Source organism: Lethenteron reissneri, chromosome 30 (genome assembly GCF_015708825.2).
Source record: "Lethenteron reissneri isolate LAM-NWPU_2019-01 chromosome 30, ASM1570882v1, whole genome shotgun sequence".
NCBI classification, from domain to species: Eukaryota; Metazoa; Chordata; class Hyperoartia; order Petromyzontiformes; family Petromyzontidae; genus Lethenteron; species Lethenteron reissneri.
In genome coordinates this window covers 8,886,489-9,023,090 of record NC_083808.1, presented here as the reverse complement: position 1 = coordinate 9,023,090, position 136,602 = coordinate 8,886,489, and the positions used below count along the sequence as shown (strand labels likewise).

The 136,602-nt window shown below is 48.0% G+C and overlaps 2 protein-coding genes across 11 annotated transcripts; both read left to right on the top strand.

Annotated features, from left to right (window-relative positions):
* Nucleotides 1–16,760: 16,760 nt before the first annotated feature.
* On the top strand, nt 16,761–53,355 carry LOC133349502 (anoctamin-6-like). 10 transcript variants are annotated; one of them, XR_009755952.1, is made up of 22 exons: nt 16,761–16,855; nt 20,109–20,283; nt 22,794–22,919; nt 25,737–25,805; nt 26,708–26,842; nt 27,590–27,796; nt 28,179–28,289; nt 28,937–29,052; nt 30,655–30,789; nt 33,046–33,148; nt 34,506–34,566; nt 36,658–36,797; nt 37,803–37,877; nt 39,422–39,647; nt 40,890–41,056; nt 42,778–42,875; nt 45,069–45,199; nt 45,711–45,916; nt 47,434–47,639; nt 49,035–49,140; nt 49,749–49,964; nt 50,539–50,672. XR_009755952.1 is itself a non-coding variant. In XM_061563019.1 (21 exons), exons 3-21 carry the CDS (start codon nt 22,812–22,814, stop codon nt 50,749–50,751), a joined length of 2,565 nt encoding a protein of 854 aa, XP_061419003.1. In that variant the 5' UTR covers nt 16,761–16,855; nt 20,109–20,283; nt 22,794–22,811; the 3' UTR covers nt 50,752–53,355. The 10 variants fall into 10 exon arrangements, 9 of the variants coding, with proteins under 9 accessions (XP_061419003.1, XP_061419002.1, XP_061418994.1 ...); XM_061563019.1 differs by lacking the exon at nt 49,749–49,964 and having other exon boundaries at nt 26,756–26,842; nt 50,539–53,355; XM_061563018.1 differs by lacking the exon at nt 49,749–49,964 and having other exon boundaries at nt 26,726–26,842; nt 50,539–53,355.
* Nucleotides 53,356–53,983: 628 nt separating this feature from the next.
* Nucleotides 53,984–110,232, top strand: LOC133349501 (rho guanine nucleotide exchange factor 3-like). Its single transcript, XM_061563009.1, has 12 exons — nt 53,984–54,486; nt 82,596–82,694; nt 90,019–90,213; nt 93,589–93,651; nt 97,282–97,378; nt 98,008–98,084; nt 98,720–98,977; nt 100,213–100,383; nt 101,508–101,585; nt 102,301–102,403; nt 102,805–103,085; nt 103,424–110,232. The coding sequence occupies exons 1-12, from the start codon at nt 54,391–54,393 to the stop codon at nt 103,568–103,570; spliced, it is 1,665 nt and encodes a 554-aa protein (XP_061418993.1). The 5' UTR covers nt 53,984–54,390; the 3' UTR covers nt 103,571–110,232.
* The last annotated feature ends 26,370 nt before the right edge of the window (nt 110,233–136,602 follow it).

Below are 136,602 nucleotides of genomic sequence, written 5' to 3'. Positions count from 1 at the left end.
ACGGACCTGGCCCTCCCCTAGGTCCACTCAGCCTCAAAAGCGTAACTGCTGTCGTGTGTGAACATCGTCACTGGGGAGACAAAGGCGGCCGGGCATCGTGGATCCAAGTCCCGGGCGAAGCCGGGTCATGTGTATGTGTGTTTGTGTTTATGTGTATGTCTGTGTGTCTCTATGTATGTGTGTATGTACGTGTGTGCATGTGTTTGTGTGTATGTATGTGTGTGTCTATGTATGTGTGTGTCTATGTATGTGTGTGTATGTGTGTGTATGTATGTGTGTTATGTGTCTGTCTGTGTCTGCATGTATGTGTGTGTGTATTGTGTATGTGTTTGTGTGCATGTATGTGTGTGTTTGTGTGTATGTGTATGTCTGTGTGTATGTGTTTGTGTGTATGTGTGTGTATGTATGTGTGTGTATGTGTTTGTATGTGTTTGTGTGTTTACGCTCGCATTACACAAATGTGTTGCTGGTCTAAGGCGTTCCTCGCACAACATTGCCGCTTTATTATTTCAGTCGTTTACTGCCTTACGCACCCTGAAAGTCGTGTGTGTCTGCAGCAAGCGCGTGTATGTGTACCTATGGACGCGCGCGCGTGTGTTGTGTAGGGGGAACGGTAGTGTAGTGCTTAGCCTGCTGTCTGTGTCTGTGTGTGTGTGTCTGTGTGTGTGTCTGTGTGCGTGTGTGGTGTGTGGGGAGCGATAGTGTAGTGCTTAGCGTGCTGTCTGTGTGTCTGTGTGTGTGTGTGTCTGTCTGTGTCTGTCTGTGTGTGTCTGCGTGTGTCTGTGTGTGTGTCTGTGTGTGTGTCTGTGCGTGTGTGGTGTGTGAGGAGCGGTGGGTGTAGTGCTTAACGCTACGCTGCGCTACCAACCCGGCGAACCCAGTTCGATTCCCGCTCACGGCCACCACCGGTGACGATTATTTGAACCTCCCCTAGGTCGACTCTGCCTCAAACGAGTAACTGCTGTGGCGTATTAACATCGCCACTGGGGAGACAAAGGCGGCCGGCCGTGGCAGATACAAGTCCCGGGCGAAGCCGGGTAGTACAGCTAGTAATATAATCTATATATATAAAATCGTTCATGTCTGTCTGTCTGTGTGTGTGTGTGTGGACTTTGGCCCATACGCACTTTCATTGGACGGCGGTTGCCCCTGGCAACGGCTAGCCACGCCTTCGCCGCTTTCATTGGACCTGGCAACGGCTAGCCACGCCTTCGCCAAGGGCTGCAGTTTCATTGGACGGCGGTTGCCCCTGCCAACGGCTAGCCACGCCTTCGCCACTTTCATAAGCTCCGTATTTAATTAAATAATAGCCATTACACAGTATTGTTGGAGCGCTAGGGGGGGGGGAAGGAACGCCACCCGTACCCTGCCTCTTCCAAGCCGACAATTTTAGGCGAGGCCGCAGGCTTTGCACGCTACTAGGCCTCGACACCCACCACGCCACTCTGAGGTAAATTCATCAAAGTTTTTCCTACTCTTCACTACACCCCCACCACAATGTGTGCTATTAATATTACTTTTAAACCCAACGCGCCAACAATCGATTACTTTAATGTTCACTGTACAAATACTCATTAAGCTGGGTGAGCGTACTGCCAGTCTATCATGTACACTGTAGCCTGCTTATTAAGCTCGGTGAGCGTACTGCCACTCTATCATGTACACTCTAGCCTGCTTATGAAGCTGAGTGCGTGTACTGGCAGTCTATAATGTGGACTCTTGCCTGGTTATTATAATCGATTCTTTATATGTTCTTTGTACAAACAGTCATTAAGCTGCTTGAGCGACCCCAGTTCGATTCCAACTCACGCCCACCATCGCTGACGATTATTTGAAACGGACCTGGCCCTCCCCTAGGTCCACTCAGCCTCAAAAGCGTAACTGCTGTCGTGTGTGAACATCGTCACTGGGGAGACAAAGGCGGCCGGGCATCGTGGATCCAAGTCCCGGGCGAAGCCGGGTCATGTGTATGTGTGTTTGTGTTTATGTGTATGTCTGTGTGTCTCTATGTATGTGTGTATGTACGTGTGTGCATGTGTTTGTGTGTATGTATGTGTGTGTCTATGTATGTGTGTGTCTATGTATGTGTGTGTATGTGTGTGTATGTATGTGTGTTATGTGTCTGTCTGTGTCTGCATGTATGTGTGTGTGTATTGTGTATGTGTTTGTGTGCATGTATGTGTGTGTTTGTGTGTATGTGTATGTCTGTGTGTATGTGTTTGTGTGTATGTGTGTGTATGTATGTGTGTGTATGTGTTTGTATGTGTTTGTGTGTTTACGCTCGCATTACACAAATGTGTTGCTGGTCTAAGGCGTTCCTCGCACAACATTGCCGCTTTATTATTTCAGTCGTTTACTGCCTTACGCACCCTGAAAGTCGTGTGTGTCTGCAGCAAGCGCGTGTATGTGTACCTATGGACGCGCGCGCGTGTGTTGTGTAGGGGGAACGGTAGTGTAGTGCTTAGCGTGCTGTCTGTGTCTGTGTGTGTGTCTGTGTGTGTGTCTGTGTGCGTGTGTGGTGTGTGGGGAGCGATAGTGTAGTGCTTAGCGTGCTGTCTGTGTGTCTGTGTGTGTGTGTCTGTCTGTGTCTGTCTGTGTGTGTCTGCGTGTGTCTGTGTGTGTGTCTGTGTGTGTGTCTGTGCGTGTGTGGTGTGTGAGGAGCGGTGGGTGTAGTGCTTAACGCTACGCTGCGCTACCAACCCGGCGAACCCAGTTCGATTCCCGCTCACGGCCACCACCGGTGACGATTATTTGAACCTCCCCTAGGTCGACTCTGCCTCAAACGAGTAACTACTGTGGCGTATTAACATCGCCACTGGGGAGACAAAGGCGGCCGGCCGTGGCAGATACAAGTCCCGGGCGAAGCCGGGTAGTACAGCTAGTAATATTATAAAATAATATTATTTTATTATGTTTTAAAGTCACGTAGAATGGAAATAATAAAATAAGAAAAATAACATTTTAATATTATTATTTTATTTTATAACATTATTATTTTATTGTTTTATTTATTTTATTTTATTATTTTCATTCTACGTGACTTTACCAAAAGAACCAAGAAGATGAATCCCTGCAGTCACGAAAGCTTTAAATCGAAATTTAATCTCGACATTAATGCAAATATTACAATCTTAATGTTCGTGTTGCAGATAACTATGATTTATATTTCTTGCTTCTTTCGCTAAACTCACGTACATAGAAACCTATGATTTTTAACGTAGGCTTTCGCGACCAATATTATTCATAATCAATGTTTTTGGGTTTAGATCGCGTTATTTATAAATGTGTCGTAACCCTCCACCACCCGACACGGCCAATCAGTAAAAACGTGTCACGTTGACAAAAGACAAATAGTTCACTGCTTTAGCCCACCGGTGTGTTGAAGCGTGAAACCACAACATTTACAATTTGAGTACAACGTTTCGCTGGTAATTGCATCCAACATCATCGGGCAATTACTGATTGGCCGTGTCGGGTGGTGGAGGGTTACGACACATTTATAAATAACGCGATCTAAACCCAAAAACGTTGATTATGAACCTATGATTTTATTAAACACCTTGGAAATATTACAATATTTTTGTTGGTGTGCTGACTAATATTTCTACATTAACTTGGTCAATAATAATATAATTATTATAATAATCACCTTACTCTTTGGTTCTTTCGGTAAAGTCATGTAGGTATAAAATAACATAAATCACGACGTTTCGATCGCAACGTGACTTTACCGAAAGAACCAACGAGTATGGATTCCTGCAGTCACGAAAGCTTTAAATAAACTATAATCACTTGCAAATATTACATTCATAATGTTTGCGTGCAGATAACTAATATTTATCTTTCTTGCTTCTTTCGCTAAACTCACGCACATAGAAACCTATTTTATTTGAATAATCACCTTGCTAATATTACATTAAACTCACGTTTATAAAAACGATTATTTAAATAATCACCTTGCTAATATTACATTAAACTCACGTTTATAAAAACCTATTATTTACATAATCACCTTGCAAATATTACACTAATTTTGTTTGTGTGCTGACAACTAATATTACGATTTCTTGCTTCTTTCGCGAAACTCACGTACATAGAAACCTTTTATTTTAGTAATCACCTTGCAAATATTTTTTTTTTTTTGTTTGTGTGCTGACAACTAATATTTCTACATTTACTTAGACACAATAATAAATAAATTATTATTTAATAAGTCCTTGTGTGCGTGTAAGTCCATGTGCGTGTCTGCGACGATGTTAGTGTGTGTGTACGTCCGTGTGTGTATCAGTCGATGTGTGCGTGAGTTGATATGTCTGTGTGTCAGTCGATGTGTGTGCGTTAGTGAATGTGTGTGCGTGGTGTGTGTGTGTGTGCACAACTCATATTTAACAATTAGGTTACTAAACTTTCACGTAATAATGTGTGTGCCTAAGTCCATGTGTGCGTGAGTCGATATGTGTGTGTTCATCGACCATTGTGCCTAGTTTTGCGCGCAAATCCCGTCGACATCCCTTCATCATTGCCCGGTGCTTGAGTGCAGGGGCTTATTACTCCGCGCGTTTTACGCAGTAGGAGGTTTTCGTGGCGACGTTCACCTTAAGGGTGTCGGCGGGTGCGAAATTCAAGCACGTGGTTGTGGTGGTGGTTGTGGTAGTTGTTGTGGTGGTGGTTGTTGTGGTGGTGGTTATTGTGGTGGTGGTTGTACTGCTGGTGGTGCTGGTTCTGCGCCGCGGTCGTGCATATTCGTACGGCTATTTTAGCGCGTGCACGGGCACGCACGTGCAAGGGAGTCCCCTACCAACGTTTGGGGGAGTGTACGCGGGGAGTGTGTGTGGGTAACTCCAGGTGGCCGAGCGCCAGCCACGAGTCAAGTCTCACAGCGAGGACGAAGACTCGAGCGGCAGTGGCGCGGAGGGAGGAAGGGGAGAAGAGTCGGGGATCAGCAGCCCGTCACACACACACACACCCCACCGGTCAGTGCTGCCATTTATGTTGAACTTCTTTCGCACTATGTGTAGCCAACCGTGCCATGAGCTATACGAATACGTTCATCTTCTTGGTTCTTTCGGTAAAGTCACGTAGAATGGAAATAATAAAATAATAAAAATGAAACATAATAAAATAATTCTCACGACGTTTCGGCCACAACGCAAGCAGCCGTCCTCAGGTGAAGAACAGGTCTGTCGAGATAATTATTTTATTATGTTTTATTATTTTATTATTTCCATTCTACGTGACTTTACCGAAAGAACCAAGAAGATGAATCCCTGCAGTCACGAAAGCTTTAAATCAAAAAAATATACGAATACCGTCCACTGTTTTCACCTTTGCCCTAACTTGCGACTTTTTTTGCCTCGTTGGCATAGTCAGCCAAATCTCCAGGGATGTGCCAGCCAACAATTATTATTTTCGTTTGGTCAAGTGAATGATGGTAGATGTATTAGAATACATTTAAGAGATGCAGTACTTAATTGAAGTTGGTCTCCACGTGTATGTGTACCTCTTCTATTAACGTGATTGAACGCAAAAAAATCTGGATTCATAACGTGATTAAACATGTGCATTGTATTTCCGTATGCTCTCCTACTAACGTTTGTATTTGTACTGTATAGCACAGTAAATACCTCAGCAGCTCGAAAGCGCCTTACGTTAACATCCCATCTGAAACAAAAGTAGTTTCTTGAATGTGTGCTCCCACTGGATGCTATAATTCTGAGATGGGTAATGGTTGATGTTTTCTCCACGAATGTTGACCGTTAAGAAAAGTTGGCTTGGCAAGACACACGGATACAAGGGATGATGTGATGGTCTGTGGTAGAGAATGACGGAGCTGCAGCCATGGAGTGGAATGTGTCCGAAAATACATCCAATGCGGAGATGGAATTATTAATTTGACTCGTGTGCAGGTGCTCGGTGGATTATTGCATCGCAGAATTGTGAGATCGTGAAAGCTTGGCGATGCCTAAATCCAAAAGTGGCTTGACCATGGGCTAATGATTGTGTGTAGGGAAAGTTTAACTGCGCGTAGCGTTTTATTGGCTCAATGTAAATCATACACAGGCACTGCCAGAGGGCTGCACCACGCCATGCAAATCGTGGGGTTGTTTTAGTCATACTTGACAATACCGGTCAATACTGCATGGCTTGGTGAAGGCGGGTATCGAGACGCACAATGTTTTTTTTCCTGCAATGCCCCCTGGCTGCCCACCACATTCTCGTGCATCCAGGCATGGTGGTCACCTATCATTAACTCTCAAGGAATATATTGAGTGTACAGTATACGTAATGTATTCAGATTGTACCAGTCGGCCTGTGGTCGCATCTACATCTGGGCTACCTGCTGCACTTAATAGTACAGTGTTTGATCGTTTGCTTTCACTTCCTTCAGTAAACAAGGAAGGTCATGGTTGAAGAAATTTTTATGGACTTTACGGAATGGGGTTCTCCCCTACCACCCCTCCTCTTGAATGCCCCAGCCCTTTCTCGTTCGGCTTCTGGATAGGAGATTGGGCTAAATGTTCACCTTGTGTTGGCCATGAGACGTGGGCTAAAGCAAGTTGATTTGGGTGGGAGGCAGCTTGAGTGGGGAGTGGTGCATATCCTGTGCCATGTGTTGGCTTTCATAGGTGCTACTTGCTAACAGCACTTGCCCCAACACTTAAAAAAAAAACTGCTATAATATATATGAACACAGGGTAAATAAAGGCGGCAGCTATGGGTCCCATGGCCCAGCCCCATGTGAGCTCGGAGCTGAGGGATGGCTGCCGGTGGCCACAAGGATGTTTGTCAATCATGCCTAAGGCGCCCTCTGCTGCACACATTAAGTACTAGGAGGAATTCTAGATTTGAAGCTTTCGTGACTGCAAGGATTCATAGTCTTAGTTCTTTCGGTAAAGTCACGTAGGTAAAAAATGAAATAAAAATTAATAAAATTAAAACAATAAAAATCACGACGTTTCGGAGGCAACACAAGCTTCCGTCTTCAGGTGAAACCGTCACAGGAAAATAACCACTATATAAGGTACAGATATTTTGCTGTGACGGTTTCACCTGAAGACGGAAGCTTGTGTTACCTCCGAAACGTCGTGAATTTTATTGTTTTAATTTTATTAATTTTAATTTCATTTTTTACCTACGTGACTTTACCGAAAGAACTAAGAGTATGTATACTAGGAGGAACTTTCGCGGTAAAATGATGGCGAATAAAGAAATACAAACTGATTTCATAAACTGATTTCGTACGAAAATATTTGTCATATATGTGCCAAAAATGCATTACACTCACTCACGATTGTATCTAAATTGCAATGCATTGTATCGATACAAGTATACACCAGAACAAATCAATCTACCCAATTGTGCAGTAAACACTGGGAAAGAGCCACGCGAACAAGACTCCTCTCAAGGAGGATGACACAAAACTCCAATAACCACACCGAGGCTGCACGACCTAACAACTGCGATTGAGCTGAATGGACGCACGACATTTCTTTCTGTTTGTCGAAAGGAACAGGACTAAACGTGTTACTTTTGTTAAATTTCAAAATGGGACATTTTTGCCAGTATCAAAGTCTTGTATGAAAAAATAATAGGCTTTACCCTTTCTGGCAATAAAGCAGGTGTTAAGATGTTCAAACATCAAATATAAACATTTTGCAAGGGATCAAGTGCTGCAAATCTTTTCACAGACCGGAGGGGGGGGGGGGGTTCATCATTGGGTCTTTCCCCCTTTTCAAAGAAGCTCTCCAGCGACGTTTGTTTTTTACTCATTTTGGCTAGGGTCAGCTTTCAGCTTGTGGGCGTACCAAAACTGTGCTTGTGTTGCAATCGAAACGTCGTATTCTATTATAATTTAATTTTATTTATTTCTACGTGACTTTACCAAAAGAACCAAAGAGTAATTCCTGCAGTCACGAAAGCTTCGAATCTAGTTTGAAACATAATCTTTTCTTGAGAATGGAGGAGGAATCCAGAATGTAGAATATTTATTTACGAGCCTTTTGCCCGTCCAAGGACGGGTGTATTGCAGTAAATCTGAAATTTGCAAACAAAAAGCAGACCGCGACGTGATATTCACTGCATTAATGCGTGTGCAATTTGAAAGACCGCGGTTACACAGACATATTTCATTTTAAGGTTACAATCACTTGTTCATCATGACGTCCTTTTTACTTCGATGTCTCAACAGCGCTACGGAGATCACGTGATGACCTGAGGGTTCTGCCTTTGTAGTGAGGGTTGTGAGTTGACGCCGAGGAGGGGGGAGGAGGCGCCACTGCCCCCCACGTGGAGTGACGTCAGCCGCTAATTATTATTAATGAGGGGGGGGGGTTCCATTTGGAGGACGTCACTTTACAATGATTATTAATGAGGGGGGCTGTTCGATGTGGAGTGACGTCACCTGCTCATGATTATTAATGAGGGGGGCTGTTCTATGTGGAGTGACGTCACTTGCTCATAATTATTAGTGAGGGGGGGTGGGGGGTGTGTCCATTTGGAGGACGTCACATGCTCATGAATATTAAAGAGGGGGGCTGGTCGATGTAGAGTGAGGTCACGAGCGTTAAGGACAGACATCGCTGGGTGATTATAGTGGGTATACTGGAGGAGGAATCCGATGAGCTATAAAGCTCTTTTTTCACAGATGTCCGGTCGGGGCTGGTACGAACGTCACAACAGCAAACTACAAAAACATGATAGTAGTGCAAAACACGTAGGTAAAAATTTTAAATTAATAAAAGCTAAATAAAAATAAAATAAAAATCACGACGTTTCGGAGGCAACACAAACTTCCGTCTTCAGGTGGAACAGTCACAGCACGATAGGTGTATCAGGAAAGGTAAACGAATCACCCAAACACATACAGATGAAACTAAACAATCCCCATCAGAAGCGACCTGGCCACAAATGATAGCTCAACAAAGTGGCTCTGTGGTGCCACAGCGACGGGGCCGCTCTGCCGAGCCAGGGAGCCGCCCGGCTTCCCCCACCGCACTGCCCCCCATCACCCGCCCCACATAAGCACACACCCGCACGCATCCCCCCCCCCCCCCATAGAGCTGGAAGGGAAGGTTACCTGATCGACCGGTTTTTATCCGAGAGACCCTTATCGGGATTAATTCTCACGGTTTCCGGCGATCAGGGAATTGGATGACCTCCCCCGTGCTACGTGGTACCGCGGCGCTGCTGCCGGCCTTAATATGGTGTGGTCGCGGCGTGGGGCATTCGGCCACCGCGGTTGAGGCGCATTTCCCCCCACACACACCCCCACGAGTCGACGGGGCAAGCACGGGAGGCACGAGACAGCATGAATAGCGGGGTCACAGGGGCTGTTGCGCATAGTCATGGAGGGTTGGGATAATTGCGCTTGAGCGCGCAGGCCCCATTGTTAGGGAGGGTAAGGGATTAATTAGGATTTACGCCTTGCACGCAGCACACTGATTAGCATATCAACAGCGCCTGGGGACTGCCGTGCGCGGGCTTGGGGTGCACGAGCCCATTGTTCAGCGCAGCATCCCCTTTGGAGGTAGGGAGGATAAATAGAGGAGCGCAGAGGGGAAATCGCTCTCTTACTCCAGCGCCAGGCGACCAGACGCAGCTCGAGCCAGCGACCCGGACGTCCGTGCGACGCACCGAGGCACGCGGTTAACACAAGGATCAGCGGACCGCCGTGGACACTTAACAGTGAGTAAGAAGGTGAATTAGAATCATAGCCGATAAATAGGGAATAGGTGCCGGTTTAGTGGAATAGGCCAGCCTCGTCGACTCACTAATTCAACATTAGTTATCAGGTAATAAATCATTAATAGCGAAGCGTGGTCTCGCGTGATCTTGTCGTGCAGTGTGAGCGTGTGGGTGCGCTGTGTGCACAGTGGTTCGCCACGTGAGTGAGCGCTGCGCGGAGCTGAGCGCGCGGGTTGCGCGTGGGTACGCAGTGATTCTGTGGTGCTGCGGCTCGCCTCGGGGGAGCGCGGCGCAGAGCGGTGCGAGAGTGGGTGTCACGTGTGTTCACTCCGTGTGTGATACAGGCGCGCGAGTATAACGTGAGTTGAGTTGGAGTGCGCGGAGCGGCGTGTGTGTGGGCGTGCGTGCGTAATCGGCGTCCCCCAGGTGCGCGCTCATAACGTAAGCGGCCAGCAGGCGGCGAGCGCTGCGCAGAGCGGCGCAAGAGTGCGTATCGCGTGTGGAGCTGTATGCGTGTATGCGCGCACGTTCACTACGGGTATAATACGGATGCGCATTGGTAACGTGCCGCACAGGGCTATACTGCGAGCACGGCGTTTGATTGACGATGATGTGCGCACGTATGCTCGCAGCGTGGGAGCGCGGCGCGAGGCTGTAAATGGTAGGGGTGTCGCGTTCGAATGCCGGCGAAACCGTAGCGGGTAATAGGGAGGTGGGGTAACGTAAACGAATAGGGGATGCAGGCGGGAGGGATCTCGGGGGCTAGCGACCCCCACAAATTGGTGTCGGAAGCGGTACGGACCCCCGCGTTACCTCACGCTAAAATAAGACTAATATTTACCGGCCGGGGGGCCCCTTCGTGGAAGGCATTCGCCCGCAATCTCTTAGGGGCCAAGGAAATTAATGGATGGACGGACGCGCAGGCAGTACGTCAACTTAATATGAATCTTGATGGGCGGGCAGCCGATTTTGTAGAAGCGTTACCCGCGAGCGCACAGACACAGCTAGAGGAGCTGATGCGCCGACTCGATCAGCGTTTCGGCACGCGTGACGAGGAGGAAGCAAAATCGGCCTTAGAGGCGCGCCGTCGCCAACCTGGCGAAGATCTACGTGATTACGCCGAGGATGTGCGCGAGTTAACAAAGATCGCACGCCCGGGGTACTCAACTGATGTTATTGAGGAACTGGCCGCCGAGAAAATCCAGCGGTACCTGTCTCGCACGGCGTGGTGGCAGCCAGACATGAGCTGCCCACGTCTTCCCTTTAACGCCCTTGTCGAGCGCGCACGTAAGTGTGAAAGAATTCACAGCGAACGCGCGCAGCTCCGGGGGCTGGGACGAGAGCGCGTCATTGCGAGCCTGCTCTCGGAAGACGAGGAGGAGGAACAGGAGCTCGCGAGGACGGTAAGGGGCCGGGAAAGAGAGCCTCCAGTGTCCCGCGAGACAACCCCGGGATGGGTTGCCGGTATACAAACGGGTATAAAGGATGTCTCCGGCCAGGTAACCCAGGTACGCGAGGAAACGAATACAAATATGACCCAACTGCAATCCTCCGTTGAGACCATCCGATCCGAGATGGGGGAACTAGACTCCACGGTAGGAGGGCTAACTGGAAGGATAGCGCGACTAGAAGCAGAGTATGAGCAGCAGCGCACTGGGGGAGGAGGGAGTGGGCAGAGAGCCCACTACGGAGCCGCCACCCCTCCCCGGGCATGTTATATGTGCGATCGCCGAGGGCATCTAGTGAGGGACTGTCCTCAGGTCGCCCGAGCTAGACAAGAGCTAAGGTCAAACACTAAGGCCCCCCTAGAGAGGGGACCACCGGGGGGTGAAATCGACGTAGCCCCGACACAAACAAGCTGTGAGAATAATGGCGAGCGAGTGATCTCCACACAGGTTCCAGCAACAACGCCCACAGAAACGGTGACTCCTGGCGACTGGCTGCGGGAGCTGGTGGCGGGGATCACGGGGGCCACGTCGCTGGTGGAAGGGGAGGTAAACGGAGTGCGTACCCGAATCCTGCTGGACACGGGGGCGGTGGCCTCGCTCGTGAGCGCAGCGCACTGCAGCGCGATCGGGGTCGACGTGCGTCACCTGCAGGCACCGGACCGCGCGCTGCACACGGCGAGCGGAGCCGGAATGGGGCTGCTGGGGAGAGCCACCCTAGAGGTCCGCATAGGCAGCCAGGTGTGCACGCAGGAGTTCTACGTGTCGAGTGCGTTGTGTCACGAGTGTATCGCAGGCACCGACCTCCTAGAACGGTTGGGACTCAACGTGCAACCCCGCCAGCGATGCGCCACCATAGAGAGCAACGGCGAGCGGATACCATTCCTGGGACGAGAACCAACGCGCCGCCGCTTTGCACCTGTGGCCGCTATCCTGGCGAAGGCAGTCACCATCGGCCCGCTCACCGAGATGCTGGTGCCGGTGGCAACATCCCCCACCGACCCCGCGCTCCGACCATCAGGGGAGGTAATGCTAACTCCTCACCCGGAGTTGGCAAAACGGTATGGGGTTGTGGGATCCGCCACGTTGGTAAACGCAGATGGGGATCGATTGTTTATGCGGATGTTTAACCCCCACAATACCCCAGCGATACTGCGACGGCGCACCCCGATAGCCACAGTACACCCCCTGCACGCACGCCACTCTAACGACTCGGTGTTCGCACTCTGGGCTGAGGACCCCGGTCGTCCTGAGGGTGAGCAGGACCTGGCCTGGCGAGTCGGCCCGACTCCCCGAGCCGAGGTCGTTCCCCTGCTCGACGCGTTACATGTACCATGGGCGGATTTACCTAAGGGAGAGGGCGATCGGCTGCGCGAGTTACTGCGGGAGTATGCCGACGTATTCAGTGAACACGACTCGGACGTGGGTCGGACCGATCTTGTTAAGCACCAAATTGACACCGGTGCAGCCCGACCCATCAAACTCCCTGCGTACCGAGTGGGCGCACCCGAACGCGCCCAAATCAAAGAGGCAGTTGGGGACATGCTTCGCGATAACATAATTCAGCCCTCGGCGAGCCCCTGGTCAGCCCCAGTGGTACTAGTAACGAAAAAGGATGGGTCAACCCGGTTCTGCGTCGATTACCGTAAACTAAATGCAGTCACGCTCGGCGATGCCTTCCCCATACCCCGCATCGACGACACCTTCGACAGCCTCGCCGGAGCGCGATATTTTTCCACCCTCGATCTCGCGTCCGGGTACTGGCAGGTGGAGATGGCGGAGGAGGATCGGCCGAAAACCGCATTCACCACCCCGATGGGCCTGTTTGAGTTTCGAGTGTTGCCAGTTCGGACTCACTAACGCGCCCGCGACGTTCCAGCGGTTGATGGAGTTGGTGATGCGGGGCTTGCAGTGGGAACAGTGCCTGATTTACTTGGACGATGTGATAGTGTTCAGTAGATCTTTGTCTGAGCATTGGTCCAGGCTTCGCGAGGTGTTCCAGCGACTGCGAGCGGCTCATCTCAAGCTCAAGCCACGTAAGTGTTACATCGCACAACGCGAGGTGGGGTACCTCGGGCATCGCGTCAGCGAGGCAGGCGTGCGCACCGATCCGGAGAAGGTACGCGCCGTAGTGGAGTGGCCACGGCCAAGGAATCTGACGGAGATCAGATCATTTTTGGGGCTCGCCACCTATTATCGTCGGTTTGTAAAGGGTTTCAGCGAGATTGCACGCCCTCTCACCCAACTCACCTCCCCTAAGCACCCCTACCAGTGGACGGGGGCCTGCCAGACGGCCTTCACCACTCTCAAAGATCACCTCACCCACGCCCCCACCCTCGCTTTCCCCGATTTTACCACCGATTTTATTTTGGACACCGACGCCTGCAGCAGCGGGCTGGGCGCGGTGTTGTCACAGGTACAGGATGGAACGGAACGAGTCATCGCGTACGCCAGCCGGACCTTGAGTGGGGCCGAGCTGAACTATTGCGTGACCCGCCAAGAGTTGTACGCCGTGATTTTCGCATGCAAACAGTTCCGGCCGTATTTGTACGGCAGGAGATGTCGCGTCCGCACTGACCATTATGCTCTGCAGTTTCTTCTTACATTCAAGGAGCCGCGGGGGCAGATGGCCCGGTGGTTGGCGCAGTTGCAGGAGTACAACCTGCAAATCGAGTATCGGGCTGGCCGGACGCATGCAAACGCGGACGCCTTGTCGAGGCGACCCACGGTGTACGCCGAGACGAGGGCGGAGGAGGCCTGCCCGTGTTTCACGGGGGGACGCTGCCGGCAGGCAACGGACCCCCGAGAGGCTGCGGCCACTGACCCCCCCCCAGCGAGAGAGAGTGCAGTGTGCGCCACGGAAACCCTCACAGGTGGCACTGAGGATCCCGTCGACCGCCCGGCAAGCGCGGGACCCGCGGCTCGGGACCCGATTGGACGGATCCAGGAGGACGTCGGCTGCGCCTTCCCGGGCCTAAACGACGAGCAGCTGAGACAGACCCAGCAGCGAGATCCGGATCTGGCGGCAGTGGAGGCGGCACTGCGGGAGGAAAAGAGCGCCCTACCAGGACCCTGGAGCGGTTTGTATGCCCGGTTGTGTGTGCAGAACGGAGTGGTACGGGAGTTAACCGAGGCCGGCCAGCCGGGGTGCATCTGTGTTCCTGCCCAGGTGCGACCCCGGCTGCTACGGCTGGTGCATGACCACCCACTCGGGGGCCACGATGGGGAACGACGTACTCGAGAGACCCTGCGTCGCCAGTATCTCTGGCCCAAATTGGCACAAGACGTGGCGGCCTGGGTACAGGGCTGCCGCGCCTGTCAGCAGTGCGGGCCGAAACCGGCACGATACCAGGTACCCCTAAGGCCGTTCCGCGTCAGCCGCACGAATCAGCTGGTCGGGATCGACCTACAGGGGCCATTCCCGCGATCCCATCGAGGCAACCGATATATCCTAGTCGCAGTAGAGTATTTCACCCGCTACCCCGTGGCAGTGGCCATCCCTGATAAAACGGCCTTGGTGGTGGCCCGGGCATTTGTGGAACACTACGTACTTAAGCACGGGATCCCAGAATGAGTCCTCACCGACCAGGGTAGCGAGTTCGAGGCCGAGTTGTTCCAGGCACTGTGCCGAGAGTTCGGAATCCAGAAGGACCGAACCACAGCGTACCACCCCCAGGCGAACGGGATGGTGGAGCGCATGAATCAGACCTTATCGGGGAAACTCAAACGTATGGCGGCCGCAAATCAACGGGATTGGGATGAACACCTCCCCTACGCCCTTTTCGCCTACGCCACCACCGTACACACGTCGACGGGACAAACCCCGTTTTTAATGATGTTCGGCCGTGAGTCTCGTTTACCCGCAGATCTGCTATTCGGCGTCCCTTCCCCCCAGCCGGAGGAGGGAAGCCGCCCCGTGGAACACCTGTTGGAGACCCTACGAGAAGCCCGAGGCCGAGCATACCCGCAAGGGGAAGCCGCGCATCGGCGGCAGGAACAGGGCACCCGACCCCGCATGGAACCCCCCTTATTCCTGACAGGTGCTAAGGTGTGGCTACACACCCCTCGCGTCGGGGCCGGGCAGGTGGGGAAACTGACGACCTACTGGCGGGGACCCTGGACCGTGGTGCGACAGATCTCCCCCTGGACGGTACTAATTGATGGCGGGGAGAGGGGTCGAGAGACGGTGGTCAATGTCCGCCGCTTAAAACCGTGGAAAGCGGCCCCGGCGAGAGAGAACCCCGTCACCCGAAGGCCCCGAAATCCCGGAGTACCCGCATCCCCCGTGCCCGGGGGCCTCGCGCAGTATATGGGCCCCACGGAGCCCAGGGCTCCGAGGGGCCCCGGGCGGGGCCGGGGGCGACGAGGACGGCGACCCTTAAACCCCACCGCCTCTGAGTTTGTTCCCCAGCCCGCAGGTGCCAGGGGCCGAGGGGAGCCGTTGGAATGGAGGAGGAGACCACCGCCGGAGCCCCAGGAGACGGAGCCGCCACCCCCGAGGCCAGCCACAAGGGCCGGGCGAATCCCGCGGACCCCGCGGCGATACCTCGTGGGGGCAACGCAGGCGAGGTGCTCAAGTCAACCCGGGACGGGGACTGGCACCCCGGGGGGCTATGTGGTGCCACAGCGACGGGGCCGCTCTGCCGAGCCAGGGAGCCGCCCGGCTTCCCCCACCGCACTGCCCCCCATCACCCGCCCCACATAAGCACACACCCGCACGCATCCCCCCCCCCCCCATAGAGCTGGAAGGGAAGGTTACCTGATCGACCGGTTTTTATCCGAGAGACCCTTATCGGGATTAATTCTCACGGTTTCCGGCGATCAGGGAATTGGATGACCTCCCCCGTGCTACGTGGTACCGCGGCGCTGCTGCCGGCCTTAATATGGTGTGGTCGCGGCGTGGGGCATTCGGCCACCGCGGTTGAGGCGCATTTCCCCCCACACACACCCCCACGAGTCGACGGGGCAAGCACGGGAGGCACGAGACAGCATGAATAGCGGGGTCACAGGGGCTGTTGCGCATAGTCATGGAGGGTTGGGATAATTGCGCTTGAGCGCGCAGGCCCCATTGTTAGGGAGGGTAAGGGATTAATTAGGATTTACGCCTTGCACGCAGCACACTGATTAGCATATCAACAGCGCCTGGGGACTGCCGTGCGCGGGCTTGGGGTGCACGAGCCCATTGTTCAGCGCAGCATCCCCTTTGGAGGTAGGGAGGATAAATAGAGGAGCGCAGAGGGGAAATCGCTCTCTTACTCCAGCGCCAGGCGACCAGACGCAGCTCGAGCCAGCGACCCGGACGTCCGTGCGACGCACCGAGGCACGCGGTTAACACAAGGATCAGCGGACCGCCGTGGACACTTAACAGTGAGTAAGAAGGTGAATTAGAATCATAGCCGATAAATAGGGAATAGGTGCCGGTTTAGTGGAATAGGCCAGCCTCGTCGACTCACTAATTCAACATTAGTTATCAGGTAATAAATCATTAATAGCGAAGCGTGGTCTCGCGTGATCTTGTCGTGCAGTGTGAGCGTGTGGGTGCGCTGTGTGCACAGTGGTTCGCCACGTGAGTGAGCGCTGCGCGGAGCTGAGCGCGCGGGTTGCGCGTGGGTACGCAGTGATTCTGTGGTGCTGCGGCTCGCCTCGGGGGAGCGCGGCGCAGAGCGGTGCGAGAGTGGGTGTCACGTGTGTTCACTCCGTGTGTGATACAGGCGCGCGAGTATAACGTGAGTTGAGTTGGAGTGCGCGGAGCGGCGTGTGTGTGGGCGTGCGTGCGTAATCGGCGTCCCCCAGGTGCGCGCTCATAACGTAAGCGGCCAGCAGGCGGCGAGCGCTGCGCAGAGCGGCGCAAGAGTGCGTATCGCGTGTGGAGCTGTATGCGTGTATGCGCGCACGTTCACTACGGGTATAATACGGATGCGCATTGGTAACGTGCCGCACAGGGCTATACTGCGAGCACGGCGTTTGATTGACGATGATGTGCGCACGTATGCTCGCAGCGTGGGAGCGCGGCGCGAGGCTGTAAATGGTAGGGGTGTCGCGTTCGAATGCCGGCGAAACCGTAGCGGGTAATAGGGAGGTGGGGTAACGTAAACGAATAGGGGATGCAGGCGGGAGGGATCTCGGGGGCTAGCGACCCCCACAGCTCATCATCATTTGGACATTCATAGCAGGACAATCATCTACATAGTCTCTGAAGCCCTTTCGCACAGATGTCCAGGATGGGAGGGTCAGTATCACCACCTCAACGTTACATTTAAAATTTCGATTTAAAGCTTTCGTGACTGCAGGGATTCATCTTCTTGGTTCTTTCGGTAAAGTCACATAGAATGGAAATAATAAAATAAATAAAATAAAACATACTAAAATAATTCTCACGACGTTTCGGCCACAACGCAAGCAGCCGTCCTCAGGTGAAGAACAGGTCTGTCGGAAAGACAGAGTCATTCACATCATCATCATCAACATCATCAACATCATCATCAACATCATCAACATCATCATCAACATCATCAACATCATCATCATCTACATCATCATCATCATTAACATCATCTTCAACATCATCATCTACATCATCAACATCATCATCTTTTTTTTCGATTTAAAGCTTTCGTGACTGCAGGGATTCATCTTGGTTCTTTTGGTAAAGTCACGTAGAATGGAAATAATAAAATAATAAAAATAAAACATAATAAAATTATTCTCACGACGTTTCTTGACAGACCTCAGGACGGCTGCTTGCGTTGTGGCCGAAACGTCGTGAGAATGATTTTATTATGTTTTATTTTTATGATTTTATTATTTCCATTCTACGTGACTTTACCGAAAGAACCAAGAAGACGTTACATTTTAGTCCAACTGATATATGTGCCTCATGAGCTGGTTTCAACTTGCCGGGTCTCATCGGCAGTCATCAGGCCTGCTAAACCGTTAGTGGTTTACCGTTAGTAGGTGTACCGTTAGTGGTTTACCGTTAGTGGTTTACCAGATGTTGTTGGGTAAGAGCACTCCCTCAAAACGACCACGCTCTATCGGTGGGAAACAATAATGAAATTTTGAAATTGGCCAAACCCTCATAGTACTGGACCCTGCGGATACCCTGTCTTTTAGAGACTCTGTAAGATTTTCCCGAAATAAAATTACTTCGTATCATCAAATTCAAACCAGTCCTTAGCTATAAAGGGGCCGTCCATAAATGACGTCACGCACCTGGGGAGGCGGGGGGGGGGGTCAGACATTGGTGACGGTGTGTGACGAGGGGGGGGGGGGTGAGAAATGTGACGTCACATCAAAATACGAAACTTTAAATAAATATAGACAACACGTTCCACTTAATTAAATATACTTTGTAATAAATGTTTTCTCCTACAGAGTGCAGCGCCACATTAAATACGCACTACAATTACAATAGTTTAAAGCGATTTGATGCATGTTTTTTATATTTTGGGGGGGGGGGGGGGGCAAAGCTTTGTGACGTCATATTTCAGGGGGGGGTGTCTAAGTTTTTGTGACGTCGTGTGACGAAGGGGGGGGGGGGTAAAAAATCGTACAAAATCGCGTGACGTCATTTATGGACGGCCCCAAACCCGCTGACTCAGAACCCTGCCACGGCGATGTTGATTCCAATGGGCCACACAGCCGCGTCTTACAACGCCTACAGCAGATATCACGAACGTCCTCCTAAGGCTCCGGTTTCGTGAACAAGTAGCATCCACTCAGCACTCGATCATCCGATTCACGATCAAATCGAATATGACCGCGCGAATTCTAGATTTGAAGCTTTCGTGACTGCAAGGATTCATATTCTTAGGTGTTTTCGGTAAAGTCACGTAGGTGAAACATTAAAATTAATAAAAGTAAAATAAAATAAAAATCACGACGTTTCGGAGGCAACACAAGTCTCCGTCATGGCTGTGACGGTCCCACCTGATGACGGAGACTTGTGTTGCCTCCGAAACGTCGTGATTTTTATTTTATTTTACTGTTATTAATTTTAATGTTTTACCTACGTGACTTTACCGAAAACACCTAAGAATATGACCGCGCGAGTTACTTGACCATTCTTCACCACGCTGATCGGTGAGAGACGAGAAGCCACAGACGTGGGAGCATATAAGCGTGGCGTGCCTCTCGTATGATTGTCTGTGGTAACTTTCTGATCCGCCCTTACTGGACATCTGTGAGAAAGGGCTTTATTGCTCAATCGGATTCCTCCGGTATAAATACAGATCCTGAAATAGGCTGCTGCTGCTCTTCCTACTTCTGCCCACAACTTACTGTGTACCACCACCACGCGTGGCATGTCGTGCCTGGCCGCCTTTGTCTCCCCAGTTTTACGGCCCCGCAGCAACCTGGCTCTCAATCACACGTGGCTTTCGAGATCAGTGTAATTTAGTCAAAGACACTCAAGCATACAGCACTGTATTGAGACGAAAAACAAGTTTAGAGAAATCATGCATATGCATGGTTTACGTAACGCTTCCCAACATGTGCCTGTCTTATGAAATAGATTTAATAATTCATCAGCTGTATGGCAGCCGATGGGTATAGCTGTCAACCCGTCTTTTTGTGTAATTAAAATAGTCTGCTTTGCCTATGGCGTGTGTCTGAAAATGTTTGTCAACACTTTGACGTGTTTGTCCGGCGTTAAATAAGGTAAACTAAACGTTAGATCAGAGGTTCTTTCATTCTGAATAATGTTTACGAGAGCTGTATAGTGCCAAGGGTACGGACAGAGCTAATACAATGACGCTTTCAACCAACGGTAGGAAGCTTCAGTACCACGCGCAGCAGATGAGTTTATACTATGTGTGTCTGTGTCGTGTTTTTGTATTGCTTGTTATCGTAACGTTCTGGCCTGCCCCTAAAAGAGCTTCATAGCTCATCGGATTCATCCAGTATGAACATTCCCATTCTTCTGACCACGTGCGTGCTTTACCGTACCTCGTTCCTGTGCCTGCCAAACCCCCTTTCCAGACCCACCTACTCCCTCTGCCCTCACTCACATCGCCTGCGCAGATCCCGCATCATCCAGACCGACCATCGTGGGCGTGCAGAATGAGGAAGCAGGAGAGTGAATGAGAAGGAGGAGCAGGCGACTTGTGGAGTTTCCACAAGACCCGCCGTTATCTCAATCGATTTCAACACACAGGTACGATGCACCTCCCCGCACGCGCCTCTGATTAGGACGGTTGTTGGCTACGTACGGTGGGAAAAAAGTTCAACGTACGTGCAATCATTACGTGGGTTTATACAGCGTCGTGTTGCGGCCGCATCTTGAGACGTTGTCCAAAAACAAGCGAAGAGTTGATCAATTATTGGTGTAGAATTGTGACCACCGAATTGTGACAATACAATGATGCATCACCGGGGAAGTGCATCGCTGTTGTGATGACGCATCGATGAAATTGATTCCATAGCGATTCTTCAGTACCCGCGGGTATCCAAGGCTGCCTGCAAACGTGGTCGGGATGTCATGTTCATCGTGTCATTAAATTACCACTTTACAAAGAGTACAGTAAGTTGTGTGTATGTATGTTGAACTTACTTTGCACTGCACGGAGCCAGCCGTACTGATCGGAAGTGCGATGGCCATGGCAATTGTATGGCATCATTATTTTCACAACCACAAAACCAAAAACGACTCAACATTCGTCAATGCCACTGCCTTAGTATTTCATTTTTTAAGGACGGTTTTATTTACGAATGTGTTGAGTGTTTCGTTCACCGTGCTTGAGTAACGTCGCCTAAATGTTGCTAGATATAAACAGAAGACGCTGGCAAGTCGTGTATATGTTGTACCCAGAATGGGTAACACAATTGAATAAAATATATCACTTCACAATTGTAATGATCGGTAACTTTTTAGCTTACACTCCTATACTTATTTATCCTACAACTTCCTATGGAGCTCTCACAACCTCCATTTCCTCTGCAGGCTTAAGTGAATTCCCACTGCTATTTCACCTCTTTTCATATCAACATTCATCTCTTTTTCTATCAACTTTCCAACTCCATAAATTGCCCCAACTGACAGCTCCCGCTGCTGCCCACTCCACCTTTCACACCAGAGGTTGCAAACGGGTTTTTATTCCTTACCCGTACCCGGCCGCACCAGGGTCGCTGTACGGGTACCCGTTCCCTACCCGTACCCTACCCGAAATGAGTGACAAACGGTTACTCACCAGTGACTCACGGCCTCTTTACATACGGATTGTGCTTCACTCCACTTTGAGCACCCTACTGCTAACGCAGCATCACCACGTAATTCAGAATAGTGTACGGTATTTATAGTTTATTTCAAATATGTATTTCTGTCTTGTGTAACTGACGGCATCTGTGATGATCGCACCGCATGTTGTAAAGCTGCAATCGTTTTAGAAGACTCATGGCACGCGTTTACGTCGAGTGAAGTGCTGTTGAAAACATGTGAAGTTATCTTCATTCGCACTGGAAGTACAGTACAGTAAATTAAACAAAGTCAAACATTCATGTACTGTATGGAAAACATACAACCCTAACGGTAAGCAAATGCTGAAACAATTACAAAGTTACGAAAACTAAATTCGCAAAAGCCCGACACGAATTGATGAATGGCCACAATTTAGAGTCACGATTTCATTTGAAGAATCGATTCTGTTTGTAGCATTGTGAATTCACCGGCCTCTTGTGGATGCGGGGATCATGTGTGGGTGGGTGTGTGGGTGGGTGTGTGGTTGGGTGTGTGGTTGGGTGGGTGGGTGTGTGTGTGGGTGTGTGTGTGGGTGTGTGTGTGGGTGGGTGTGTGAGTGGGTGGGTGGGTGTGTGTGTGGGTGGGTGTGTGGGTGTGTGGGTGGGTGGGTGGGTGTGTGAGTGGGTGGGTGGGTGTGTGTGTGGGTGGGTGTGTGGGTGGGTGTGTGGGTGGGTGGGTGGGTGTGTGGGTGGCCCAGTGGTAATACTCGTGGCTCACGTGAAGAAGCACCTGAGTTCGATTCCCGACTCGGGTGCCTTTCTGTGTGGAGTTTGTATGTACCACCCTTGTTCCACATGGGGTTTTCTCCGGGTTCTTCAGTTTCCACCCACGGCTAAACAAACACAATGTAACATGCATTGCCCAAACATCCCCACGTATGTATGTTGAACTTCTTTCGCACCGTACATAGCCAACCTTGCTAATCGTAGGTGCGAGGGAAGGACAACAAACTAAACACAAAATATATTCTAGATTTGAAGCTTTCGTGACTGCAAGGATCCATACTCTTTGGGTTTTTTCGGTAAAGTCACGTAGGTTAAAAAAGGAAAAAAATAAATTAAATCACGACGTTTCGGAGGCAACACAAGCCTCCGTCTTCAGGTGGAACCGTCACTGTTACAGTAATTTTTTCTGAAAAAAGCAAAGAGTACAAAATATATTGCCTGTTAAATACTAAATTGGGATTACAGATAGCAACATTGTTCCCTACTGCAAAACTTAGCAGGACCCTCTTGAAAAATAATCTTAAGGCTCAGTGAGGTTTTCCCATGTAAACGTGTAATAATAATAATAATGAAGTACAGTATAAAAATAACAAAAAATAATCTTGTACCGATCCATGTACTGCGAGCTTATGAATAAATATGAATTGTAACATTTCTCTCATGTTCATTCATGGCCTGTGGGCTTGTGTGTGCTAGCGCGTGCAGTTATATAAGGGTCCGGATATGCCTCCCCAAAAAGACACCGTCTACTTTCGAGATGGATCGCGGAGGATCGACTTCATTCTCGCTTACGATGATGAACTTCATGCTACGAACACCGTGAAGGATCGGGTAAGAATGAAGCACTTTAAAAAAATGAAACCTCCATCTGCCTGCTCCTATCACTACCACAGCAAAGACACAGATCTCCCGTTATAGCATCACAGAATGTTCGGGAAAGTGCTGTTATCCAGCACCTATGAAGGTCGGTACGGCACACGAGGGGGTCGGTGGCCAGCACCATGCACTGCCGCCTTTGTCTCCCTTGTGGTAGACATCACGCCAGGTAATCGTATGAGGCTGAGTCGACCTAGGTGAGGCCCAGGACCGGTTTAGATAATCGTCACTGGTGCTGGTGACCGTGAGTGGGAATCCAACTTGGGTTGCCAGGTTTATAGCGTAGCGTGCTGACCGCTGCACTATCGCTTGACACCAACATATAATTCGTAACTTGCATCCCACAAACCCGGTCCCTGACACTTTAACTGTTATATATCTATACGTATAATTGTAGCTATCTCTTCCCTAAATTGTATCCCAATTGCGCTATTGTCGGCACGTCCCGAGACAAACTGTCCATCCAGATATCTTTGCCACGCGATGGCTGCATCCCGTAGTGTTTGAGAATGGCTCCTGGTGGTCCATACGGTAGAGGGCAGCACTTGTCGCATGCCAGTGAAACTGATACATGAATACATTTCCATAGCTGGCAGTCTTTTGTTTGAATTTATTTAAGACTAGCTGTATTACCCGGGACTTGGATCCACCACGCCCGGCCGCCTTTGTCTCCCCAGTGGCGATGTTCACACACCACAGCAGTTACTGGTTTGAGGCTGAGTCAACCTTGGGGATGCCCAGGACCGGTTCAAATAATCGTCACCAGTGGTGGTGGTGGTGGCCGTAAGCGGGAATCGAACTCGGGTCGCCGGGTTCGTAGCGCAGCGCGCTCACCACTACACGACAATGCGTTACGCTTCCACGTGCGCAGGTCACGTGACATGTGACGTCACAGCTCACTTGCCGTGCAAAATATTTATGCATTATTGAGCTCCCCCCCCCCCAAAAAAGTGTATTTTTATCATTTTTTCATGGTGTACAGTCTGGAAAGTACCCAAATGGCAAATTTGCAGTTTGTTGCATGTCGGGAAGTACGCTAAACATTTTGAACAGACACACATATTCACAACTTTGCCTTTGATATATATGGAGATTAAGTGGAGAAACAACTTTAATATAAGCTGGTTCTCCACTTTGTTGTTGCGCGTGAATTGTTGACTGAGCTGATACCGTAAACTTACTTAAACTGTTATCGAAAAGAGAGAATAACATTTAATCACATACCTGGATTAAAACCCAGGATCTCACTCATGCCAGCTAAGCGCTCTGACCTCTGAACCACCTTTCCACCTTCATATATAACTTTTAATCTCCACAGTGTACATCCATTAGGGGCCGTCCATAAATGACGTCACGCACCTGGGGAGGGGGGGGGGTCAGACATGTGTGACGATGTGTGACGAGGGGGGGGGGGAGTTTGAGAAATGTGACGTCACATCAAAATGCAGAACTTTAAATAAATATAGACAACACGTTCTACTTAATTAAATAGACTTTTTAATACATGTTTTCTTCTACAACATCAGAGTGCAGCGCCACATTAAATACGCACTACAATGACAATAGTTTAAAGCTATTTGAAGCATGTTTTATATATATATTTGGGGGGGGGGCAGAGCTTTGTGACGTCATATTTTAGGGGGGGGGGTGTCTGACTTTTTGTGACGCCGTGTGACGAAGGGGGGGGGGTCAAAAATCATCAAAAATCGCGTGACGTCATTTATGGACGGCCCCTTATACAATTCTATCATCAACTGCATACTTCCACGCTACACACCGTACCCTCGACTCCACAACTCAATTTCGATTTAAAGCTTTCGTGACTGCAGGGATTCATCTTCTTGGTTCAACTCAAGTCGCACTTCCACACCCTGTTCCTGACCCCCAATAAATGAAGCTGAACCACACGGCTCACCGCGATGTCCAACAACAACAACCAATGATCTTTACATCTCAAACTCCATCCCTCAACTCCACCATGAATGGATCACCTCCACATTGCACACACTCATACCCACATAACCTGCAGTGTGTTTAATTTCGATGTTAAGCTACATTGCAAACTGGCATGTGGAAAACTATTCTTAGAATAGAGGGCTCTGCATTCAGATGCTTGGCAAATAGCATTTAATCAGGATTGTATTTGGGTTTGTGTGCAAGGAAACTCACCACTTCATGCGATTCGTGGCATTCAACACTGACATCTCCTGGGCCACCTGGCGCACCCTCAATTCGGCAATGTTGAGCAAGCCCCCTGGTGGCCACGTATCCAATAATTAATCATGTTCTATCGTGTTTAGCTTCTGAGATATGATTTAACATTTTTTTGTGTGAATTGGTCTAACAGCAGTACGGTGGCACACTGCTTAGCGCACTGTGCGATGAAGCTTGCGACCTGAGATTGATTCCTGGTCAGGGCTAACCAGGAGTGAGCTATGTCCAAAACAGTCCTGGGTCCCCTACTTAACCAATCCGCCCTGACAAGCGTGCTGAAATATGCTGGGATAACCCCGATAACCAATGCAGCATTGGGAGACCACCATCCGGAAATTGATTGACAAAGGGTTATGTAAATTATTTAATTGTTAAAAAAGCATAAAGTTCAAGATATTTCAACTTCAAGTAATTATTAAGAAGGCATACTGACGTTCAGTGACGCTACCTTCCAGGGCATATCTGTGTAAGGCTCTGGTGAAGTTACTTCACCTCTTGAACCCGAAAGGAACGTGAAATGAGAGCAAAATTACATCTGTGCTCGATTTTGTTTGGCAGACGAAGAGGTCCGAGTATCAGGCAAGGCTGCTGAAGATGGGGCTGGAGCTCGAGATTGAGCCCAAGGAGGTAAGTTGTCTGCGTGTCTCTCCAGCTGTGGATCACACAGTGTAACGAGATGAAGGTGGGAGGAGTGTGATTTCTTGATCACGTCACTGCTGGCAGAAAGTGCTCCGCTAGAAGTGAGCGCTTGGGAACCCCCTCTGGAGGGCATTCAGCCTCCTCTTCCATGCTCGTCAGATGTCTCTGAAGAGATGGGAATAACTACACTTTACACCGCCACACAAAATACGCCGATTAACAGTGGTTTAGGGGCCATCCATAAATGACGTCATGCACCTGGGGGGGGGGGGGGTCAGACATTTGTGACGATGTGTGACGAGGGGAGGGGGGTTGATAAATGTGACGTCACATCAAAATGCGCAACTTTAAATAAATATAGACAACACGTTTTACTGAATTAAATAGACTTTTTAATAAATGTTTTCTCCTACAACATCAGAGTGCAGCGCCACATTAAATACGCACTACAACGACAATAGTTTAAAGCGATTTGAAGTATGTTTTATTTTGGGGGGGGGGGGCAGAGCTTTGTGACGTCATATTTGAGAGAGGGTCTGACTTTTTGTGACGCCGTGTGACGAAAGGGGGGGGGGGGGGGTCAAAAATCGTCCAAAATCGCGTGGCGTCATTTATGGACGGCCCCTTAGCCATTTTTTTAAACTGGTGAATGAACAGAGGCGGGTTGGGGGGGATATCTAAGAACCAGTCCGTGGTTTGCCAGTTCCGTGTCCGCGAAATAACATAGACACCGTGATTCTCAATATAAAGGGGTTCGTATGTGGGTGCATGGGGAGTGGGGGGTGTGGGGGACTGGTGAGGGAGTGGTGGGTCGGAGGTTGCGAATAAGATGATGGTGGTGCGATCATGGCCACTCTGGCAAAGGAGACGGCGGTTGTTGTCCCCTTGAGTCCCCACCAACAAAAAAGAAGGAAACCGAACTCGGTGACGTTGACCAGGAGTCGGTGAGCGGACGCACCGCCTTCGTGAAGGTGCACGCGCCGTGGGAACCTCTCAGCACCTACGCTGAGATCCTGCACGTCCAGGCAAGGGGCTCACTTGACGGTCATTGTAAAGATGACGCTGGTGGTGATGGTGATGATGGGTGATTATGATTGTGTTGATCATTGTGATGATGATGATGATCATTGTGATGGAATGTTGTGATAATTGCTGATGACTGTGATGATGGTGATAATGATTGTGATGATGGCGACGATTGTAATGATTGTGATAATGGTGATTATGATTGTGATAATCTTTTCATGATGACCATATTGATCATGATTTTGACAATAATAATTTACGAATTTTAAAAGAGAAACAGAAATATACAGACAGATTAGAAAAACATACATGATGAAAAAAAGATTCATGTTAGAAACATATTTACTGTTAAGATAAGTGGGCTTGAGCAGAACATGTCATGAGAAGTGATGATGATGATGGTTGCTGATCGAGACCAACGATAGAGTGGCAGCCAAAGAAGGGAATGTGCCCAAGAGGATGTTCAATGTAGAGATGAGAGTGGCTCGTGTGCAGGTGCTCATCATATGGACAATGGTTGGGGCCTTGTAATTAGTGGGTGGGATAGGCAGAGAAATTGTCATTTGCCAGATGGATTGTTGCATGGTAGGAACGGTGAGGGATGATAACTTGTGGGATATCTTCATCCATCAGATGACTGATCATGGCTGATGATGTTGCTTTATGATGATGAAATGTAGCAAAGACGCAGTATAATTTCACGTGCTCGTGGCAATGTGTTTCACCCGTTCAAATAAATCAAACAGGTGCCACTCGGGGAGAGCGACCTCGGCCAGGTCTCGCGTTCGGATTGCGGGCCGCTCGGTTGCCTGGGCAAGCTCTTCCGCCTGAAGCCGGGAGCCGTGCCGGAGCAGCCCGACTACTTCACGGCGCCCTTCCGGCGATCGCAGCAGGACGTCTATCCCATCACCGATCGCGACGCCCTCATCCCGCCGGCCGTACGCAGCCAGATCGTACGTCTGCTTCGAGATTGCCTTGGATTAGGGGTTGGTTTAAGGCAGGGGTCGGCAACCAAAATAACAAGAAGAGCCATTTCTTTCCAATTCGGTAAAAAAAATCAGTATTTCAAGAGCCGCAATGCATCTGAGTACATACGTACTCATCGTCAAGAAGCAGCCCGTAAAGAGCCGCATACGGCTCCGGAGCCGTAGGTTGCCGACCCCTGGTTTAAGGGGTCGGTTCAAGACCGAATTTCTGGGCTGGTGGCAGTTGGAGAGGCGGGTGGGGGTCGCGTTTGCACAGTTAAGTCAGTCAACCGTAGCTCACCCAACCATGCGTGTGATGTGTTACATGTGTGTGTTGTGTGTGTGTTGTGTGTGATACATGCTCTTGCAGGTCCACCACATGCTGCTTTATTGCCACGTGTCACAGGACAGTGAAACGACTTTCAACCTCAACCGGATGATCTCCAATGGCTGCTACACGGCTGCTTACCCACTGCACGATGTAGGTTGAGTGGGGGGGGGGTGAGGGGGGTGGAGGGGAGGAATGTGGTGGAGGGCACATGGACACCCACACGGGAGGCCCCATGTGTGACACCTATACTACTAAACTAAATTATTTTAATTTTACCAGGTAAGGCCCACTGAGCTACATAGCTCTTTTCAGAAGTGACCCGGCCAGAAATTATAGCTCAACGAAGTGGCTTATCATCACGCGGCAATTTATCGCAGCCAAATACTCTAAACGCGTGACGTTGATTCTAAATGCAGAGGGGAAAACCGGAGGAGCCGGACAAAAATCCACACGGCCACAGGGAGAGAGACACGCAGACTCCAAATATACAGGCGTCAGTGTCGGGATCGAACCCACGTCCTCCTGTATACCAGGCAAGGTCGTTAACATCTTGCCACCGTGGCAGTAGCGTTCCGCACTCTTGTCCAGGACACTACTACAAAGTCTAAATCTCACCGCAGACTTAACTGCGGTGTGCCCATTTCTACGGCTGCGCCGGGAAATCGAACCGGCAACATCTGGATTGCAAGTCCAGAGTGCGACCCCTTACACCACGGCAAGGTTTCGGGATGGCGAAGGGGGGAAGCGGTTTGTGTGCAAGCAGTGTCTGATTGATGATTGCGTTCCCCCCGTGGCAGGGCGAGTACGAGCACCGGCCCGAGAGATCGGAGAAGCGGAGCGACCGGAAGACGCTGTGGCGTGAGTGGGCGAGAGCCGGGCGCTCTTTCAAGGAGCAGCCTCTTGACCTTGTGCGGTAAGGTCATGCCCAATTCACTGCCGGATGAAGGCCTTCCTAAGCCTTGGCCGTCGGTCATGGACTCTTGATAAGAACAATAATAGTAAACTCGGTTTTTGGGCAGGCGTTTAAAAATGAAAAAACCTAAATCTTAAATATGATTTAACGTAAAGACAATTAATTCCATATTGCCGGGAATGGGTCACTTTGGAATGTGACAACGAAATGTACAACAGTAAAACTGCATTGCGAAAGAATAACTATGGGGGGCGGGGGGAAACTAAATAGACGCAGTTTATTCCATCTATTTTGCTTATTTAAGTAATCTGCTGGAAACCGGCTGTGTATGTGTACAAGGAGCTCTGCATGTAATGCAGCTCTCTAACTATTTTGGTCAAAGGTTTGACGACCCCAGCCCAGGTCCACTTACTCTTTTTTAACAGTTACATTTAGTCGAATCCAACTTTAGTTGAATTCAAATGGTATTGTTGAGTAGGATTTAAAGTGTGAAGCTTGGAGATTACAATACAGTTTGGTTTATAATACGGGTTTTTGGGTGAGATCGCGTAAATATCTAAATGTTAAACCCGCCACCACCCGACACAGCCAACTAGTAAGGGTTGTCACGTAAACAGAACGTGCCAATTCGTCACTAGTACAGCACTAGTGTATAGTGTAGTGTATAGTAGTGTAGTGTGTAGTGTACTAGTACAGCACGCCGGTGTGTTGGAGAGCCAAGTCACAACATTTACAATCTGAGTACGACGTTTCGCCAGCAATTAAAACTAGCTTCATCAAGCGACAGCCATATTTGTGGATAAATCCTGTTTCGTTCCTTAAATAGAGCAGTAGATATGATGGCAACACTTGTGTAGCATATGAATGCAACAGTATTTCAAGACGCCGTGCATAAACATTATTTATTCTATCGAGGAAAAAGAGAAAGTCCGTTCAGGGCAAAGGAAAAAAAAGGAATTGTCTCAAGCCTGGACGAGAACAGTGAGCAGGGAGTTGACAGCGAGGATGGCTGGGGGGATGCAGTTCCAGACGAGACCTTGCCCACATCGTCCCCTCTTGCCACAGCCCCATCTTGTTGTTTATGCCATTTATTGTGAAAATTCCGTCAGTTCCTATGATCACTGTTTCATTGGTTTCATGGCTTTATTTTGGTGATTTCGAAAAGTGTATTGTTTTAGCCATGTTTGTTTGTTGTAGTACAGAGTTAGACTGGTGGCCTTAATCTAAGTTGTCTTGTGGTTGTTGTTGGTTGTTTGACTTGCATCCCACTGGGATTTTTGCACACAGCGTTGGTGTACGGTGTTTTTTTCTGCAATATTTTGCTGTCTTTCTTTTCTGTTTGCACTCAGTCCCATATTCACTTTAAGATGTTTTTTGTTCATGTTTTAGTTTTTTGTTTGTTGCGGTTGTACCCGATTCAAGAGCCGAATGGCTCACAGGGCTATACCTAATAAATGAACTTGAACTTGATCTGCCCATAGGCCCTCGGTGCAATTGCACCACCTGCATATTCGATAGCTACGGCCACCGGTGCCGTGCATGGTAGGTGATTTTTGTGCCGTGCGCGCGCGTGTGTGGTGTGTGTGTGTGATGTCGGCACAGCTCGTATTTCGGGGAACAGGTGGGACTGTACTTCGCGTGGCTCGGCTTCTACACCAAGATGCTGAGCATTGCTGCAGTCGTCGGCCTCGTCTGCTTCTTCGTCGGGGCTTTCAACAAGGACAATAACATCACCAGGCACTGGCCCCAACAAAGTCAAAGATCCCCCGTGTAGCCTTAACAGACTGTTGGGGCAAGCGCTGTTAGCGAGCACCGATGAAGGCCGGCACGGCATGCGAGGGGGTGGGTGGCCAGCACCACGCCCGGCCGTCTTTGTCTTCCTAGTGGCGATGTTTACTACACATCGCACCAGATACTAATTTGAGGCTGGGTCGACCTAGGAGAGGCCCAGGACCGGTTCACATAATCGTCACTGTTGTTTGTGGCCGTGTGCGGAAGTCAAACCCGGGTCGCCGGGTTCGTAGCACAGCGAGATAACCGCTACGCAACCGCTCCCATGCCCGACAAAGACAAAGATCCCCCGTATAGCCTTAACAACAACAACACCCGCCATTCCCAAGCAGGTGGCGGTGACGTCACCACGGCGACTGTGACAGGCTATGTGGAAATTGAGGCCATGTGAAGTGTCGAAAGCTCGCTGGCAGGAGGTCACGGGACAGACCCAGGTGCCATGGGTTGACTAACTGAGATGACTGGCTGATGCACCAGCTGTGCCACCTACTGTGCCAATTCGCTGCATTTTAGCCACCCGGCGCTCCGTTCATTGTTGTGAGCGTCGCTCCTCTGCCCTCCGTTGTTGCTGGAGGGCGACTGCCTCCCACTGACCACGATCCTCTTCCACGTATGCAAGCACGCACACACACATACACGCATGTGTCCAAATACAGAGCACATTGATTCAGATCCCTTGCATGGCAACGCAGACTGAAAAATGAGTGTTAGCGAGGACCTACTGAGGTTATTACACACATGCATATAGACGTGTAATACACGTGCACGTGCTGTACGTTCCCCTGAGATCCTATCGTGGTGTAACGGTGAACACACTGGAATTGCGATCCAGAGACCAATGGTTCGATCTCACAGCGTGGCAGTTGAAAAAAATGGCCGCGTGTTTTCCTGCCACCTCTATCTGCCGAGCGGTATTAATGGAATCCATTGGTAGGTGGCATGTAGGTGGGGTAATATGTTAGTACTCACACTGCTTACAAGATGTCTGGCTGGCATAGAAGTGCAGGCCAAATACCCTGAGAGAAGGGACTCTCTAGAGCTCCCTCGAGTGGAGGACCTTCCACCAGCAGCAGCGGGAGCGAGCAATTGCAAGGCTGCCCCTTTGTCTTTTCACAACTACACCTGTAGTACATGAGAATATACAGTATTCCCTCGTTATTCACAAACTTGCGATCTGCGATATTGGTTGTCAGCGAATGGCATCTTGAACTCTACACGACTGCATCGCGAGAGAGAGAAAGTGATGAGATAAAGTGATGAGCGGGAATGTGATACGAGAAAGACCGGAGTGGTGAACTATGGCCAAATAAACTAAACGAAACTTTTTCAAATTTTTTACCACCAGGTAAGGTTCATTTTCAGAAGCGAACTTGTCACAAATAATAGCTGAACTATGTGGCTTATCATGTGGAAATTTATAGCAGCCTAATAGTCAAAACGCATGTTGATTCTAAATGTGGAGCGATAAACCCAGAGGACCCGGAGAAAAATCCACACGACCACGGGGAGAACATGCAAACTCCAGATGTGCAGACGTCAGGATCGGCATCGAACTTATGCCCTCCTGCATATTAGGCGAGGGAGATAACATCTCACTACCGTGGTGCTCTTAGTACAAATAATATAATGGGATGAATCTGAATCCAGATTTGCATCTTTTATAGAATCCACCAAATCCGAATCTGTAGGCCGAATTAGAAGCCACATTTGTGTTGCAAGTAGCCAGTGTCTGTTGGTGGCAGAGCGAGCATATGAGCACACCTCTTGACAGCACCTCCCAGCAAATACAAGCGTAATGTTGGGACAATGTTGAGTTGAACATTTAGCTTACATCAAATATACATTTTAAAAGCACTACAATATCGGTGTGCATGTAATGCATATCATCTGGGGAGGTCCTCATCCAACTGTGGATGGACACAACGGCTGTAACCGTTCCTGTAACATAATACACCGCAATGATGACACACCACGAATTCAACTCTTTCCTGGATGTGAGTTTTACTTTGGCTAATGCCAGAAGTTGGCACCCACCTTTTATTGCAACCTTGTTTCAAGTGGGGCAATGCCAAACGCAGGGGGTGCACAACACAATGGTAAGCACTGACTTGAGCCACATTGTACTTCTCATCCAAGTGTAATGTGACCATTGGCGCGTGCGTGCGTGTCTGTGCACGCGTCTGCGCGTGTCTGTGTGCGCAGTGAAGAAATCTGCAACAGCTCCAGTGAAATCCTGGTCATGTGCCCCCAGTGTGACAAACGATGCACCTTCTGGAGGTTAAATGAAACCTGCGACTCTGCTCAGGTATCACACAAACACAACATAGATGGTCCCCTTGCGATTAGGATAAGTATCGGTCATTGGTGTCGTGCATCACGGTCAGAAAGCAAGCGCATGTTGCTGAGATTGTAGCATCATACTGGTAGGAACCTCCTGGTTACACCAGCCCACAGGGGATTATTGTGTCCGTCGTGCAGGGAGGGGCTGGGTGGGGAGGGAGGCGCTGGGTGGGTAGGGGAGGGTGGGGAGGGGCTGGGTGGGGAGGGGCTGGGTGGGGAGGGTGGGGTGTGGGAGGGGTGGGGCTGGGTGGGAAGGGGCTGGGTGGGAAGGGGCTGGGTGGGAAGGGGCTGGTCACCCCGTGGTGCCCTTATAAAACGCAACGCTTAACCTACTCACGCCGGCTTGTGCCCGCCCTCACAGTCGGGCATATTTGCGGAATACACCACGCCGCCGTTGACCCTGGCCATTGACCGAGCAACCCAACGTTCCTACCAGCTCCCTCCGCAGGAATGTGTTTAACCATGATCAAAGCATATGATGCTAAACACTACGCTGCCATTTGTGCGGCTGTTAAAAAGACAGAGATCTCCCTATAGTTGTCTACAGACTATTGGGGCAGGTGCTGTTAGTCGGCACCTATTCAGGCTGGCGCGGTGCACGAATGCGTGGTGTGGCCAGCGCTAGTGCTGGTTCTTTACACACCGCACCAGGTGCTCAGTCTACTTCGGGGAGGCGTAAGACCCGGGTCATGCAATTGCTGCTGATATTGGTTTTGTAGTGTAGTGCACTAATCACGACGCCACTGTTGACCACTGGGTGTTTTAAACACACGAGCACGCGCATATAGCGAGACTGTATTTAGTTTGAGCAACTATGGCTTGTTAATGGAATAAGCCAATGCTTGGGCACATATGTGAAAGTGAATGCACCATCACATCCCAGCGTGGATGAATCCGATGCTATGGTCTTTTGTGAGCATTTCTCCACTATCAAGACAAGTCGACAAATTATTTTAATCTGTATTAGGGTCCTAATTGGTGAACATATCACGACCAAGTAATTATTTACTACCACTTTAACGTGTCTGAAATCTTTGTCTGCAGTCAAGGAACTACCCAATGCATCTTCTTTCTCCTGTCACATTTGTACCGTTTTATTTTATACATTAGTCGAACCATGAAAAGCGTACGTGAATTGTGCACGATCGATTCCCCACCTGCAAAATACCGCTAACAATGAATATATTTTAATCAGGTCAATGCATCGTTATTTTGCTGCTGCTGCTGCTGCTGCTGCTGTTCATATTGAACAGATGCAGATGCTCAGTTGGTACTGTACCCAGGTTTAATTGTGACTAACACCTCCGCTCGTGTCGGTGCAGAGTTCGTCTATTTATGAAAACCCGGCCACCGTATTCTTCACACTCTTCATGGGACTTTGGGGTAAGTGATGCTGAACATTGGCGCGCATTTCCCAGACACAACGACAAGCTTCAACGTTATTGCGATGATGATAATTATGATGATGGTGATTGACATACGTACGACTATGTCTAGCAATGCCCCTATTTAACGACGATGTGTATGTACATATCCCTTTTGTCAATCCACTGCCCAATGAAGGCTTGCCCCCACAACAAGCTGATCTTGGGGGCTATTTGACCATACCTCACGTTGGCCAGCACAGGTTGATGAAAGCGCGGAGCATAGATGTGGACACATCGTCGAGTACAACAACACGTTTTTTCCGACATCGCCCTCTGCTACCCACCCACTGAGCTCAGCCCACAGATGCCTATGACTATGACAGCAGTCACCCAATCCCAGCACTATCCAGGGCTCAAGCTCAATGAGCATCCTAGATCCAACGACATCAAGCATATTCTGGGTGATTTAATTACTTCAGTCTAAAGCTCAGAGTTGTCGTGTTCCCTGGTGATTCGTGAAGGGGTTTGTGGCATCTTGGCCATAGTGCATATGATGGCCTGTTTCTTTGATGGTGCACATCACGTCAGTTATGTGTCCAGGATAGTAAAATTAAAAAGTCACTTTGATGGTACATGCAACGAGTCAGTCTTATGACGGTGTAATTAATAAACCTATGACGAGGAGGGCAGCATTATTACCTTTTTCCTCCTCCCATTACGACAGAAGGCAATAGTGTATTGGGGATGCCCTCCAAACTGAACAATGTGTGAGTTTGGTGCCCATCGTTGATATGTTAACGTTTCAGTGTTTTTGTGCGACATAAACATTTTCCAGATGCGTTTTTTTTCAAGTGTTTATATTGTTTACAACTTTTTGTATCACGCTTGTTTACCAAGGAACACCTCTTTGAGTATCATGATCCTTATTCAGGAAAGTCCTGCTAGGTTTGCAGGAGGGGAAGATAATGGCTCTGTATTTTCCAATTCACTAATTTGCCGGTAATTTTCATATTGGAAACCTGTGGCCATGATGCCGGCACACAATGGCATACGCATGCAAATGGTGTTGCGGGATGTTCAACGTCCACTGTAATTCAGATACACTGGCAGTATTAATCAGGGCGGCCACTGGATTTGAAGCGTGTGAACCTCTCCAACATGATAGCTCGACGGTTCAGAGTCCAGAGGGCTGAGTTGGCAACGCTGAGATTCTTGGTTCTAATCCAGGCAGCCGCCTCTAATTCAACCATTTTCAATGACGACATGGACGCAACTGAATTATAAATGACTCATGAAAACCCCTCAGCACATTATATTTGGTTCTGAACTTAAACTAAATCCCAATTCTGAGCTTAAAAAGGGTAAATATCCATTTGCCCTGCGACAAACATACATTTTGGTTACAAGGCAGTTGGTATAGTGCTGCCCCCTGCCGTGTGGATCAGAGGTCATTTGAAGGGATTTGAGAGGTAGCTCTTTGATAGTCACTTCCTTGTGCCATTGTCTAACTAAATAAGTAATATTTAAAAAAAATTTAAACACGCTTTTATGAAATGTACTAGTAATGGCAGAACTCCACGACTCCAGGATGTGGCCCCGAAGCTTGCCATAACGTAAGGGAGCGTGGCCAATTACAGCCAACGTCAGTTGAGCGTGGACAATTAGACCCAAGCCGAAACATAACATATAAAAAGAATGTTTAAATATATATATATTTATTTTTTATGATAGAATGTAGTATTGTCATCAGTATGACACAAGTATACCAAGTTTGCAGTCGATACCACATTGGGAAGTGGGTTAAAATTGAGTTGCAATATTTGAGAATACAACAGCGACAACGACAACAACAACAGAGTGAGTTAAAAGAAAGCGTGTAATAATAATAAAAAGGTGGCACGGCTCTGCAAAAGATGCATTCTCCATCACGTGACATGACACGACACCCATGGCACATCTTCTAGGTATTTATAAAAGTAAAACAAAGTACTCATTTTAAGTTACTGTGAAAATACCATGTAAAAGACTGCATTATGTAACTTCTGGAGTGTTTGGGAGTCGGATTACTTTTGAAGGTTTCCCTCCCCGTGTGTGGCGTGTGATACAGCCACCGTGTTCCTGGAGATATGGAGGCGCTACCAGACGGCGCTCGCTTTCCGCTGGGACCTGACGGAGGAGGAGGGCGATCCGATCCGACCTGAGTATGAGGCTCGCTGCACCAGCAAGAAGCTCAACATCGTCACCATGGTAACGCTTTCTGTCATCCCCACGACGACTACCTCATCACACACCTCTATGTTGTGCCGTTGGATATGTCACTTTTACTGTTTTCTTTCATAACAGTTGCTGGCGTTTTCGCCGAATTTCTATCGCGATTGTGCTTTTGCCGTCATGTCGTGTAAAAAAGAATCCATGATGAACTTTCGCAGAGCAGCGCATCACCCCATGTTAGAGAGAGGTCCAAAGAAACAATGATTACGTCTTTGACCCCTTCAAGTGATCACAATAGGGGGCAGCATTTTCCCATCCATTCCCATCCACTCTGCTCAGAAGAAATGTTCATGATGGTGAAACCAATATTTTAATTTATTTATTTAAAAAGCTGACATTTGGCCAATTTAAGTACAGAAACTAATCTAATATTACAGGATTTTCTTTTTCTTTCTCCAATACTGACCAGGCTGATCGATCATCCCACTACACATGAGAAATCTGTTCAATTAGAGGCAGCTGCCTGGAGTCTAATGCAGAATCTCAGTGCTGCCAACTCAACGCTCGGACCTCCGAACCACCCGACCACCCAGCATCATTGCAATGCTTAACCAGTGTTGGGGAGACGAAGGATGCCTCGTTAGCCCACATTAATGGGTCTCACTAGCAGCGCTTACTCTGTCAGCCTCATGCATTCAAACTGTGGTCTCCGTCTGTGCGCTCGTGCATGGAAGTGTCATGGTGAGTGTGCTGCGCTACGAACCCGGCGGCCACAGTTCGATTCTGGCTCACGGTCTACACCATTGACGATTATCTGAACCGGTCCTGGGCCTCCCCTAGGTCGACTCAGCCTCAATTTAGTACCGAGTGCAATGCGTAAACATCGCCACTGGGCAGGCAAAGGCGGCCGGACGTGGTGCTGGCCACTCACCCCTTCGTGTGCCGTGCCGGCCTTCATAGGTGCTCACTAACAGCACTTGTCCCGACAGTCTGTTACCAGCTATACGCGGGATTGTTGTCTTTATTTTTTGGTGAGTGCAGGAGGAGGAGCCCCACGTGCCCAGGAGAACACTAAGGTTGCGCTACTGCTTCTCCGGAGTCATGGTGTTGTTCTGGGTGAGTCTGCCAATCCAGCAACAAGCACTTACATTGAACTCTCCTGCTCCTGACCCATTGGAGCTAGGGCCTAGTCACCTGGAATACTCCTGGTGTTGTAAAATGAAGCAGGATTCAGCCTGGGTACTCGACGAATGGGTAACCATCTCCCACAAAAAACAGGTGTTGTAGGCTGCTGCAGGGCTATGTTGTGGCCAGCAGAGGAGTGTACTTAGATTCTTCATTCTATCACCGACCGGCATTGGTCGGCGTGGTGAAGTATGGGCAAATGGCCCTCACAATCCACATAGGGGTGGGGGAGTCGTTGTCCAGTCGTGGATTCAGATAAGGGCCGTACCCAGTCCCAACAACCACACTGGCCTCCACTAGCCAGAGTGGCTCTCATACCAAGTTCATACTTCTGGTGATTTATTGAGTGATTACAACATGTTAGGCTATAGATATATATGCATCATTTTATCATTTTCAGCCCTTCGTCAGCCTAATCAATTGAAATCTCCACAACTGGCCCAGACCAATCAATCACGCGACACTTGATTTTTATTCGGTCGTGCCAAAGTTGAGTCATTGCGGGCCATCATTCCCACCTGCTACCCTTGTCAACAATCCGTCTTGATTGGGACCTTGACATGAGCCTCGAAGCCAGATTGAGGACATTTCCTCAGCTGTCGTCCTTGGCCTTGGCCTCGGGGTTTATGGTCTCAGTCCGAGGACTTGGTTTAGAAGCAACGGCCTTGACACTAGCTTCAGCCTTCAGGGTCTGGCCTTGACACTCATTGGTCTTGGCCTAAAATGCTCCTGGCCTGGGCCTCGGCTTGGCCTTGCAGCTTTTGGCTTCGACCCCCGGTCTTGGGCATCGCGGATCCTGGCCTCGAAACCAACATTTCCGTTTTATAACGGGCACATTGCAGCTAGACTTGCGCGAGGCTCTCATGGTACAGGTGGGTGGCTTTCCACTGGCTATTTGCTGTGCTGAGACAGAAGCAAACCGTAAGACTCTGGCCACACAAGACAACTGAACCTGGCTTTGGGTCAAGCAGGGCCAGAGTCAAGGGTAATCATTTTCATCATATCTATGAGACCTTTTTTTGCCAGTATCAAAGTATGAAAAATAAAAATAGGTTTAACCCTTTATGGTGAATTTTCAAAGACAATGCATGTATCAGTGCATGTTTGTTTGCATGTTTTACCACAAGTACATGTGGCTAATGCAGACTTGATTCTTGGCAAAATGTATCTATTTGTTGTTTGAACATCTTAACACCTATTTATTGCCAGAAAGGTTCAAACCTATTCTTATTTTTTAAATGTTTCATCATACATTACATCAGTCTATACAATGAGATCTCAGCATTACACATTCATTGCGTGTGATGTCAGTGGCATGGCTCGGGGTTCTGAAGTGGAAAAATGAACTGATACCTCTTGAGCCACACTGGGCTAGGTCAGCGTGGCTGAATGACGGCTCGGTTGTACTGTGGAAAAAGAGCTAAGAAGACTCCATTGATCTCACCCACTCCAATGTTATCTCGTGTTCCCGGCAGATCCTCTTGATCATTGCGGGCATTCTGGGTGTCGTTGTTTACCGACTCTCCGTGTTCAGCTGCCTCTCGTCGAGTATGCCCAAGCGCGTGTCCGAGATCAAGGTGATCGGCTGGTTGCTGACACCGGATATGGTCGCCTCCATCACGGCCTCCATCCTCAATATCGTGGTCATAGTTCTCTTGAACATAGGCTACGACAAGATGGCTATTATCCTCACCGACCTAGGTAGGTGTCATCGCCATCGTGGTTTTTATCGGTTCACTTGTTGTATGCCTCCAGCGGCAACACGTACCGCGACAGCTTGAATAAGATGACCTCCGGCCTAATTGGTGGATATTTGCTTTTGTTGATTATTCTGACCTCTGAGCCACCTCATCTGAGCTGACAGTGGCCGGTTGGGGTGGGGAGGATGGTTTTTGCAGGAAAGCCTTTGATCGGTGCCTGCTTTGATTTTTACGTGGAAGGGAAATGTTCATGTATGGGTTTAAACCTGCAACGCATTTGATGACATAGTTACATCGCAATTCACTGATGGTGTACACGAGTAGTTGTCAACCTTTTTGGTTTGTATGCCCCCCCCCCCGCCTCCCCTAATGCACGCTAATATCTAGGAGCGTTCATAATTTCCTCGACGATATCAATCGAACTTTGTGGACATTCGTGTGTTGTTTTTTCCTCCTTTAGCAGCCAAACAATCATTATCCTTGACCCACTGGCCATCACCCACGTCTCACGAGGGTGTCCTGACCAAGCCCACTTTTACAATCATTCAGTATTTGATATTCCCTTTAATATCCGCTATCATAGCTTAAACTATTTCTTGCCCGTCTTGCTCTCATGTTACATTTGCACAGTTTTTTGTATTTGTCTGTGTTTCGTTTTCCACATTTGAAAACATTGTTGGTTAGTTGTGCAATATCCCTTGAGCACCTTGTACTCGTTCTCTCCAATTTTTGATGTTTCTTGTCTTTGTTTGGTTGCCGGTGCTGTGATCACGTGCCACGGATCTCCCTTGCAAAATAGCCTCGCAACTGACTTAAACGGCATCATCTGTGTAAAAAAGAAAATTAAACTATACATCGATTTAAAGCTTTCGTGACTGCAGGGATTCATCTTCTTGGTTCTTTCGGTAAAGTCACGTAGAAGGGAAATAATGAAATAATGAAAATAAAACATAATAAAATACAATTCTCACGACGTTTCGGCCACAACGCAAGCAGCCGTCCTCAGGTGAAGAACAGGGCTGTCGGAAAGACATCGTCCGTTCGGACGCTGCTTGCGTTGTGGCCGAAACGTCGTGAGAATTGTATTTTATTATGTTTTATTTTTATTATTTTATTATTTCCCTTCTACGTGACTTTACCAAAAGAACCAAGAAGATTAAACTATATACATTTTTTTAAAAATGCCAAACCAAATGTTTAACTGGTACCCATGTTTGATGCACGCGTGTGTCCACACTCACAGAGATGCCCAGGACGCAGAGAGAGTACGAGTATCGACTGACGTTCAAGAAGTTCCTCTTTCAGTTCGTCAACTACTACTCGTCTTGCTTTTACATTGCCTTCCTCAAGGGCAAATTCGTCGGCTACCCCGGAGATTACGCGTACTTTGGAAAGTGGAGGATCGAGGAGGTGTGTGGGTCAGAGGTGTTGGGCCTAGCAGTCATTTCTATACCCGCTTGTGCTACATTCACCTGATTTTTGTACTCTTTTGTTGCTATTTTTACTCACAATTGCCTATTAATTCTAGATTTGAAGCTTTCGTGACTGCAAGCATTCATACTCTTAGGTTTTTTCGGTAAAGTCACGTAGGTAAAAAATAAAAGAATAATAAATTGATGTATTTTCATTTATTATTATTTTATTTTTTACCTACGTGACTTTACCGAAAAAACCTAAGAGTATGCCTTATAATTGTGCTATCGGTGAATTGCCGAGGTAAAGACATCTGAACTTGTGGAACTCTAACCAGCGACGGGTGGCTAGGGCTGACAGGACTTTTGTCTCCTCAAACCTTAACGTTCGCAGCTCTGGCGTTCACACTGTCGAACCGATTTGAAACCAGAGTCGGCAGGAGAGCACAAATGTCACCAGTTAACGCAACTGCTGAACCAGTTCTCTTGGCCGTGTCAGTCACCACGTGCTCTAATGATGTTGTTGAGGTGCGGGGTGTGTGGGGAGGGGAGGGAAGATGGAGGCGAGATATTCATCCGCAGCATCTCCAGTTCTGTACCCCTTGTCGATGCGGAGATGAATCTTAGTGGCTTCAAAGCGCGTGTAGCCGACACATCACCTCCAGTGGGCCGGAAAACAAACCTCATTAGGTAAGCCATGTATAGCCGAAACACGCGTTCAATAAAACAGCATTGGGCAAGGTGTAACTGTAAGTGCATTGATTTAAGATAGATAGATATTATTTATTCTCGCAGGAAGAGCCCAATAAGCTGTTAGGCTCTATGTCATGGGCGTCCTGCAACGGTACAGTTGTTATACAGTACAGATCTTTGTTACAATCATGGTTACATAGATTACGACACATGCTTTACGCGTTACAGGAACAAGGAACCGGTTGAAACGTTTTTTAAAAAATGTATTGCTAAGGCCATCACTTTTTAAATATTCAATTATATGTTGAAAAGAAAGTGAGAGGGTCATCAACGTCTGTTGGGTATCCTAATGTGGACCTCCCTGTATTTGACCCTTTCCCGTTCCGATGACGTACGTGTACCTCATCAGTTTTTACTTTATCGGTACCGAGGCTCCCACAAGGCTATGCGGGAAGGCGTCGCACAGTATGGCGCCAGCTATTATAGACTGCAGTCGTGTCTCTACGGTTCTCTGCGGTGAGCACGGTGTCTTGAAAATCAACGGCGCTATGCCTCTCCAAATAAAATTAATGCTAAACCGCTTGCGCGTTTCGAGATTCCGCGGTGAACGGGACACCCACCCTGCAACTTTCAGACGTCTCGGAATGGGAAATGGGTGAATACCTTCAATGTTAAATTTCGATTTAAAGCTTTCGTGACTGCAGGGATTCATCTTCTTGGTTCTTTCTGTAAAGTCACGTAGAAGGGAAATAATAAAAGAATAAAAATAAAACATAATAAAATACAATTCTCACGACGTTTCAGCCACAACGCAAGCAGCCGTCCGCAGGTTCTTCTCCTCAGCTTCTTCACCTGAGGACGGCTGCTTGCGTTGTGGCCGAAACGTCGTGAGAATTGTATTTTATTATGTTTTATTTTTATTATTTTATTATTTCCCTTCTACGTGACTTTACCGAAAGAACCAAGAAGACCTTCAATGTTGCTCTAAGTCAACTCTCCACCCCAACCCCCCCCCCCCCCCTCTAGTGTCCCCCAGCTGGTTGTCTCTTTGAGCTGACCAGTCAGCTCACTGCCGTGATGGGAATGAAGCAGATCATTGGCAATGTCCAGGAGGTCATCGTCCCGTAAGTTGCGTGCAAACACACTTCAGCTGGAAAATCTGATTTTATACGACATCACTCGATAGATCAATCAATCCAAGATTTGTAACACGCCGTATTCAGCGAAAAAGCTGAGACGAAAGTGCAGGTTATGCCTTCCATTACTGAAATAATTTGGAAAATATGACAAAAGTTGTAAAAACAAATCTTATCTCTGTTCCCTTGGCTGCCACTGGATGGGAGCTAATGGCAGTGGATTCTGACATGAGCCAAGACACCCCCTGGACTTGGCGTTCAGAGGGCTCCCTCCCTTCGGGAAGCACTGTCAGAACGACTACTGAGTTGAACAATCAAATGAATCATCTAATCATCCCAGTTCTAGGAAAGCATAAGACAACGATCCCCCATGTAGCGTGCACAGGCTGTTGAGGCAAGTGCTGTTAGCGAGCACCTAATGAAGGCGAGCACGGCTAGTGAGGGGGTGGTGTGGCCAGCACCAGACTTGGCCGCCTGTGTCTCCCCAGTCCTGATGTTTACACACCGTACCAGGTGCTAAGTTGACCTGGGAGAGGCTCGGGGCTGGTTCTAATAATGATCGTTGTGTCAGCCGCAGGCGGGAATCGGGATGTTCACCGAGGCCAGGAACCAAATTAGGAAACACACACACCTGCTCAGCATACACGTGTTTGTGTCTGTGCATCATCTTGCAAGTGCATATTGGGTAATATATATATGACTAAGAGGCTTCCCATGCCATGCGGAGTAATGGGGTTAATTTGACCATACTTCACCACTATGGTCAGACTGATGGCCTTAATCTAAGTTGCCTTTTGGTTGTTGTTTGACTTGCATCCCACTGGGACTTTTGCACACAGCGTTGGTGTACGGTGCTTTTTCTGCAATATTTTGCTGTCTTTTCTTGGATTTTCTGTTTGCACATAGTCACATAGTCACTTTAAGATGTTTTCATGTTCATGTTTTTGTTTTATGCACCCGATTCAAGAGCCGAATGGCTCACAGGGCTATACCTAATAAATAAACTTGAACTTGATGTGTTGGTGAAACGGAGCCCAAGGACTGATTCAGACACCACTCGCCACTGATGTTAGCCAGAGCTGGGAATCAAACTGAGGTAGACCGTTCTGAGCACTGTGCACAAACCACTGTGGCACTGCTCCATACCAGGTGAGCAGTTAACACCGCAGTCAACTGTTCCTACAAAGTTCACCTTGGGCTATTTCTGCATCAAGTTTCAGTCGGGCAGTTCAATAATTGTATTCATAATCAACGTTTTTGGGTTAGATCGCGTTATTTATAAATGTGTCGTAACCCTCCACCACCCAACACGCCAATCAGTAAAAAGTGTCACGTTGACAAAAGACAAATAGTTCACTGCTTTAACCCACCGGTGTGTTGAAGCGTGATACCACAACATTTACAATTTTTGAGTACGACGTTTCGCTGGTAATTGCATCCAGCATCATCGGGCAATTCGCCAGAATTGACTGATTGGCCGTGTCGGGTGGTGGAGGGTTACGACACATTTATAAATAACGCGATCTAAACCCAAAAACGTTGATTATGAATAATATTGGTCGCGAAAGCCTACGTGTTAAACTCAATAATTTTAGACAAGCAACGTCCATGACTGACAGCTGCTGTGTAGGTTTAAGCGTTGTTCTGTCTCACTCTCTGGTGTGTTTTTTCGTGTTGCACCGCATGTTGTCCAGCACGATGTCTGATGTTTCGCTCGACATGCTGGGATCTTCCTGTGGTACAACCCCGGAAACACATTCGAGAGCTCTTAACCCTTTTATCATTTCGAGACGTCTACAAGTTGCAGTGTGGTGTCCCGTTCACCTCTGAATCTCAGAGCGCACAAGCGGCTCCGTGTTAATTTTATTTAGAGAGGCGTAGCGCCGTTGTATTTAAAGACATTGAACTCACTGCAGAGAACGGTAGTGACACGACCACAACTCTATGATAACTGGCGCCGAAACGTGCTGCACGCCCTCCCTTCCGCATGGCCTTGTGAGAGCCTCGGTTTTTTATTCCGGTTTCGTTTTGACGACGTACATGTGTACGTCATCGGAACGAGGAAGGGTTAAACAGACAACCTCAAGTTGATGATTAAATGTGTCCGTGCGTACTACGGGCGTTCATCTGCGTGTCTGAGTGCGCATCCCCCCCCCCCCCCTACTTCCCACCAATCCCCAGGTGGTTCAGCAGTTGGTTGGCCAAGTGTCGGGCCAAGAAAGGGCCTCAGAATGTCCACACGCGCTGGGAGCAGGACATGGGCCTGCAGCTGCAGAGTTCGCTCGGACTCTTCGACGAGTACCTCGAGATGGGTATGACCAACTCAGGGGGATCGCACTGCTCAGTCAGCGGTGCATTGTTATTTGTTTGGGTAAAAACACTAAACAATTGGGCGTAATTTTATTGGACAGTATACGTACAGCTCTTTGTCAATCTGCTGTGCGGGTTTGAGTCATCTGACCCGTGTTTCTGGTTGGTAAAGGCAGGGAGCACGGACGTGAAAGAATACTATGCCGTATGCACAATACAACGGATTTTGCTGCACTGACCTCTGTTCTCCACAATGCTGCAGCCTACAACAAGTAATATCAATACTCTAAAGCCTGACTCCCACCACCATCTGGCCCAGAAGAGCTCCCTAACATATCTGGGGGGAGGGGGTGTTCCTTTGACTAAAACACATTCAAATAATTGTCAAAAAATGTTGGGTTACTTATAATTATTCCCGCATCAGAGCAATAACAGTGTATGTATGTGTGTGTACCCTGTTTTCCCCAACGTCCTATTCTCTCCCCGCCTGTCCCTACCCCCAAATTTCCGCAGTGATACAGTTCGGCTTCGTCACGCTCTTCGTGGCGTCGTTCCCACTTGCGCCACTGCTCGCACTCCTGAACAACATCGTTGAAGTGCGAGTCGACGCCTGGAAATTTGTGACAAAGATGCGGAGGCCTGTGGTGTCACGAGCGAGTGGAATCGGTGCCTGGGCAGACATCCTGGGCATCGTTGCCACCCTGTCCGTCATGACCAACGTAAAATCACCAGATTGTCAGCTCCCTCACTCGCCGCTCCCATCTGGAGAGTGGTGTAACATGCTGTGTCAGTCGTGGGGGTTCTTTGACCATATTTCACGCTGGTCAATAGTAAACTAAAACTAAACCATGTTTTGTTGTACCAGGTAAGGCCTCCTGAGCCATACAATATAGCACTTTTTCAGAAGCGACCTGGCCACAAATGATAGCTCAACGAAAGGCTTATCACATGGACATTTATAGCAGCCAAATACCCTAAACGTATCTTGATTCTGAATGTGGAAGGAAAACCGGAGAACCCAGAGGAAAAATCCACGCGACCACGGGGAGAACACACCCACTCCAAATATACAGCAGGTATCAGGGTCAGGATCCAATCCGCCACCTCCTGTATACCAGGCGAGGTAGTTAACATATCGCCACCGTGGCGAGATATTGATACGGTTTGGCGAAGGGCTGGAATGGGGACCAGGACTGGCTAAGATATCACCCTCCACTGACATTAGCCGTAGCTGGAAATTGAACACAGGTGGCTGAGTTCAAAGCACAGTGTGCAAATCATTGCACCACCACTCCCCCCACCCCATCCCACCCACCCCACGTTGTGACTGGTAAAGTTTGAGCCCTGTGATTGGTTGCTCGTGCCACTGTTGGCGGAAGGGTCACAAATAGAGGTAGCGCTAGAGAGCCCCTCTACAAGATATTTGGCCTACTATTCCACGCCGACCAGATGTGTTAAACGTGGGAGTACCCAGACTATAACTAGCCTATTTGTACTATCGGGCGGCCAAAGGCTGGGGTGGTTTAACAAAACGACCCATCGCTTCAACTGTTGCATGAGATTGAACTGATGACTGTTGGTTTGACACGTAGGCTTTCGCGACCAATATTATTCATAATAAACGTTTTTGGTTTAGATCGCGTTATTTATAAATGTGTCATAACCCTCCACCACCCGACACGGCCAATCAGTAAAAAAGTGTCACGTTGACAAAAGACAAATAGTTCACTACTTTAGCCCACCGGTGTGTTGAAGAGTGAATCCACAACATTTACAATTTTTGAGTACAACGTTTCGCTGGTAATTACATCCAGCATCATCGGGCAATTTGCCAGAATAGTGAAGCCCTCACTTGCTCCCGGTCACCCTGCTACTAAAAAATTGTAAATGTTGTGGATTCACTCTTCAACACACCGGTGGGCTAAAGTAGTGAACTACTTGTCTTTTGTCAACGTGACACTTTTTTACTGATTGGCCGTGTCGGGTGGTGGAGGGTTACGACACATTTATAAATAACGTGATCTAACCCAAAAACGTCTATTATGATGACTGTTGGATCGCCAGTCATTGCGCTAAGCATTACGCCATGACAGCATCCCCCAAAATTGTACTTGTGACAATTCTTGCAATTACTCAGGACAGTTTGGGGAGTGAGTGGATGTTGGGGACCGGTGGTGTAATCACTGTGCATGCTTATTGACCGCTACCGCTCCGTGTCTGTGGGCGAATACCATAGGCATGCATCGTGGCCTTCACGTCGGACATCATCCCACGGTTGTTGCACCACTACGGCTACTCGGCAGGGCACGGCGAAGGTTCGCCTACCGTGCACCGGTACACTGACAACAGCCTGTCCATATTCAACATCAGCAACTTGCAGGAGCGAAGTCGTCCCGACAATCTGCCACCCTGGTTTGACCCGACAATCCACAGAGTGTGCAGGTTTGTGCAGCTGAATGCAATACTCTCATTTCGGGTGGGGGTGGTGCTCTCCTAGTGGATGTGATGCCCGGATTTCTGGGTATGCTGCCTAACAGATGTGCGATCCTTACGGGTGTGGTGTTGTAGTAGATGTGACATCATTCTGGGTGTGGTGTCTGAGTGGATACTGGACATCTGTAAAAAAAAAAAAGAGCTTTATAACACATCGGATTCCTCCAGTATAAATAAAGATTCTGAGTGGATGTGACATCATTCTGGGTGTGGTGTCTGAGTGGATACTGGACATCTGTAAAAAAAAAAAAGAGCTTTATAGCACATCGGATTCCTCCAGTATAAATAAAGATTCTGAGTGGATGTGACATCATTCTGGGTGTGGTGTCTGAGTGGATACTGGACATCTGTAAAAAAAAAAAAGAGCTTTATAACACATCGGATTCCTCCAGTATAAATAAAGATTCTGAGTGGATGTGACATCATTCTGGGTGTGGTGTCTGAGTGGATACTGGACATCTGTAAAAAAAAAAAAGAGCTTTATAACACATCGGATTCCTCCAGTATAAATAAAGATTCTGAGTGGATGTGACATCATTCTGGGTGTGGTGTCCTAGTCGACGTGACATCTTTCCTTCTGGGCGTGCTGTCCTCCTGGGTGTGATCTTTTGCTTGTTGTGTGTGATATGGTTGATTTGATGTAATTGCTCAATGTAACACCATCCTCCATATGACAGCCAGCTCAGTGATGCTGTCTTATTTGTGACGTGCGTAACAATGACTCCATGTATGACCATACAAACTGTTAAATATATATTTTTAATGAATTCTAGCTGAAGGACACCTTGCTAATGTGTTATTTTATTTATTTATCCAGGAGGGCCTCTTTGAGTCCAAAGATGCTTTTTCAGGAAGGTCCTGCATTGGGAAATTTTGCCAATTGCTAATTTTTTTTTATCAGTATACCCAATATAACCATATTCGCTCAATGTATAATATAGCCATGCTCGCACATAACCGTAGCACTCAAAATGCACCTGATTGCCACAGATCCCAGCAGCTGAGCAGGCTTCATGAGTGTGGATCGTGCCTGGATTGGTGACCACAGGTGTTGCACGTGACTGCATTGTCGGCAGACTGTATTGTAGCAAAATCAGTTGTTGTACTCGACTATCTATATTCCTTGCCTTCACCAGCCCAAACTGACCAACGTGAAGCATGATCAGAATAACCCCCACAACCTCTATGGTGTAGGAAGGCAGTCATCCAGAAGCAGACTGACAAACAGACTGTGAACGGTCCTACGTACGTACCCATGCTTGTTGAATTAGTGCCAATTCTACTTGCTATGCACGTTGCTCAGGACAGCCCGTGCGTGCTTGTGGTGTCATTACACGTGCGCAGATACAGAGGATATCGCTACCCGCCAGATCATCCCCAGGCGTACTCCGTCACCACGCTGTACTGGCACATACTGGCGGCAAAGCTGGCCTTTGTCATCGTTGTGGAGGTACGTATCTGCATGCACTCACGTATTCGTACACATGCATATGTACATTACAAGGCAAAGTTGTAGCCATGAAATTCCTTCCTCATGTCACTCTTAACTATTACCAGGTAAGGTCCACTGAGCTATATAGCTGTTTTTCAGAAGCGACCTGCCCACAAATGATAGCACAACGAAGTGGCTAATCATGTGGAAATTTACAGCAGCCAAATACTCTAAACGCACGTTTCTAAATGTGGAGGGAAACACCGGAGGATGCGGAGACAAATCCTTGTGACCACAGGGAGAACATGCAAACTCCAAATATCCAGCAGGCGTTAGGGTCGGGATCGCACCAACAACCACCTGCATTCCAGGCGAGGGAGTTAACATCTCGCCACTGCACCGCCCCCTCCATGAGAGGGCGCGCGAGAGAGACGCTCCCAATTGTATTTGACATCATGTGGGAGTGCCTACGATGTACCCCAGCCTCCTGATCGACTGCCCAGGGCAGGGGTCGGCAACCAAAATAACAAAAAGAGCCATTTTTTTTAATTCGATAAAACAAAAATCAATATTTCAAGAGCCGCAATGCAGTGCTTAAAGAGTTGCATACGCCTCCTGAACCGCAGGTTGTCGACCCCTGGCTTAGGGTGCACCCATCTATCCCTGCTGGGGGTGGGGGGACTGGACAGAGGCTGGGGGGATTCAAGAAGCTTGCTCATTGTTTCCACTAAATCGCCAAGAGATCAAACTGACACCGGTGACCTCTGTATTGCAAGTCGAGTGTGTAAAGCCATTGCACCACGGACAACATCCTGCAAGCTTCATCGTGAGCACTTCTTAAGGTCAGCAGAGCAACTTATTGTCAGCGTCATGAGGTCATCACAGAAAATGCCACTGATGCTTTCACACCTCGCCCATTGCATCATGTTTTCCAAGATCACAGATAATTGTGGTAATACAATACAACGTATTTATCTCGTCCAAAAGAGTCACTGTGGGTCTCCGGAACTCTTTCGCAAGGATCCTGTTCGGAATGCGGTCTAAATTTGCCAAGTTTAATATCTTATTCACAAAGTAGTTAATTGTAAAAATAAAACACCAAGCAACATCGACTCCTGTGTTTATGTATATTGAACTTCTTTCGTACCATACGTAGCCAACCGTGCTAATCGGAGGTGCGAATCCTACTGGCAGACTAATGTTTGGAGGCGGGTCCTGCATACACCTTGTATCATGCAGGGACAGCTGTCATGGGGGTCACCTTGGCTCGACTGCAGCAGGGCATTTGAGTGGCTGAGATGAGTAGTGACGTATAAGGCGCTTTCAGTTGCTGAGGCATTGAACAAGCGCCTCTATACAGCGCATGCAAATCCTGAAACTGAAAATCCTTTGCTTGCGCCGTGGATGCATTCGCAGCACCTGATATTCTTCACAAAGGCCTTCATCGCCCACGTCATCCCGGACACGCCATCCCACGTGCGCGCCTGCGCACGTCGCGAGCGCTTTATCGTGCGGGAGATTCTGCGGCGGGCAGAGCTACGTCGCCTCCGCAACTCCCCTCCCTCCTCCGTCTCGCCGATGACGGCGGACGTGGGCCTGCTCCACCGTCCGCCGCACACGGACATTTAACTTCGCAAGAGCAGAGCCGGGATCGAAAGAAATAACGATTTGGACATGGAGTTTGCGATGCAGGACACACCTTAAAAAGTGTGCTGCAATGAAATGTCTTTGTAGATAAATGTCGTTGTAATAATATTTGTTGTAAAATTATTTTAAATTATTACTATTTAGTCAAAAGTACTTAAAAGAGTGTTAAATGGTATAGCAACAAAAGTTGCGTGTGAATGTAAAATTACTTCCGAGAGATTAAAGTTTATGTACATTTAAATATAATTTTTTAAACGTTTATTATGGGAACGCAAAATGACCAAAGTGAATAACATGTGAATTCATAAATATGGCAATTTTTGTTTAACATTACAATGGCTATAAATAAAGAAAGTAACTGCATTTAAATATCTTTATCCGAAAAGATAAAAAACATTTTATTGGACCTTAAACATTTAAAAACGCAAAGCCGAATTAAATTGTTGCAATGCAAAACCCGTGTTCTGAGTTCATCAGAAGCTCCTGAAGCCGGCCTAGTCACAGAGGAATGTCCTTCATACTGAAAATACTTCCTAAAGAGTTACGTTTCATTACATTAACTTAACATGTAATACGTTTCATCGAAACATTTTAATAATTTAAAATGTACTTCTATTAATTTTCTTAAACACTTCAAACAAAAATCACGTGCACTGTAAAATGTTAAACCAGATCACAATCGTGAAGCAGAGGCGGAAGACTGATTCTTAAAATCCGAAAAACGGAGGATGATGCTCATGGGCTTGAAGAGTTTGTGCTTTTGTAAAATAAATAAATAATGGTTGCAAGACACAGCTGGAGGCCCAGCAAATCACGTGGATGATTGTGGCGATCAAGAGCACGGGTTTAACGGAATTCCATACAGCAGATAAGTAAGTACATGCTCTCTGTAGATCTAAAATTGCAACCGCACAAAAATTACTAATTTACAATGGTCATTGAGCACACTTGTTCGTTTTAAGAAAATAAGTTGGTGGTCATGCTGCTGCTACAGCTGCGTTGGCAGCGGTGCACAATTAACAATAGCAACAACAAAAGCACATTCGTCAATAACACTGCCTTGTATTCTTGGTTCTTTCAGTAAAGTCACGTAGATAAAAAATACATTTTTAATACAAAATAAAAATAATAAGTAGAAAATAATAAAAGGAAAAAAACACGATAAAAATAGTAAAATAAAATTACAAATAAATTAAAAAAAACCACGACGTTTCCATCGCAACACAAGTAGTCTTCATCAGGCGGAGAGAAAATAAATATAGGCGACGTTTTGAGCAACGACCCTTCTTCACCAAAGCCTGAGACGTCGCCTATGAAATACGTTTTCTCCTTCGGCCAGTGTTATTGACGAATTTTCTTGCGTTTTCTCATCTTCGTAACCACATCTCAAACGTCCTATGCAAGGCGTGCACCTCGCCCTACCGAGGGTTGCTCAGTTAGAGCGTGAACACTGCTCCGTCTTCTTGGTTCTTTTGGTAAAGTCACGTAGAAGGGAAATAATAAAATAATAAAAATAAAACATAATAAAATAATATAATCAAATTATATAATATAATTCTCACGATTTAAAGCTTTCGTGACTGCAGGGATTCATCTTCTTGGTTCTTCGGTAAAGTCACTTAGAAGGGAAATACTTTACCGAAAGAACCAAGAAGATGAATCCCTGCAGTCATGAAAGCTTTAAATCGAAATTTAACGCTGCTCCGGTTGGAGTTTTGTGGCTTCTTTGAGAGCGGCGCTTCTCAACCGGTCTCTCACCTTACGGAACTCACTCCCGAGTTGCCCGATCTTCGCAGCATACCACACCAAGCTATGCCTCAAGGCAGTGGTTCTTAATAACCGTTACTGCAGCCTTGCACCCCTTTGGTTCTCAATTGTAATTTGAAAAAAATAATGTGCCCGTGTTTAATTTGTGTTTCGATGATTTACCTTGGAAAAAAATCTGGCCACGTCTAACGCGCCCCCAGAAAGGGCATCTCGCACCCCCAGTTGGTGCGTGCACCTCTGGTAAGAACCACTGCCTCAAGGAATCAGCGAATACTGAACAATTGGTAGGACGATTTAAAGCTTTCGTGACTGCAGGGATTCATCTTCTTGGTTCTTTCGGTAAAGTCACGTAGAATGGAAATAATAAAATAAAACTAAAACATAATAAAATATATTATGTTTTAAAATATATTATTTTTGTATTATTTCCATTCTACGTGACTTTACCGAAAGAACCAAGAAGAATTGGTAGGTCCTAGAAGTCCTGTAAAATCAGGAGGGTCAAAGGCCTTGAGCTTTCATTTTCTGCGCCTCTGGAACTATTTTCGAAGTGACATCACGAATGCTGTTGGCGCAAATGAATATTTTCAATCGAATGTAGAAACAATTGCTTGAGTTACCTTTTTGAATTGGATTTATTGGGCAACAGCTTTTAGAGATTTTATTGTTCAGATATGTAAAAGTTTATTTTCCCAAGTATAGCTCATTGCGCTGTGTTTTTTTTCAAGGGCGACGTGGAATGCTTTGCATAGAGTGTAGAGCACACTGTTACGGATTGTAATCGGTCTCGGCGTGGTCAAGCAGCTGATACTTATCCTATAAAAAAAAATTCTGAACCAATTACCTGTTCCTGGAGTTGTTTGTCATTCAACGCTTTGAACAATCAATACAAAAAAAACACCGATGCAACCACAAGCAATATATTTTAAAACATTTAATTTGAAATAATAGCAAGTTCAGATCGCCAGCTAAGTGTGCCAAACACTGCACCGACGTTTCTTCCCAAAACTGAAATTATCTGGCGAAAAAAAGAAGCAACATTTTTTGTTTTACCAACACAGCATTTGCATGCTAAGCAACTGGTTTCTAAATTTAATATCAATGGCATCTGACTTGATAAACGAGACGACACCAACTTCACGTCTAAGGTAACTTCTACGCACGGAACAACGAAGTCCTTTTCGGCAAAGATGCATAATGATGGGATGCGGGCCAAGGTTTCACCACATCCAACGTCTCAAGCCACCATTTAGCCACCCCCTGGTTTTTCTTTAGAATGACAGGATAGACGTGCAGCCGTCTCTCTGTGTGTGGATGAAGCCCCAATTGGTTGCCTGATCTGACAGGGCGTGTTTCACAACGAACAATTCACCAATCCGGCCAGAAAGCACCTCCCACACAGGACGCCCACGCAAGCTCCTCCAAACCCCTAAGAGTCACAGATCAAAACTTAAAAAAGAGGCAGACATTCAGCGAGAGGCAGTGCTCGTGGGAAGGAGGTGGCTGAGAAGCTGTTAACAGCGGGGGGCAAGCCAGCAAGCAACATTAACGAGGACATCGAGTCTGAGATTTGGCACGTGGTTAGTAGAGAGGGCATTGAGCCGATTGGACTTTGTTGTGCTGAGCTCGTGCCAACTGGCAATCGGGAATGAGTGCGACACGAAGGACGAACAATAGGGGACATCTCTAAGGTGAAGAGGAGTTAGTTCTATATGTGAGTACGCCAAGAGAAGGCTGAGTGGTTGAGTTGGGGGGTGGGGGTGGGGTAGGGGGGCTAGATTTGCGTTTGGCAAAGCCAACAAAAGGAGGTGACCGTTCTCAACCCCCTCGTCGCCCTCTCGTCAATTCCCAACCATGGTGGCCAAGGACTGCCCCCACTACACGGGAGGCAAGCGGGGCATCGGGCTGCTGGAGAGAGAGCACAGCTGCCCACTCAGGGAAACGCCAGAGGTATGTAGCGCGCACGCACGCTGACGCACGCACACGGATGCACGCGCACGGACGCACGCGGACGCACGCGCACGGAGGCGCACGCACGCGCACGGAGGCGCACGCGCACGCACGCGGACGCACGTGCGTGCCAGCTCTGGTCAATGGGAGCCCTGGCGGTGTTTTGGGGGGGTCACATGCACAAAGTCAGGTGGCGAGGGGCACGGCGACAACAAATATTTGCGGAACGGGTAAACGTCGCAACCTGCTTTTTGCGGCGAGATGTTAACCACCTCGCCTGGTACGCACGAGGTCCGTGGGTTCGATCCCGAAGCTGATGACCTGCTGCTGTATATTTGGAGTTTGCGCGCCTCTCTCTCTCTTCTCGCTCCACGTTGAGATCAACATGCGTTTAGGAGTTATTTGGCCGCTTTATATTTCTACGTGATGATAAGCCACTTCCTTGAGTTACCATTTGTTGGCAAGTCGCTTCTGGAAAAAAGAGCTTGCCTTGTAAAGTAACAAAAGTAGAGTAGTTGAGTTTGTTTTTTTGGTCTGTCGTGTAGCTACCGGTATTCTGCTCTGGCTGATCTCACCCGGGATATCCCCACCGTGTGTTTGGGAAACGTTAAACATACCTCGCCACCGGTGTTAAATATTCTACCAAAAATCCCCTAACCTGCATAGCCAACTGCGAACAAGAGCTTTATAGCTCATCGGATTCCTCCAGTATGAATACAGATTCCGATTGCTGCAAGTGCTGTTAGCGAGAACCTATTGTGGCCGACACGGCGCAACCACAGTCGGCCGTCTTTGTCTCCCCACTTCTGATGGGGGGGGGGGGGTTGTTATCGTTCACACATCAGGCAGTGCTGGATTCTCCTAGTAGCAAAAGTAGCTGCATATGCTACGGGCCCCGCACTTTCAAGGGCCCCACACTTTCAAGGGCCCCGCGCTAAATGCTTTAAAGCTATGAATTCCTTCTAGATTTGAAATTTTCGTGACTGCAAGGATCCATATTCTTTGGTTCTTTCGTTAAAGTCACGTAGGTGAAGAAATAAAAATAAAGAAAATAAAGAAATTAAATCACGACGTTTCGATTGCAACACAAGCAACCATGAATTCCTGTTCAGTGATTCTGCGTTTGCTCTATTACTATAGTACTATACTGCCTTCAACTTTTATGAACGACTGGGTGTTTAAGGTTAGCGATTTGTCATATTATCTCGCTGTATAGTAAATGAAAAAATGCAATTGCTTTACTATGCAAGTAAAAAATGTGTTTTAATATAAATATTTGTATTTATGGCCCCTTTATACCATTTGCTACAGGCCTCGCACTAGCTCAATCCAGCACTGGCATCAGGTGCTCATTTGAGGCTGAGTCGACCTGCGGGAGACCCAGGACCCGTTTCAGATATTCGCCACCGACGTTAGCCGTGGCCGTGGTGAACCCAGGTGGTTCAGTGGCGCAAACCACTGCCCCCCCACCACCCCACATGCACACCAGCTCACGCCTGTGACGCCACAATGGCGTGGGTAACAACTCAGGTGTCGGTACAAGGGCCGGTGTCTGATCGAGTGAAGGGACCCCGGGTTGTCACACGCAATCCGAAGGACGTATCTTCATTAACAGCAGCACGTTTTGTGTCAAGCTCGTGGCAAACTGTGATACCGCCACGTATTTTAGATTTTAGATTGAGTTAATGTTTTATAGTCACAAGAAAATTGCACGCGCACGACGCATTCACGCAAGCACCCGATGCTCCGTTTAGAAGTTTTAAAATGAAACATCTTTTAATTGAATTATGTTTTGAATTAGATAATTTTATTTCTTCATTAAAAGCTTTTATCATTTTACATCTGGAAGACTTAATTGAAAACGACATTTCGTGTGAATTTTCTCTCGTCGTTAAGTAGATGGCCTTGCCGGGGGTTCGGTTCGATGCGGACTTTCACCTGTTTGGGATTGCGGGATCGAGATAAGGTGACAGAGCTGGCCGTGCGAGAAGACCGCCGTCTGCAGATCGATTCCAACGTAATCAAACGTCTGTCTTGCGCCTCCATCGTTCATGCAGTGGGCGCGTAGGATTGCAGCGCCCCCTGCATGAAAACGACGGAAAGTGCAGCGTTTATCACAGATAGATAAAGTTGTGCGCTTATAAAAGAGTATTTAAAAAAAACAATGTTGGTAAATATATCGGCTAGAGCTGTTGCTCAATGGTGTAAAACCGGGCCCCCTCCCCATCCGAGTTTTGATTTCGTGTCCACGGCTCACATCAGCGGCGAGTTATAAATCTGATATGTGAACGGAGGCCGGGCTGCCCTCCTTCACCGAACCACACTGACCGGTCAACTAACTCCCATGGCCGTGAGACGGCTGGATGCATCGGCAAAGGGTGTAAATTATGAATATTATGTTAAACGCCACCGATATTGAAGAGTGATTTGTTTAAGGAGGGCCGTTGCTCGAAACTGTCGCCTATTATACATTTTCGTTTAAAAGCCCCTTGTTATTGACGAATGTGAGATGTGTTTTTTATTCCCTCTGTTTACGCTAAGCCAGCAAAAACGTTTATGTGCCCGGCCATACGACGTCACCATCGCGTGAGTGCAAATATGGATGCGTAACGTGTGCCATGCACACGCGGGTGTCTCATTTCATTAGCCCTGAGCCATATTATCATTGTTATTAAAACGAGATCTCCCAACAATACACGCCTATGGCATGAATGCAGGGGCACCAGTGTTGAGTTACATGATGCTGTTCATCTGTTTTTTTCACCCCCCCCCCCCCCTGCCACTCCTACCCCGTGCAACTCCACTTATCCGTGAACTCGCCTAACTTCACTTCCTCACAGCCCTATCAGGGGGGCCCGCGACAGCTCCTATTCGTCACCTCCGATTTGCACGGTTAGATACGTACGGTGTGAACGAAGTTCAACATACATACGTGCATATTATCCACGACCCCAATCTTAAATTATCCGCGATTGTCCGCATTTTCTTTTTCAAAGGCAGAATTACGTTCAACGTCTTCCTGTTATTCGCCGGAATGTTTGTGGATAAGTGAAGTTGAAGGGGCAGATTCATACGATTATCCGTGTGGGTCTGGTCCTGCCCCCTTTCCTGGTATGCACTTCTGGAACTTGCATCATTAGTCCTATTAACCGTAAAATTGTTCACGGATAAGTGGTGTTCATAAGCAAATTAATCCTTTTATCCGCAACAACCAATATTGATTTTCATCGATAAGTGAAGTAAATTTGTGGATAATATCGCGGATGAGAGGTGTATTGCACTGTCCTGCAGTAACGATGCATTGATGAATAGATTAGTATAAAATCAAAACATGACTCTTTTTACATCCACATATGTTCTATGTAATTGGTTCATGTTTCTCAAATCAACCGAAGCCAGGTAAGAGCCCATTGCAACCTGGAGTACAGGTGACGATTGCAAACGCAGTGTGAAGGTGTGAAGCCTTTAATACACCGAGCGATACAATTTACGCGAAAACTCATTCATGGTGCGAAATATATTTCAACAAATCAGTCAACATCTTTTAAACCGATTTTGTATTCTTCTTGACGTTCATGAAGGGAAAGAAGACGGCAAATGTTACAGTCGTCGATCAATTATAAGGAAGATGTTGCCGCTGTGTAATGGTCAACGCACTGGACTTGCAATCCATAGGTCGCCGGTTCAATGCCATCTCTCGGCGTGGCAGATGAACCAACGGTGCCAATTTCTAAAATCCCTGCATCTGTCCGAGCTATAAATGCTCTGATTTATAGCTCGGACAGATGCAGTGCGTGCATTGTCTTTGTGCTGTTCGCCTCTTGGCGTTCTGTGGTCTGACACTGGTGAGGCAAGGTGACAAAGAAGGCTGTCTCTGGTGTAGGCCAATCAGTTTCAAAGACTGCATTTATCACTCTTTGGTTCTTTCGGTAAAGTCACGTAGAAAGAAAAATAAATTAAATAATAGCATACGAGGTTCCGATTGCAAAACAAGCAATCATCATCATCATCAGGTACAAATGAAAGAGAAAGCAAACCCAGTAAACTTAGAAATCTAAAGCAATACAACACAGAGAGTCGGCTAACATAACAGTCACCTGGTTGATTACGTTCTTCCAAAGATTGCTAAATTTGAGAGAGAGACAAAACACAGACACGGAGACACACAGACAGACACATAAGCAGAGAGAGATAACACAGAGACACACAGAGAGAGACGCACACATAGGCACACAGAGAAAACTGCATTTATTATCAGAGCATGTTTGTTTGAATGTTCACCACAAGTACGTGCAGTTAATGCAGTAAACTTTATTCCCTGCAAAAAGGTTTTTATTTGGTGTTTGACCATCTTAACACCTGCTGCTTTATTGCCAGAAAGGGTTAAACCTATTCTTATTTTTCATGCAGTACAAGTGCGTTCATTGTCCCAAGTCATCTGGGTAGCGTGGAAGAGTAGGCCAAACCAAATGCCCTCTCTAGAGCTGCCACTTGTGGAGACCTCTACCGCCAGCAGTGGTGTGAGCAAGTGGTTGCTCACACGGCTGCTTAAACATTCCAAATGAAATAAAACCTTTCTCGTTATAGTTAAATCACTTTTGTTAGCAACATTTTGAAAGTCAAATGGAGTTTGACTGGCTATAAAAAGGCATGTATATATACACACACTATATACAAAAACAAATTCCACCATTATCCCTTTGTTGGTGGATTTATTCTTTAGTTTTGTTCCAAAGAATAAACAATACAGCTTCCCGTAAACCACTCTCGACTACATATTGTTCATTTTATTTTCAAGAACTGGGCCATTGTTTTCCAAAATACGTGTTTGTTCAAGTCCGGTGGACTGGTTTCTAAAGAAGAACTGAAAGATACTTTTTTTCTTCTTTTCAAAACCGTAATACAGTAGTAACACAGTGTCCCTTGGGATTGTCAGATATTTTTTTAACTTTAATTTCAGCAGCCCCCGTGTCGCTGGGGTCAGACTGGCCGACATTCAGGAAAGGGTGGTGGCTCAGGCTTTTTCCTGAGCTCTCTGTTGTGGCTGGCTGGCTTGCGTGTTTGGGGGGGGGGGGGGTTAATTCTTCTTCCTCACGTAAAATTTCACAGCTCGTGTGTTTGCATTGCGGCGGGGCGCAGCACTTTCATTTGTTTCTGCAATAAAATTGTGTCACCGTGGCCAAGGGAAAAAAAAATCTGCAGATCAAATTGATCCGGTTATTAACAAAAAATGTTCATGAGCAAAAGGTAATACAGTACTAGTCGAAAGTAACTGCATTGTATCACACCATGGACAAGTGCCAACCAGAGGGTTTTTTTCCCACCATGGTTGAGAATTGACGAGAGGGCTACAAGGGGTTTAGAATGGCCCCCACTCCTTCATTGGCTTTGCCAAACGCAAACCTCGCCTCCCACCTCAACCACTCCGCCTCGGCCGTACTCAACTCGCATAAAACAACGAACTCCTCTCTGATCAGCCAGTGGTTACTGCGACGGGGAGAATCCAATGATGCTTGTTCTTGAGCCAGTGTTGAAACCTCTCCATGACTATGGCAGGGAGAACGGAGACCAGAGAGAAATAAATGAGAAACACATTTGAATCACTTTTCTCACAAAAAAAATGAATGAGAGTGATGGAAAAAAACCCATAAACCCATCACCATTTCAATGAGTTTGAAAGACTTACGTGTTTATGGGACGCAAACACACGGGTCATTAAAATAAACTCATCGATATGCACTGCAGTAACAACATACACGATAGCATTGATGGATATGAATATGACGCTACATTTACAATGATCTGTGTTGAACGTATTTTCTGGCCAAAGTTGGGCATCCATGCTTTTTCTTCTACATCAAATGCAGTCGACAGCATGTGCCATGTCAAACGCAAATGCCAGACACTTAACTCTCTGCGCTTGGCTTCAGGGCTCCGACACCTAGTCTTAAAGGTAAAAAAAGAAGTGAAAAAGCTTAACTCTTGCACGGTATAACTGTGCATAAGCCCTTCGCACACATTTGCCAAACCTGCTGGCATCAGTCTCCGTGCGCGCTGCCTAACCAGTCTCAGCTGTGTTATATCAACTTTCGTGGATCCGATCTATAATGTGGCCTTTGTATGTTCGAGACCTACGCTCCAGTCACATGTTGGTCAGCGCATGGGTCCCGTAAAAAATTGACACACAAGTTGAAGCGTCTGCAGTGTGAACTTTGTATGGACGATTGCTTTGCATCGCTTACTGTTAATATTCCCCCAATGCGTTTGTCAACAGAAGGGACAACACTCACTGTGTTAAGTCAGTTTAGTTAGGGGGTGCTTAGCGTTTGGACCTTACATTTTTACCGAAATGACGACACCGTACAACGTTGCATATCCGACTAGCCAGGGACTGTGGTGTAGGCATATCGTTGAACCTCTGCAGAAAATGTGCTCTGAAGAAGGACCATTGCTCAAAACGTCGCATGTTATATGTTTATTTATTTTAAGGCGGCGTTATTGGTGAATGTGAGTGCACCACTGCCAACGCAAAGCATAGAAGCATTCTATGCAGAAGCATAGAATGCAGAAGCATAGAATGCTGCATCTGGGTGTGGGTGGTTAATTGGTATGGGGCGGATATGAGATGTCGTCCAATTCTTATTGTACCTGCGCGTTTGTGCGCACAGCTCTGTACGGACACATCCACGTTGGGTTAGCTACCAGAGGAAAGCTGCCATCCAGATATCTGCAGTGCGCATTAGTGGGAATATATTGGCTGCTTTCATACAGCAAATTAAACTGCTTTCGAAAAATGTTTCCTGTATACATTATTACTGGGCAACACTTCATTTTTTTTTCTTCTTCCACGTTATAAATCGGAGCGTAGGCACAACAGTCTAGCAAAACCACCCCTTACAAAAACTCCCGTTTGTAAAAAAAAGGACTTGAGAAAGAAGCTGTAACCTTAAGGAGGGCACGCAGGGTTGAGTAACATGAGACCAGAAAGGGCCCTTGTTTGAAGATTTCCCCCTGCCCCACACACAAAGACAAATATCCCCCGTGTAGCCTTAACAGACTGTTGGGGCAAGTGCTGTTATCGAGCACCTGTGAAGGCCGGCATGGCACACGAGGGGGTGCGTGGCCAGCACCACACCCGACCGCCTTTGTCTCCCCAGTGGCGATGTTAACTACACACCGCACCAAGTACTCATTTGAGGCTGAGTCGACTTAGGGGAGGCCCAGAACCAATACTCGTCGCTGGTGTTGGCCGTGAGCGGGAATTGAACTCGGGTCGCCGAGTTTCGTAGCGGTGCGGAGCGCTAACCGCGACACCACCGCTCCCCATGCCCACACACGCGCACATACATCTCTGCGTCCCATACTAGACGGTCTCATGTTTGCAGCTGTCAGACAAAATATTGTGTTACAAAGAAACGCCAGCGGGTTTGGGGTTTCATTTGCTCAGCGTTAGTCTTGCCAAACGTTGCGAGCACACACTTTTGACAGATGGCCACAGCCTCTCTCCATGTCTCACACACACAACACACACACACACGGCAAACACAAACAGAGTTGCTGCTAAAAGTAGAGAGAACTGGAGTGACTATTGTCTCGTGGCAGGTTTAAGCGGTTTCAGTTGGGGCTCCTCCATTCGAGATCTGGATGGTTGCTAAAGCTCGACCTGGTGTTGGAGGTGTACATTTAAAGCATTACTGTGGTGGAAATTAAAAAGAACTCGGGTAGGATTAACAGCGCGGTGCAGTTGTTGTCTGTGGTCGGATGGAAAGCGACTCGTCAAGTCAAACTGTGAGATGCTGGACCGCAGGAGGTGTCCTCGGAAAGAATTCAAATCAACGTGTCGTGACCTTGGCTCATACAAGCAATGGGGTGGCCCTCGGCTCCGTTGGTGGCCTCAGAGCCAATGATGGAAATTCCACATTCCCACGAGAGGGGCCATTTCCTATTTTGCTTACGAGTGTTTAGAAATTCCGATGACAAAATCACCCGGAATGCACCCACGGTCTCGTCTACACTTTCAGCAGCCAAGCAGGTTTAAGGTTGGATATCGCTTGGTACGGGAGAGCACCGTGCATAACAGGTGTTACGGGTTGCAGGCGCTGTGTGCTTGGAAAACAGAGGGTCGTGCATTACAATCCCTTGTACTGTGTACTATGCTCTAACGGATATACTCTCTGCCTTCAACTCACACTGACCAGTGTGGTAAAGTCAACTAACTCCCTCGTTTAGCAGCGGTGAAGTTTGGTGAACTAACTCCCTCATCCAGCAGTGGTGAAGTATGGTCAACTAACTCCCTCATCTCGCAGTGGGCTGTACATTTACAGAAGTAAAAGGGTGTTCTTGGCCATGGCCCCGACTCCCCTAGGACATATAATACAGACTCGCTCTTACACGCACAACAAAGACAAAGATCCCCCGTGTAGCCTGTAACAGACTGCAGGGGCAAGTGCTGTTAGCGAGCACCTATAAAGCCCGGCACGGCACACGAGGGGGTGGGGTGGCCAACACAATGCCCGGCCGCCTTTGTCTCCCCAGGGGATCGATGTTTACTACACACCGCACCAGGTACTCATTTGAGGCCGAGTCGACCTAGGGGAGGCCCGGGACCGGTTCAGAAAAATCGTCGCCGGTGTTGGTGGCCGTGAGCGGGAATCGAACCCGGGTCGCCGGGTTCGTAGCGCAGCGCTAACCGCTGCACCACAGCTCCCCGCACACCCCAGGCTGACACACGCACGGCCACGTGCAACACTCAGACATACACAGTCATGGACACACTCATCTGCAGACTCGGGCTAACGTGACTAAAACCGACATCGGCCAACCACACAAAGCACTCGCTCAGACATAAACGCAGACGTATTCATAGTCACAGAGGCAAACAATCACGCTCGCGACCGTACACCCACAGGCAACTCTCCCCCCGAGTCAGATCCGTATCTGCGTGTTTATTACAAACAAGTCGAGGGCAGCCTTCCCCCTTCTCCCCACCTGGACGATCGGGCCAAGCAGAGTTTGAGATTATCTGCCAATGCAATTTTACGGGGCCGGTTTGCATCGTGTCCGACCAAACCTTTGCATCCTCGCTGCTGGTGCTCACCCTCAGCGCTTGCTTATCCACTTTAGGCTGAGTTGACCTAAGGGAGGCCCAACCGGACCAGATGTTTGCGGCGAGCCGTGACTTGTGGCGTGCGGCACGGGGCAGGGCATCGAACCGAGGCTCTTCCCCGCGCGCGCAGGCGAAGACGCGACGTGGGGACGCGAGGAACGGGGCCACAATTCGCGGATTTCTAAAACTGGCAACGGTCCTCGCCCCGTCTTTGTTGCTTCTAGGTGATTGCGCAAACAGCTGAGGCCATAAAAACTAAAAATAAAAATAAAACCCATCCACGATTGCCATTGTCACGCGGCTCGCTGCCTTAGCCGGCCAGCCGGTCAGTGGAGGCGCACTTGGGCCCCCTCCCCCCCCTTTGACCTGTTCTGGAAAGGCCATTTGGTTTGATGGCAAACACATTTTCTTGGTTCTTTCGGTAAAGTCACGTAGAAGGAAAATAATAAAATAATAAAATTTAAACATAACAAAATAATTCTCACGACGTTTCGACCACAACGCAAGCAGCCGTCCTCATTCTTCACCTGAGGACGGCTGCTTGCGTTGTGGCCGAAACGTCGTGAGAATTATTTTATTATGTTTTATTTGTATTATTTCATTATTTTCCTTCTACGTGACTTTACCGAAAGAACCAAGAAGATGAATCCCTGCAGTCACGAAAGCTTTAAATCGAAAAATAACCCTTGCTGGAATGTAACAGAATAAAATACAATTCTCACGACGTTTCGGCCACAACGCAAGCAGCCGTCCTCAGGTCAAGAACAGGGCTGTCGGAAAGACAGCGTCCGAATGAACACCACCAAGCTTGGCAGCGTATATTTAAGTAGGGGTTAGAGGAGGGAAGGGCGCCTTGAAACGTCGTGAGAATTGTATTTTATTATGTTTATTTGTATTATTTTATTATTTTCCTTCTACGTGACTTTACCGAAAGAACCAAGGAGATGAATCCCTGCAGTCACGAAAGCTTTAAATCGAAAGGCAAACACATTTCTGGAAGCCCTCGTCCGCTGCTGGATGAAGGCTTCCCCACGTCAGCGTGGGTCACGGGGGAGCGTTTTTGTGACCAGTGCAGGATGGTGAATAGGGGGAGTGTAGCAATGGAAGCGTAGAGGTGTACTGCACAACAATGGATTTTGTTGCACTGCCTTCTGGTACCCACCGTGCGGTCCCCTGCAAGTCATACGGCAGCATGGTTGGTGGTAACCCATCCAAGCATTATCCAGAGTCAATCCAGCTTATCTTCTTAATGAGATTTGAATTGTTACCATGAATGCCAATGGAATCCTTTGAAAAAATAGATATATAATGTGGATGTACATGTGTTAGTGTGTTACCATTGAGAATTAAGTATGTTCACCTGGCGTGGGTTTCCACAAAGGTCAACTCAGCCCAAAATAAGTCTATTGTGTCTTGGACATGTATATTGGGAAAACAATGTGTCTGAGAGCGGTGCAAGTCCACCCATTGTCTGTGTATGCTGTTGTCTCATTGGAAAGTTGCTGACGAACAACACTTGCCATAACAGTCTCTATAGGCTCAACGGGGGATCATTCTGTGTGTGTGGAGAGCAGTGGAAAGTGGTCGTTTAATGGTTAGCGCACTGCGTCTACAAACCCGGCGACCCGAATTCGATTCCCGCTCACGGCCAATAACTGTGGTGAATATTTGAGCCAGTTCTCGGCCTCCCCCAGGTCGACTCGGCCTTAACTGAGCACCTGGCTCAGTGTGTCGCCATCAGAACTGGGAAGACAAAGGCGGCGGGGTATGGTGCTGGCCACATAACCCCCCCATGCGCCCCGCCGGCCTCAATAGGTGTTCGCTAACAGCACGAGCGGCAGCAAGTCTGTGAAAAGCTCTGCGACTGCATTCTAAACGTTCATACACTTTTATAAACTTTCTCGTTTTTGTTGTTGCATGGGCATGCACACGCGCACACACGCGTTGGCAAATAGTCGTCCATGTGTTTGCTTTTGTGTCGATGCGTGTGTATGGCGTGTGCACGCGCAGGCGCGCGCTCGCATTGGCTGCGTGTGCTTTCTGCAAGTGTGTCCCGTGTTCTTGTGGCTCGCCACTAATTACCCCCCCTCTCAGCCCTTCCTGAGCTCCGTGCCAGGAAAGCGTTCACTCCTTGTTGGGCTGGGGGCTGCGACTGGGGCCGTCGGTGGGGAGGGTCCCAGCAGGAAACCTGTCTGCACACGGCTCTGTTTGTGCTGGACGACAATCCCCTACAGCACTCACCTCGATGGGTCGGAGACAAACACGACTGAGGACGGGCACAGAGTGATCAATCCCCAACAACCCTTGTCGGTCATGGTCTATCCGCCGCTGGGCCGAAACAAAAACAACAATCTCGTTGGTCCGTGCGGTGTTCGTCGCCTGATCGTTGCGTTCCTCGGTGTCATTCCGAGCAAGCAGCTCTCCAAGCTTTTTTAGCGGCGTCATCAGCACCATGCTCTATCTACTGCTGCGTGTGGATAAAAACTAATTAAGCTCTTAACTTGCAGATCACAATAATGTGGCGGTCTCGCGTAGCAATAATCCATCGAGCTCCCGCACACGACCTGATTGTGTCATTCCACTGCTGGCGGGCAGAGCCTCCGCTACAGGGAGCTCTAGATTGCGCCCTCCAAGAGGGTATTTGGCCTACTTGTCCACGCTGGACAAATATCGTGGAAAAGGTGGGAATACCTACACTTGACCCCACCGCACGCGACCAGCTGATTGACCAACCGTGGTTGTTGCTGCTGCTGGTGGGGGTGGACCCTCATCTGTACTACCGGGTGGACACAGGCGAGGGGAGTTTTAAGAAACTTTGTTGAAGCTGCCCCGCCGGGAGCGTGAAGCGGGTCCGGCGGCCTCTGGATCGCTTGTCCCGGCGCGCTGAACGTAACACCAGCGCGTGCTCACCTCGTTGTTGCTCAGGCGGGCCAAATAACATGTCCAGTGTGCGGTCGCGGGCAGACACGAGTGGGACTGGATTCCAGGCAAGAATCCGTAACGTCACGCCCACTATCTGGAACAACACCGAACTCTGGCTGGCAAGCATCAGCTGCGCTCTAAACAGAGGGCACTTCAATTCAAATACCTGCGCGCTCTGTGCTAGGGCACTAGCAATTTGTGGCGCCGCTAGTGCGGTTTCTGTGGTTACGCCCGTAAACACTGTTTTTGTTGTAATTTATGAGCGCTTTATTTTATAGTTCTGCTGCACCAGAGCAATGCTATTTTTACACGGATAATTATTGGGGTGTTTGTTCTGAGGTCCTGTAAACTCTTAATGGTTGCTGGGACACCCCCCCCCCCCCAAAACCAAAACATTTGTTGATATTAATCTCACTAATCACTAATTAACCTCGTTTGGTTATCGATAATGACGTTCAGAATCACACGCGTGCCACGTGTGTACGGTGTCTTATTTGCTTCTCCCGTGGAGCCTCATTACTGAGGCCACTGGGTCCATCAACTTATGGCAGTAACAGAAATCCATCATCATCATCGTATCCCATTTATTGGTGATGTTTTCATGTTGATCCTCTCCAGCCTCGTGCCTCCTACACTCCAGTCCATCGTTTTTTACAGTCGTCCTCTGCCGCTTCATCTATTACCTTTCACTCGTATTGTCATCCCTTTTTTTTCTGGATTCCTGCTTGGGTGCCAAGCCTTCTCACAGGATGAGCCGTGCCACAGCAGAGAAATAAAGAATTGGCAGCCCACGGCATGGGAAACAGATGACTTTCGCCCTCATAAAGGACTCGCTAGCAAGCGATAACCCAGCTTCGGGCTGCCAAGAAAATCCCAGCTTGTTACTTGGGAAAAGGGAGACACGGATAAACTGTGAAGTGCCTTGAAGGTGCAGCGACTCACAGGTCGGCAATACACCTCGTTAATGCTGTTGCAGAAGCCCAGGTCGTAAAATATAACTTATAAGCTGGTTCAGCTGCCGTCTAGCTGCGGGTTAGAAATTCGTGCTGGGAACTGGGAAGGATTGTGAGTCAACGCAGCCAATTCATCCATCAGGGGTCGGTACAATTTGTACCATTTAGTGGCATGTGGAATTCACACAGCTTGTTTTACTGAAAAGGACCATCCACCAAGGCGACGCAGCGATGAAGTAATCCCATTTGCAGGAGATAGGTGAATTGTGATGGTGAGGGATGGTGATGGTTTGGAAAAGCACCCAGCTGTGGATATATCATGGCTGTATGTATGTTGAACTTTTTTGTAGTATGATGCCTCTACCCTGCGTGCGTTCTCTAACCCACATCTTCCTCTTCTGTCTCGGCGTGTAGTTTCCAGCGTGCACCTCTCTCTCTCTCTATCCTTACTTGTGCCCTATTCAGCGTTTGTTCCCTTTTATTTTGTGAATATCATTTGAACAAAAAAAAAATTTCACCGATGTAGGTTGAACTTCTTTCGCACCGTACGTAGCCAACTCTTCTAACCGGAGGTGCATGATGATTTCACACTCTACCTTGATAGACCCACATATCATGGCGGTTGCTAATGGTATCAGTGTTTGGCTGGCAAAATCATGCGCACACATTCCAGATGTGTGCACACCCCTTCACAAGACACCTATGAAGGCCAGAACGGCACACGAGGCTAAGAAGACGTAGGGGGGGCCCAGGACTGGTTCATTCGTCACTGGTGTTGGCCATGAGCGGGAATCGAATTCCGATCACCGAGTTCGTGGCGCTAACCGCTGTGCAACCACTCCTCGCACACACCAAGACAAAGATCCCCCATATAGCCTTAACATATGTTGGGGCAAGTGCTGTTAGCGAGCACACACACGTGCTCAGACGCACGCACAACAGAGTGTACACTTGTTTCTAGGCAAGATGGCCCTGGCTGTCAGCCAAAGTGCATTTGCTTAAAAACAAACTCCACGCTGCCAGCCGTTTGTTTGCACAACTTTGAGAAAATACCTGCGCAAAGACTGAAACTGGCGATTGCCGACATTTTTCCCCGTTTGCCTGTGAACTGCTGCGCCAGAACGGTGCTGTTGATTTGTGCCCGCTGCCTCTACAAACCCAGCAAAAATGGGTTCGAATTCCCTGGTTTTCGATGGATACATTCGGTGGCGAGTGATTATTTTAACTGGCGCGGCTCGGTGCCCCTGTTTTATTTACCGAGCTGCAACGGCGAGTATTGACGAAGTATGGTCACACGGCCAACGTGACCAACTCGTGCACGAAACGAGTAGCCGGTGTGCAAAAAAATGGATGCAACCGGGAGGGAGTATGCAGAGTTCTTGATTAAATATCACGGACAGAGCTAAACGGACGGAAGGCCACGATCGCGGACACCTTTGAACACGGACTCGGCACATGGAGGGCGACAAAGGTGGCTCCGGCGTGGTTCTGACCACACCACCCTTGCGTCGTGAGCCGCGTCCACCTCAATAGGTGTTCACCGCACGGGCACCGATCCTTGTGTCAGGCTACGCGGGGTAAAAGATGTGCGCGTCTGTGCGTGCGCGCTCGCTCGCGCGATCACCCCATGTGCGCGCGTGGAACATTTTCATTTAATTCGGAAATATTTTTGGACGCGCAACTGGCTGCGTCGGTGTCACGCGAGACGGAACCCGCGCCGCTCACGTGAAAGTCAGGGCAGCAGGCATCGCGTGCAGACTTCTATTACTGTCTGCACGCATAAAGTCACTTTGCCATTCCGTCAGGTCTGCTTGCATAGTCGGGCCCATCCCACCCTGGTGCGTGCCCCCCCCCCCCCTCTCTCACTCAAGTGCTGCTTCTTAAAAAAAGAGATTTTTTTATTTTTTTGCTCAACACGAGCATCAAAGTGGTGCTCATCTACTTTTGACAGCCCCGATCCAGTGGTGGAAATTCCACATTCCTCTGGCGGGCGCAGTCTGCCGGTGAACATTTTTTGTTAACTTCCCCATAAAGTGGTACGCGTTTGTTTTCATCGACCCCCGGAGCGATGATGGGCTGAGTAACCCCCCCCACCCCCACCTTCACCATCAACTAGAATTTGAAATGCTCTAAGAGTTCTGGGTTAACGTTTGAGACTAGAGCTGGCTTATCGGATGACTGAAGTAAATCGATTACTCTACCAATGATTGGTTCGATTGCTCAACTAATGGGACAGCACGCAAGTAACCTCTGTTCCTGGATGGAGCGGGCTTGGTGATGTCGCTTGATGGGTCGGTGGGTGGGTTTCCCACCTTCAGGAGGCAAGCATGTGGGGACATACTCTTAGTTCTTTCGGTAAAGTCACGTTGGTAAAAAATGAAATAAAAATTAATAAAAATAATTGCATTTTTTACCTACGTGACTTTACCGAAAGAACTAAGAGTATGAATCCTTGCAGTCACGAAAGCTTCAAATCTAGAATCATGTGGGGACAGCCGCGAGTCGGAGCCCGAGTCAATCGGCCCACATACAAAGTCATCGCGTGATCTTCAGTCGATTCATCGACGGGTCGGTCCCAGCGCGCTTGAGACCACACCGGGACGAGAGCCGTGTGCTGTGAGCGTGGTTACGATTACCCCAGGTCCGGATGAAAGATTTTAGTTTGCCAAACCCTTGCGTGCGTGCGTGCGTGCGTGCTGGCAGGGTTAGAGTCGGGTTTATGAACGTCCGTTATTGGTGACAGAGGTCCCTCTGCTCTCCTCTCAAAGCAATGTATTCGCGTCCGTTACGTATACACGGAGACAAAGGCTCCCTGTGTATCCCCTCTATAGACCTTCGACTAGGATATGCAGTTGCCGAGTACCTACTGGGGCTGGCACATGGGCACACAAGGGGGTGGTGTGAGACGCACCACACCCAGCCAAAGCTGCCTTTGTCTTGTCCAGCGAATAAGCAGGGCCGTGCACTCATTTACAGCTGAATTGACGGGTCTTATAATTTGTGCCACGAACAGCACTTGGCCCTGCAGCCTATAGGGCGATGGAGACAAAGACGACGTTTCCCCTACCCCTCGCCGCGCAGCCTTTGTAGACGGTTGAGATGTAAATTCTGTTACAGAGCCCCAGCTGGGGTGGGTGGCAATCGCCCTAATTGGGACCACACATACGGTATGTTGTTAATTGCATTAACCAGGTAAAACTCATTGAATGTTTTCGTCGTCGTTTTAACGCAGGGCTCCGTTTTGTTCGCCTTTATCACCCCGGTGGTGCCGCTCGTGCTCGCAGGCCACGCCAGTTCTTCAGACTCGGCTGGGTGGGCCGAGGGAAACCAACAGGGCAAGTTCGGGTGTCACTTGCCTGATTGACGTTATGACTCGGAGATCTCGTGACCATTGTCCTTTGACCCCACCCCTTGGCGTGCCGATGTTTATGCACTACGCCCGGGCACCGAGGCTCTCCCTTGGAAGAAAATAGACTTCTGGCCTCAAAACGACCGCTTGAATTATATAACACAGTACTTGACAGCCTTTTGTCAAGGGCTTCCTCCCCACGCCGCCGTCCCTGTCATGGGGTTTTTTGTCGTTTGTTTTATTTGACCATACTTCACCGCATTATTCGGTGCGGGTTGGTGAAGAGCTCTTACCTGCTTATAAATATTGTAGGGCATGTGAGGTTCAGGTTACTTGGTAGCTGCTGTTGTGATGGAATGAGCACCAGCTGGAGAGATGAGAATTTGGAGCATGATGCTGGAGGCCAAACAGGAAATACATATATAAAGCCATAGAGTCGTTTATTTTGACCAAATCGCCCGGAAGGTGACCAAAATCATCAGAGCTCGGAAGCTAAGCAAGGTTGAGCTTGGATAGTGCTTGGATGGGTGACCATTACGCGCAAAAGGCAGGTGCAGTAGGCCTTGTGGGCAGTAGAGGGCAGGGCAGCAAAATCGATCGTTCCGCACTTCAGAATCCCGCACTGACCAGCGTGGTGAAGTACGGTAAATTTACCTCTCTCACGGCCCACAGGTTATGGGGAGGCCGTGATCCAGCAGTGGATTGACAAACAGAGCATGCTTGTTCATTTACAGGTATTGTATGATCACAATGGTGACAGCGGTGAGTCACCGTGTGGTATCATTTTCCTGAAGTGAGACAAACGTGCCGACTCTGAGACCCGGAGGCTGGCGTACGTGGGGCAGGTACCGCATGTCGAGTCCGCGTCTCGTCTGCGGCTGGCCGCAAAGATTCGGAGGCAGCGAGACACAAAAGAAAAATTCTGGCGAAGGGATCCCATCTGCTTTTTTGGCAGGGCCAGACATGCCTCACCCTTCCCAGCCACCCACCCATCTCACACACCTCTCATCCGCCCCGGCACAAAGCAACCCACCCACCCATTTCACACACCTCTCATCCGCCTGGCTTACAACACCCACCCACCCATTTCGCACATCTCTCATCCGCCTGGCTTACAACACTCACCCACCCATCTCACACACCTCTCATCCGTCTGGCTTACAACACCCACCCACCCAACTCACACACCTCTCATCCGTCTGGCTTACAACACCCACCCACCCAACTCACACACCTCTCATCCGCCTGGCTTACAACACCCACCCACCCAACTCACACACCTCTCATCCGCCTGGCTTACAACACCCACCCACCCAACTCACACACCTCTCATCCGCCTGGCTTACAACACCCACCCACCCAACTCACACACCTCTCATCCGCCTGGCTTACAACACTCACCCACCCATCTCACACACCTCTCATCCGCCTGGCTTACAACATCCACCCATCCATCTCACACACCTCTCATCCGCCTGGCTTACAACACCCACCCACCCAACTCACACACCTCTCATCCGCCTGGCTTACAACACCCACCCACCCAACTCACACACCTCTCATCCGCCTGGCTTACAACACTCACCCACCCATCTCACACACCTCTCATCTGCCTGGCTTACAACACCCACCCATCCATCTCACACACCTCTCATCCGCCTGGCTTACAACACCCACCCACCCAACTCACACACCTCTCATCCGCCTGGCTTACAACACCCACCCACCCATCTCACACACCTCTCATCCGCCTGGCTTACAACACCCACCCACCCATCTCACACACCTCTCATCCGCCTGGCTTACAACACCCACCCACCCATCTCACACACCTCTCATCCGCCTGGCTTACAACACCCACCCACCCATCTCACACACCTCTCATCCGCCTGGCTTACAACACCCACCCACCCATCTCACACACCTCTCATCCGCCTGGCTTACAACACCCACCCACCCATCTCACACACCTCTCATCCGCCTGGCTTACAACACCCACCCACCCATCTCACACACCTCTCATCCGCCTGGCTTACAACACCCACCCACCCATCTCACACACCTCTCATCCGCCTGGCTTACAACACCCACCCACCCATCTCACACACCTCTCATCCGCCTGGCTTACAACACCCACCCACCCATCTCACACACCTCTCATCCGCCTGGCTTACAACACCCACCCACCCAACTCACACACCTCTCATCCGCCTGGCTTACAACACCCACCCACCCATCTCACACACCTCTCATCCGCCTGGCTTACAACACCCACCCACCCATCTCACACACCTCTCATCCGCCTGGCTTACAACACCCACCCACCCAACTCACACACCTCTCATCGCCTGGCTTACAACACCCACCCACCCAACTCACACACCTCTCATCCGCCTGGCTTACAACACCCACCCACCCATCTCACACACCTCTCATCCGCCTGGCTTACAACACCCACCCATCCATCTCACACACCTCTCATCCGCCTGGCTTACAACACCCACCCACCCAACTCACACACCTCTCATCCGCCTGGCTTACAACACCCACCCACCCATCTCACACACCTCTCATCCGCCTGGCTTACAACACCCACCCACCCATCTCACACATCTCTCATGCGCGTCGGCACACCGCACCACAGCACACCACCCAGTCCACCTCCTGCGCAGTCGCGGCCACCTCCTCCACCCAAACAAAGGCGGGCTTGTGCGGGCCGCGGAGGCTCACGCATGGGAGCGCGTGAGCCAGGTGTTTTCACTCTGCTCGTGACGACGAGTTACTCGATACCGCTGGGGGAGGAGAGCCGATGCGGGTTCGATGGAGCGATAAGGAGTCGACCAAGGCTGTCGATGAGAGTCGCGGGCGCTGGGTGCGCCGAGGGATACGTGGGTGCACTCCGGATGAGCGAATTTGTTCACGAGAGGGGACAGGAGGTGCGAGAAAGCCCTTCCCAAATACATTGCTTTGCTCGCGATAAACTACCTCTCGCCTGCTTAAATAAAGAACGGTGAGATATATATATGTGTACACACGCATATGCCGCACGTGGGGACCTTCATCCAGTAAGCGGACGAGCAAAAGGCTGCAAACTATTCAAGTTAATGATTTTTATCATAGCGTCATTTTCGTGGGCTTTCAACAATATTATTTTTTTACGAGCTTAGACTTTGTCATTTTTAAACGCATGCCACGACTGTGCAATGCTCCACTACGGTCCCCGTATTCTTGTCCAGCTCACTCGGCTCAACGTTCACAAACCAGAGAGAAGGACGGGCCTAACTGTAGATTAGAAAGACATTCTAGATTTGAAGCTTTCGTGAATGCAAGGATTCATACTCTTAGGGGTTTTTTTTCGGTAAAGTCACGTGACTTTACGGAAAAAACCTAAGAGTAGAAAGACATTGTTCGCGCTGGTATTTGCTGAAGCACATTGCAGTGAATTATTGTTTGATTGCGTTTACTTAACCAGGTTAGAAACTCATTGAGACAAGCCTCTCTTTGTCACGGGTTGACCCTGTGTCAACAAGTTACGACCGATAGATGGGTCTGGGAGTTACTCTCACTGCAGTATATACACGTATGCTCATCGTCAATCTGCTGCTCAAAGTAGAATCGGGTTTAAGGACAATTAAATATTGGAAACTTTTTTATATATATAAAGGGAGTGATGCAGGCCTGAAATCTCCTATTCGTGCCACTGCTGGCCGAAGGGCCTCCACTAGAGCAGGGGTCGGCAACCATCAGCTCCGCAGCCACGGGTCGCAGAGCCCTGACCATGGAAGTCCACTTCACTGTGGAAGTTCATTTTGCCATGGGCAGGGGTCGCCAACTTGCGGCTCCGCAGCCCCATGCGACTCACGAAGGAACTATTTCGTGATGTTTATTTATTCAGGGCCGTCTCGTATTCACTTGAAATTGCGGCTCTTGAAATATTGTGTTTTTACCGCATTTGATAGAGATGGCTCTTGGTGTGATTTTGGTTTCTGACCCCTGCACTAGAGAGAGCTCTAGAGAGCCCCCATTCTAGAGTGGGAGCTATAGAATGGGAGCTCTAGAGAGCCCCCACTCTAGAGTGGGAGCTATAGAGTGCAAGCTCGAGTGAGTGTCACTCGAGAGGACATTTTTTGAGCAACTTTTCCACGCTGGCCGGATGTCTTGGAGGAAACGGGTGGGAGTGCCCACACTTTACCCCACTGCACCGGTAACTGCCGATTCGACGAACTCGAAGTGTTTGTACACACCAATATGCCCCCCCCAAAAAAAAAAAACTGCGGCACATTCCACTTTAAATTAGAGACAAGCGTGCATCTATAGGTGTTCCTTCTGCAGGTAACAACCGCTGGTTTTTCAACTTTTTGTTTGGGAGGGCATTAAGTTTTGTTGCTTTTTAAAACCTCTTTCCTTTTTTTTTATCCCGCAAAACGATACTGACGCATGCCGGACGGACACAATGGTGGCAACAGACGTCGCCTAAGCGAGCCGGGGTTAAAGTGCGAGTTGTGGAACCGTGCGATGGGCTTCGCAAGGTGACGAGGTCTCCGGGGGTGGCTCTCGGATTTATTGATCCACGCGTACGGTGGGGGGAGTTTGTACATTTTCACAAAATATAAGCGAGACGCAACAACAATGTTATTTCATCCAAGGCGAGAGCGTACAAACACCATTTTACGCTTGCACGGAAGTTACTTCTGTTTATGCGCGGCGATGTGAGGGTGCCATTGTTGTGGATGTCGTAAATTATTCGCGATTTTTCGCGATTTTGCTCCACTTACCCGTGGGAAATAATCGCGGATAATGGGGAGGAGAGAGTTGTGCACAATAGGGTCACACCAGGTAAGCGGAGTTGTCCCTGTGTAAAGAAAAACGAATTGTCAAAGTGTGTCGCTGTAATCGAGTAAGAATCTGGTGATGCTCGTCCGCATTGGAAGTTCTGAGGCAGTCATTGAAATTCCACATTTCTCTGGATTATTAAACGTCTTTTTTTAAACTGTGATGTGCTATCGCACAGTATTGGGACTCGGAGCTCAGCCACCAAATGGAAAACACGAAGTCGGATGATGTCGGCTTCACAACAACCATTGCCGTATTACCTGAGTTAAAAGAAAATTCGGATAATAATACACGCCCCAAACTTTTGTTTTAAAAGCCCGTACAGAGTGAAAATTGCGTCTTATAATCGGGATAAGACTGTAGAGCAAGGAAACCGTGGCGAGGTGAAGTTTGTGTGGCGGTGGTGACCTCTTGACCTTGGCCACATAGTTTCACCTACAAAGGGTATGACATGTTTGTGATAAAGGACAGCTGATCAAAGTATGAACCGCTGATAGAGTAATCAACGTTCTGGTGGTCGGTCAGTTGATGGCTTTCCGAGAGAGAACACACTGGAACACTGGCGAAAGTTTCAAGGATTATTTTGTTTAACCAGCTGAGAGCTCAAGAGACCAGGATGGAGTCTGTTTTGCAAAAGTGACCCGGGGTATTAGTCTTCCGGTAGGGGGCGGCGATTGCAGCTTTGTACTTTATAATCCCAATGGGTTTTCCCCTCCACATTTATAAACACGCGTTTAGAGTGTTTGGCTGCTGTACATTTCCACGTGATTAGCACCCTTCGTTGAGCCATCATCTGTGGCCGGGTCGCTTCTGAAAAAGAGCTACACAGCTCAGTGGGTTTTACCTGCACTGTTCGAATTTGGACCCTGACTCTGGCACACAATGGCCTACTCATAGGCGGCCTGGGATTGTGCTCATTTTTATGTTGCTGCACCCATGGGCGTTGCACACAAAACCCTCCTCCCTTGAGTGTTTTAAACACAGCAGCCTCTGCTTAGCCACCAGCCCGTCGCGTGGTGAAATGTTACCCTTTTTGCAAGTTGCGTGGGTAGTGAAGAAACAAGGTAACCATGCGCCAATCCCACCCTGATTGGCAATCGTCATTACACTGCAGCCCTTAAATACCAAACTCATAGGTAGGGCACTACATCACATGACTTATTGGGGACTGAGGTATATAGGCGGATTTGTGAAAAAGGTCAGATATGTGAACGTCGCTAGATAATGACAGTTACAGCACCACTCGCTAATGGCCTACCGAACAAAAATGAAGAGCAAAGTTTCTGTACGCGTGGGGCGGTGCTCGACTGTACCTTGAGAAGCGAGCGAATCTGCGTGCGATTAAGAACGCGTGACCGTGAAAAGGTCAGATTTGTGATCAACTATAGAATGACAGTTACGTCACCGTGGACAAAACACAGCACTGGGTGCGAGGGCTGTTTGTGATCGTCGGGTACGTGACATTGTACTGTAGTCAGCCATGGGGCAATGATGAGGGAGGGACCGAGGGAGGGAGTGAGAGAGGGAGATGAGTAATCGGAATAATAGACACTCGGGGTCAAAGTGCGGAGGATGAATGTCGATCAAACGTCGAGTTATCAAACCCTGAAGCGACCGATGGGGATGACTCCTGCGGTGCTTTTTAGCCGAGTTCAAATACCAACTGGGGATTCACTCAACCTATCATCCTTCCCAAGTCAATAAAACGACTACCAACTTTGTGAGACTCGCACACCGGTGGCTGTCACGTGACCGGTTCCCACCACCGTAATGTAGAAAGCCACCACTGGGTTGGGGACACCAGTTAAGGAGTTGAGGTGCACACCATTGCTTGTTTGAGCGAGGTGGGGGACACATTGCTCCGACGTCGTTCCACGCCGCTCCTCCTTCCGTCCAGCATCTCACAGTTTCACCTAAAAGCTGGCTGATCATCCGGCCACGCGCGGGAAGAACTGCGTAAATGTCACGCTCTGTCCCCCAAGAGTACTTCGAATGGACATCCTCAAACACCAGATCCCACGTTATCACCGTCATTCCATCAGACCCACTCCCCCCCCAGTCAGAGTCCAACGTTCGTGTTCTGCGTAAACGGGTCCCCGTGATTAAACTCATCTGACCCTCGTGTCCATGTGGGTGTCCTGGCTCTGACCGGACTGGTACGATCTGCTGATATTTCTCTTGAACATGGGGAGAACAGTGGATCACCCCCGGGTGTTTTTTTTAGTTGTTGTAACCAACACGTGCGACACGTTTCCAAGAAGTTGCGTGGCATTTCCCCATCTCTCCGTCCGCCCCAAAATCTCTCCCCCCGCCCACACACACGAAGATCCCCCGTATAACCTGTAACAGCCTGTTGTGGCAAGTGCTGTTAGCGAGCACCTATGAAGGCCGGCATGGCACACGAGGGGGTGGGTGGCCAACACCCGGCCGACTTTATCTCACCAGTGGCGATGATTACACACAGCACCGGGTACTAATTTGAGGCTGAGTCGACCTAGGCGAGGCACAGGACCTGTTCAAATAATCGTCACCGGTGTTTGCCATGAGCGGGAATCTAACTCGGGTCGCCAGATTCGTTGCGCGGCTCGCTAACCACTACACCACCGCTCCTCACTCACACAGACACGCACACTCACAAGGGCATGTTCACACCTGCACGGCAACACCTGTGCCCGATTGTTTTTTTTCGTTATGTTATATCCCAGGTGTTTTTTTATTCAGTGAGATATAACATGCGCAAGGCATCAACACAATGTGTAATACAATGACCTCCTTGTGTGTGTATATTATTGTTGTGCCAAACACTGAGATAACATGTTTCAATGCTCTAATGCAGTAGGATTATAATGCACGGCTCATTGTAAGTCCATGGCTTTTAGCCTTCCCATGCCGTGGGCAGTTGTTTGACCATACTTCACCACACGGGGCTGTGCAGGGAGGGGTAACACCAGTTTCCACTGATGGTAACCTTGATTAGGAATCAAACTCAGGTCACCGGAAGCATGGTTGCAGTGTGCTAACTGCTGACCCCACTAAATGATGAATACTGCACTCCAATATTATGTGTACAATGTGGCACGGATATGTACACGACAGATCATACGTAAGTGCTCGTTAACAGCACTTGCCCCAATAGTCTGTTCAAGCTATACGGGGGAATTTTGTACGTGTATATGTGCAAAATAATTACGTCACTGACTGTCACTGGGTTTAACCGAGCACACAGTGCGGTACAACGATCCCACATCCAACATGCTCCATTCCCCGGCCACACACACACCCAAGAATGACTATTCGTAGCTGGACTTGGTACAGACCTCCACTGGGTCTGCCCAGCCCTTGGAAAATAACTACCGACTGCAGATTCTAGATTTGAAGCTTTCGTGATTGCAAGGATTCATATTCTTAGGTTTTTTTCGGTAAAGTCACGTAGGTAAAACATTAAAATAAATAAAAGTAAAATAAAACTAATTTACTTGATACAGCTGTCGTGGCTGTGACGGTTCCGCCTGAAGACGGAAGCTTGTGTTGCCTCCGAAACGTCGTGATTTTTTATTTTATTTTACTTTTATTAATTTTAATGTTTTATCGACGTGACTTTACCGAAAAAACCTAAGAATACCGACTGCAGCGTGTCACTTGCCAGCACCGTAATCGGGCAACCGTGTGCCAAGCCTGCCGTCCCACCCTATGTCAGGCCAGCCCTAATAGGTGCTCGCGAACAAAGACGTGCTGCAAAAACCGTGTGAAAATGCGCAAGAGGCCTTTTGACTGCTTTGTGTCATGTTTGAAAATAAGTTTGTCAGAAAAATAAATGCTGAGCCGGAAACAATTATTTTATTTTTCCGGTGTTGCAAATGTCCAGCATCGCAATTTTTTAAAGAAACACAATTATCCGCCTTGACCAATTAACCACTTAGTCTTTGTGCACGGTCGAACCGTCATCGTCTATACATGTTCACACATCTGACCTCTTCTCTTATCCCACCAATACCTCAGTCCCCAGTGAGTTGGATGTTGCACTGACATTGTAAGTGTGGAACATTTACTGGATGTTTAGTCTACAATTCACTCCACTCAACCGTAGCATCAACAAGCAGAGTTAGCGATAGAATCAGAGAATACAGTAAATGTCTAGAAATGAAGTTTTTTTTTATCTTTCCCTTCCTGGGGGGGTTTCTTTCAATTCGTAGAGTTGTCACAAAAGGGGGATTTTTTCTCACTCTCCATGGGGCATTACCGACAGCAAGGTCTTGTGAGACGATTAACTTATAGAGAGACAGAGTCAAACTGATAAGGAAGGAAAGTGGGCTTGTGCAAGAGGAGATGGAGTCATGAAATCAGCTCATGTGCTGGTGCTTGGTGAATTATTACATTGGAGGATTGTGCGCCACGGTGGCGAGATGTTAACTACCTTGCCTTGTATACAGAAGGTCGTGGGTTCAATCCCGACCCTGATGCCTGTATATTTGGAGTTTTCATGTTCTCCTCGTGGTTGTGTGGATTTTTCTAAGGGTCCTCTGGTTTTTCCCTCCACATTTAGAAACATGCTTCTAGAGTATTTGGTTGCTATAAATTTGCACATGATAAGCTACTTTGTTGAGCTATCATTTGTGGGCAGGTCGCTTCTGGAAAAAGAGATATATAGTTCAGTGGGTCTTATCTGGTAAAATAAAAAATGAACCCGTAAAAACAAAGTTTTTCACTATAAATCCTTTATATGCGTGTTCAATGGGCCACAACCCAGCCCACATTGGTCTTTGAAACGGGCGGCTGGAGTCCTCTCGTCCTCTGGCTTGAGATGGCTGCCACCTATGGGTCAGATGATTGCCTGCCACCATTAAGCAATTGATAATTAAATATAAATTTTTTTTGTCACGCACAACGAGTCTGTGTGCAAAATGTCAGCTCGATTGGATCACGGGAAGTGGGTTAAAAAACGACCGAAAGATTTGCACGGTCGTAAGCGCGCAAGCAAGCAAGCAAGTGAACTTAATATAAAGGATTTAAAAATAGTATTAGATGGCGGTGGCTTGGGTAGGTTTTGTACCAGCAATGGATTGACCATAGCTGCTGCTGCTGCTGCTGCTGATGACATAGTGACAGCACTGTGTCAGGAATATTGTTGTGCTCGTAACCTTTGATGGGAACGAGCGGTGGTGCAGAGGGTCGCACGTTACGCTACGAACCCAGCGACCGATTCCCGGACACTGCCAACATCAGCGGCGAGCGATGCTTGAACCGCTCCAACCTGCACTGACCAGGCTGGACCGGTGGACGCGTTCTAAAGTAGTATTATTATTATTTTACGTTGAACGTATTTTCCGGGAACGTAAAATGCCGGCTTGCGCTTTGATTGCCATGCGATCCGGGTGCCGTTTTGAGTGGCATTTGTTTTTTGTCCCAGCTGTAATTGCACACTCTGGCTACCAGGGTGACACACACTGCGGCTTGAAGGCTGAGCTGTCAGCTGTTTGACGTCTCTCCATGAGCGAGTTGGCTGCAAGGGCAGCCTTTGTCCGACTACTCACTGCCCTCCCTAATCCCAATGCCTTGGGACCAGAGTCTAGTTCACACTTCCACATTGGCCTCACTCCTGTGTGAGTGAGATGGCGCTTGGTGGTCATCGCACACACTCCAGAGTCAGGTTGAGGTCAGTGTTCCAACGCTGGCTGGTTCAAAACTTTGTGGCCATCAGACCTTCCGATCCACTCAGAAATATCTAAGAAAATTGCTGCCTCTCCTCTCCCTTTGCCCTTAATCCGACCTGACGCCATCACCATTATCAGCCTCCCAAGTTTCCTGCCTCTTCATTCGGCATCCCACCAATCTCTATATAATGGGAGGGTCACCCCTTTCTTCCATGTTGGCCATGTGGTCTGAAAAGCCTTTACTGTCTCCACAGCTAACTGCCTCTTCCTGTTTACAAACTGGACCTATTTTTGTTGCACTGTTTATGCCATAAATCTCCATTGAGTTGCACACACTGGAGTTCTATTTGTAGTTGTAACCTTTAGTTAAGGCTCACAAACACAAATACACAGTCACAGTATTTATTTCTACTTTTGCACTTAAAACATATGGCGCTCAACTAATGCCTGTGAATGTTCGTGAATGAAGGTATCCCCAAGTGCTCTAATCACCTCCCCACGTACCCTGCCCAAAACAAGTCGTGAGAGACAGATTTATTGTGAATTCACCTCCCGCTCCTCCGTCCCATGGCATTGTATCACCGCATTCTCCAGATTATATGAGGCTCCAGAAAGCAAGAAGCACCCCAAACGTGTGCACCGTGTCAATAAAGTGAAAATAAAATCTGGTCGCACGCACAAAGATCTCCGGTATAGCCTTCAACATAATGTTGGGGTAAGTGCTGTTAGTGAGCACCTATGAAGGCCGGCACGGCACACAGGGGGTGGGTGGCCAGCAGCATGCCAGGCTGCCTTTGTCTCCCTGGTCACGCACACACAGACACCTACCAGATTTTAGAATTTACCCCCAACTTTTGCTTTAAATTTTTAAGGGAAATAAGCGTGTCTCGTTACCCGGAGATTGTGGTTGTTCAGTCTTGTTATGGAAGTGTATTTATGTATAACTTGCAGAACTTTAGTTGCACGTTAAACCCACCAAATGAAACCAAATATGGTCATCAGTATCCGGCCTCGTGGCTCGGTAGTAGAGCGAGCAACTTCCAATCAAAAGGTTGCGAATTCAAATCCTGGTTGGAGGTTGCCTCTGCCCATCATCATTTTAGGGTCGATAAAAAGTACCACTTTGTGGAGAAGTCAACAGTGGTTGTCCTATGTATAGACTCCCCCTCGCCATAGGCACGTGGAATTTCCACCACCACTTTGACTGTCGTCATTAGTAGCGTCATGCGCCGCCGTGTCCGCCCTCTGAAAGTGCGCGTGTCCATGTTCGTGTGTGTCTGTCTCTCTCTCAACAGGAGCCGAGCCACAAAAGAGTTCGCTCCAAGTCTTCGCTCGTGAACCTCATCTTCCCCGTCAAGACCGCTGCTGCCAAACACTTTGGCCGATCCTTACAGGTGAGGCCCAAGATGCAGGCGCGGCGCTCACAGCCGCCAGAGCGGCGTCCTTACTCTCATCGTCCCGCTTAGTTGTGTCAGGTACTCAGCGAGATGACGATAGCGTCCGTCACCATCCTGTGCTAACCAGCGTAGTGAAGTATGGTCAAACCCTCCCGCCCCCCCCCACCACCCCGATCACCAACACACCTACATCATGGCATCAAGTCCTCGACAGCTGTGGGTTTGATAATTGTTTTTTGACCCTTCTATCTGGCAACAAAACTGACACCTTTTTTTACAAGGCGTCATGTTTGCATAGACCACAATACCTGCAGTCATAATGCCAACAAAAAACACAACTCTGATAATGTGAACTGTCCTTGAAGTTGATTGGTCCACACCCGAGACAGCTTTCCTTAGAGGCTAGTCTCACATGGGTTGGACCAGATGACGCCAAAAGGCGCACAACTCAAAGACAATGCACCATCAGAGTATGAGACTAGGCTCTAAGGAAAGCTGTCTCGGGTGTGGACCAATCAACTTCAAGGACAGTGCACATTATCAGAGTTATGTTTTTTGTTTGCATTATGACTGCAGGTATTGTGGTCTATGCAAACATGATGCCTTGTAAAAAAAAGGTGTCAGTTTTGTTGCCAGATAGAAGGGTCAAAAACCAATTGTCATATTTTTTACTGGCAAATGAGGTTCCAAAGCTGTGGGTTTGCCAACTATGGCATCGGCTGGGATGGTGAAGGAGCAGGGAGGTTCCAAGAATCGCCGAGCACGACCAGGATTCCCCGCATCACGGGATTGTGAGAGGTCGCGGTGGTGGCAGCTTGCAGAGGCCTTCATCCAGCAACAGATTGACCAAGGCTGACGATGGCTCTTGTCGGGAATCATTAATGGGGGTTTCGCTTCGTCCCTGCTGATGGTGACGAATCGTCGACGACTCACCTGCTGCTGTCAGTGAGACTTGGGATGAGGCCACACACGGAGGTCGTTGCGGACCAAGGCATTGGACCCCAGCTGTCCATGCAAACTGATGGATGGATTGAAACTCTCCTTTGAATTGTTGTGAAGAAGACATAGCTACACTTGTGGGTTTTTTTCTATATCTGTGGTGTTCTATTCGTGAAGTGCGTTCGGCAGAGGTGAAGGAATGCCCTTCCGATTGGGTGGATTTTTTTTATGTCACTCATAAGATGTTATCACCGTGTGGAATCGAATCTCTGAGTTTTCTGGTGAATAAGGAATCCACACAGAGATGTTGACCATGCGGTTTTACTTGGGCTTTTAAGAAATATATAAAATACGCGCTGACATAACTCTGGGTGGCAGGGGGTGGAGCTATACCGCAGAGCTCCGTACAGTTTGCTAAAGAGCTCAAATACACAAAAGATGATACGTTTCAATTGACTCTTCATCCGCTGTGGGACGTTGTCCCAACTTCGTCCACTCACTTTAAACAATCCACTCACTTTCAAACATCACAAATTAACCGCTTTGACCTCCGATTATATGATATGGATTTCTATAGCCTTCTGCCATATGCTAATCCCCTGTCCCGCTTGAAACCCTGGTCTCCTGGTACTAACGGCTCTGTGTGCTCATAGATTATGACATCACGTTGAGGACGCTCGGTCTAAAGTCTAGACGGCGAGGCCGCTCCCATGCATCTGTAATAAATAAATAAATGTAGGTAAAAGGTGGCATAATTGAGGTGTGTGTGTGTAGGTGGGATAATTGCACGTTTTGTAACGGTGGAATGCTGAATTCCTTTTGTGGGCTGGGCCGTAATGACAGTGGCTACCTTCTCGCACAAAGAGCCCACGATTCCACGAGGGGAAAGTCATGAATACGTCTCTCGACCATGAAGTAAGGAGTGGGTGTGTGGGCAGGGTGTGTTTTTATTGAATTCCTTCAGATTACACGTAAGAGATGCCCCTGATACACACCATCCTTTCAAGTAGACGATTGATACCGTTATCCATGGGCAGGGGAAGGTTGATATCTCAGAGGGTTTGCGCTGCCAAAACTTCATCATAATGGAGGATGTTGTGGTGGTTTTTAAAATTATTATTCTAAAGTCTAGTTTTTTTTGGAAACTTCCTTACGTGTGCAGTATCGTGGCCGAGAGGAAGTGCTGATCGCTCTTAAGTGACATCTGAACCATGGCCCACAATCGCGCGTGACATGGTGCACGTGTCGAATGTTTTACTTCTTATGGCGCGTGTCGATTCGCTCGCTCCCATCTTCCCGTTAGCACGGTTGCCTACGTAGTCCAAAGAAGTTCAACATACATACGTACGCGCATGCAGAGGTGCTCGCGTGCTCTGCTCAGGTTTTTCACGGTCGCGCCGTGCGGCTCTCCGAGTTGTCACCGGTGTTGCGACGTTGCGCTTCGTGCGTCGGGGTCAGCTGCATCTCCTGTTTACAAGCCTCAAAGTCGGCGGTGGAAATTCCAATTTTCTATCCTGCGCTCCGGCGTAATCTCGTGAATAATTACTGCCGACTTCCTATCGAGTGGTGCTCATTTTAGTTGCTCCCCCCCCCCGCCGCCCCCAGAGGCATGAGAGGAGGGTTGCGTCACCCCCTGACTAGGTTCGGAACTGTCGACCGTCTCGCTATGAGACACACACTCCTAACCGCAGTAGCCTCGGTCACAAAGGGGAATTTTCTTGAATTTAATTTTTATATATACAGTATATGAGAAAAAGGAAGCATGAAGTCATTGTGTTATGTATGTGTACACATGCTAAATTATAATTGTCTTTTAAACTTACTTGGTGGGCAAGTGTACATTTTTCTGTTTCAAGTTTAACTTCTTTCAGGTGACAAATTCATGAACATATATATCGTAAGTTTTCGTCGCCCGTAGTTGTATTAAGGCGCGGTTCTTTCATCCGTTTTCAAAATAGCCAGCTTCACCAGAAGAATTCGGAGAATGTTGAAGAAGGCCCAAAGTCAGAAGGCATCTTTATTTAATATCTCTCTCTTTTTTTTCCTTTTGAAATCGTGAGCCAAAGTATGCGAGCAGGTGTGCCTGCGGTTAGCCGAGCAGAGGAGCAGGGGGAGAGTAGACACTGGCGGTGCTGGGGGAAGAAACTGGGAGGGATCGGTGTTCAATTTGTCAACAAATTTAGTGCCACAAATATTCCCCAATTTCATGTTTATTATTAGTATTATTTAATATTTTAGTCAGCGATGACTTGAGTGGACACCGTGACTATGACTGCCTATGCTGTTATGAGATTAACCAACTTGAATAGAGAAGAAGAATACGATCATTCTGCAGTGTTATTCGAGACAGCCAGGGCACTGGGCAGGACAAACGAATGACGGGAATTGGCTCGATGCGATTATAAAAATGGGTGACAACTCTGCGTCTCACACACCGTCGTTATTAATAATAATTGAGTGGTCTACATTTTTGACTGCTTCGGTTGACTCGGCTAAGATAACTACTGAATGCAATTCACAAACGAAGACTATGACTAACTTAACAAGATGCTGACTAAATTAACACTGGTCTACTGAGGGCCCCCGTTTGTCGACACACTTTCACAAAGGCACACTAGCACGTACAGAAATACAAAGATCCCCCATATAGCCTTAACAGACTGTTGGGGCAAGTGCTGTTCACGAGCAGCCTGTTGAGAGCCGTCATGGCATACGAGGGGGTGGGTGGCCAGCACCACGCCCGGCCGCCTTTGTCTCCCTAGTGGCGACGTTTACACACTGCACCAGGTACTCATTTGAGGCCGAGTCGACCTAGGGGAGGCCCAGTGCTGGTTCAGATAATCGTCACTGGTGTTGGCCGTGAGCGGGAATCGAACCCGGGTGGCTAGGCTCATAGCGTAGCGCTAACCGCTACACTACCGCTCCCCACGCACACACAGGCATAGCAACACTCGCACACATCGCACACAGCGCGCTGGCCAAAACCTCGTGCACTTCCTTGCATTGTTCTCAATCATTGTTCAGACAGGCGACTATCAAAAAAACATAGAGACATTCGCAAAAAAAAACACATCGCAGTCAAAACAAAATACAAAAACATTGCCAAGGTCTGGCTTTTCTTACAGCATTTTGTTTCATCATCATCCCAATCGGCCACGGTCCATCCACTGTTGGATGGATTTCCCCCCAAGCCGTCGTCACCTCTCACCACCCTGCGATGCGATAGTCCACCTAGACCTGCGCACGAGCCGATGCCGTCGCTCCATCTCCTCCGTGAATCCGTTTCATTCTCTAGCCCGCCACTCAAAGTGCTCTCGAACCGTCGGCCATCTTACATTTCAGCGAGATGTTCGTGCAGGCTTTTGTTTCATGTTTGGATGTGATGTGTGTACGGTTTGGGTGTGATGTGTATATAGCTCTGCTTCAGTGGGCCCCAAGGACTGCAAACAGGAGTTCCGTGAGTGTGGCACATAAAACAGGGTGACCTCTGCTGACCTCTGCGCCTGTGCATTAAACAGGCAGTGCCTTCTGAAAGGGTGGCGTTTGTACGCAAACGGTGCATGTCCAGCCGATTTGTTCAGGACTCCTTTTCCCGATTCAGGAATTCCGCCGGGCCTCGTGTGAGCTTGCCTTTGATCTCGCGCGCGGTCAGACTAAACACACAGAGCCGCACAATCGAGTCAGGAAACGCGGCAAGGCACAATTCTGCCGAGTCACTCGAATGTGTGAAGCCCCCCTCTGTGCGTGCGTGCGCTCTAAGCCCTCGAGTGCAAATACGCAGGACAAACATTCAGCCTTTTTCCACCCCGTGGCACCATCGACACAAACCCTTCTTCACACTCGCGCCTTCCGCTCCACAGCCTGTTGTTTATCCACTGTGGCTAAACGGTATCTAGGTAAGCAACTTTGTCGTCGGCCCATCTTAGACAGCTTACAATGTGGATTTATATAGTGTCAAAATGTGACCGCACCTCAAGGTGCAGAACACATACGGTGGGCTTGTTTATTTGATACAGAGACAATCCCCAGCCATAGGCAGAGGTAAAACGGTCTTGACAGCGTGGGGGGCTGAGGGAAGAGCCCCAGGCAATGAGGCCACCAAAGCAGAATGAGTGACCTCCCACTGAGCGAAGGTTGCAATAGGGGCTATGCGACTTGCTTATACAGATAGTGCATCGATAAGGGAGTTGAGAGGGATGAGAGGGTTAGGGGTAGGAGAGTGTGTGGAGGGGAGTAGAGTGAGATGAGAGGGGAGAGGTAGGAGAGTGCGTGGAGGGGAGTAGAGTGAGATGAGAGGGGAGAGGTAGGAGAGTGTATGGAGGGGAGTAGAGTGAGATGAGAGGGGAGAGGTAGGAGGGTGCGTGGAGGGGAGTAGAGTGAGATGAGAGGGGAGAGGTAGGAGAGTGCGTGGTGGGGAGTAGAGTGAGATGAGAGTGGAGAGGTAGGAGAGTGCGTGGAGAGGAGTAGAGTGAGATGAGAGGGGAAAGGTAGGAGAGTGTATGGAGGGGAGTAGAGTGAGATGAGAGTGGAGAGGTAGGAGAGTGCGTGGAGAGGAGTAGAGTGAGATGAGAGGGGAGAGGTAGGAGAGTGTATGGAGGGGAGTAGAGTGAGATGAGAGGGGAGAGGTAGGAGAGTGTATGGAGGGGAGTAGAGTGAGATGAGAGGGGAGAGGTAGGAGAGTGCGTGGAGAGGAGTAGAGTGAGATGAGAGGGGAGAGGTAGGAGGGTGCGTGGAGGGGAGTATAGTGAGATGAGAGGGGACGTAGGCAAGGGAAAGGCCGCAGAGAATCTCTGAAGCGTCCAATCTTGAGCGAGGATTGGATTGGTTCCATGATTTGAATCCCCACCACACCCCGATGATTTTGGAGTGGAATTGCCAACGAGCGCAGTCGACCGTGAAGTTAATGGTAAAAGCCTCCCTCTGATCTCATTCATAAAAGTAGGCCATTGTGTCACGGGTTTTTTCCGACATTAATAATATTTGAGTTTCTAAACCAGCTAAGTACAACGGCATGTATATTATGAGGCTGGGGAGGGGGGGGAGAGAGGTGATGAATCGTCGTTAGTGGGAGATAGTGGAAAGGGATGGTTATTATGGTACGATGCACAGAAGTGGTCATTCATGCGTTAAGGATAACGAGGGGAGGGGCTTTAACCAGGATTGTGACTGGGGGAGAAGGGAGGTGGCGGTGCAGACAACGGGGAGACTGAGTTGCAGACAGCTGGAGCAACAGAGGAAGAATAGATGCCAGCTCCCCATGAGCAATATAAGGAGAACTCCGTTCTCTGCCTCCACATGAACATAAAAATGTGTTCAGCCCATGCGCCTGTTGGTTTTCCAGACCAATAGTGTCAAGCAGCATCTGTTTAAGCAAGCTGCCAACTCTAAACCGGTTTGGTTTATTCATTAAAACATTTCTGAGGGTTTTAATTGACTTAATAATTGTTATAAATAGGATGTAGCCCTTAACGTGATTATGGATATAATTATTGTACAGTCTTGTGAGATGCAATTGGCATGAATGACGCTATATATATTAAAAACTAAATATTATCCCAAACCTTCTGGGTCTCATCAGCAGACTCAGGCTTGATAATTGTTTTTTTACCCTTTTATTTGGCAACAAAACTGACACCTTTTTTACAAGGAGTCATGTTTGCATAGACCACAATACCTGCAGTCATAATGTAAAAAAAAATAACACTGTTAATGTAAAAAAGGTGTCAGTTTTGTTGCCAGATAAAAGGGTATAAAAACAATTATCATATTTTTTACTGGCAAATGAGGTTCCAATGGAGAGTCAAGCTTGTTAAGCAAATGCTCATAGATAACCAGCTGTTATTTGCAAGAGCACTCCATAAAAAAGACTATGGGACCTCATTCAATTCAAATGAGCAGTTCCTTAATGCGTTGCCACAGCAGCCTTTGGCTGGTTCACTTTAGGAAGGCTCTCGGCTTAGGCAGTGCATAGGCCTGGAGTCCACAGTAATTTAAACAAAACAAAAAACCTAATATGCCCATGTACTAAAATCGCACTTGCTCTCTGAGAGAGGGGCTCACAAACTTACAAGCGTTCACAGAGGTACCGAGCTATCGGGTGTGTGTAGGCGGTGCAACTGCACTGGGGACCCACGGTCCAAAGGGGACCCAGGCACCGGCCTACGAAGAGGGGCGAGGGGGGGGGGGTTCAGGAGGGGGGGGTGACACCAGAGGTCGCAACCGGGTACGGGTAGCCGTTTGCGACCCTGGTGCGGCCGGTTACGGGTACGGAATCAAAACCCTTTTGCGACCTCTGGGTGACACGCACCACGCTACCCCTACTGGCCTAACACCCGGCCTTGTCTCTTGCCCTGGTGCGTCCCGTTCCCCTACCGCGCTGCAGCGCACGACGAGCGTGCGCTCGGTGGAGCAGCCCCCCGCTCAGCAGAAGACCCCGCCGGGGAAGAGCCCCCCGGCCCTGGTGACGCCGCCTCAAGCGGGGCCCCCGCCTCGCCGCTCCAACAGCCGCCTGTGGAGCGAGACGTTCACGGTGCGCGACGGCGACGCGTTGCCCTCCTCCGAGATCAAGCGGCAAGAGGTGAGCGTCTGTCCGGTCGACTCGCCGGCCCGCACGGCCGCACGCCGTTGGAGGGATCGGCCTCTGTAAAACTAAACTGTGAACTCATTTTGATGTTACCGGGTAAGGCCCACCGAGCTATGCAGCTCTTTTTCAGACGCGACGTGGCCGCAAATGATAAGCCCGACGGAGTGGCTTGATATGCGGAAATGTATAGCGGCCAAATGTTCTAAATGTAGGCTTCTAAATGTGGAGGGAAAAACTGGAGGACCCGGAGAAAAATCCACGCGACTACAGAGATATAGAACGGGCAAACTGCAAATATACAGGCATCAGGATCGAACCCATGAAATTTGGCCTACTCTTCCACGCTGGCCAGACGTCTTGGAAAAAGTGGGAATACCCACGCTTTACCCCACCATGCGCGACTTGCCGATTGACTAACCGCGGTCTACCCAGTTGCACTGCTGGCTGGACAGAGGTGGGGAGGGGTGATGGTTTAATCTCCCACCGTGGTGGTGCTGGGCGCCTGCAATGCTGGGCTGGGTGGAGGAGGGTTTTGTGAATGTCACAACACCCTCGTGTGTAGGTGGCGGTACAGCAAGTCGTGGTTTATGACCAATCTCTGTGAGTGTTTTGAATGTTAATCCCCAACATTTTTGGGTTTGCAAGCGCACTCCTCCCGTGCTCAAAATACTCGTTTGGTCAGAAACGTCTGGCCAAACTTGGCAATTTTACAGCCCACCTGAAACAGTATGGAGACTTTAACACGTAGGCTTTCGCTAACAATATTATCCAGAATATGTTTTTTTTTGGTTACATTATGTTATCTCACCCAAACTCCCCCCCCCCCCCCCCACTTATATTATGGATAATATCTAGACTCATGGAGGCTTTCCTGGATATTTTTTAAAAAATCTACTGTGGTCATTGGGCAGCTGCATGGCCCTTAGGCCACTTTGCTGACCACTGAGCCATTATTCACACCTGCTGGTCTTGAGTAGTAATTACCAAAGCACAGCTGCTGCTGTTGCTTTGAAGTGGATGTTGAAGACCATGTGAAGTCTATCAGGTCCTTTGTATATCGTTTTATGTTCGAAACTTGTCACCTTCAAAGCGTATCTTTCAGTAAATAATCAGAGCAGGTGAAGTTATTAACTGTCACTGTGTCAGAGCGTACACAGAGTAGAGGCATCGTACTGCCGGTTCAGAGCAGGAAGTGGTGGGCTTGGGCAGGACACGTCATGGCTCGAGGGGGCGATGACCGGCGGTCGAGACTAGCGACGGAGCGGCAGCCAAAGGGGCGATAAAAACCCCCGAGGAGAACGACCTGCACGGAGGTGGCGCGATGGAACCGCCCCGCGTGCGTGTGCGCGGGATGGATCGTTGCATCACAGAACTGTGTGCATGCATGTCCAGCTTCCTTCGCACCGTACGTAGCCAACTTGCGCTCATCGGAGGTGCGAGCTGAGAGATTGCGACGGCTTAGGGAGCAGAGGTCGCAAACGGGTTGTGATTCCTTATCCGTACCCGTACTCGGCCGCACCAGGGTCGCAAACGGCTACCCGTACCCGTACCCAGCCGGGTACGGGTAAGCCGGGTATCGGGTAGGGTACGGGTATCGGGTACCCGGTTGCGACCTCTGTTAGGGAGGCCTTCTTCATCCGGCAGTAGATTCGATTAATAGCATTTCGGTGAGCTTCCGCCTGGTCTATCACCAGTCGACGTCATTTCTCTCCCCTTGCGTCATTGTTGACCGGACCATACCAAGGGCCGGCCAGCCAAATACTCCGTGGTTGGCGCGTGGCCGGCATCGCGCTACGAGGGCTGAAGCTACACCCGCTTCACGGTGAACTCTTGAGGACGGGGGGCGGGCGGATGGGGGGGTGACGGCAACACCTGACGGGTTCCTGCGCCGTCAGGTGCGACTCAATAGCGGTGACTCAATAGTGACGTTGCTCAACCGCCCACGAGGTGGTCCCTCTGACCCCCTCCTGCCCACGCGCTCACCTGCCCCGCCCCTTCCCATCCAGTCCACCAATCAGACACCCGCAACACCGGGGGGGGGGGGGGGCTGTCGTCATCCGCACCTCGGAGGTGAACAGGCCCCCCCCCCCGCCGTGACAGAGCTCGCGCTGAGAGAATGAGAGGCACAACGTAAATACATGAATAATGAGCGCACCCACCACGGACTTTGGGTGCTTGGCAACTGCCGGCAACTCGTTTGTGAGGCGTGGCCCCCAGGTGCTTCTCGCCCCCTCACGGGTTTGGCTGCGAGATGGCAGTGAGCCAACTTTGCAGTTGTTTTTCTTCTTCTTAATTTTCACCAATTTTATTAGGGCTTAGCATGCGCAGTGGTTCTGTGCACGGCACCGTGAACCTTGGCCACCCGGGCTCCCCCCCCCCAACCTGCGCTAACCCGCACTGACCAGCGTGGTGAAGTATGGTCAAACTTCCCACCCAACCGACACGGTGTTGGGAGCCCTTCGTTCCGTAGTGGATTGACAAAGTTCTGTAAACGTGTTACATTTTCACGTTGAACTCCTTTGTGATATTTTTTCATGAGTATTTCCGCATAGAACAAAGTGTTATTTCCAATACAGATATCCCATGTATCTTCCTGGATTACATCCACATCACTCAAAACGACCAGAATCCTGAAAGTGTTTTCTAATCTTTACGGGCTTAAGCTTTGCACCATGAGTGACTGACTCTGACTTGCTGTGGCTTAAACCCTTGGAGCTGTGCTTCAGTGAAGTACAAAACAAAAAGACATTTTTAATCTTACCATGCTGTAATTAATCAACTCATTCGACAGCGGTCAACGAGGTAAAGGCACAGCCCTCCAATGTCTGGCTCTCGCCCACGGCTGGTGGAAGGTCCTCCACTAGCCGGAGCCCTGGAGAGCTTCTTCAGAGGGTATTTGGCCTACTCTTCCATGCTGGGCAGACGTCTTGGAAGAGGTTGGGGTGCCCACACTTTACCCCACCGCACACCAAACCTGCCGATAGACCAACCGTGGTGTGGGAGTGGGGAGGCAATGCTAATTCTTCCTCGTTGCTTCAGATTCAGAGCGGAGAGACGAAACTGTGGACCTCTGAATTACAAGTCCAGGGTGCTACCCGTTACGTCGCGACGGCATCCCCACACAGCTGCAGCACCTCGTCCCATATCAGTTTGGGCCCCAGGATCCCTGTGCTGACGATGAGGTCATCAGCCCCTCTGAGCCACCGAGAGCCACCGTTTTACGGTTGCTATTTTAATGCCACAATCATGACGACTCTGTGTGCTTCTACATTGCTCCCTGCTTTGTCACCTCGTCTGAGCACTCTGTTTTGTGTGTCCCTTCTCTCTGCCCCCTGATCACCGCGTGAACCCCCCTGTTCCCTTCCGCAGACCATTTTCGAGCTTTTCCAAGGTGAACAAGCCCTCATCGAAGACCTGCAGCTCGCCAAGAAGGTATCGCAACGTCACCCGAACAATCTCTCCTCCAGCCGTTCCCCGAGTGCGGATGCTGAACTCACAGCCGCGCCTCTTTGGGGCGCCACGGTGGCGAGATGTTAATTACCTCGCCTGGTATACAGGAGGGTCGTGGGTTCGATCCCGACCCTGACACCTGCTGTATATGTGGAGTTTGCATGTTCTCCCTGTGGTCGTGTAGATTTTTCTCCGGGTCCTCCGGTTTTTCCCTCCGCATTTAAAATAATGCGATAATTTGGCTGCTATAAATTTCCACATGCTATGCCGCTTTGTTAAGCTATCATTTGTGGCCAGTTCGCTTCTTAAAAAATAGCTATATGGCTCAGTGGGCTTTACCTGGTATAATAAAAATTGGTATTTTTTGTTAATGCCAGACTCTGCGAGCCAGGCCAAGTCGGGAGTCAACCGCTAATCATTTCTGGGAGGTATGGCAATAATCTGGGGTATCAAAGAACGAGTGGCGTTGTTCCCTAGAGAAGGCCATTGTGTGTTAGTGTAAGGGAAGATCGCACAATAGAAAATTACGCTCATCGAAGGATTAATACGGAAATCAATACAGCACCATTCATACATACACACACGCATGCACACGTATATACACTCTATGTGAGCCCATTGAGACTGAAAGTTGCCCCGTAAGGTGTGAGCCATGTAAAAACAATGAAACGTAACTCACGGCTGCTCTGCAGGTGTTCGTGGTGGTCGTGTTGTACGGCTCCCCGGTGTGTTTTCGGGTTGTATCACTTGTTCATTCCACTTTGTGTACGACACTTCACCCCACCTGCCAGGAACTTGAACTCTGTTCCGGACAAAGCTACCGGCACGTGGGGCTAAACGCTGTAGACATCATGCCGAACAGCACATGGTACAACCCGAAATCTCGTCCATGACAGAGGTTTTTTTTTGGGTTAGATCACGTAAATATAGATGTGTTGTTAAACCCGCCACCACCCGACGACAAGGCCAATGAGTAAGGTTTGTCAGGCAAACAAAACGTGCCAATTCGTTACTAGTTCAGCACACCGGTGTGTTTGAGAGTAAACCCACAACATTTATAATTCGAGTACCGAGACGTTTCGCCGGTAATTACAACCAGCCTCATCAGGCGACAGCCAGAGTTGTGGAGAAATCCTCCTGTTTCGATCCTGAATAGAGGGGGTAAATTACAGAAAATGTATAACCTACACATTCAAAGCATGGTATGGCAAAATATATTTTTTGTAATATATATCTAAATAAATGTGAACATCGGTAAAGTCACGTAGAAGGGAAATAATAAAATAATAAAATATTGTTATATCATGTTTTACTTTTATTATTTCCCTTCTACGTGACTTTTAATATTATGTTTTATTTTTATAATTTTATTATTTCCATTCTACGTGACTTTACCGAAAGAACCAAGAAGATGAATCCCTGCAGTCACGAAAGCTTTAAATCGAAATGTGAACATGTTCAACAATTAGGCTTGGCACAATTTTAAAACAATCACCAGCATGGAAATAAGGAGACATTAACACTCCAAGTGGAATACACCAACTATTACAAATAGCCTCTGGAAGTTTGTTGAAATCTGACATTGTTGATATTATTTTCAAAGTGGAATGTAAACAACATTGTTCCATTTACGAGAAGGATCGTATGCAAAAGTAATATTTAGCAGAATTTGTGCTTTTTGGAATGTACTAAAGGAATTTAGAAGAAGCTCATCTTAGGTTTCTAGTCTTTGCCTGTGGCGTTAAAAGCGCGGCAAGGAGGAAATCTACCGCGTCCGAAACAATCTCCAAGACAAAGGTCGAGTTTGTGTTCGTGTTATCGACTGCGGGAGATAACCCGTCACATCGGAGAGCCCTCGGTGACGTGCGGAGAGGCTGTAACTCGAGACATGAAGCACAAGGATGTGTGGAATAAACGATCTGGCCCGTTTAAGGCTCCAGCACAAGATGATTTTCGTAGCAAATTACCAGGGCCAATCGCCGGCTTCATGCTGTGGCTATGAAGTTGAAGACGTATTCTTGGTTCTTTCGGTAAAGTGGTGAAAAAAAGGAAATAATAAAACAATATAAATATTAAACAATATTGTTTTATATTTATATTATTTTATTATTTCCCTTCTACGTGACTTTACCGAAAGAACCAAGAATATGAATCCCTGCAGTCACGAAAGCTTTAAATCAAAATTTAAGTTGAAGACGGTTGGGCAAAGGGAAACGTGATTCATTTCTACAGAACGATCCAGTTTTTTTCTTTCTGTTTCAAAGTAATGTCTTGGAAGCGTGTTTAAAGTTTAGATGGTCATCAAACCGAATTATCTGATATAAATGGGAACCCCCTACAGTGACTGCAGGGATTCATCTTCTTGGTTCTTTCGGTGAAGTCACGTAGAAGGGAAGTAATAAAATAGTAAAAATAAAACATAATAAAATAATTTTATATTATATTATTTTATTATGTTTCATTTTAATTTTTTATTATTTTATTACTTCCCTTCTACATGACTTACAGGTTTGACCATTTCTCACTCGGTTGATTTCGTTTCTTAAAGCGATAGAGACAATTGCATCCCATGTAGTTGGATCGTCGCATGCAAAGGAAGGATTTACTCTACTTTGTGTTCCGGCTTGGAATGTGGCACTGGAATGTTGAGGCTCTGCTTGGGTTTCTCGTGTTTGCCTGTGGTTGAAACAAATCAGCAGGCACCGTTTTACACAAAAAAACAACCCCTTAACAAAAACAACTTGTGAGCAATTCATGCGTCTTCTTATCGACAGCGGGAGATAACCGGTAACGCCATAGATCTCTCAAGGACGCGCAGAGACGCTGTTATCAGAGGTGAAGCGGGAGATCGGATTTAGACCATTTAAGGCCACATGCAGCATGAGCTGATTTGAATACCAAATCTCCACAGTCAATCATTGCCATTTAGCTAAAACCATAAAGGTGTCGCCCTGTAATATCCAATTGCTGGCGGTGACGCCTCCACTAGAGGGAGGAGCTAGAGAGCTTGTTTTGGGGGTATTTGGCCTACTCTTCCACGCTGGTCAGACATCTTGGAAGAGGTGGGAGTACCCACACTTTGCCCCATCACATACGACCTGCCGATTGACTAAGTAAGAATTTGGGAACCCATCCTGATGGATAGAGGCGTAGATGTATAGGCAACAAGTTGAAGATGGGTGGGTCAAAGAGAAACATAATTGACTTTTACGTAAGAACCCCATTTACATTTCACATTTGTTAATAATGTTTTGAAGTGTGTTGAAGATTACATGGTCATATAACCAAACGCCCTAATACAATGCAACAATGCAATTTGAATGTACTGTATGTAGCGTCTGAATGCAAATACATCTTAAGAAGACATCGTGCAGCACAGGGGGGCATATTTGTTACGTGGAGAAAGAGTCGGTCGTGGGCAGAGGAAACAAGGAAGTTCTAGAGCCAGGCTTCAATAGAGGCGGGGAGTCAACAGCACGGACGGCTGGTGGTTCCACGTAAATTGTTAAACTAAACCAGAGTATGTTTAATGTATGACTCGTGAAGGTCAAGCACTTTATTTAACTTGCGTTGGGGAGTCACCGTGGCCTGTTTGTGTTCTGAATCACGCAGGCTTACCACGACCCCATGCTGAAGTTGGGCATCATGAACGAGGAAGAATTAACAAAGATATTTGGAGACCTCGACTCGTTTATTCCACTGCACCAAGGTAACAATGAACGTTACTACAAGCACCGAGCAAGCTTGGAACGTTGGCCCGACGTTGGTCGGACGGTTCCAACCACGTGCTAAAGTTGGCCCAACGTAGCACGTTTACTGGGAAGACATAAGACGTGACTATGTAACAGCAGCCTAACTGCGTGGCACAGTCACAGGGTTGTGAGTTTAAATCCTCTTCAGGATAGTACATTCTTGGCCCGTAATTTCATGCTGGTCAATCAAATTTGTACCATTTCGGGGGGAAGCAAGGGCGGTTGTTCTGATGGAGGGACTGCGATTACCACTCACGGCTCAGGGTTACTGACATTGCTCACCTCTGAGCAGAGACACAGTTGCGCTCTTTGGCTGCGAATGATAATTAACACGATGCAGCAGCATCGTTTTAGACCTTCTACAGTGTCAGGAACGCACGTGGTTGCACTCGGATGTGTTTTCGTGTGATGCCCCGTGTTGTTCAGCGTTATGTCCGACATTTCACACCACGTTTTTGCAGCATCTTCAGGAACTGAATTGAGCCATTCACCAATATCCCTTGAATTTTAATGCGTTGACTGCTGCTGCTGATGATGGTGTTGCCGGATCTGATCGCTTTACCGCCGATGCCGTCTCCTCCCGCAGACCTGGTCAGACGTCTGGAAGAGGCTCGTGGTCCCGACGGCACCGTGAAGGAAGTGGGACAAACCCTCGTCACGTGGGTGAGTGTTAAGAGACGAGGCCTGCACAGCTGCGGACACGCTCTGACAAATTTGATACTCACTCTTACATCACGCAATTGGAATACGCCACGTAGCTTCATCGCTTCCCATACCGGCAGCCTGATGCCCGCTGGCGGGTGCTGCTTTGACCTTGCCCCACACGGGGACAGCTGCCGTGGGGGGGTCCCCTTGGCTGGACAATGTCAGCTTATTGGTGTGGTTGGGACGAGACATAATTGCGAAGGTGCTACAAATTGCGGCCGCTACGTGAAAATCCTCATGGCTTAGGCAGCGGCTGGAAAACCATCCTAAACCAAACTATTTTTATTTTACCATTTAAGGCCCATTGAGCTATGTAGCTCTTTTTCAGAAGTAACCTGGCCACAAACGATAGCTTAATGAAGTGGCTTACCATGTTGAAATTAATACCAGCAGCCAAATACTCTAAACGCGTGACGTTGATTCTAAATGTGGAGGGAAAAACCGGAGGACCTGGAGAAAAATCCGTGCGACTGCTGGGAGAGAGACACGCAAACTACAAGTATACAGCAGGCGTCAGGGTCGGGATCGGACCCACAGCCTCCTGCATACCAGGCGAGGGAGTTAACATCTCGCCGCCGTTCCTGCCGTTGCAGCTGCCGTGCATCAACGCGTACACCAGCTACTGCGGCAACCAGGTGGCGGCCAAGGCGCTGCTGGACCAGAAGAAGCGCGACCCGCGCGTGCAGGACTTCCTGCAGCGCTGCATCGAGTCGCCGTTCAGCCGCAAGCTGGAGCTGTGGAGCTTCCTGGACGTGCCGCGCTCGCGCCTCGTCAAGTACCCGCTGCTGCTGCGCGAGATCGAGCGCCACACGCCCGCGGAGCACCCCGACGTCGACCTGCTGCGCCACGCGGTGAGGGCCCTGCCGCGGTCACTCTGATTGACAGGGGGTGGAGCTACATAATGGGGGTGGAGCTACATGACGGGGGGTGGAGCTACATGATGGGGGTGGAGCTACATGACGGGGGGGGGAGCTACATGACGGGGGGTGGAGCTACATGACGGGGGGTGGAGCTACATGACGGGGGATGGAGCTACATGATGGGGGTGGAGCTACATGACGGGGGTGGAGCTACATGACGGGGGTGGAGCTACATGATGGGGGTGGAGCTACATGACAGGGGGTGGAGCTACATGACAGGGGGTGGAGCTACATGATAGGGGGTGGAGCTACATGATGGGGGTGGAGCTACATGACGGGGGTGGAGCTACATGATGGGGGGTGGAGCTACATGACGGGGAGTGGAGCTACATGACGGAGAGTGGAGCTACATGATGGGGGGTGGAGCTACATGACAGGGGGTGGAGCTACATGATGGGGGTGGAGCTACATGATGGGGGTGGAGCTACATGACGGGGGGTGGAGCTACATGATGGGGGGTGGAGCTACATGACAGGGGGTGGATGTGTGTAAGTTCAACTTCTTTCGCACCGTAAGTAACCAACCGTGCAAATCGGAGGTGCGGGGGAAGGACAACAAACTAAACACAGAAAGCAGTTGGAAGTGTCCTGCCATCGATATTTAGCCACCCACTGCGAGCATCTTCGCCGCACTAATCGGGTACTGGAGGGAAATATTTTAAATCCGTTAATGGCGCTCCCGTTTCTCCTTGTCACTGCAAGGGCCCCTTTGTGCACAGCCAAGATGCACGTTACTTGTAGCCATATTACTTGTGAAACCCAATGCGGCCCTCGGTGAGGAGAGGGCTCCTCAACCCGTGTTGTCAGGTCATCACCCCTGAGAGGTGGCTGAGTGGGATCCGTGAAAGGCAAACAAAACGTGGCCATACTTGGCATCGGGGAGAAGCGGCAAACTGGTAGGAGGCTAAGCACACTCGCCAACCAAACACCAGCCCTACCCCTTAAGCTAAACAAACACCACCCTCTCGCACAATCCTTCCCCTTATTCTGCCTGCCCCTCTCCACCTCCCCACGAACATTGCTCCATCTGACCGCAGGTCAAGGAATAGAACCCCTCGGCGAGCGTGTTAAACATTTGGCCTCCCCCGTCGCCCGTGATGACTCGCGTGCCTTCCCATGACCGCCGAGCTGATGCCGCTTCTTTGTCCACCCCCCCTCCCCCCTCAGACGGAGATCGTCCGGGGCATCCTCTCGGAGATCAACTTGCGCACGGGCGAGTCCGAGTGCTGCTTCTACCGCGAGCGGCTCGAGTTTGTGGACGCGCGGCACCGGGACCCGCGCATCGCCTCGGCGCGTCTCCTGCACTGCCACGGGGAGCTGCGCAACCAACGTGGCACCGTGAGTGCCCCCACGCACACTGCACGGCTCGGCGAGTTGGCCGGGCGGTAGCGCATTTGCCGCTCGTTGTAGCAGAGGATTCGCGCTTCAAGCCCTGCGGCCCGGCCTAGTTAATGCTGCGGGCGTGTTCACCGAAATAATACACTCGGTGCCTGCTTCGCGGTGAACGATTGAAGATCACGTGATGTTATTTGAAAAAGACTCGGTCATGTGCGCAGGCGTCATGGTCAAAAATTGACCAAATTCGAAAAAAATTACCTGCAACTTATTTAATGGGATTAAACCACATGGCACCATCACCGCTTTCCGGCAGACTATGCCGGTCTGTGAAGCTTAGCCCCTTCGCGATAGCTTGTGCTACGAGAGTGATGCGAATACCAAATGTGCTCTTAACTGTTATGTCCTTTTCACTTCTCTCTGCCCACCGCGGCATCTTTCAATGCATGATGTTTAACATCCATTCATCCTGGTCACTTGTTTCATTAATTTACATCGCACATCCGTGTCAAAGACCCATGACCACATGACCCAGGATGTGCCCGATCCCATAATATACCGGAAGCTCAGCAGGGGTTGGGTGCGAATGGTGCATGGATGGATGACCACCATGCATAACAGGTGCTATAGGCTGTGGGGCTCGGTTTTGGCCATCGGAAGGGCAGTACAGCAACATCAATTGTTGTATTGTGCTTCTGTGCTCCCACTTCTACACTCCACCTTTTAAGGAAAACGCACTGGCCAGCGTGGTCAAATAACACCCCACTATCCGCATGGCATGGGGAGGCACTCATCCAGTAGCGGATTGACAAAGGGCTGTACATGTGCATTCAATAAAAAAGCTAAGTACCCCCATTTTTCAAACGGCAATGCAAATAATGCTCGGTTGAGCATGGAGCCACTTAGACCTGAAAATACATTCCAGGTTTTTACTCTGGCATGATTACCAACAATATATACATCATTTGTATTGATATTGATTGGGTAGTAGCCGAACACACAAGCTACGGAAGCACTTATTTACACGCACACGGCACAGAAATGCACGAATCTCATCGGACTAAAACACACTTTATTTACGCATGTACACGTGTGCGTCCGTGCGCGTGTGTGTGGCCACCCAACAGAAGCTGCACGTGTTTCTGTTTGACGAGGTGCTGGTGCTCACTCGGCCTGGCGCACGCGGAGAGAGAAGTTTCTACCAGGTGGGAGACGCCGTGGCCCGAACAAGCAAACTTCCTACCCGGCACACGATCGATAGTGAATTTACTTATCAACGTTTAGCAGTGCAAATACGAGCCATCGAGCCGGTTGGCTCAGGTTTGATGATTCAATTAAAGTCTGCAACCCCCCAGTAATTTTGGCTGTTAATGACACTCACGTCATTGTCGTCATTTGCAATATCAGACGATCAGGTGACGGTGTCATGGTCCCAATTTTATAATGACCTTCGACTTCGAGCACTTCAACACCGACGTTTGCCATTCCTGATCCGTGCAGCCCCAGCTGGCTTTGACAATGTCGATCATAATAAAGCTGCTACTACTATCGATAACGATGATACAGTTCGATTACCTTTTGGATTCGTCGAGCATCTAAATCAGTGGTCGGCAACCAAAGTAACAGGAAGAGCCTTTTTTTTCCAGTTCGGTAAAAAAATGCAATATTTCAAGAGGCACAATGCGTGTCAATAATGTCACGAAGCAGTCCTAAAAGCGGGGCATGCAGCTCAGGAGCCGCAGGTTGCCGACGCCTGCTCTAAATGCAACCGCATTTTAAGAACGTACAAAAACAGCGGGCGCAGTTGGCCATTAGCAGAGGAAAACAGATGGGTCTTGAGCCAGGATGGGGGCAGGGCTCCACTCGGTGCCTCGGTGCGTGAATTGCGCACCTTGATCCGTGTCTTTGATCATCGCACAGGTGTTCCGGCAGCCGGTCCCCACGGCGGAGCTCCGCCTGGAGGACATCACGGAGCCAGGGGGAAGAGGCTCCTTCCGTGGACCCTTCGGGCCAAACGATCGTGGTGAGAATTCAGACATCGTTTTCTGTCGTTGCCTTTGATTCCACTGTGAGTCAACGCTCATGGTGGCACTGACGGGAATGATGACACTCGTAGCTGTAGTAGTAATAATTAACAAGAATCATTTGTTTTTTGAAAGAGCGCCATTTACAACGGGGCATCTCATAGCACTTTATATCTCATCTCAAACATTTGAATGGGGCACCCCAGGTGGCAGATGTCTCTGTGTGGCACAAGATGTGACCTCAGCACCACGCCTGCAAGCGAAAAATAGTTTAGCAGTCGGGGTGGGTGGTGGGGGGGGGGTGACAATCGCTTCGTCTAATCCCGATGATCGAGTAATTTGCCGATGACGCCGGCACCGCGAGTTTGACAACTCTTCACGGTGACGCCGGTACCCCCAGGCAAGAACGCGTTCCGCGTGGGCGTGGGGCCCATGGGCCGAGGCCACACCCTGCAGGCCGACAGCGCCTACAACAAGCGGCGCTGGCTCGCGTGCCTGGGGACCGCCCTGCATGGACGCGCCCAGGGCACGGGTCCCCCGCCGAGCCCCCCCGAGATCCCCGCCGACGACAGCGGCCCCCCGACGCCCGGCGAAGCGTACAGCGACGCGGAGGAGGCGCCCGGGTCGGTGCGCTCCGACATGGAGCTGTCCCTGGGCGGATTCTCCGACTCGGAGTCCGAGGTGAGCGACATAGGAGCCGGAGGTGAAGGCGATCGCGGACGCCCCTCGTTGTGACGCGGCGGTAGACGCGCGTTCCCGTTCCCCGAAAAGCGCCGCGTTTAGCGAAAACCGCGTTCAGCGACGAATTGCCGTACTGTGATTCCTCGCACTGTGAAATCAGCTTGCAGTCATACCATGGCGGGACAGAGAACTGATGAGGGATGCGCCGCCGCATGATAAGCCACTTCGTTGAGCAATCATTTGTGCCCAGGTGGCTCATCAAAAAGAGCTGTATAGCTCAGTGGGCCTTACCTGGTAAAACACAAATAGTTCAATATTTTTTTATCGTGTCGTTTCAGCGGTCCGAAGTGTCCTCCGTCATGGACACGAGTGAAGTTCTCCACATGACCTCCTGGCGAGGCCGGGAGGGCCCTGGGTTTCTGGACGAGATGTCCAGGGACTGCTTATCTGACCGCGAGGAGGTCTCCAGCGGGCAGGAGGACTGAAGGGAAACGTCCTGTCAAGGGGGTCCTTCACTCCCTCCTCTTCACACGACATCCTCCTATTGAATCATCACCCGACGACTTTCCACACACAGAGACGAATGACCAGCATTGACAACATTACCGTTGTTGATCAACGTTGTATGACAATAGAAAAAGAGGCCGACGGATGGTATGGGTCCTTTTTTTCTGGCTCCTATAATACCCCTTTTCCACTGGCACAGCCGAGCCGAGCCAGCGCGGAGCCCTCACGGTACTACGGGTAGCTTCCTCCCACTGGCAATTTGCCGCGCCGAGCTAGAACCAAACCGTGACCCACTGTAAATCTAGCTCCGGGGGGCCAAGCAGGGCCAGGGGCAGGGTTAATCACACGTGCATTGCGTGCGACGTCAATCGATGCAATTCCAACGCAGCGTCACCGCGGCATCTGCGCGCGCCTCGACTCGTTTATTGCGTTAGCGACGTCAGCGGCACGGCTCGGCTACTGCAGTGGAAAAACAACCTGACTCCTTCTCGGCCGCGCCCAGCTGGCTCGGCCTGGCGCAGCTACTGTAAGTTGTCCAGTGGAAATGAGGTATTTGCTGTGCGGTGTCGGCAGAAGGTATTGCCACACCTGAAGTGCCTTCAATGATATTAACCAAGAGGCTCGGAGCGCCCCGCCAACTGCTCTTGGGGTTGTTAGTAAAATGCTGATCTACGCATTCATAGTCATGTTTCTTTGTAATATTTTAAATGTTGGATGTTGGGTACCGTATTGCTGTGAGTGTTAAATACAAAGACCGCAAAGCAATCAATTGTTCTCTTTAAAAACGCCAGTTCATCAAAACTTCCAAACGGGCAGCTGGTGTTTTAAATGACAACGTCTTTGGTTGGATTTTTAACAAGAGGACTTGTGAGATGGAATGCCATCTCTGTAATTGTCGTGAATTACGTTTTTTGTTTTAATCTCAATCTCGCTTAAAACAGTTGCTCGCAGTCATGAAGAGGTTCCTTTTCAGTGACCAATTACCTCCCTGGTTTAATTTGCCAGCCTAACTCTATGGATTGCCGTGAGCGAGTTCAATCTTCCGTAGGTGTTGCACTCATTATTTTGGGCTACGACAGCCTTTTCGCATGTTTCGCTACCCACGTTTTAACGAGGGCGGAGGGGAGAGGGAGGGTTCGTGTAGACATCGGCTAATTGGATTCGCCGTTAAATTGTGGCGGCGTAGTACAACGGACGCAGATCGCATACTCCTCTAGACGCTGTGGATCATTCGTAACGCCACCGCAAATGCAAACGCAGTTGTTTCACGGCAGGTTTTTGTCAATGAATTTCACCCTTCCACTGTGCTAGTCTGAGTCTAGTTTCTCATCTGCCAGTTGCACGCAGCGCTATGGGGGCGGGTTAGAATGCGAATGTTTATCACCGATGGCATCACACCTCGCGTGTGAAACGAGGCTCGTATGGCATTCGTTTTTTTAGTGCACGAGCCACCAGGGATGTATAACCTCACGGTTTCGCGTAGACTTTAACCTTCACGAACAAAGGCTCGTCAAACCTTGGGCATTTCTCCAAACACCTTAAGCCATGCAAATATAAGTCTAATAGTGCCACAAATGCCTGTGCCAAGACCAGGAGCCTAACGAAATGCAAAACAAGCCAATCAGACTTTAGCACAGACCGAACGCATTCCCCCGCGCCAGCAGACGGAGCCAAGATGAGGCCACGCAGTCCGATCTCAGTGGATATCTGCAGACAATCAGGAGACTTTTATTCCACATTATTCTTGATGCCAAACATCTGGCGCCGGTGCTCACTCGAATGCGAAGTGCATACGTGTTTTTTTATTTTATTTATCTCCGCGTTGTTGACAAATGCTGTACGGGCACAGTGGGCTTTATTTTATTTATTTTTTGTAATGAAAACTATTGTGTTGTGGGACGACATTCAGCCACGTGACATGTGATGCCAGTGTTTATCAATTAGGGTGCCACTCAGGGTCACACCTCCTGCTCTTATTCTTTTGCCTGTTAATCTGAAGTGTTGCGAGTGTCAAGGCAATCCCTCAATATTTCCTGGTTGCTCAACATCGGCGCTAAATTCGTTCCGGTCGATACCCACCGTGGCATCGAAGCAAAGAGGAGGAGGAGGGGATCCTGAGCAAACTGTGGATATGAATCGAGTAGAATAAGATTCTCAGCTGCTGACTTTTCCACGAAAAGTCACAACTGAAACTTGACTTTTCCGTTTGCGTATCGAGTGGCACCCTACTTCCTCCATACATGGTATGGAATATCATGTAATGTGGTTTGTCTCCGCAGTGGCATTGTCAGCATTTGCTTTGGTCCAATATCCTCCTGCCTTTTTAATATGGCAGTTTTAACGACTCTTTGCGAGTTTCCCAAAACGCCCGACAAATTGGGCGCTTTAAAGCGATAATAATCACGCAGTGCTGGGTGGAAGCAGGTCAGCACAATAGCCAACTGCATTGCAACGAGTTACATTCGAACAGAGAATATTTCAGGGATTCCTAAGGGAAGTGGACACCGCGATGGTGGTGTGATGGTGAAGGCTTCTCTATGCAGGGCATTGAGCTCCGATCGAGTAATCCATGCCAAACGGAGTAACGATCAAAGTTCTGCTCGGTCACCCCGGAAGCGTGGAGTTGGCAAATCCGATAATCTATTCAATCGATCGTCAGTTCGATTGCTCTACTAAACGGTCGACGAGATAAAAAAACAGTGGGGTAAATAAAGTTTTACCTCTATTCCCTGCGTGGGCCACTGAATGTGGAGGTGATGGAGTGAGCACCAACAAGGCATCTGAGCGAGTGGCGTCTTTGTGGCATGCCAGCGTCGTGAATAGCTTTGCAAATGTATCTTTGGCATTGAGAGTCAATAATTGTTCGTTCGGGGCATTGGGTTCCATATGTATGTACGTACGTGTGTGCGTTTTTTAAGCTTGTTTGTGCTTATTAAGATTCCACTTTCTTGGAAGGGAAATTGAGCCAAAGGATTAATCTTGGTTGATGTAGAGTATTCGGTGATTAATTAAGTGCAAACCGGCCTGTGTACAAATACACAATCCTATGACGATATAGCAGTTGGCATATGTACAGGAGCCGTAAATGATTTCACTGCTCATTGATGCAATTTAAGAGGGCTGATTAATGTGCAGATATGAACTGGGTATGACCACCAGAACCAGATATGGCCCATCACTGAGAACTCAAAACCGTTGAGACCACCACTGGTACATTTTACATGTTTACCGATTATCTTAGCGCATTGTGCCTACTTTACGTTCAAATGGCAATCCGAATTTACAAGGTAATTCAATCAAAAGCAGTTTTAAATCGAAATCATTGTATTATTGACGCAGTATCTGCGTAAAATAAGAAAGCATTGGTTGAAGTATAAACCTGAAAACAATTGGTCCTTAAGTACTAGAGGTCACTGAATAGCCACATTATGGTATTGCACTCCAGTAATCTTAGCGTTGTGTACCGGCGACAGACAACATCTACTGTAGCAGAGATTTTTTCGAAATCTTGCCTTGAAATATATTAATCTAGTCAAGATTTGAGTCTTAAAGTAGATTTTAAGCTGCAAGTGTATATAGTATCATTTGGCATCTGGGGGTTGTTTGCGTAGGGGTTCTGTAGCATTCACGGATTAATCAGAACTCTATCCTGCAATTTGGAAAACGTGCCAAATAGGTCGAATAATTACCTTGCCATGCTACTACTTTGCAGAAGGTCCTCCACTGCAGAGAGCTTTAGAGAGCCCCTCTAGAAGGTAGTGTGGCCTACTCTTCCACTCTGACTTGAGGTTTTGGATGAAGCGGGACTACCCACACTTTACCCCACCAAATATACGACTTGTCGATCGACACGTCTGCTGATGGATAGGCTTCCGCGCCAGTAGATCGAATCAAACCGGTGACCTCTGGTTTCGCTGGCCCACCGCACTGCTAACTAACCCTTAGACCACTGCAGCATCATTGCCAAATTAGTATTCCCTTAACAAAAAAGAATGAGACTTGGAGAAAAGGAGTATTATGGTATGGGGTGTATTCGTTGCCAGGTTTTCAGCTGCATGAGTTAAGAGTCAAGGTAAGACTGATTAAAATGAAATTCCATTCTCTACCCCTTTGCTGTTTCTCCAGAAGGTGTTTTTTTCAATGAAAAATTACAATGGCATTTTTGTTTGATGGCATAATCTCAGCTGACATTGCAAAACCGTGTCGAAATACTCTTCCGTCATGCGATACCAAATCGTGGTTCATGTGTTAAGGTCGATTGAACAAGACTATTATATTTTTTTATTATAAGTTGTATAATTTGGCGTTGGCACAAACTAAACATCACGCCTGGTTAATTTGTCTTATCATTGATAGAGTTCTTTTTAATGAAATTTTATTTTAATTTCTTTTAATATACAGTACTACAAAGGTAATTAGGTTGTTAGCTCTTAAATACATATTTAATTTTTTATTGATTTCTGATGGTATATTTAATCAAGCATGCAGATACCTGCAGTTTTAAATTAGCTCGTAAGTTATTTTCACTTTATATAGTAAAAGTACTATATATATATAATGAATACGTGAGGGTTTTTTTGGTGACAATTTTCAACCATACTTAAGACGATATTGAGAGAGAAATGAACAAAGAATCGTAAGACTGATAGAAACTGACAAGAACAAGTCTGTGTTGAGTGTTTATAATGTTTCAAGGGTTTCCAATGGATTTCACATCTCATTTTTATATACGGTACAACATAGATCTGGTCCGCCAGGCACTGACGTACAGGCGGGCACATGGCAAGGTCATATACGTGAACATCCATGGAAAATGACAGCGACACCATGCATATATACTGCACTGGGATGTGGGCAGTTCATTGGTCAGGGAGGATATGTGACGTTTATAATGTCTGCTTCCCACCTCTTAAGCAGCACCACTGTATGCAGGGTAACGCGTGTAAATGTTACCTTGGTTTAAAACTTGACAAAGAGGTTTGGCAGTTTTCGTTGCTTTTTCCCCATGGTGTGGTGAATCGATGTCGTAAATTGGATTGTTGGAAGACGTGAATTAAGGCGGCGTGGCTCAGTTGCCATAAAGTTGGCGTCGCGAAAAAAGTCATTGCCTTGAAATGCAATTCGCCGAGAAAGACTTGGAAAGTTGGCTGCACAGTAAGAGAACGTGTTGTTCAGGTGGTCTGCGGATGTTATATGGAGGTGCTTGGAGCACCGTTGGTCGGAAAGGAATGCACTGTACACTCTATATGGCAGGTGGTCTCAAGTCCTACATCGCAAATGAAAAGGGTGCAGACTCGTACGTGACTGCATATTACACTCCAGTCGTAACTCACAACGTGGCTTACTTTCAGCCTGGAGCTGTCTCCAGAGAATAATATCTGCCTCCCAGTACGACTGGTAGTGGAAACGCTTTAAAATACAGGAGATCTTCCTTTTCAAAAATACTAAGACCACCGGTCATGTATGTATGTGTACCGCTGTATCGTGTAATGGTAAGGTTTGTCGTGAATGAAGGTATTGGGAAAGGGATGAACAGGACAAAACAAATGAACGGAAACACCGCTTCAGGTCTGCATTTAAGTATTATTATTTTTTGCCAAGAAACACAATTTCACCTCAGATTAGTTGAGGTTCTAGGGTCATTATAGGAAGTGCGTGTCAACAGGCAAAGCTTTACCACCGTCATAAAACACAACGGAATTATCAAACAGTTTAGTTGTATTTTAGTGTGAATGCAAAACACTCGGCATCTACAAAACTGTGCTTATTTTTACATGAAATTACTTCATGCTGGCCTTTTGCAGTGGTTCCGTGACTTTGTGTCCAATGGTTAAAAAAAGGTATTTTGAGAGTACAGCTTTGGTGACTCAGAGGACTGATGTCACGTTTGTGTGGTAATGTTTTGGTTGTAATGTTTTAGGGAATGTTTAGTTTTTTAGTTAAGAGGGAACGACTTCAAATGGTCCACACAAGTAGCAGGTGGCTGATGAGAGGCACCGCGCATCAAGGTGACTGACTGGGCCATCGGCCAAACAATGGAGAGAGGAGGAAAGAAAATCACCTCTTAAATTTCAACAACCACGTCTCCACTTTCGGATGGAATTCCACCCTCCCCAACCGGCCCCCCTGATAAACTTAAAATTTTTCACAACAAATTCTTTTTCATCGCCACTCTCGTTACAAAGTGCCCGGTTTTGCTCTCGATGTACACTGGCTTGGAGCAGTAATCGCCACGAGGTGCTTGTTCAGTTATCTCCCCCCCCCCCAGGAGGTGATTTCAAGAGACAGTCTCGGAAACGATTTCGATGGATTCCTGAAGTCAAAATTCGATTCCAATGTCACATTAACAACCGCCACGATTTACAAAGCGTGTTTTATGACTTTGGCGTCCATTCTATCAGCTGAACGATTCAGCATGCTGCTGCTGTACAGCGTTGCAGTGGCTGCACGAGTGCAAGTGACTCGTGTGTTTTATTTTACGATCGTAGAAAGTGGCCGAGAGATAGGCGACAAGGTGGCGTCTTGATTTGTTACTGACTGTGCTTGGGTCGCTTTCTTCTTCTGTATGGGGCATGTACATTTGTAAAGTACACTGTAAATTGTTACCAAATAAAATGTTGTAAAATCGTATTTTTGTTTTTGTTTAAAGTCTAACCTTGACCGTACAATTTTTGTGACCGTGGTCGATCTCACGTATGCCACCTTCAAAGACGGTCAGACCTAGCCTGGTTATCAATGGCACGCGACTGCGGTGTGCGTGCCAGCTCTGCTGGCCAGAATCCCTCTGAAACCTTGTTGTTTGGAAACTATAAAAGCCGAAAAAATGTTGTCACACGCATAAAGCTGCGGGCACTTCATCTCAAACCACTTTATGGTGCAAAGCACCCAAATGTGTGCAAACTCTTGGCGCCAGCTGTTACAGGGCACTCGCGGTTGTGGGGAATTTACTGGTGCTGTATAGAGCAGTGGATTAACCATTGCTGCTGATGAGGAACACGTGGATTCGAGAACATATGCAGGTTACAGTTGTTTGTAATTCAAACAGCTAGGAGACATACGTGGGCCCGGGTAGGACGTCTCATGGATAGAAGGGACGATGACCGACGGTCGAGTATAAAGACGGAGTGGCAGGCAAGGGACGGAACGAGTCTGAGAGAATGCCCACAGCTCGCGTTTAGGTAATTGGTGGATTGTTACATCGCAAGATTCGTGAGATATGGTCGACGGCTTGTGGGGGCCTTCATCCAGCAGTGGATAAACCAAGGCTGATCGTGATGGATTCAGTAGCACGGGTTGACTGTACTCTAAAGCGACAGACTTGGCTTGTGTTAGCGTCAAGAGCACATGTAGATATCCCCATGAATTGTCATCATCATGTTGGATGAGATAAACCAGAAACCATGATATGACTTATCAGTGAAACCCGTGACATAACGAGAAACTAGAACTGGCACGATTTGTCGGCTAAATATTATAACCAACTACTTGCGTGGTCAATTACTCGGGCACCTTGAAACATGGTGGGAAATTCCATCCTGCCTTCCGAAGGCAGGAAACCCCCGAAACATCATGCCCAGCGTGACGCGGCAGACGATGTCGATTATGTCGTCACGAAGCCCCGCCCAACACCTCCCGTCCAGCAGCACACGTGGGAACAGGTGAAAATGTCAAACGATCAGCTGAATTATAAAAAAAAAACAATAATCGGTGGAGTAATAGATGACTTTAATAATCGGTTAGCCCAGCTAAACTTAAAGGGAATATTTGACCATGTTGAAATAAGCGTGCCACAAACAGAAAATAGCTTGCAGCCAATATTTAAACAACTTCAACCTTAAACCATTTAGAAACATCAGATGAGGTATAGTCAACAGCGTTGACCCGAAATGAATGATAAACTTCATCAGCCATACTAAATCAAATCTCCCCAAGCCATCGTCATCAGCGTCTAGTGATTCAACAATTCAACTCGCCACCACTGCCCATGAGCAAGAACCAAAAATACTCAAATTCACCGTACAAGCTCCCTTTTATGCGTGACCTCTACTATCTGTAACCCTGAAGCTGTTGGTGAAATCTCCTCCGTAATACACTGCCGTTCTCTGTGTCGCCACACGCTCGGTCACTTGTTCCGCTGTGCGCGGATGAGTCTGCCGATGGAATGGCAGCCCAAAAGGGGTGAACACCATTGAGAAAGAGGGTGACCACGTGAAGATGGAGATATGAGATCAGTTCGTGTGTGCGGAGTCTGCAGGATGGTGAAAAATGACCGTGCCACAGATAGGCCTTCATCCAGCAGTGGATATATCGTTGCTAATGAGGGTGATTATTGTAATTGCTGATGGTGAGGATGCTGCTGCAGCTGCGGGTTACGCTACACTTGCCACACATATGTTCAACTTCTTTCGCGCCGTACGTAGCCAACCATGCTAAATCACACGATACTACTCCGCACCGTCCTTGTATCCACGTTTGTGTGCGGATAAGAGGAGTCGCATGAAAAACTCATCCTGTCATCCTGAATTAATTTCGCAGATTAAGATCAGTTCTTTTCTCAGTTAATAGGAGGCGATCTTCGCTCAACGGCAATAGCTTTACTGTGATTATGAGCGAGGTCATGGTGACTCGTGAAAGGGATGCCACCACATATCATCATCATCCTCCCCTCTTTCTGATGAATCACGCATGTCCTTAAAACCATCGACTTTAACTGAGTTCGCAATTGAGGCTGTTGGGAATCTGAATACTCATGCCAACAAACCTTTTCACTTGTAGTGAGTGACTTCCGAAACACTTCGTCTTATTTATTCTCACACTTTAAGCACAACATTGGGCGATACATCGATGTAACGTTCTACGCAGCTACACAAAGCCGACCCTTCTACACAACCCCATCGGTCGGCGTCCAACTACACAGCGGTCTGATGAGCGCAGCGACGGCGACGATGAGAGCCTTGCAGAAGATCGGCCACGTGGCCGGCACGACGAAGAGAGAAACTGATGAAGACCACAATGTAGGCCGGTGGTTGCCCCAACTTTATATTCATGATATTATTCTCTACTTTATTAAGTTCCTTTCATATTGAAGCATATCAAATCGCTGTACATAAAAATAAAACTACACTCACGAGTATAGATACAATTATAAGCAAAATAGAAACCTGAATAATATCAACGACGACTCTAGAAATTCCAATAAAATGAAGAACTAAAATAATCATTGCAGAGTAATCCAATCATACAACAAAATATATTCATACTCTTTGGTTTTTTCGGTAAAGTCAAGTAGGTAAAAATAAAATAAATGAAAACTAAATTAAATCACAACGTTTCAGAGGCAACACAAGCTTCCGTCTTCAGGTGGGAAAGCTTTTAGAAATGCCAGCAGGCAAGGCATTAAGAGGAATCTAACATAGATTGAATAATGGCATGCACCAGCCTCTCTCGGCATCAGGAAGTGACAGCAAAAGTCTTAGTCGAGCTATGTTGCGTACATGAATAAACTAGATTTTGGTAATATTACGTACATGAGAGTAAGCTCAAATCCAACATTTTTTTTTTATAAATTATGAAAACCCCGTAAGAATGTTAATATGCATGTTGAAATTATTCCGCACCGTACATAGCCAACTGTGCTAGGGTGGGGGACGACGACAACAAACTAAACACAAAAAGCAGTTCTAAAGAAATTCGTTTTCAATCTAGATGATTTAAAAGTGCATAGCTCCAGTGGTGTCCTAATATCGGAAGGAAGAGTGTTCCAGACGGCCGCAGAAGCGCATCTGAAGGCGCGCGACGCAGTGACCGCCTTTGTTCGATCCCGAGCCAAAAACCGCTGCTGGGAGGATGACCGGAGTCCACGTGATGGTTGATGCACAATAACAACAACACACACAGAGGTGCTGCTCACAAACAGCAGAAGTCACACCCCTCCCCTCTCCCTCCACCATCCTACAATTGTGTCTTTGTATCACTGCTGCCTGAAGCGGACGGCTACACTTTCAACTCTTTTTTAAATCCTTTATATTAAGTTCGCTTGCTTGCTTACGACCGTGCAAATCTTTCGGTCGTTTTTTAACCCACTTCCCGTGATCCAATCGAGCTGACATTTTCCACACAGACTCGTTGTGCGTGACAATCAATGTTCGTGAAAAAATATTTCCAAAATTGTACACTTTTTAGGACAAAAATATTATATTTAATTACCAATTGCTTAATGGTGCAATGCAATCATCTGACCCATAGGTGGCAGCCATCTCAAGCCAGAGGACGAGAGGACTCTAGCCGCCACGCATATAAAGGATTTATGGTGAAAAACTTTGTTTTTACGGGTTATACTTGTTTAGTTGGTGGTCTCATCAATAACACGACCAGGTGTTCAGCCCTCTTCTGAGTAAGGTGGTCTAGAAGAAGGCCGAGCGCATATTGTGCTGCATGTGGTGGGCACGTGACACGCACGCAAATGTCTGAATGTGAGTCTCTTCTCTCTGCCGCGTGTGAGAGCAGCTTCTCTTTCATTCTAGATTTGAAGCTTTCGTGACTGCAAGGATTCATACTCTTAGGTTTTTTGGTAAAGTCACGTCGGTAAAAATAAATAATAAAAATAATAGAAATAAAATAATAAATCACGACGTTTCGGAGGCAACACAAGTCTCCGTCATCAGGTGGGACCGTCACAGCTAGATGTATTCTATCAAGTGAGGCAAAATTCCAAGAGACAAGCTCTTAAATACAATTTCGATTTAAAGCTTTCGTGACTGCAGGGATTAATCTTATTGGTTCTTTCGAGGGGAGGGGGGGGAGGAGCTTATCTGAATGTGGTAGCCAATCAATGGAACGTGTTGGGGGGTGGGCGGGGCTAAAAGAGAACAATCGACTTGGGGTTGTAACCGGTGTTGGCTGACAATCCAAATACACAAAAGAGCAGTACTGTTAAACACTGGGGATGTCAACAACTCGGTAAAGTAGAATAGTACCTGTCAAATAAGATGGTACAAATATGTGTTAGTTAAATCTTTTTTACATGGTTAATAACATCTTTCCAATAATTACTCAGTTTGTACCCATGATCACGGTTGAGGTTATGTCTGTGTTGGTATATGTTCTCTTTGAGCAAAGTGTGTGGCGTCAACTCAAGGCGTTTAAATGGAAACCTCCCGCAACAGTGACACCAGCTGGCAGCGTTCTACGCTTCACCCAATTCGTCCTGGGGCTCTTATCTCTCGCGACGACTGCTTTGCAGTCGTCATTCGCACGAGCAGTTAGTCTCAAGGACTCTCACCAGTGCCGGATATCCTAGTAGCACAAGTAGCTACTACACGTGTAGTAGTAGCTACATCTGTAGTAGCTACTAAATAAGTAGCTACTATAGATGTAGTAGCTACGGGCCCCGCACTTTCAAGGGCTCCGCGCTAAATGCTTTCAAGCTATCAATTCCGGTTCAGTGATTCTGCACTTGCTGTATTACTATAGTACTATACCGCCTTCAACTTTTATGAACGACTGGGTGTTTAAGGTTAGTGATTTGTCGTATATCTGGCTGTATAGCAAATGAAAAATACAATTACTTTAAAATGCAAGTAAAAAATGCATGTATTTTCATATTTATGTGGGTTTTTTTAAAGTAGGGCCCCTTTCTAACATATGCTACAGGCCGCGCACGAGCTTAATCCGGCACTGACTCTCACATCCCAGGATCATGAGAGGTGGTTGCCGGCCTTCATCCGCCAGTGGATTGACCACCACTTGTCACAGTGATGGTGAGCCGGCCTTCACGCACTCAGCGGATATTTCGCGAGCAAGGCCGTGAATCTGGTTGGCTGCATGTGGATCTCTTTAAAAGCGTGCACTGCACACGACATATTACTTACGCAGCATTTGACCTTGGGAACTTATTTTTGGAATGTAATGCATTTCGCAGCTTCCAACCTGACACGACATAAATTACTGTTGATATTGGAGACTGTCCATTGTAAACCGAGGAATTAACTTGCCATCTGGTAAACCAGAAAATCCAACCACAGCTGCGCCGCAGTGGCAGTACAACCCTACTTTCAATACACTGCTGGATGAGGTCTCCACATCATACCTGTCAACCCATATGGTTTAACCGTATTACAGGGAAATTGAGTTTTCAGGTACATACGGAGTACAGCCGTTTCAATACGGGAAATTGTATTATTATTAATTTTTGTGTTTCCCCCTTGTGATGTAATTAAGTAGAACGTGTTTTTTATTCTTTATTATTTTTATTATTTTATTATTTCCCTTCTACGTGACTTTACCGAAAGAACCAAGAATATAACCCTGCAGTCACGAAAGCTTTAAATGTAAATTTAGAACGTTGTTTATATTTATTTAAAGTTGCGCATTTTGATGTGACGTCACATTTCTCAAATCCCCCCCACCTCTTCTTGTTTCTTTCGGTAAAGTCACGTAGAAGGGAAGTAATAAAATAATAAAAATAAAACATAATAAAACAATTCTCACGACGTTTCGGCTACAACGCAAGCAGCCGTCTTCAGGTGAAGAAATTTTCTTCACCTGAAGACGGCTGCTTGCGTTGTAGCCGAAACGTCGTGAGAATTGTTTTATTATGTTTTATTTTTATTATTTTATTACTTCCCTTCTACGTGACTTTACCGAAAGAAACAAGAAGATGAATCCCTGCCAGTCACGAAAGCTTTAAATCGAAATCCCCCCCACCTCGTCCCACATCGTCACAAATGTCTGACCCCCCCCCCAGGTGCGTGACGTCATTTATGGACGGCCCTAAGGGGTTGACAGGTATGCCACATTGCTCCGTGGGGGTCATGGTGGCTGTTTGACCATACTTCATAACGCTGGTCGATGCGGCTTGGGTGAAGGTGTGAAGCATAAAGGTGGTACAGTACAACAGTAGGTTCTGCTCCCCTGGCCCATAATGTAGTCCCCACAGGCTATCACACAGTGGCGGCTCCTGCAAAATCTCTCAGGGGGGGCAAATGTCTGGATGATTGATAAGGATAAGGTTCACCCATGCAATGGATAAATTAACAGCTTAAGCATGTAAAGGCAACTTCACTTCTTTAATATTAATGAAAAATAAAGTGACTCTTACAATACATCTTGTTTGTTTCTATACTCACTATTAAAACAAACCACTCAAGTTTCTTTTATTAAAGATTCCACTAGGTGGCGACAAATTATATTGTTGGATGAAACGTGCTTACGTATGATGACGTAAGCACGTATGATGACGTAAGCACGTTAGGGCGAGCCCTCCCGGAAGCCATAGAGAATGCATTGCAGCGCCCCCGTTCGAAAAAAACATCTTTGAATGTAAGTCTATGGGACCACTCGGGGCGATTCTCAGCTGGAGGGAAATCGCCCAAAAGAGGCGGTACTCCACAGAACGTGACATGACGCTGATTGGACTATATCCAGAGGCACAGTGACAGCTAGCGTGACTCTGTGGTTGAATGACATTGGTGGTGCGTCGCCCAATCGCCATAATGAAGAAACCGCCCCTGCTATCACACCTATAGTAATAGTAATATTAGTGCTATCACACCTGTTGTGCATGGTGGCCACCCATTCAAGCACAATTCAGGCTAGAACTTTGCTTAGCTTCCAAGAACTGAAGAAATCGGACGTATTCAAAGTGATTTGTATGATTATATATTTACGAAAAGGGGAAACGCATTCATAATGACAGTAGTTGTTTGATCGTCATTTAAATGCAGCCAATTAAATTAAAAGGTATTTTAACGCTCTGATAAAGTGGAAAATTCCCATGGTGAATGCAGACCATGAGTAGTAACAACATGATAACACGAGGTATGCTATGCTATGTACTGAAATAGTATATTACTGGAAATTACCGCATTGATTACACGAAGCATCGACAATACTTTGTATATTTAATTAATTCATGTCATACGATTAACACATGGATGGCACAATCCTGAGTATGAGGCTGAAATTTACAATAAAATGTGTAATGATATTTAATTCTGGACACTTCTAAGCGAAAGTAATTTGTGTAAATGTTGAAGTAAAAATAATACGTGGATGGGGCTATTTTGCTGACCGCAGAGGGCAGAGTAGCAAATCACGATGGTTGTCGTGTACTTCATATATGATCTGCTTCTTCACCAACTCACACCCTCCTGAATGGTTACCTATGATCAAAAACAACGCCCACGACCCGCACGGCGTAGGTAGTAGGCCCTCATCCAGCAATGGATTCACAAACGAGCTTTGCATGGACCTTTTAGATCAGTTTGTCGTGTAGCTAACTCGTTTTAACATGGCGAGACAAATGTCAACTTACTTGATTGGCATCAGCGAGATTCAACTATAGTTTGGTAGCAGGCACCGATAAACACCATGGGTCTCATTCCCATCTTCACGAATATTTGCTGTACTCCCCAGGTTAAACCCACACAAATCAAAAAAATCCAAACGTGTATATGTATTCATTCGGAATTGCAATTTGTTCAAAAGGTCAAACTAATGGAAATAAGTAGTGCATAACCCAGCCAGTTTGGTTGCCGGCCGGCAGAAAACATCGATGGAGAGATTTCTGAATCAGCCGTGGGCTCTCTCCCTCACCATCAGCAAGCTCCATTTGTGAAGTTTGTTACAACATCCCCCACAATTAACATGGCGTTTAATCAGCAGCGGATTGACATAGGTGCTCGCATTTTAATTTTTTGCGAAGTGGTGGAGACAGCATCAATACAAGTTAAAACAGTCACACATTGAGCGGGTTTTTGGCGTGACAAACTTTGGAACATTTGCTCCAGCACAACCCTCTCTTGATTTGACCGTGGGACAGCGTATAACTTATAAACAAGTTTGATTTATTTTTTTCCACACGAGTTGGCACGTGACAATTGGAGAAATATATTTACACACAGCAGTTTAACCGAGGGAATGTCCTATAAAGGTTCAAAATGAAATTCGCCCAAGCTGATCTGCTGCCAAAATGTGTTTCAGCGACTTTAATATTATTAAGTATAAAAAAACGAAGCCATAGATGGTCCTTGGGCTCGCAAGGCCATATGTAGCAATAAAACCATTTTCTCAGGGGGATAAAGGGGTGCAAACAGATTAAGTGAAGGATTCGATTTAATCCTCTAAATTCACATCTCCATTAATCACCATACAGTGAAGGCTCCTCTTATCCATGACTCTGTTTGTTGCCTACGACTATTTCTCGCCAGCCCCAATACGATCGGGGAATCTCCCGCTGTTCGTAAGTTTATTTATCCTGTTCACCATGACATGTTTTATGCGCATTACATTCTTCATATGATCTGCATGGTTCACAAATAAGCGTTTGATTCATTTAGGAGAATTCCAATACGGTACGGTGACACAAAAAAGAAAAATCGTGGATACTTTCAAATTAAAGTTATTACAAGCAAGACACAAAACACCGAATTAAAGTCAGTATATATAATCTTGAGTTGAAGCTTTCGTGAATGCAGCCAATATATACAGTATTTTTCAATCATAATATACTAAATACCAGTCCTAACACATCGGCTTTCGCCACCAATATCATCCATAATATAGTTTTGTTTTTGTTAGATCGCGGTCTAACCTCAACCCCTCCTCGACGACATTATGGACAGTAAGTGCCATTTATTTGTTTTGAATACATCTAATTTCAATAAAGTTTAACGTTTTTGTGTTGAGTCCATTGACTTGGTACGAGTACGTTGTGTTGTTGATGTTGTATTTTAAACTTATTCGCTTTCAACTGTTTATTTAGTAATATAAAAAATTATTTTGGCCCATATTCTGCTTGTTTTCAATCCCAAATCCCTGTTTGATTCGTGTTTCAATTTCTCTGGTCATGTCTCCTGCTTTTAAATAATTCTGGCATGTTTTGACTCCTGTTTCTATGGTTTCTCACCCCCCACAATCTCCTTTCCTGGGTTTTTAAAATTACGTGTTTGTGTTTTTATTGTCTCTATCCTATTCATTTTATTACCCGCGAGCATGGATAACTTTTAGTGCTCGCCACAACCACCTCTGGATAACTCATCTTCATCTCTAAATCGGCTCAAACTTCTGTAAACCAATCCCCCTAATCCCTCTCCTCTCCCCACCCACTGTTAAAACACACTCTGCTACGTGCAGCCTAGAGGCACTTACATTTTCTATCTTCCTGACCCATTTGCTCCCCCTTTCTGTTCCTTTACCATAATTTTCCTCTTCTTGGTTCTTTCGGTAAAGTCACGTAGAAGGGAAATAATAAAATAATAAAAATAAAACATAATAAAATACAATCTCACGACGTTTCGGCCACAACGCAAGCAGCCGTCCTCAGGTGAAGAACAGGTCTGTCGGAAAGACAGCGTCTGAATGAGACAGCACCTCATTGTCGCTTTTCTGATGCTGTGAGGCTGATGCCTTTATTAGATGTATGTTAGATTCCTCTTAATGCCTTGCCTGCTGGCATTTCTAAAAGCTTTTCCACCTGATGACGGACGCTTGTGTTGTCCCCGAAACGTCGTGATTCATTTTATTTTATACCCACGTGACTTTACCGAAAAGAACCAAGAAGATGAATCCCTGCAGTCACGAAAGTTTTAAATCAAAACATAATTTCCTCTTAATTCCCATTTTTTTTTTCTCTTCTCTTCCATTTTTATGTTGCCATACATCATATCCTTCACTCTACTCCCCTTCCCGTGGTGTGTCACAGGTAAAACGTTTGCTTGTGATGAACCAAATAAACACGAATAGGAAGTGCTGGTACGGAGATGCAGAAGTTAGTGCACTGCCTATAAGCTTTATTCCTGGCCACGGCTAGCATCAGCGGCGAGCGATATCCATACGGTTCAGGGGCCACCTTTCGCCACCCACACTGAGTAGCATTGGTGAAGTATGTCAATAAACCCCATGACTAACTTGGATTAACAAGCAATGGATTACCAGAGGGAAGATTATTATGAATTATGATCAACCTCCTGGATTAATAACCCTTATATCTATCGTGTTTGAGGCTGTGTGCAACACGATCCACAGATAACAGAGTAGCGGATAAGAGTTTCACCGAATGTGAAATGAAATGCACCATGCAGGATTATCCTCGTAGCAAAAGTAGCTGCATATGCTACGCGCCCCGCACTTTCAAGGGACCCGCGCTAAATGCTTACAAGCTATCAATTCCGGTTCAGTGATTCTGCACTACTTGCTCTATTACTATAGTACTATATCGCCTTCAACTTTTATGAACGACCGGGTGTTTTAATGTTAGAGATTTGTCATCACGGTCCTCGACTTACGACTCAAGTTCGTAAGTCGGGGACCATCCAGCTCCGCCGCGGCTCAACCAGGAAGCAGCCGCAGCCCGACACCGAACGACGCTGAATTTGGCGTATTCGCCGAATAGCGAGATTCTGATTCCAGACGGCTTCACATTATATTTTCATTAAAAAAAGTGATATCCTTGGAACGGGACACCACACCCCCCCTTCTGCCCCCCAACCTCATCATCACCCCCCACCACTGCACGGATAATTATAACGATGCGAACTTCTGCCTGCGATGGGCGAATCAGCGCGCCTGGCGAATGAGCCGCCACGTTTTGCGTCGGCGGCGCGTTTCCACGGAGCGCCGATCGTCAATTTCCGTCGTTTTCGGTCGATTTTGGTCGTTTTCGGCCGTTTTTGGTCGTTTTCGGCCGTTTTTGGTCGTTTTCGGCGTTTTTGGTCGTTTCGGCCGTTTTGGGCCGATTTTGGTCGTTTTCGGCCGATTTTGGTCGATTTTCGGTCGTTTTGGCCGATTTTGGTCGTTTTCGGCCGTTTTCGGCCGTTTTTGGTCGTTTTTGGGCCGTCGTCGTCTTCCGTTGTTTTTAGGCGTCTGAACACTTCAAAAGGCGCTCGTTTGGCTGCTCTCGATCGCCTTGCAGGTACACTGCTGTGCTGGCAACGTACAGAGATCCCCCCTACGTGTAGCAAGCCGTCCGTGGCAAGCGCTGTGAGCGAGGAAACAATCTACAATGGTGGCCCACACACCGCGCCACGAGGGAGACAAAGGCGGGTGTGTGTGTTGGTCACACACACCCGCTCGTGTGCCGTGCAGTGCCGACCTTCATAGGCTCCCGCCACGCGCTAATAGCACTTGCCACAGCATACTCTTAAGTAGGTTTTTTCGGTAAAGTCACGTAGGTAAAAATATGTAATGGAAATGATAGAAATGATAATAGAAATAAAATAATATAACACGTTCCTTTCTGAGTGGGCAGGTACTACCTTACTCTTAGGTTTTTCGGTAAAGTCACGTGGTAAAAATTAAAAACGTCGTGATTTTTATTTTATTTTACATTATTAATTTAATTTTTTTTACCTACGTGAATTGACCGAAAAAACCTAAGAGTATGGATCCTTGCAGTCACGAAAGCTTCAAATCTAGAATTAGGTACCACCCGCCACCGCCGCCCCCCCCCGCCGCCCCCGCAGCCCCCCCCCGCCCCCCCAGCCCCCCCCCCCCGCGCCCCCCCCCCCCCGCCCGCCCGCCCCCCCGCCCCCCCCCCCGCCCCCCCCCGCCCCCCCCCCCCCCCCCCCCCCCCCCCCCCGCCCCCCCCCCGCCGCCCCGCCCCCGCCGCCCCCCACCCCGCCCCCCCGCCCCCCCCGCCGCCCCCCCGCCGCCCCCACCGCCGCCCCCCACCGCCGCTCCCGCAGCCCCCCCCCCACTCCCCCCGCCACCCCTCCCCACCTTAACTTGCCAAAGCCTAAAGACAAGCTCGGAGGTGAATTGAAACAATTACGGGATCTAGCAGCAGGAGGAAGCAATCTGTCGTGGCGTCAGAGCCGGCCCAGCCACGAAGCGACCCTTGCAATTGCAAAGGGCCCCGTGGCCAGCAGAGGGCCCCCTAGAGTCACTGCTAGCTAGTGGGTGAAAAAAATCATACATCAAAGGAGCCTCCAACCAAATTTTGCTTAGGGCCCCCAAAGGTCTAGGGCCGGTTCTGCGTGGCCTTAACAACGATTTCCATGATGACCTCTTTATTTTACTTGAGGTATGTTCATTAATGAACTATAGCTACACTACGTACGAGCACATATGTAATAGAACATTATATTCAGCATCTTCCTTTCCCCAAATGCTTGGCCAGTAAATCACGATCTGTATTTCCCATTGCAAGTCACTTTCATTCAGGTGCCTTGGAATGTTTTTTCACGAACTCTCCTATTTATCTCCCACACCGAACCCCAAGAACTCGGAGCGCTACATGCATCGGAGAGCAGCCCGGACTGGAGGAGGAGTTGGTGGGCACATGGACACAGAGCCACGGCCATGGCATCAGACACCACGAAAGCCCTGCAGGGAGCCTCAATCCTTGCCACCTACAATGTCCTCTTACAGGTGCGGGTGGCACGCTGGCGTTGCGGTTATTAACGGATGTGTTTGCGTTTGTTGTTGGCTGTGCGTCCCAAATGTGCTGTACACAGAACGTGGATTTTTGTTCCTCCATCTTAAATTCATCCACGGACGGTGCTGCAGTTCTTGCTTTGACGCCATACAGAAGTGATGATTGTATTTTATTATGTTTTATTTGTATTATTTTATTATTCCCTTCTACGTGACTTTACCGAAAGAACCAAGAGATGAATCCCTGCAGTCACGAAAGCTTTAAATCGAAAAATAGAAGTGATGTTGTAGAGCAGTGGGGGAATATATATGGCCAGCGCACAGATACGAACCTGCGTGAACGTATCGAATGGCCATACGAGGCTTATCACTTAGAAACGGCCCAACAATCATAGTCGATACTTCTAGCAGATCGGCTGGACTAATCATTTGCTAGAGATGAGTATTTCACACATCGGAGTTTCACATTTTTTTATCATGTCAATGCAAGGGCCTCTTGAATATCAATCGACACATGCGTTATATTTGTCATTATTGGATAACATGTGGCCTGTAAATATTTTGGGCTATCAGTATGGACCAGGTTCCCGACCACTGTTCTAGAGAATGTTAGTAGACAGGCCTCTGCCTCACATTGTTCACGCTTCTAGGCTAGATTCCATTTTGACGAAGCAGCTGAAAAGCCGCTTTGTTGATAGGCATGCAACGATGCATTGATTAATCGATCAAAACCTATTTTATGCTCGCGATACATGCATAAAATCTTGCATGTAGATTGTTCTATTTGTGCAAATTTTATCATTTCACACGAACATGTGGCGAATGGTTGAACAAAGTAATGCAGCGTTGTCCCCTTGAGCTGCCATGCCCCCTGGTGTTGATCTGCAGAAATTTCAGCTACGACGCGATCAAGTCTCGTCAGTACTTGGGTGGGTGACTATTACCGCAAGAAACACCAGTTCATTGTAACAGAGTGATACCATCCACTTGCAAGAAAGTATTTTTTTTTTATCTCAGAGCTTAATGATTTCACTATACAGTACACTCGTTCAATGTGTTAGATTACTAAACGGTGTGGCTGGTTGTCTGAAGACCTGTTATTCTGGGTTCATGTGTGCCACTGCATATGTGCTGTGCTCTGTACAATTCTGCTTCTTATTTCTGTTGGCCCTTCAGGGTTCACTGTTATACTTGTGCAGAGGTGCGATGTCCGGTAATAAATAGTGAAGATCATAATTGTGGACGCTTTCGCTTGCTAGGTTCAGCAGTACTTGCTGTCTTTTCCGAATGCAGCTGGATAAATGAATTCCCTGTGAACATTAAATAGCTCGTGATACTCTTCAAAGATGACAGTCGCATCAAAAACAGCATTATCATTTTTCTAAAAATGTATTTTGTTTCCCTAACGGGTCCGAGTAAAGTTTCTTTTCTTAACCAGGTGAGAACTCAAGAGACCATGATAGTCTCATTTGCATGAGTGAGCTTGTTCGCCAACGTAACAAAACCAAACAAATTTAAAAAGTACAGGCATTAAGCAAATGGAGAATTTGGCTGCTATACGTTTCCATGTGATAAGCCACTTCGTTGAGCTATAATTTGTGGCCAGGTCACTTTCTAAAAAGTGCTATCTAACTCAGTGGGCCTTACCTGGTAAAATAAAAATAGTTAATCGTTTATTATTTTGGAAAATTGTAATATTATTGCACAGACATGAATAATGATTAAATAGTACAGATGCTTTTTAGGACTAATCGTCATACAATTTAAATGAAGTTACAAAACATTAAGGTATAGAGGGTGCATATTGTACTTATATATAAACAGACAAGGATATATATGGAGAATTCAAGTGAAAGTATAGCAAATCCACAGTTTAAGCATGACATTGTCATTTAGATGGAAGAGTAATTTGAAAGATTAAACATTGGTTGTTACTCGTGTCTCAGTGGTATGCATCTTAGTCGACCCAACTTGGATCCTATGTGACTGGAAATACAATAACAAACATTACACATGTTTCCATTGTGATGTGCACACGGTGTCATTGTATTAGTGGTCATTGCATAGTTATTGTCAGCCATGTTTTAGAGGTAGTAATTTGAAAGGTGGCTAATTTTATATTTTCTAATACATGAGTATCTAGTTCAGTGAGACTACACAAGTCTCATTCTGATTCTGTGATTGAGGGAATAGACAAAAAATGCTAAATGTATGTGTGCACAGTGCGGGCGCTTTATACAAACACCCTGTTCGCAGCAGACACCGTGAGTGAAATGATGCAACATTAATTGAGCAAAACCTGCCAGTGATTCAGTTTGGAGTTATAATTTGTCCTCGAAGTCACTTCTAGTCAATTGCAAGCTCATTGTTAGCCAGTCAGGAAGCGAGTAAGCAGGCCTGGTGCTGTCTGAGATCGTGGCTGCTGTTCTTTTGGCAGAAGTTTGAGCAAGCTCAGACTTTGCTTTATCTGTAGATTTATCAGTGCGTCACATTGTGTTATGGGAGGTGAATTGGCAGCTATTGGAGCCACGTGCTCTTGCCTAAAGGGCAAACAAGTCGAGGCATGATTCTGCTCCACGTTAGCGGTGGCTGCTCGCATTTACAAAAGCGTTCAAACAGGAAAACGTCACGCACCGTGACGGGAACAGTTGTTGTGCCCCTTTCCCAGTGGCTCTTTCACGATACCTAAATCATGATGCAAAGTGCTAATTTATCACCGCCAATCTCAACTAATTTGGAAATATCTACAGGGTACGAGCAGTGCCGCCCTTATGAATGCGCAACATGTACGTAGGACCCCCATTTCATGAAGAGGAACCCCAATATTTTCTGTCTATATTGGTCTCTATCTCGCTCTCATCTTCATCTAGTGTCTCGTTTCACTTTGTCACTCTCTGTGTCTGTGCTTCTTTCTTTGTCTCTGTTCGTGTTTATGTCTGCGTGTTTCTCTCTCTGTCACTTTCTGTCTCTCTGCTTTTTTCTTTGTCTCTGTCTCTGTTCGTGTTTATGTCGGCGTGTCTCTCTCTGTCACTCTCTGTCTCTTTGTTTCTTTCTTTGTCTCTGTTCGTGTTTATGTCTGCGTGTTTTCTCTCTCTGTCTCTCTCTGTCACTCTCTGTCTCTCTGCTTCTTTTTTTTGTCTGTCTCTGTTCGTGTTTATGTCTGCGTGTTTCTCTCTCTGTCACTCTCTGTTTTCTCTGCTTCTTTCTTTGTCTCTGTTCGTGTTTAGGTCGACGTGTCTCTCTGTCTGTCTGTCTTTTGGACGATCTGCACAGTTCTGAGTAATGACTGGCTTCTGCTCTACGTTGAGGGACTGTTATTCCTTTGTTCACACTGGCACGTTTATGGGTAAGATAACTGTGATTTTATTAAGGAATGATTGCACACATGGAAATTATAATTCCATTGTGTGCTGTTAAAAGTAAACAAATATCCTGTGGTTTAACTATTAAAGAATACATCTAATGACTTATATCACTCACGGTGGGGTGGTGTTGTACTCGTATGAGTGTTAAAACTATTGACATAGGTATTTGGAGAGTGCCTATTTTATTCAGATCACTGAGTAACCTTTGCTGTCGTTCAGAGTTCTAATCTGGATTTCAACCGCTGTGGTTAAACCAGGCTCTGAAGTATAGCGAGTTTGATAGTTTCGCCTCGTCGCCAATGCTCGCATTGGTTACCAGGTTGAGACTAAATTGGAATAACTTCCAGCTTTGAGAAATAAAAATACCATACCTGTTTGACTATTATTCAACAAACACCAATCTCATAGCAGTAGTGTGTATAGATCAAACGGCTGCTTGGATGGTTTTTCAGACTTTCTCGTGGTTGCACTGCTCAGTGGTAATTCTGAACGGATTCTTTATTCTTCTGACAATGCCGAGCATCGCATTCGGAACAATAAGCGAAACGATATCAAAATAACAAAAAAACCATGGCGTATTGCGATGGCTGAATGGTTTAGGTGCCCGATGCGCTGCTACTGTACTGAGTGACCACTGCAGGTAAAAAGATTCCGATTAAAATAACGTTTGATGGTACCTGGCTCTTTCTTGTGGTATCGGCAGCTTGCTCAAAAACCCCAGAGCAAAACCCCATCAGGAAAGTATTTTGTTGGAAATCTGGTCCAAAATCAATTTAATTCAGGGAACATGGTATAAGCTGTGGTGTATGTTTCTGGTCAATTAGTTTAGGGGTTTTGTAGAAATTATAACACATGTGAAGTATCCTCAGATGAATGAATAACATTTCCCAGGCATGGCATTAAGTATCATCTTGGTTCCTTAATTTTTTTACAGATGGTTGGGTGGTAGCAGACATTACTGTTTGTTGCAAAGAAAGTGGGAATGTTCTGCCCTCTACTATTGTGGAGCGGAGTTTCACTTGAAGGGATTTCAGAGGTAGTTCTGTGGTGTCTGCTTTCGTGAGCAGTTCCCTAACACAAAGGGTCGCTCTCCTCTGCAACGGATATACAAATGACTTCTTCTCATCACGTGACACATGTAGAACATTTATGATAAAATTGGGAAATAGGACAAAAAATAATAAAGTAGTATGTTGAAAGTCTCAACGAGGCTTGTGCGTGTGTGTCTTTGTCTATGCAGAGGCGCTCACTCACGGCACTTGCCCCAGCAGTCTGTTAAAGGCTATTCGGGGGACCTTTGTCTTTTGCAGGTGGTCCTTCCGTGTCATCACATTCGTGCTTAACGCTTTCATCCTGCGACACCTCTCCAAGGAGGTGCTGGGGGTCGTCAATGTCAGGTGACCTTGCTCACTTGCCCACTTGCTCATCCTGGCTTTGCAGCGATCTACCACGATTGCTTTATTGGGTTTCGCACACACGCTGCTGCTGGTCAGAGTGCGAATATGTGTGCGCCGAAGAGGTGGCTACTTACTACCAAAGTGGCCTGCTTGGCAGGTGATCGGCTGACAATTCAGAGGTCGGTTTGAATTGGTCATGGTGGCTGCTCAGAATAACTTAGCGCAGTGGTTATTGTGTTTGGCTGATGTGTGTCTGAGCCCTGGCTGAAACTGGAGTACCATTGGTTTCAACACTTGCTTTTACACCCCTTTTAACAGAGTCAACAAGCGGGGGCTTTTTAACGGCACTGATTTCTTTTCTGAGAAGCCACGCGCTGAGAATAATCAAAAGATTTATGGCACAGATGGTTTTGTTCAATCCATTCACGTAAACATATTTTGAGCCACGTCAACAGTTGTGCTGTGTCAGCGTGCCTTGGCTGCATATTTAACTTCCAGTCCTTAAACTTGCACAGTGGCAGGTCTGCTGAAATCATACTATATTAGAAAAAAAAAGTTGGGCTGGCTGGATTTCTGCCTGGATTCCTGGCTGGCCCGTAGCCAAGTGCTCGCTGTGAGCTGAGGGAGAGAGTATAGAGGAGGGAGGTGAGGGAGGGAGATAGAGGAGGCACACATAGGAACGAGTATGAGACGGAGAGGAATGTTGAGGAGAGACGGGGGGGGGGGGGGAGGAGAATGAAAGGGCGTGAAATGGAGAGGAAAGGGAGAGCAAAAACAGAAATAGGCGAGCGAGGGAAAGCGGACAAACAGTCGGAGGAAAGGTTTATGGAGAGGCAAGAAAGATTGAGATTGGAAATGTAGAAGTGGGAATAAGGAGATCAAGGGTGAGAGAGAGAAACAGGTTGAGAGATGGGGGGGGGGGGGGGAAGTTAGTGTGTGAGATACGGTGGAGGGAGGAGAGGAATATTAGAGGGTAGGAGAGGAGAAAAGGAGACAGAGAAATAGAGACAAGTAGAAACAGATGAGAGAGAAATCGAGATACATTGGAATATACTGTAGAGAGAAGGCAAGGAAAGGTAGAGAGATACAGGGCTCTATATAAGATAACAACGTTTTGCTAGCTGGCTTTCTTGCTGTGAGGGACAGGACAGATGGTAATGTCCAAAGGACGTTGCTGGGATATTTAACTAAAATGTTTCGCGATGGTGAAATGGTGCCTGGACGTATTGCCCTGCCTCATTCGATGGTCGCCACCCTGCGAACACAGAACCCATGGATATTCAACTGCTTTTGATTGACTCGTGGGGTGTTGGTCTATTCTGCTGGATGGTAAGATCCAACGTTCATGAAAAATTAACCAAAAAACTTCAAACTTGAAAATATTTTCAGGAGGTTTCTCCATTTGGGATATTCTTGAAAAATAATTGAAATCATAATAAACCTATGCTGTTAAATACAATTCACAGTTATTTGTCAATCTACCACTGGATGAGGGCCTCCCATATATGTCGCAGGGGTTTGTCGATCATACTTCACTATACTAGTCACAGCAGCTCGGTGTAGAGGGGGCCCAAGACCTATTCAGCTATCTCCACCCATGTTAGTTGTGATCGGGAATCGAAAACAAGTTGCCAGGTTCACAGCGCAGTAGGTCCTAATAATTGTTGCCATTGCTCCATCCATGCTGTAAATTATTCACTTAAACATATTCGCCAATATAAAATATTTCATCCACTTTTGCCTAAATATGTACGGTATGTATGTTGAACTTCGCACCGTATGTAGCCAAACGTGGCTAATCGCAGGTGCGGTTTATGATCTTGAGTCATCGATGGCAAGAAGTATCTCATTGCCGTTCAAGACAAGCGGATGTGTTGATCGCTAGGCAAAGCAGCAGGTCGTCAATCTCAAATCGACTTTCGCCCTTCTTTAGCGAGAAACATAGCGATGGACTTTGCGCCGCGTGTGTTGCTCCTGCGGTTGCCTACGCAGGCTCACCCTGCTCTACTCCACCACGTGTTCCTGGCGAGGGAGGCGTTCCGGCGTGCCTGCCTGGCCGGGCATTCTACCGCCGACTGGCGTCGCGTCATCAACCCTCCTGTGGATGACGTGAGTTCCCTTTTCCACGACACCGTGGCTCCCATTCCGCACACACCCCCTCTTCCACTGGCACATCAAAGCCAGTGTGGTGCTTTCACTGTACGGGTTGATTTAAGTCGCCATTTGTCGTGCTTATGCCAGAAGCAAAGCATGATACGCCGGCCTCACAAGACATTTGAATCCAAGCAGGGCCAGGAACGTGGCTAGGCAGCGTCACCTGCATCATCTGCGCACGTCTCGACGTCGTTAATTTGAGTGTGATGTCACCCGGCATGGCTTGGCTTCTGTAATGAAAAAGAAACCTGTGGCCTATTGAGCCACACTGGGCTGGCTGGGCACGGCTCTCGATTAGAAGAATCTTGGTTTTCTTTGCCGTGCCACAGCCTTCTTTAATTCCAAATAATTGTTGCTACTAATGTACAAAGCACATGTTGGAATCAGTTTAACACGTAGGCTTTCGCGACCAATATTATTCATAATCAACGTTTTTGGGTTAGATCGCGTTATTTATAAATGTGTCGTAACCCTCTACCACCCGACACGGCCAATCAGCAAAAAATGTCACGTTGACAAAAGACAAATAGTTCACTGCTTTAGCCCACCGGTGTGTTGAAGCGTGAAACCACAACATTTACAATTGAAGCGTGAAACCACAACATTTACAATTTTCAACTCAAAAATTGTAAATGTTGTGGTTCACGCTTCAACACACCGTGGGCTAAAGCAGTGAACTATTTGTCTTTGTTAACATGACACTTTTTTGCTGATTGGCCGTGTCGGGTGGTGGAGGGTTACGACACATTTATAAATAACGCGATCTAAACCCAAAAACGTTGATTATGCACATGTTGGAATACTGATGCCATGTCTGCGGTGAAGCAGTTTTTACCTACCTCACTGTTTTTAATATAATTCAATATAAAGCAGTCTGGCTGATTGATGATCCAGCACTCACCGATTCTCTACAGCCACCGTCTGACCGGTGGTCAGTCACATCCTTATAATAAAATAACTGCCATGGTTACTTCCTGTGAATGTCACTCATTGATTCTTCCACCCTGTGGGTCATAACAACATATTTACCAACACACCCACCCCACCTACCTGGTTCACTCACCCAAGCGCTAAAACTGACTGTTTAATCTCATCCATACTGTGTTCATTCAGCACACTGCAGGTCACAACACTTTTTCTGCTTCTTCTCTCACACTTGGGACATTTCCTCCATGGTCTTTTTCACCAAGTTCTTCTAATAACTTTTCTCAATTCAAGAACATTGCTCTGCTCTTATCCATTACATCGCCGACGGATGCACCACACGTGTGTGTGTGTGTGTGATCGTCGTCGCTTGCGTGCTGACTAACCGCATGGAGGGTTCCCCGTCCGGTTGTGGTCAGGGTGCCGCTGGGGGCGGTATGCGCCGGAGCGCTGGGCTACGTGTGGACCAGATGGCTGGAGGCCCCGGACGCGGAGCACGTGCCCGCCTACCCGGCCGCCCGTGTGGGTGTTTGCGGTCTCGGCCGTTGTGGAGCTACTGTCAGAGCCGTTCTGGGTGCTCGCCAGGCGCACATGTTCGTGCGACTACGGGTAAGTGCCTAGCCACTCCTGACCCAGGCACACACACTCGTGCAACTGCGGGTTGGTGCCTCGCCACTCCGACCAGACACACACACTCGTGCGACTGCGGGTCAGTGTCTAGCCACTCCGACCCAGACACACAAACTCGTGCAACTACGGGTCGGTGCCTAGCCACTCCGACCCAGACACAACACCTCGTGCACCTACGGGTCGGTGCCTAGCCAATCCTACCCAGACACACACACTCGTGCGACTGCGGGTCAGTGCCTAGCCACTCCGACCCAGACACACACACTCGTGCAACTGCGGGTCGGTGCCTAGCCACTCCGACCCAGGACACACACACTCGTGCGACTGCGGGTCAGTGCCTAGCCACTCCGACCCAGACACACACACTTGTGTGACTGCGGGTCAGTGCCTAGCCACTCCGACCCCAGACACACACACTCGTGCAACTGCGGGTCGGTGCCTAGCCACTCCAACCCAGACACACATGCTCGTGCGACTACGGGTCAGTGCCTAGCCACTCCGACCCAGACACACACGCTCGTGCGACCTGCGGGTCAGTGCCTAGCCACTCCAACCCAGACACACATACTCGTGCGACTGCGGGTCAGTGCTAGCCACTCCGACCCAGAACACACACGCTCGTGCGCCTGCGGGTCGGTGCCTAGCCACTCCGACCCAGACACACACTCGTGCGACTACGGGTCAATACCTAGTCACTCCGACCCAGACACACACGCTCGTGCGACTACGGGTCAATGCCTAGTCACTCCGACCCAGGCACACACACTCGTGTGACTGCGGGTCAGTGCCTAGCCACTCCGACCCAGACACACGCACTCGTGCGACTGCGGGTTGGTGCCTAGCCACTCCGACCCAGACACACACACTCGTGCAACTGCGGGTTGGTGCCTAGCCACTCGGACCCAGACACACACACTCGTGCGCCTGCGGGTCGGTGCCTAGCCACTCCGACCCAAACACACATGCTCGTGCGACTACGGGTCAGTGCCTAGCCACTCCGACCCAGACACACCGCTCGTGCGACTGCGGGTCAGTGCCTAGCCACTCCGACCCAGACACACACACTCGTGCGACTGCGGGTCAGTGCCTCGCCACTCCGACCCAGACACACACACTCGTGTGACTGCGGGTCAGTGCCTCGCCACTCCGACCCAGACACACACACTCGTGCGACTGCGGGTCAGTGCCTAGCCACTCCGACCCAGACACACACACTCGTGTGACTGCGGGTCAGTGCCTAGCCACTCCGACCCAGACACACGCACTCGTGCGACTGCGGGTTGGTGCCTAGCCACTCCGACCCAGACACACGCACTCGTGCGAGTGCGGGTTGGTGCCGAGCCACTCCGACCCAGACACACACACTCGTGCGACTGCGGGTCAGTGCCTCGCCACTCCGACCCAGACACACACGCTCGTGCAACTACGGGTTGGTGCTTAGCTGCTCCGAGCCAGGGTCGGGAGCGGATTTGTTCCTTGATGCCTGCACTTCGAGGAGAGGTTATCAGTGAAAGTAGCACGTTGGCGGAACAGTTCTCATCTTCGTAGTTTGTTACAGCGCTCTCAAGATTCCCTGAAACACCATTGCCACGATACAATTGAGATGTGTATGGAAAAACCTGCCAACCTTCTTAATTGACAAACCTGCAAAGTCCCCTGTTTTAAGAAATACCAAAAGCCCGCATGTAAAATGCCCTAATACATTTTTACATACAAAGCAATCCAAGCCCTTTATGTATGTATGTTGAACTGCTTTCGCACCGTACGTAGCCAACCATGCTAATCGGATGTGCGGGGGACGGACAAAAAACCTAACAAGAGAAACCTTTTTGTTCTTTTTTTTTAACAGAGTCAACAAAGCTCCTTATTTGCAGAAGCCCCCAGACTTCTTACTTTAAAGAATCCCTCCCAAGTCGCAAATGGGCCTTGACCTGAAACGCCTTCCCCTCTCCCCATACCTTGTGAGTCACAGGTGTCTGCGGAGAGCCTGGCGTTGGGCAGCAGGAGCATCCTCACCGTGGCGTTGGTGTTCCTCAGGCCGGACTGGGGCCTCTGGGTTTTCGCTTTTTCACAGGTGCCCACATCAGACAAAATACAGGACACCTTGACAACGCTGGGAAATTCAGCATGATACGATAAGGCCACTTTAAAGGTATTAGAGATGCACCATAAGGAGCGTGGCTGGCCTGAATCGTGATGCTAATGTTAAACAGCCCTTATGAGAGTCACGGGGCCAGCACCACTGACATTCTGAATTTGATTGAAGATTGTCAAGTTTATTCTTGTAGATTAGTTCCTTAATTGCTATTAATAATGATTATGCTTGTTTACCTTAGAAAGCCTCACCGAGTCTCGTGACTCTTTCACAGGAGGCTCCTTCCAGGTTCATCTTCTTGGTTCTTTCGGTAAAGTCACGTAGAAGGGAAGTAATAAAATAATAAAAATAAAACATAATAAAATAATTCTCACGACGTTTCGGCCACAACGCAAGCAGCCGTCCTCAGGTGAAGACCAGGTCTGTCGGGGAGACAGCGTCTGAATGAAACACCACCATGCTTGGAGTGTATATTTAAGCTGGGTTGGAAGGGGGGAAAGGGCGCCTTGACAAAGAATTCTAGGTTTTTGGAGCCGGGGGCGATGATTGCCATGTATGATCCCAATTAAGTTATTTCTGGGAAAGTTTTCAAATTTGACAAATTTTGACACCGGCACACATTGGCCTACGTCAAGGGATCTTTAACATCCGCAGTGCAGCACCGACGAGTGTTCTCATGGTTAATACACCTAACTTAAAAACCAGTGCACCTGCTGGTTTCAAACCATGAACCTTTGTAACAAGCGGCGAACACGCCATCACTAGGCCATGTCACTGCACCAAGTTAATCATCATCAGCCACGATCAAGCCACTGCCAGATGCAGGCCACCCCAAGCTGCTGTCACCTACCAAGATCCTGCGATGCAACAATCCATTCGGCACCTGCATGCCATTATTGTCATCGCTCCATCACCCAGGGATGAAACATAGACATTAGTTTCCCCCCTGAAAATCCCTGTGGAAAAGAGGGAAGAAACGATGAGATACTTGGGTGCAGAAGTTGCATCTCATGAATATTGATCTCTTCTCGACAGTGCTCCCATTGTAGCTCTCATCTTTGTTTCTCCTTCATCTCAGTTATCTGCATCTCTTTGTCTCGGCGAACCAATCTCTCGGAGGGCCATAACTCTGCAAGACCCTCCACGAGTCTTGTTTGTCACTTCTAGCCCACCATCTAGCAGCTGAGCAACCCTGTGCCAGACCATCTGTGTAGCCCTGCAGCATTGCATATTAACTGTGGAACCCCGTGCTGTGTGCAGCTGACGTATGCAGTTGTCCTGTCATTCTGCTACTACCGCTACTTCACCCGCTACATCGGCTCTACAGCTGCCAAGGATAGCCACTTTCCCATCACCTCTGTCCGCCAGATGTTCTTCACTTGGGGCACTCAGGTGAGGCCACTCTGCACTGCTTGCACCCACATGTATGGCACGTTAAGCAGCCAACGACGGCAGCGTTTCACTATGTACTTAGTATGTTGAACTTGTTTCGCACAGTACGGTAGGCCAACCTCGCTATCGGAGGTCCACATCAAAATCACTGAGCCGTTCGCTCAGCGTTATGGCCTGTCTATGTTTAAACAATCGGTTGCGCAACTGATTGCAACTGGTTGCAGAGGATGTCCACATGTAAACGATTTAGGTGCACGCAACCAAGTTGCACAACTGATTCCCTGGGTGTGGATCCTTTTGAAATTGCAATTTAATCTCAAGACGCTAGAAATTTCAACAAATATACTACATCAGGATGGAATAGAACAGGGAAATGAATGAGAGATGGGAGAGAGTAACACAGCAGCACAGCTCGGACCAAGCATTGAGGCCCAGCAGCAATAATTAGAAGTTATTGGGGTTTTTGTGCCTGTGAATGGGGATGCTTGTTTTTGCCTTTAGCTATCGGCAGATTTTTTTGCTGGATCACCACAAGTGGAGCTTCGCACACAAACCATGGTTGATTTGCCTTCTGACTCTGTTCAGTCTGTTAAGAACATGGCCAACTGCCCCAAGCGTTAGTTTATGAGCACTGTATTTACATATAAGCCAGTGTCGTTAATCACCAATCGTGGCGAATTTATGTTAGCCTGTGCATTTTATTAGTCTCCAGAAGTTACTGAGAGACCGTGATAATTACACTGATCAACAAAAAAAAAACATTTTTTTTCTGGCCTGGACTTTTGCAGCTGTTTTAGACCTAATTTCAGGGTGTCTGATTTCAAATCTGATCTCAGATTTGCTCTATCACATCTCATTTTTATGCTATCGGCATACCCCATTTTCATTGATTTTACCCGAAATTAACTCTGTCACTTATGATTGCAAGTTGTTGCGAATCAGTTGACTGCTTTAGTGTTAAAATATGGTGCTGTATTTAGATAGTGTGTTTATAATATAATTTTATGTAGATATCCACATTTATTTAATATTTTTCTTCTGCAGTTTTTATTGAAAATGCAATATTTGATATCTCAAAAACCTGATGTGATAGACAAAAATGATGCCAGATTTGGAATCAGCACCCCAAAATACCTTACAACCGTTGGAATACCTTATGCCAGAAAATGTGTGTTGACCAGTGTATTCGATGTGTTGAATCTGTGCAAGCTAGCCAAATGGAAAACATGATGACCATTCTATTTGACTGGCAGATCACCTTGACATAAGCTCTATCTCAGGGGTCAGCAACCAACATAAAATTAATAGCCATTTTTGTTTGTTTATTAGTAAAAACAACAACAACCTCAATGCTCCAAGAGCCCAGCAATGCATGTGTAGTGACGACTTGACACACTTCTCTTGAGATGGGACTTTATTGAAGGACACGTTCACTTGACATCAGGCGGAGACCCCCACTGCAACAGCCCCGAGTCTCCCGTGCATCTCCCCCTTATATACCAACTGAGGCCACGCCCCCTTCCCGATCCTTCTCGCCTGACTGGACGCATCGCTCTTACCGTCCTCTTCCATCACCTGATACCGCTAACTTCTATAACATTCCCGTAGCCACCAGTCCCTTCTCACTCACAACTGATACCCCTGTCATTACCTCCCATGGCCACAGCGTGTATTCGAAC

Excerpts from the sequence above, each read along its gene's own strand:
- LOC133349501 (XM_061563009.1), top strand. The coding sequence starts at position 54,391 with ATGGTGGCCAAGGACTGCCCCCACTACACGGGAGGCAAGCGGGGCATC. Across the intron at positions 93,652-97,281 it reads ACCTGCAGCTCGCCAAGAAG|GCTTACCACGACCCCATGCT; the intron begins GTATCGCAACGT and ends TGAATCACGCAG. Across the intron at positions 98,085-98,719 it reads GACAAACCCTCGTCACGTGG|CTGCCGTGCATCAACGCGTA; the intron begins GTGAGTGTTAAG and ends CTGCCGTTGCAG.
- LOC133349502 (XM_061563010.1), top strand. The coding sequence starts at position 22,812 with ATGCCTCCCCAAAAAGACACCGTCTACTTTCGAGATGGATCGCGGAGG. Across the intron at positions 33,149-34,505 it reads AAACCTGCGACTCTGCTCAG|AGTTCGTCTATTTATGAAAA; the intron begins GTATCACACAAA and ends GTGTCGGTGCAG. Across the intron at positions 49,141-50,538 it reads CCTTTGTCATCGTTGTGGAG|CACCTGATATTCTTCACAAA; the intron begins GTACGTATCTGC and ends ATGCATTCGCAG.